Raw genomic sequence first — 144,179 nt, 5'->3', positions numbered from 1 at the left:
ATGTTTATCAAGGTACAATAAAGGGAAAAGGGTAGATGAGAAATAGAAGGGATATGTGGTGACTAGTTGTTGGAGAAATATTGCAATTGCTGCAGTGTACATAGGCTGAAGTAACATTGAAGTTTGATAGATTTCTAAAAGTTAAATGGCAGTAATATATGAGATTAAAAATATGGACTTAGATGAAGGGAAAGGTGATTAATATTTAAATGTTTAAATAAACAATAAGGAGATGTCAGCTGCATTAACCAAGGTTGGTCTTAGACATATTATGACGGTGGCTAAATTGGAAATGAAGTACAGACTGTAACGGATGGCCAATGCATTTAAATAGACAGAAAGTAGGAAAATGGTAGATGAGAAAGAACGGACATGTGGTGACTAGTTGTTGGAAAAAATTGAAATTGCTGCAGTGTACATCACTGAAGTTTGATAGATTTCTAAAAGTGAAATGGCTGGAAAATGAAAGCAATTTAATAATATGGACTGAGATGAGGGGAAAGATGATTAATTTTTAATATTTCATGAGAAATAAGCTAATTTCAGCTGCATTATCGAAGGTTGGTCTTAGACATGTTATGACATTGGCTAAATTGGAAATGAAGTACAGACTGTAACTGATGGCCAATGTTTTTAAATAGTCAGAAAAAGTAGAAAATGCTTCTATGATAAGATAATACCTGATATTTTGAACATTGACTTTGATATGTTGATTAAGGTACGATAAACGGAAGAGGGTAGATCAGAAACAGAAGGGACATGTGGTGACTAGCTGTTGGAAGAAATTGCAATTGTTGCACTGTACACAGCCTGAAGTATCTCTGAACTTTGATACATTTCTAAAAGTGAAATGAAATGAAAATGTCAATAATCTTTGAAGGTTTGATGAAAAATAAATTTCAGCTGCATTAACTATTAATACATTTTGACAGTGGCAGAAGCGCCCCCATTTAACCGAATGTCACCAAAGTTAGATGGTCTATTCATAGTCCAGTGCTACAGAAGTGAGTCAAATTTTGTGCGAATTCGATGAAGTATCAATGAGGTTTAGCAGACTTGATGAATTCGGTATGGAAATAGTGAGGCCAGCAGGTGGAGTTAGCGCTACATTTGATAATTGGTAGCATGCAGTCCCTGGTGTGGCAGTTTGACTACTGCCATTAGCAGAAGCAGCCTTAGTACAACAATATAAGATACAATATATAACCATTTGCTGAAGTGCCTCAGCCCAAAAGAATTTGTTTTTTGTGTCAGATGGTCTAAGTAGACGGTAGAAATAGGCACCTGCATACCTAATATTTTAAGTCTAGATCATACAAGTTAAGCTTACTTTATAGTACCTCAGTGAACACATGCTGTCTTGTATATTAAAAAAAACAACTGGCTTATTGCATTTGTAAAGTATTCTAGACATAAGAAGCCCTGAAAGAATTTAATGCCATTAATGAAATACAGGACGAACTACACCTGCTGGCTAATCTATAAAAAAAAATCTAAAAAACTGCAATATAAATAGAGCACCATCTCCACCTACTGGCCAATTTAATACAAAAAAGCGAAAAATCTGCAATATATACTGCCTGGCTTATAAATAAAATCTGATAATTTTCTATGAGTCAAATAGCAGAAAAATGAAAGGAGCTTAAAAATATGGACTGAGGTGAAGGGAAAGTTAATTCCTTGAAAGTATTATGAAGGATATTTCAGCTGAATTACCCAAGGTAGTGAATCAAATTTTGTAAGGATCGGATGAAGCATGCCTGAGATTTAGCTGTTTGAATGAAATGGGAATGGAAATGGTGTGGCCAGCAGGTGGAGTCAGCGCTCCATTTTAGAAATGATATTAAATGCTTTCTGACCTTCTCATTTGTAAATGAAGTCTGATAATGTTGTATAAGGCAAATTGGTGAAAAATGAAAGGAAATTAAAAATATGGACTCAGCTGAAGGGAAAGGTAACAATTATTTGAAGGTTTCATGAGGAATAAGGACATTTCAGCTGAATCTGCTAAGGTGGGTCTTACACATATATGGACAGTGGCTGTCACGCCCCCATTTGACCGATCAGCACCAAATTTGGACGGTCTGTCTGAGGTGCAGTGGTACATTAGTGGGTCAAATTTGGTGATGATCAGATGAAGTATTCCTCTGATTTAGCTGTTTGATTGAAATGATCATGGAAATGCTGTAGGTTCAGTGTGGCTGGTGGCTATACTGTACAGGCAAGTGAAGTTATCTTTATAAATTATACATATGGGCAGTGTCCTGATTTTTATACTACCAGATTGACCTACTTAGGATGGACATTGCAGTAGTTACAGTAATATGTTATTTATTAAGTTTTTAAATATGACAAGGGAATGCAAATGACTATCATGGGACATTGCATATTTCTTGATTTGACATGACTCACAGAACTTGCAGGGCAAAAGATTTTAACCAGTAATATGTCACTGGATCAAAAATGAGATAAATGTAAGTTGAGCTGATTTTGCAGTTTATACAGTGATGTTATATTGCTGTAGCACCCCCGTTTGACTGATCGGCACCAAATTTGGAGGGCCCTTCTCCAGTAATATCCTACATTATATATTTAAGTTTGATGATGATTGGTTGAGGCAGGCCTGAGATATAGCTGTCTGATTGAAATGGGTGTGGCACCACTATGGTTTGGGTGTGGCTGGTGGCCATACCTCATGGAAAGTTTATGATTTTTTTAATAATTTTATATAGGGACTGTCTCCTGATTTAAATGATACCAGATTTGTGTAGGTTTGGTGAAAATCCTAGGAGGATAAGAAAAAAGTACTGTTTTAAGACTTTTACAAAATAGGCAAAAATGGCAAGAGATATGATGAAGTTCTTTATACGATTAAATTTGTCATGAGCTAGTGGATAGCTTAAGCAACAATTGTCAATTTTATAATTAACAGTTCAGGAGAAATAGGCAGAAATGTGCTGTAGCGCCCCCATATGGCAGATTGACATGTCCTTTACAGGGTGGGCTCAGGGTCACAATACAAATGTATAACCAAAATTTGGTTTGGATTGCTCATTGTTTAGCTGGTCAAATGGCTGCTTGATTTTGATTGGCTAATGGTGGCCAGGATTTTACAACTAATGACTGCCATTTTACTTCTCTGACCTCAGGCTTGTACATAGTACATATCTGCCAAATTTCAATTAGATTGGTTAAGGCATTCAGGAGATATTGGCAGTTATTAGTTGTAGCGCCCCCTATTGACGAAATGTGGGCCGCATTGTATGTTGACCCCATGATAGAGCAGGGAGGTTGGATTGTAAGTTTGGTTCAGGTAGGCTAAGGTATGGAGAAGTTATAGCATTCAGACTGAAATAGGCCAAATTTAGGTGGGATTTGGGCATGGGTAGTGGCCATAAAATAGACAAATGTCAGACTTTCTTGAATCTATTTTAATCAGCTAAGTGGACTGATCGGTTTGACACCTCATTTGTCTGATTTGGTCCAATATTGTAGGACTTGAAGGCAGAAGTCAGTTTCACAAATTATGCAAATTAGCAAAAAATCTAAGTAGGCGGAGCTTCATAGTCCAAATAGCAAGTTGGTAGAGCAAAGCTGTCTGTATCAGCAGAAAAAATAATTTCAATTATAGGACTAATAGGACAGGAGCTATGGATTGAAACGCGTTGGGGGGCGCTAGAGCGCCCCCATCTGGCTGACAGGCCTGGGTCAGAGAATCTGAGTAGCGGGTAGGAATTGACATCATATTACCAATTTTGGTTGGTCTAGCACTTACGGTTTAGGCTGTGCATTCAGTTTTAGGGCGCGAAAAATAATAATAAAGATAACTGCAAGCAGTGACAATCGGGTCCAAAGCAAATGGACAGAAGCAATGAAGAGGAATGAAGTGAATGGCATAAGATTAGAAGTTCACTAATTATTGTAAATGAAGTACAGACTGTAATTGATGAGCAATGCATTTAAATAATCAGAAAATAGGAAATGCTACTATGAGATGATAACTAACATTTGAACATTACTGTAGAAATGTTTATCAAGGTACAATAAAGGGAAAAGGGTAGATGAGAAATAGAAGGGATATGTGGTGACTAGTTGTTGGAGAAATATTGCAATTGCTGCAGTGTACATAGGCTGAAGTAACATTGAAGTTTGATAGATTTCTAAAAGTTAAATGGCAGTAATATATGAGATTAAAAATATGGACTTAGATGAAGGGAAAGGTGATTAATATTTAAATGTTTAAATAAACAATAAGGAGATGTCAGCTGCATTAACCAAGGTTGGTCTTAGACATATTATGACGGTGGCTAAATTGGAAATGAAGTACAGACTGTAACGGATGGCCAATGCATTTAAATAGACAGAAAGTAGGAAAATGGTAGATGAGAAAGAACGGACATGTGGTGACTAGTTGTTGGAAAAAATTGAAATTGCTGCAGTGTACATCACTGAAGTTTGATAGATTTCTAAAAGTGAAATGGCTGGAAAATGAAAGCAATTTAATAATATGGACTGAGATGAGGGGAAAGATGATTAATTTTTAATATTTCATGAGAAATAAGCTAATTTCAGCTGCATTATCGAAGGTTGGTCTTAGACATGTTATGACATTGGCTAAATTGGAAATGAAGTACAGACTGTAACTGATGGCCAATGTTTTTAAATAGTCAGAAAAAGTAGAAAATGCTTCTATGATAAGATAATACCTGATATTTTGAACATTGACTTTGATATGTTGATTAAGGTACGATAAACGGAAGAGGGTAGATCAGAAACAGAAGGGACATGTGGTGACTAGCTGTTGGAAGAAATTGCAATTGTTGCACTGTACACAGCCTGAAGTATCTCTGAACTTTGATACATTTCTAAAAGTGAAATGAAATGAAAATGTCAATAATCTTTGAAGGTTTGATGAAAAATAAATTTCAGCTGCATTAACTATTAATACATTTTGACAGTGGCAGAAGCGCCCCCATTTAACCGAATGTCACCAAAGTTAGATGGTCTATTCATAGTCCAGTGCTACAGAAGTGAGTCAAATTTTGTGCGAATTCGATGAAGTATCAATGAGGTTTAGCAGACTTGATGAATTCGGTATGGAAATAGTGAGGCCAGCAGGTGGAGTTAGCGCTACATTTGATAATTGGTAGCATGCAGTCCCTGGTGTGGCAGTTTGACTACTGCCATTAGCAGAAGCAGCCTTAGTACAACAATATAAGATACAATATATAACCATTTGCTGAAGTGCCTCAGCCCAAAAGAATTTGTTTTTTGTGTCAGATGGTCTAAGTAGACGGTAGAAATAGGCACCTGCATACCTAATATTTTAAGTCTAGATCATACAAGTTAAGCTTACTTTATAGTACCTCAGTGAACACATGCTGTCTTGTATATTAAAAAAAACAACTGGCTTATTGCATTTGTAAAGTATTCTAGACATAAGAAGCCCTGAAAGAATTTAATGCCATTAATGAAATACAGGACGAACTACACCTGCTGGCTAATCTATAAAAAAAAATCTAAAAAACTGCAATATAAATAGAGCACCATCTCCACCTACTGGCCAATTTAATACAAAAAAGCGAAAAATCTGCAATATATACTGCCTGGCTTATAAATAAAATCTGATAATTTTCTATGAGTCAAATAGCAGAAAAATGAAAGGAGCTTAAAAATATGGACTGAGGTGAAGGGAAAGTTAATTCCTTGAAAGTATTATGAAGGATATTTCAGCTGAATTACCCAAGGTAGTGAATCAAATTTTGTAAGGATCGGATGAAGCATGCCTGAGATTTAGCTGTTTGAATGAAATGGGAATGGAAATGGTGTGGCCAGCAGGTGGAGTCAGCGCTCCATTTTAGAAATGATATTAAATGCTTTCTGACCTTCTCATTTGTAAATGAAGTCTGATAATGTTGTATAAGGCAAATTGGTGAAAAATGAAAGGAAATTAAAAATATGGACTCAGCTGAAGGGAAAGGTAACAATTATTTGAAGGTTTCATGAGGAATAAGGACATTTCAGCTGAATCTGCTAAGGTGGGTCTTACACATATATGGACAGTGGCTGTCACGCCCCCATTTGACCGATCAGCACCAAATTTGGACGGTCTGTCTGAGGTGCAGTGGTACATTAGTGGGTCAAATTTGGTGATGATCAGATGAAGTATTCCTCTGATTTAGCTGTTTGATTGAAATGATCATGGAAATGCTGTAGGTTCAGTGTGGCTGGTGGCTATACTGTACAGGCAAGTGAAGTTATCTTTATAAATTATACATATGGGCAGTGTCCTGATTTTTATACTACCAGATTGACCTACTTAGGATGGACATTGCAGTAGTTACAGTAATATGTTATTTATTAAGTTTTTAAATATGACAAGGGAATGCAAATGACTATCATGGGACATTGCATATTTCTTGATTTGACATGACTCACAGAACTTGCAGGGCAAAAGATTTTAACCAGTAATATGTCACTGGATCAAAAATGAGATAAATGTAAGTTGAGCTGATTTTGCAGTTTATACAGTGATGTTATATTGCTGTAGCACCCCCGTTTGACTGATCGGCACCAAATTTGGAGGGCCCTTCTCCAGTAATATCCTACATTATATATTTAAGTTTGATGATGATTGGTTGAGGCAGGCCTGAGATATAGCTGTCTGATTGAAATGGGTGTGGCACCACTATGGTTTGGGTGTGGCTGGTGGCCATACCTCATGGAAAGTTTATGATTTTTTTAATAATTTTATATAGGGACTGTCTCCTGATTTAAATGATACCAGATTTGTGTAGGTTTGGTGAAAATCCTAGGAGGATAAGAAAAAAGTACTGTTTTAAGACTTTTACAAAATAGGCAAAAATGGCAAGAGATATGATGAAGTTCTTTATACGATTAAATTTGTCATGAGCTAGTGGATAGCTTAAGCAACAATTGTCAATTTTATAATTAACAGTTCAGGAGAAATAGGCAGAAATGTGCTGTAGCGCCCCCATATGGCAGATTGACATGTCCTTTACAGGGTGGGCTCAGGGTCACAATACAAATGTATAACCAAAATTTGGTTTGGATTGCTCATTGTTTAGCTGGTCAAATGGCTGCTTGATTTTGATTGGCTAATGGTGGCCAGGATTTTACAACTAATGACTGCCATTTTACTTCTCTGACCTCAGGCTTGTACATAGTACATATCTGCCAAATTTCAATTAGATTGGTTAAGGCATTCAGGAGATATTGGCAGTTATTAGTTGTAGCGCCCCCTATTGACGAAATGTGGGCCGCATTGTATGTTGACCCCATGATAGAGCAGGGAGGTTGGATTGTAAGTTTGGTTCAGGTAGGCTAAGGTATGGAGAAGTTATAGCATTCAGACTGAAATAGGCCAAATTTAGGTGGGATTTGGGCATGGGTAGTGGCCATAAAATAGACAAATGTCAGACTTTCTTGAATCTATTTTGATCAGCTAAGTGGACTGATCGGTTTGACACCTCATTTGTCTGATTTGGTCCAATATTGTAGGACTTGAAGGCAGAAGTCAGTTTCACAAATTATGCAAATTAGCAAAAAATCTAAGTAGGCGGAGCTTCATAGTCCAAATAGCAAGTTGGTAGAGCAAAGCTGTCTGTATCAGCAGAAAAAATAATTTCAATTATAGGACTAATAGGACAGGAGCTATGGATTGAAACGCGTTGGGGGGCGCTAGAGCGCCCCCATCTGGCTGACAGGCCTGGGTCAGAGAATCTGAGTAGCGGGTAGGAATTGACATCATATTACCAATTTTGGTTGGTCTAGCACTTACGGTTTAGGCTGTGCATTCAGTTTTAGGGCGCGAAAAATAATAATAATAATAATAATAAAAGAGAAAAATCCTAAGAAAAACAATAATGGTCCATAAGGACTTCGTCCTTTGGACCCTTAACTAGAAACTGCAGGCAGTTACTGAAGGGTCCAAAGGGTATGACAAGTAGGACAGGTAGGACAGGTAGGACAACAGATGGTTTGAGTAGAAGGTAGAAATCAGGATGGAGATTGTTGAGTGTCCGTCTAACAGGTCAGGAAATGTAGGACAGAATGTAGGACCCTGTGGTGTAGTGCCTGAACCTGACTGAATGTAATGTTTTGGTGAGATAGTCTGAGTAGTAGGTAGAAATCAGGATATAGACTAGTTAGTATCGGTCTAACAGGTCAGCAAATGCAGGACAGAATGTAGAACCCTGTGGTGGAGTGCCTTAGCCTGACTTAATACATGTTTTGGGTCAGATGGCCTGACTAGTTGGTAGATTTAGGGACCTTCATACCTGGTCTGGTAAGTGTAGATATTACATAGTTGCTTTTTTATACTGCCTGTGTAAACATAGGCTGTGTTGCATATTCTTAACAAAGTGCTGAGTTGCGGGAGTGTGACATGTAACAGCAGTAATATCATGCTGTATGCTATTCTAGGATGTATATTTAGACAGGAGAAAGGCTAAAAGTATTGAAGGCATTATTGAAATGGAGCGCTGACTCCACCTGCTGGCCAATTTATTATAAAATTGTAATTGCTGTAGTGTACACAGCCTGAAGAAAGATTAAAGTTTGAAAGATTTGTAAAAGTCAAATGGCAGGAGAATATAAGCAGATTAAAAATATGGACTTAGATGAAGGTTAAGGTGATTAATATTTTAATTTTTAAATAAACAATAAGCAGATTTCAGCTGCATTAACCAAGGTTGGTCTTAGACATATTATGACAGTGGCTGTAGTGCCCCCGTTTGACTGATTGCCACCAAACTTGGAAGGTCTTTTGCAGCTTGGCTGAGGCAGTCTAGTAACACAGCCGTGCATCAAATTTTGTGAGGATTGGATGAAGCATGCCAGAGATATAGCTATTTGAATGAAATAGGCATGGAAACAGTGTGGCCAGCAGGTGGAGTCAGCGCTCCATTTTAGAAATTGTATTCAATACTTTCAGGCCTTCTTATGTGTAAATTAAGTCTGATAATGTTCTATGAGGCAAATTGGTGAAAAATGAAAGTGAATAAAAAATATGGACTCAGGTGAAGGGAAAGGTAACAATTCTTTCAAGGTTTTATGAGAAATAAGGACATTTCAGCTGAATTTGCTAAGGTGGGTCTTAGACATATATGGACAGTGGCTGTAGCGCCCCTGTTTGACCGATTGGCACCAATATTGGAGGGTCTGTCTGAGGTCCCTTACTACATTAGGCCGTCAAATTTGATGAGGATTGGCTGAAGCACGGCTGAGATTCAGATGGTTGATTGAAATGAGCATGGATATGGTGCAGGTTTGTTGTAGCTGGTGGCCATAGCATACAGGTCAAGATATTTTTATGAATTATCCATAAGGGCAATGTCCTGATTGATGTACTACCAGAATGACCTACTTGGGCTGGATATTGTAGAAGTTACAGTAATATGTTATTTATTAAGTTATTAAACATCACAAGGGAATGAAAATGACTATCATTGGGCATTGCATATGTCTTGATTTGGCATGACTCACAGAACTGGCAGTACAAAATATTTTAACCAGTAATATGTCACTAGAACAGAAATGAGATAAATGTAAGTTGAACTGATTTTCAAGGTTTATACAGACATGTTATATTGTTGTAGCGCCCCCGTTTGACCGATCGGCACCAAATTTGGAGGGCCCTTCCGGACTACTATTCTACAGGATATATTAAAGTTTGGTGATGATTGGCTGAGGCAGGCCTGAGATATAGCTGTCTGATTGAATTGGGCATGGCACCTGTATGGTTTGTGTGTGGCTGGTGACTATACCTCATGGAAAGTTTATGATTTTTTTATGAATTATTTATTATGACTGTCTCCTGATTTAAATGATACCAGATTTGTGTAGGTTTGGTGAAAATCCTAGGAGGTTAACGAAATGTCTTGTTTTCAGACCAATATGAATTATGCAAAAACGCAAAGATGCAGAAGCAAGTTCTACATGTTGTTTGATTTGGCATGTCGTACTTAATTGACCGGGCAACAATTAGACTGCCATAACAGGATGGAGATTTAGCGTAGCTCTAATGTGACAGGAGATGTAGGGCAAACCGTAGAGGAGGATACTAAAAAGTCAGACAGAACTACAGGTCAGCAGATGTCAGACAGAACAGAACTTGTTTAGGTCAGATGGTTTGAGTAGAAGGTAGAAATCATGATGTAGATTGTTGAGTGTCGGTCTAACAGGTCAGGAAATGTAGGACAGAATGTAGAACCCTGTGGTGTAGTGCCTGAACCTGACTGAATGCATTGTTTTGGTCAGATGGTCTCAGTAGTAGGTAGAAATCAGGATATAGATTAGTTAGTATCGGTCTAACAGGTCAGCAAATGTAGGACAGAATGTAGAACCCTGTGGTGGAGTGCCTTAGCCTGACTGAATGCATGGTTTGGGTCAGATGGCCTGACTAGTTGGTAGATTTAGGGACCTTCATACCTGGTCTGGTAAGTCTAGATATTACAGAGTTTTCTTTTTTATACTGCCTGTGTAAACATAGGCTGTGTTGCATATTCTTAACAAAGTGCTGAGTTGCGTATTGTGACATGTAACAGCAGTAATATCATGCTGTATCATATTCTAGGTTATACATTTAGACAGGAGAAAGGCTAAAAGTATTGAAGGCATTATTGAAATGGAGCGCTGACTCCACCTGCTGGCCAATTTATTATAAAATTGTAATTGCTGCAGTGTACACAGCCTGAAGAAAGATTGAAGTTTGAAAGATTTGTAAAAGTCAAATGGCAGGAAAATATAAGCAGATTAAAAATATGGACTTAGATGAAGGGAAAGGTGATTAATTTTTTAATTTTTAAATAAACGATAAGCAGATTTCAGCTGCATTAACCAAGGTTGGTCTTAGACATATTAGGACAGTGGCTGTAGTGCCCCCGTTTGACCGATTGCCACCAAACTTGGAAGGTCTTTCTGAAGTCTAGTAACACAGATGTGCGTCAAATTTTGTGAGGATTGGATGAAGCATGCCAGAGATATAGCTATTTTAATGAAATGGGCATGGAAACAGTGTGGCCAGCAGGTGGAGTCAGCGCTCCATTTTAGAAATTGTATTCAATACTTTCAGGCCTTCTTATGTGTAAATTAAGTCTGATAATGTTCTATGAGGCAAATCGGTGAAAAATGAAAGTGAATAAGAAATATGGACTCAGGTGAAGGGAAAGGTAACAATTCTTTCAAGGTTTTATGAGAAATAAGGACATTTCAGCTGAATTTGCTAAGGTGGGTCTTAGAAATATATGGACAGTGGCTGTAGCGCCCCCATTTGACCGATTGGAACCAAAATTGGAGGGTCTGTCTGAGGTCCCTTACTACATTAGGCCGTCAAATTTGATGAGGATTGGCTGAAGCACAGCTGAGCTTTAGATGGTTGATTGAAATGAGCATGGATATGGTGCAGGTTTGTTGTAGCTGGTGGCCATAGCGTACAGGTTAAGATATTTTTATGAATTATCCATAATGGCAATGTCCTGATTGATGTACTACCAGAATGACCTACTTGGGCTGAACATTGTAGAAGTTACAGTAATATGTTATTTATTAAGTTTTTAAACATCACAAGGGAATGAAAATGACTATCATTGGGCATTGCATATGTCTTGATTTGGCATGACTCACAGAACTGGCAGTACAAAATATTTTAACCAGTAACATGTCACTAGAACAGAAATGAGATAAATGTAAGTTGAACTGATTTTCAAGGTTTATACAGACATGTTATGTTGTTGTAGCGCCCCCGTTTGACCGATCGGCACCAAATTTGGAGGGCCCTTCCGGACTACTATTCTACAGGATATATTAAAGTTTGGTGATGATTGGCTGAGGCAGGCCTGAGATATAGCTGTCTGATTGAATTGGGCATGGCACCTGTATGGTTTGTGTGTGGCTGGTGACTATACCTCATGGAAAGTTTATGATTTTTTTTATGAATTATTTATTATGACTGTCTCCTGATTTAAATGATACCAGATTTGTGTAGGTTTGGTGAAAATCCTAGGAGGTTAACGAAATGTCTTGTTTTCAGACCAATATGAATTATGCAAAAACGCAAAGATGCAGAAGCAAGTTCTACATGTTGTTTGATTTGGCATGTCGTACTGAATTGACCTGGCAAGAAATGTCGATTGTAGGCTTCACCGTTCTCGAGAAATAGGCAGAAATGCAAAAGTTGTCACTGTTGCGCCCCCATCTGGCCGAGTGAGGTGTCCTTTACAGTTTAGGCAGAGGGTCAGAGCACAAATGTATCACCCAAATTTGATTTAGATTGGTCATTGAGAAGCCTGTGAAATGCCTGCTTGATTTTGATTGGCTGATGGCGGCCACTCTTTAAGGAATAATTACTGCCATTGTAGGTGACTGACCACAGGCTGCTTCCTAGTACATATCTACCAAATTTCAGTTAGATTGGCAAAGGCAGTCAGGAGATATTGCCAGTTTTTAGTTGTAGCGCCCCCTATTGACGAAATGCGGCCCGCCTCGGACCGTGTCCCCAGAATGGTGTAGGGAGGTAGCATTTCAAATTTGGTCAAGGTAGGCCAAGGCACGGCCAAGTTATAGCCGTCAGACCAAAACGGGCCAAATTTGGACATTGTTTGGGCGTGGCTAATGGCCGTAGGATATAAAAATGTCTGAATTTTGTGGATAATTCTTGATCAGCAGAGAATTCTGATTCGTCTGACACCTCATTTGTCTGATTTGGTAGGACAAGCCAGGACTTTAAGGAAAAAGTAGGATTGGCAAATTATGCAAATTAGCAAAAAATCTAAGTAGGCGGAGCTTCATAGTCCAAATGGCAAGTTGGTAGGGCTTTGCTGTCTGTATATGTAGAACAAAGAATTTCGATTGTAGGTCTAACAGGACAGGAGATATCGACCGAAACGTGTTGGGGGGCGCTAAGGCGCCCCCATCTGGCTGGCAGGACTGGGTAGGACAACCTGAGTAGTGGGTAGGAATTGACATCATCTGACCAAGTTTGGTTGGTCTAGCTCTTACAGTTTAGGCTGTACATTCAGTTTTAGGGCAGAAAAATAATAATAATAATAATAATAACTAGAAACTGCAGGCAGTTACTGAAGGGTCCAAAGGGTATGACAAGTAGGACAGGTAGGACAGGTAGGACAACAGATGGTTTGAGTAGAAGGTAGAAATCAGGATGGAGATTGTTGAGTGTCCGTCTAACAGGTCAGGAAATGTAGGACAGAATGTAGGACCCTGTGGTGTAGTGCCTGAACCTGACTGAATGTAATGTTTTGGTGAGATAGTCTGAGTAGTAGGTAGAAATCAGGATATAGACTAGTTAGTATCGGTCTAACAGGTCAGCAAATGCAGGACAGAATGTAGAACCCTGTGGTGGAGTGCCTTAGCCTGACTTAATACATGTTTTGGGTCAGATGGCCTGACTAGTTGGTAGATTTAGGGACCTTCATACCTGGTCTGGTAAGTGTAGATATTACATAGTTGCTTTTTTATACTGCCTGTGTAAACATAGGCTGTGTTGCATATTCTTAACAAAGTGCTGAGTTGCGGGAGTGTGACATGTAACAGCAGTAATATCATGCTGTATGCTATTCTAGGATGTATATTTAGACAGGAGAAAGGCTAAAAGTATTGAAGGCATTATTGAAATGGAGCGCTGACTCCACCTGCTGGCCAATTTATTATAAAATTGTAATTGCTGTAGTGTACACAGCCTGAAGAAAGATTAAAGTTTGAAAGATTTGTAAAAGTCAAATGGCAGGAGAATATAAGCAGATTAAAAATATGGACTTAGATGAAGGTTAAGGTGATTAATATTTTAATTTTTAAATAAACAATAAGCAGATTTCAGCTGCATTAACCAAGGTTGGTCTTAGACATATTATGACAGTGGCTGTAGTGCCCCCGTTTGACTGATTGCCACCAAACTTGGAAGGTCTTTTGCAGCTTGGCTGAGGCAGTCTAGTAACACAGCCGTGCATCAAATTTTGTGAGGATTGGATGAAGCATGCCAGAGATATAGCTATTTGAATGAAATAGGCATGGAAACAGTGTGGCCAGCAGGTGGAGTCAGCGCTCCATTTTAGAAATTGTATTCAATACTTTCAGGCCTTCTTATGTGTAAATTAAGTCTGATAATGTTCTATGAGGCAAATTGGTGAAAAATGAAAGTGAATAAAAAATATGGACTCAGGTGAAGGGAAAGGTAACAATTCTTTCAAGGTTTTATGAGAAATAAGGACATTTCAGCTGAATTTGCTAAGGTGGGTCTTAGACATATATGGACAGTGGCTGTAGCGCCCCTGTTTGACCGATTGGCACCAATATTGGAGGGTCTGTCTGAGGTCCCTTACTACATTAGGCCGTCAAATTTGATGAGGATTGGCTGAAGCACGGCTGAGATTCAGATGGTTGATTGAAATGAGCATGGATATGGTGCAGGTTTGTTGTAGCTGGTGGCCATAGCATACAGGTCAAGATATTTTTATGAATTATCCATAAGGGCAATGTCCTGATTGATGTACTACCAGAATGACCTACTTGGGCTGGATATTGTAGAAGTTACAGTAATATGTTATTTATTAAGTTATTAAACATCACAAGGGAATGAAAATGACTATCATTGGGCATTGCATATGTCTTGATTTGGCATGACTCACAGAACTGGCAGTACAAAATATTTTAACCAGTAATATGTCACTAGAACAGAAATGAGATAAATGTAAGTTGAACTGATTTTCAAGGTTTATACAGACATGTTATATTGTTGTAGCGCCCCCGTTTGACCGATCGGCACCAAATTTGGAGGGCCCTTCCGGACTACTATTCTACAGGATATATTAAAGTTTGGTGATGATTGGCTGAGGCAGGCCTGAGATATAGCTGTCTGATTGAATTGGGCATGGCACCTGTATGGTTTGTGTGTGGCTGGTGACTATACCTCATGGAAAGTTTATGATTTTTTTATGAATTATTTATTATGACTGTCTCCTGATTTAAATGATACCAGATTTGTGTAGGTTTGGTGAAAATCCTAGGAGGTTAACGAAATGTCTTGTTTTCAGACCAATATGAATTATGCAAAAACGCAAAGATGCAGAAGCAAGTTCTACATGTTGTTTGATTTGGCATGTCGTACTTAATTGACCGGGCAACAATTAGACTGCCATAACAGGATGGAGATTTAGCGTAGCTCTAATGTGACAGGAGATGTAGGGCAAACCGTAGAGGAGGATACTAAAAAGTCAGACAGAACTACAGGTCAGCAGATGTCAGACAGAACAGAACTTGTTTAGGTCAGATGGTTTGAGTAGAAGGTAGAAATCATGATGTAGATTGTTGAGTGTCGGTCTAACAGGTCAGGAAATGTAGGACAGAATGTAGAACCCTGTGGTGTAGTGCCTGAACCTGACTGAATGCATTGTTTTGGTCAGATGGTCTCAGTAGTAGGTAGAAATCAGGATATAGATTAGTTAGTATCGGTCTAACAGGTCAGCAAATGTAGGACAGAATGTAGAACCCTGTGGTGGAGTGCCTTAGCCTGACTGAATGCATGGTTTGGGTCAGATGGCCTGACTAGTTGGTAGATTTAGGGACCTTCATACCTGGTCTGGTAAGTCTAGATATTACAGAGTTTTCTTTTTTATACTGCCTGTGTAAACATAGGCTGTGTTGCATATTCTTAACAAAGTGCTGAGTTGCGTATTGTGACATGTAACAGCAGTAATATCATGCTGTATCATATTCTAGGTTATACATTTAGACAGGAGAAAGGCTAAAAGTATTGAAGGCATTATTGAAATGGAGCGCTGACTCCACCTGCTGGCCAATTTATTATAAAATTGTAATTGCTGCAGTGTACACAGCCTGAAGAAAGATTGAAGTTTGAAAGATTTGTAAAAGTCAAATGGCAGGAAAATATAAGCAGATTAAAAATATGGACTTAGATGAAGGGAAAGGTGATTAATTTTTTAATTTTTAAATAAACGATAAGCAGATTTCAGCTGCATTAACCAAGGTTGGTCTTAGACATATTAGGACAGTGGCTGTAGTGCCCCCGTTTGACCGATTGCCACCAAACTTGGAAGGTCTTTCTGAAGTCTAGTAACACAGATGTGCGTCAAATTTTGTGAGGATTGGATGAAGCATGCCAGAGATATAGCTATTTTAATGAAATGGGCATGGAAACAGTGTGGCCAGCAGGTGGAGTCAGCGCTCCATTTTAGAAATTGTATTCAATACTTTCAGGCCTTCTTATGTGTAAATTAAGTCTGATAATGTTCTATGAGGCAAATCGGTGAAAAATGAAAGTGAATAAGAAATATGGACTCAGGTGAAGGGAAAGGTAACAATTCTTTCAAGGTTTTATGAGAAATAAGGACATTTCAGCTGAATTTGCTAAGGTGGGTCTTAGAAATATATGGACAGTGGCTGTAGCGCCCCCATTTGACCGATTGGAACCAAAATTGGAGGGTCTGTCTGAGGTCCCTTACTACATTAGGCCGTCAAATTTGATGAGGATTGGCTGAAGCACAGCTGAGCTTTAGATGGTTGATTGAAATGAGCATGGATATGGTGCAGGTTTGTTGTAGCTGGTGGCCATAGCGTACAGGTTAAGATATTTTTATGAATTATCCATAATGGCAATGTCCTGATTGATGTACTACCAGAATGACCTACTTGGGCTGAACATTGTAGAAGTTACAGTAATATGTTATTTATTAAGTTTTTAAACATCACAAGGGAATGAAAATGACTATCATTGGGCATTGCATATGTCTTGATTTGGCATGACTCACAGAACTGGCAGTACAAAATATTTTAACCAGTAACATGTCACTAGAACAGAAATGAGATAAATGTAAGTTGAACTGATTTTCAAGGTTTATACAGACATGTTATGTTGTTGTAGCGCCCCCGTTTGACCGATCGGCACCAAATTTGGAGGGCCCTTCCGGACTACTATTCTACAGGATATATTAAAGTTTGGTGATGATTGGCTGAGGCAGGCCTGAGATATAGCTGTCTGATTGAATTGGGCATGGCACCTGTATGGTTTGTGTGTGGCTGGTGACTATACCTCATGGAAAGTTTATGATTTTTTTTATGAATTATTTATTATGACTGTCTCCTGATTTAAATGATACCAGATTTGTGTAGGTTTGGTGAAAATCCTAGGAGGTTAACGAAATGTCTTGTTTTCAGACCAATATGAATTATGCAAAAACGCAAAGATGCAGAAGCAAGTTCTACATGTTGTTTGATTTGGCATGTCGTACTGAATTGACCTGGCAAGAAATGTCGATTGTAGGCTTCACCGTTCTCGAGAAATAGGCAGAAATGCAAAAGTTGTCACTGTTGCGCCCCCATCTGGCCGAGTGAGGTGTCCTTTACAGTTTAGGCAGAGGGTCAGAGCACAAATGTATCACCCAAATTTGATTTAGATTGGTCATTGAGAAGCCTGTGAAATGCCTGCTTGATTTTGATTGGCTGATGGCGGCCACTCTTTAAGGAATAATTACTGCCATTGTAGGTGACTGACCACAGGCTGCTTCCTAGTACATATCTACCAAATTTCAGTTAGATTGGCAAAGGCAGTCAGGAGATATTGCCAGTTTTTAGTTGTAGCGCCCCCTATTGACGAAATGCGGCCCGCCTCGGACCGTGTCCCCAGAATGGTGTAGGGAGGTAGCATTTCAAATTTGGTCAAGGTAGGCCAAGGCACGGCCAAGTTATAGCCGTCAGACCAAAACGGGCCAAATTTGGACATTGTTTGGGCGTGGCTAATGGCCGTAGGATATAAAAATGTCTGAATTTTGTGGATAATTCTTGATCAGCAGAGAATTCTGATTCGTCTGACACCTCATTTGTCTGATTTGGTAGGACAAGCCAGGACTTTAAGGAAAAAGTAGGATTGGCAAATTATGCAAATTAGCAAAAAATCTAAGTAGGCGGAGCTTCATAGTCCAAATGGCAAGTTGGTAGGGCTTTGCTGTCTGTATATGTAGAACAAAGAATTTCGATTGTAGGTCTAACAGGACAGGAGATATCGACCGAAACGTGTTGGGGGGCGCTAAGGCGCCCCCATCTGGCTGGCAGGACTGGGTAGGACAACCTGAGTAGTGGGTAGGAATTGACATCATCTGACCAAGTTTGGTTGGTCTAGCTCTTACAGTTTAGGCTGTACATTCAGTTTTAGGGCAGAAAAATAATAATAATAATAATAATAATAATAATCCTAAGAAAAACAATAATGGTCCATAAGGACTTCGTCCTTTGGACCCTTAACTAGAAACTGCAGGCAGTTACTGAAGGGTCCAAAGGGTATGACAAGTAGGACAGGTAGGACAGGTAGGACAACAGATGGTTTGAGTAGAAGGTAGAAATCAGGATGGAGATTGTTGAGTGTCCGTCTAACAGGTCAGGAAATGTAGGACAGAATGTAGGACCCTGTGGTGTAGTGCCTGAACCTGACTGAATGTAATGTTTTGGTGAGATAGTCTGAGTAGTAGGTAGAAATCAGGATATAGACTAGTTAGTATCGGTCTAACAGGTCAGCAAATGCAGGACAGAATGTAGAACCCTGTGGTGGAGTGCCTTAGCCTGACTTAATACATGTTTTGGGTCAGATGGCCTGACTAGTTGGTAGATTTAGGGACCTTCATACCTGGTCTGGTAAGTGTAGATATTACATAGTTGCTTTTTTATACTGCCTGTGTAAACATAGGCTGTGTTGCATATTCTTAACAAAGTGCTGAGTTGCGGGAGTGTGACATGTAACAGCAGTAATATCATGCTGTATGCTATTCTAGGATGTATATTTAGACAGGAGAAAGGCTAAAAGTATTGAAGGCATTATTGAAATGGAGCGCTGACTCCACCTGCTGGCCAATTTATTATAAAATTGTAATTGCTGTAGTGTACACAGCCTGAAGAAAGATTAAAGTTTGAAAGATTTGTAAAAGTCAAATGGCAGGAGAATATAAGCAGATTAAAAATATGGACTTAGATGAAGGTTAAGGTGATTAATATTTTAATTTTTAAATAAACAATAAGCAGATTTCAGCTGCATTAACCAAGGTTGGTCTTAGACATATTATGACAGTGGCTGTAGTGCCCCCGTTTGACTGATTGCCACCAAACTTGGAAGGTCTTTTGCAGCTTGGCTGAGGCAGTCTAGTAACACAGCCGTGCATCAAATTTTGTGAGGATTGGATGAAGCATGCCAGAGATATAGCTATTTGAATGAAATAGGCATGGAAACAGTGTGGCCAGCAGGTGGAGTCAGCGCTCCATTTTAGAAATTGTATTCAATACTTTCAGGCCTTCTTATGTGTAAATTAAGTCTGATAATGTTCTATGAGGCAAATTGGTGAAAAATGAAAGTGAATAAAAAATATGGACTCAGGTGAAGGGAAAGGTAACAATTCTTTCAAGGTTTTATGAGAAATAAGGACATTTCAGCTGAATTTGCTAAGGTGGGTCTTAGACATATATGGACAGTGGCTGTAGCGCCCCTGTTTGACCGATTGGCACCAATATTGGAGGGTCTGTCTGAGGTCCCTTACTACATTAGGCCGTCAAATTTGATGAGGATTGGCTGAAGCACGGCTGAGATTCAGATGGTTGATTGAAATGAGCATGGATATGGTGCAGGTTTGTTGTAGCTGGTGGCCATAGCATACAGGTCAAGATATTTTTATGAATTATCCATAAGGGCAATGTCCTGATTGATGTACTACCAGAATGACCTACTTGGGCTGGATATTGTAGAAGTTACAGTAATATGTTATTTATTAAGTTATTAAACATCACAAGGGAATGAAAATGACTATCATTGGGCATTGCATATGTCTTGATTTGGCATGACTCACAGAACTGGCAGTACAAAATATTTTAACCAGTAATATGTCACTAGAACAGAAATGAGATAAATGTAAGTTGAACTGATTTTCAAGGTTTATACAGACATGTTATATTGTTGTAGCGCCCCCGTTTGACCGATCGGCACCAAATTTGGAGGGCCCTTCCGGACTACTATTCTACAGGATATATTAAAGTTTGGTGATGATTGGCTGAGGCAGGCCTGAGATATAGCTGTCTGATTGAATTGGGCATGGCACCTGTATGGTTTGTGTGTGGCTGGTGACTATACCTCATGGAAAGTTTATGATTTTTTTATGAATTATTTATTATGACTGTCTCCTGATTTAAATGATACCAGATTTGTGTAGGTTTGGTGAAAATCCTAGGAGGTTAACGAAATGTCTTGTTTTCAGACCAATATGAATTATGCAAAAACGCAAAGATGCAGAAGCAAGTTCTACATGTTGTTTGATTTGGCATGTCGTACTTAATTGACCGGGCAACAATTAGACTGCCATAACAGGATGGAGATTTAGCGTAGCTCTAATGTGACAGGAGATGTAGGGCAAACCGTAGAGGAGGATACTAAAAAGTCAGACAGAACTACAGGTCAGCAGATGTCAGACAGAACAGAACTTGTTTAGGTCAGATGGTTTGAGTAGAAGGTAGAAATCATGATGTAGATTGTTGAGTGTCGGTCTAACAGGTCAGGAAATGTAGGACAGAATGTAGAACCCTGTGGTGTAGTGCCTGAACCTGACTGAATGCATTGTTTTGGTCAGATGGTCTCAGTAGTAGGTAGAAATCAGGATATAGATTAGTTAGTATCGGTCTAACAGGTCAGCAAATGTAGGACAGAATGTAGAACCCTGTGGTGGAGTGCCTTAGCCTGACTGAATGCATGGTTTGGGTCAGATGGCCTGACTAGTTGGTAGATTTAGGGACCTTCATACCTGGTCTGGTAAGTCTAGATATTACAGAGTTTTCTTTTTTATACTGCCTGTGTAAACATAGGCTGTGTTGCATATTCTTAACAAAGTGCTGAGTTGCGTATTGTGACATGTAACAGCAGTAATATCATGCTGTATCATATTCTAGGTTATACATTTAGACAGGAGAAAGGCTAAAAGTATTGAAGGCATTATTGAAATGGAGCGCTGACTCCACCTGCTGGCCAATTTATTATAAAATTGTAATTGCTGCAGTGTACACAGCCTGAAGAAAGATTGAAGTTTGAAAGATTTGTAAAAGTCAAATGGCAGGAAAATATAAGCAGATTAAAAATATGGACTTAGATGAAGGGAAAGGTGATTAATTTTTTAATTTTTAAATAAACGATAAGCAGATTTCAGCTGCATTAACCAAGGTTGGTCTTAGACATATTAGGACAGTGGCTGTAGTGCCCCCGTTTGACCGATTGCCACCAAACTTGGAAGGTCTTTCTGAAGTCTAGTAACACAGATGTGCGTCAAATTTTGTGAGGATTGGATGAAGCATGCCAGAGATATAGCTATTTTAATGAAATGGGCATGGAAACAGTGTGGCCAGCAGGTGGAGTCAGCGCTCCATTTTAGAAATTGTATTCAATACTTTCAGGCCTTCTTATGTGTAAATTAAGTCTGATAATGTTCTATGAGGCAAATCGGTGAAAAATGAAAGTGAATAAGAAATATGGACTCAGGTGAAGGGAAAGGTAACAATTCTTTCAAGGTTTTATGAGAAATAAGGACATTTCAGCTGAATTTGCTAAGGTGGGTCTTAGAAATATATGGACAGTGGCTGTAGCGCCCCCATTTGACCGATTGGAACCAAAATTGGAGGGTCTGTCTGAGGTCCCTTACTACATTAGGCCGTCAAATTTGATGAGGATTGGCTGAAGCACAGCTGAGCTTTAGATGGTTGATTGAAATGAGCATGGATATGGTGCAGGTTTGTTGTAGCTGGTGGCCATAGCGTACAGGTTAAGATATTTTTATGAATTATCCATAATGGCAATGTCCTGATTGATGTACTACCAGAATGACCTACTTGGGCTGAACATTGTAGAAGTTACAGTAATATGTTATTTATTAAGTTTTTAAACATCACAAGGGAATGAAAATGACTATCATTGGGCATTGCATATGTCTTGATTTGGCATGACTCACAGAACTGGCAGTACAAAATATTTTAACCAGTAACATGTCACTAGAACAGAAATGAGATAAATGTAAGTTGAACTGATTTTCAAGGTTTATACAGACATGTTATGTTGTTGTAGCGCCCCCGTTTGACCGATCGGCACCAAATTTGGAGGGCCCTTCCGGACTACTATTCTACAGGATATATTAAAGTTTGGTGATGATTGGCTGAGGCAGGCCTGAGATATAGCTGTCTGATTGAATTGGGCATGGCACCTGTATGGTTTGTGTGTGGCTGGTGACTATACCTCATGGAAAGTTTATGATTTTTTTTATGAATTATTTATTATGACTGTCTCCTGATTTAAATGATACCAGATTTGTGTAGGTTTGGTGAAAATCCTAGGAGGTTAACGAAATGTCTTGTTTTCAGACCAATATGAATTATGCAAAAACGCAAAGATGCAGAAGCAAGTTCTACATGTTGTTTGATTTGGCATGTCGTACTGAATTGACCTGGCAAGAAATGTCGATTGTAGGCTTCACCGTTCTCGAGAAATAGGCAGAAATGCAAAAGTTGTCACTGTTGCGCCCCCATCTGGCCGAGTGAGGTGTCCTTTACAGTTTAGGCAGAGGGTCAGAGCACAAATGTATCACCCAAATTTGATTTAGATTGGTCATTGAGAAGCCTGTGAAATGCCTGCTTGATTTTGATTGGCTGATGGCGGCCACTCTTTAAGGAATAATTACTGCCATTGTAGGTGACTGACCACAGGCTGCTTCCTAGTACATATCTACCAAATTTCAGTTAGATTGGCAAAGGCAGTCAGGAGATATTGCCAGTTTTTAGTTGTAGCGCCCCCTATTGACGAAATGCGGCCCGCCTCGGACCGTGTCCCCAGAATGGTGTAGGGAGGTAGCATTTCAAATTTGGTCAAGGTAGGCCAAGGCACGGCCAAGTTATAGCCGTCAGACCAAAACGGGCCAAATTTGGACATTGTTTGGGCGTGGCTAATGGCCGTAGGATATAAAAATGTCTGAATTTTGTGGATAATTCTTGATCAGCAGAGAATTCTGATTCGTCTGACACCTCATTTGTCTGATTTGGTAGGACAAGCCAGGACTTTAAGGAAAAAGTAGGATTGGCAAATTATGCAAATTAGCAAAAAATCTAAGTAGGCGGAGCTTCATAGTCCAAATGGCAAGTTGGTAGGGCTTTGCTGTCTGTATATGTAGAACAAAGAATTTCGATTGTAGGTCTAACAGGACAGGAGATATCGACCGAAACGTGTTGGGGGGCGCTAAGGCGCCCCCATCTGGCTGGCAGGACTGGGTAGGACAACCTGAGTAGTGGGTAGGAATTGACATCATCTGACCAAGTTTGGTTGGTCTAGCTCTTACAGTTTAGGCTGTACATTCAGTTTTAGGGCAGAAAAATAATAATAATAATAATAATAATAATAATCCTAAGAAAAACAATAATGGTCCATAAGGACTTCGTCCTTTGGACCCTTAATAATAATCCTAAGAAAAACAATAATGGTCCATAAGGACTTCGTCCTTTGGACCCTTAATAATAATAAAGATAACTGCAAGCAGTGACAATCGGGTCCAAAGCAAATGGGCAGAAGCAATGAATAGTAATGAAGTGAATGGCATAAAATTAGAAGTTCACTAATTATTGTAAATGAAGTACAGACTGTAATTGATTAGCAATGCATTTAAATTGGCAGAAAATAGGAAATGCTTCTATGAGATGATACCTAACATTTAAACATTACCATGGAAATGTTTATCAAGGTACGATGAAGGGAAAATGGTAGATGAGAAACCGAAGGGAAATGTGGTGACTAGCTGTTTGAGAAATATTGCAATTGCTGCAGTGTACACAGGATGAAGTAATATTGAAGTTTGATAGATTTCTAAAAGTGAAATGGCAGTAATATATAAGCAGATAAATAATATGGACTTAGATGAAGGGAAAGGTGATTCATATTTAAATGTTTAAATAAACAATAAGGAGATGTCAGCTGCATTAACCAAGGTTGTTAGACATATTACGACAGTGGCTAAATTGTAAATGAAGTATAGACTGTAACTGATGGCCAATGCATAGAAATCGTCAGAAATAAGGAACATGGTAGATGAGAAAGAACGGACATGTGGTGACCAGCTTTTGGGAAAAATTGAAATTGCTGTAGTGTACATCACTGAAGTTTGATAGATTTCTAAAAGTCAAATGGCAGGAAAATGAAAGTAATTTTATAATATTGACTGAGATGAAGGGAAAGTTGATTAATATTTAAATATTTGATGACAGATAAATAATTTTCAGCTGCATTAACTAAGGTTGATCTTAGACATATTATGACAGTAGCTAAATTGTAAATGAAGTACAGACTGTAACTGATGGCCAATTAATTTAAATAGTCAGAGAATAGGAAATGATACTATGAGATGATGATACGTAACATTTTAACATTACCGTAGAAATGTTCATCAAGGTACGATAAAGGGAAAATGGTAGATGAGAAACAGAAGGGAAATGTGGTGACTAGCTGTTCAAAGAAATGGCAATTGCTGCAGTGTACATCACTGAAGTTTGATAGATTTCTAAAAGGTAAATGCCAGGAATATATAAGCAAATTAAAAACATAGACTTAGATGAAGGGAAAGTTGATTAATATTTTAATGTTTAAATAAACAATAAGGAGATGTCAGCTGCATTAACACAGTTTTAGACATATTTCGACAGTGGCAGTAGCGCCCCCGTTTAACCGAATGTCAGCAAAGTTTGATGGTCTATTCGTAGTCCAGTGCTATAGAAGTCAGTCAAATTTTATGAGAATTAGATGAAGTATGAATGAGATTTAGCAGACTAAACAAATTCGGAATGGAAATAGTGTTGCTAGCAGGTGCAGTTAGCACATTTGATAAATGGTAGCATGCAGTCCCTGGTGTGGCAGCTTGACTACTGCCATTAGCAGAAGCAGCCTTAGTACAACAATATATGATATAATAAAGAACCTTTTGGTGAAGTGCCTCAGCCCAAAAGAATGTGTGGTTTGTGTCAGATGATCTAAGTAGACAGTAAAAATAGGCACCTGCATACCTAATATTTTAAGTCTAGATCATACAAGTTAAGCTTACTTTATAGTACCTCAGTGAACAAATGCTGTCTTGTATATTTAAAAAACAACAGTGGCTTACTACATTTGTAAAGTATTCTTCTAGACATGAGAAGCCCTGAAATAATTTAATGGCATTAATGAAATAGAGGACGAACTCCACCTGCTGGCGAATCTATAAAAAAAAATCTAAAAATGTGCAATATAAATAGAGCACCATCTCCACCTACTGGCCAATTTAATACAAAAAAGCGAAAAGTCTGCAATATATAATGCCTGGCTTATAAATAAAATCTGATAATTTTCTATAAGTCAAATAGCAGAAAAATGAAAGGAGCTTAAAAATATGGACTGAGGTGAAGGGAAAGTTAATTACTTGAAACTATTATGAAGGATATTTCAGCTGAATTACCCAAGGTAGGTATTAGACATACTAGGACAGTGGCTGTACTGCTCCAGATTGACTGATCGCCACCAAACTTGGAAGATCTGTCTGTAGTCCAGACTTACAGAAGTGAATCAAATTTTGGAAGGATCGGATGAAGCATGCCTGAGATTTAGCTGTTTGAATGAAATGGGAATGGAAATGTTGTGGCCAGCAGGTGGAGTCAGCGCTCCATTTTAGAAAAGATATTAAATGCTTTCTGACCTTCTCATTTGTAAATGAAGTCTGATAATGTTGTATAAGGCAAATTGGTGAAAAATTAAAGGAAATTAAAAATATGGACTCAGCTGAAGGGAAAGGTAACAACTATTTGAAGATTTCATGAGGAATAAGGACATTTCAGCTGAATCTGCTAAGGTGGGTCTTACACATATATGGACAGTGGCTGTCACGCCCCCATTTGACCGATCGGCACCAAATTTGCAGGGTCTGTCTGAGGTGCAGTGCTACATTAGTGGGTCAAATTTGGTGATGATCAGATGAAGTATGCCTCTGATTTAGCTGTTTCATTGAAATGATCATGGAAATGCTGTAGGTTCAGTGTGGCTGGTGGCTATACTGTACAGGCAAGTGAAGTTATCTTTATAAATTATACATATGGGCAGTGTCCTGATTTTTCTACTACCAGATTGACCTACTTAGGCTGGACATTGCAGTAGTTACAGTAATATGTTATTAATTAAGTTTTTAAATATGACAAGGGAATGCAAATGACTATCATGGGACATTGCATATTTCTTGATTTGACATGACTCACAGAACTTGCAGGGCAAAAGATTTTAACCAGTAATATGTCACTGGATCAAAAATGAGATAAATGTAAGTTGAGCTGATTTTGCAGTTTATACAGTGATGTTATATTGCTGTAGCGCCCCCGTTTGACTGATCGGCACCAAATTTGGAGGGCCCTTCTCCAGTAATATCCTACATTATATATTTAAGTTTGATGATGATTGGTTGAGGCAGGCCTGAGATATAGCTGTCTGATTGAAATGGGTGTGGCACCACTATGGTTTGGGTGTGGCTGGTGGCCATACCTCATGGAAAGTTTATGATTTTTTTAATAATTTCATATAGGGACTGTCTCCTGATTTAAATGATACCAGATTTGTGTAGGTTTGGTGAAAATCCTAGGAGGATAAGAAAAAGTACTGTTTTAAGACTTTTACAAAATAGGCAAAAATGGCAAGAGATATGATGAAGTTCTTTATAACATTAAATTTGTCATGAGCTAGTGGATAGCTTAAGCAACAATTGTCAATTTTATAATTAACAGTCCAGGAGAAATAGGCAGAAATGTGCTGTAGCGCCCCCATATGGCAGACTGACATGTCCTTTACAGGGTGGGCTCAGGGTCAGAATACAAATGTATAAGCCAAATTTGGTTTGGATTGCTCATTGTTTAGCTGGTCAAATGGCTGCTTGATTTTGATTGGCTAATGGTGGCCAGGATTTTACAACTAATGACTGCCATTTTACTTCTCTGACCTCAGGCTTGTACATAGTACATATCTGCCAAATTTCAATTAGATTGGTTAAGGCAGTCAGGAGATATTGGCAGTTATTAGTTGTAGCGCCCCCTATTGACGAAATGTGGGCCGCATTGTATGTTGACCCCATAATAGAGCAGGGAGGTTGGATTGTAAGTTTGGTTCAGGTAGGCTAAGGTATGGAGAAGTTATAGCATTCAGACTGAAATAGGCCAAATTTAGGTGGGATTTGGGCATGGCTAGTGGCCATAAAATAGACAAATGTCAGACTTTCTTGAATCTATTTTGATCAGCTAAGTGGACTGATCGGTTTGACACCTCATTTGTCTGATTTGGTCCAATATTGTAGGACTTGAAGGCAGAAGTCAGTTTCACAAATTATGCAAATTAGCAAAAAATCTAAGTAGGCGGAGCTTCATAGTCCAAATAGCCAGTTGGTAGAGCAAAGCTGTCTGTATCAGCAGAAAAAATAATTTCAATTATAGGACTAATAGGACAGGAGCTATGGACTGAAACGCGTTGGGGGGCGCTAGAGCGCCCCCATCTGGCTGACAGGCCTGGGTCAGAGAATCTGAGTAGCGGGTAGGAATTGACATCATATTACCAAGTTTGGTTGGTCTAGCACTTACGGTTTAGGCTGTGCATTCAGTTTTAGGGCGCGAAAAATAATAATAATAATAATAAAAGAGAAAAATCCTAAGAAAAACAATAATGGTCCATAAGGACTTCGTCCTTTGGACCCTTAATAAAAGAGAAAAATCCTAAGAAAAACAATAATGGTCCATAAGGACTTCGTCCTTTGGACCCTTAATAATAAAAGAGAAAAATCCTAAGAAAAACAATAATGGTCCATAAGGACTTCGTCCTTTGGACCCTTAATAATCCTAAGAAAAACAATAATGGTCCATAAGCATTTCATGCTTTGGACCCTTAATAACTGCAAGCAGTGACAATCGGGTCCAAAGCTAATGGAAAGAAGCAATGAAGAGGAAAGAAGTGAATGGCATAAAATTAGAAGTTCACTAATTATTTGAAATGAAGTACAGACTGTAATTGATGAGCAATGCATTTAAATCAGCAGAAAATAGGAAATGCTACTATGAGATGATACCTGACATTTGAACATTACCGTAGAAATGTTGATTAAGGTACAATAAATGGAAATCGGTAGATGAGAAACAGAAGGGAAATGTGGTGACTAGCTGTTCAAAGAAATTGCAATTGCTGCAATGTACAGAGCCTGAAGTATCACTGAAGTTTGATACATTTCTAAAAGTCTAATGGCAGGAAAATTAAAGCAATTTAAAAATATTAACTGAGATCAAGGTAATGGTGATTAATCTTTAAATATTTGATGAGAAATAAGGTAATTTCAGCTGCTTTAGCCAATGTTGGTCTTAGACATATTTAGAGAGTAGCTGTAGCGCCCCCCCCTTTGACCAATCAGCACAAAAGGTGGAGGGTCTGTCTGTGGGCCAGAGATAAATCAGTCGGTCAATTTTTGAGAGGATTGGATGAAGCATGCCAGAGATATAACTGTTTGATTGAAATGGGCATGGAAATGGTTTGGCCAGCAGGTTGAGTCAGCACTCCATTTTAGAAATACTATTTAATAATTTCAGGCCTTCTCATGTGTAAATGAAGTCTCATAATGTTGTATGAGGCAAATTGGTGAAAAATGAAAGGAAATTAAAAATATGGACTAAGGTGAAGGGAAAGGTAACAATTCTTTGAAGGTTTTATGAGAAAGAAGGACATTTCAGCTGAATCTGCTAAGGTGGCTCTTAGACATAATACAACATTGGCTGTAGTGCCCCCGTTTGACTGATCACCACCAAACTTAGAAGGTCTGTCTGTAGTCCAGTGCTGCAGGAGTGAGTCAAATTTTGTGAGGATTGCGTGAAGCATGCCTGAGATTTAGCTGTTTGAATGAAATGGAAATGGAAATGGTGTGGCCAGCAGGTGGAGTCAACGCTCCATTTTAGAAAGGCTATTTAATACTTTTAGGCCTTCTCATGTGTAAATAAATTCTGATAATGTTCTATGAGGCAAATCGGTGGAAAATGAAAGGAAATTTAAAATATGGACCTAGGTAAAGGGAATGGGAACAACAGATTTAATGTTTGATGAGAAATAAGTACATTTCAGCTGAAGTTGCTAAGGGGGGTCTTAGAAATATATGGACAGTGGCTGTAGTGCCCCCATTTGACCGTTTGGCACTAAAGTTGGAGGGTCTCTCTGGGGTGCAGTGCTATATTAAGCGGTCAAATTTAGTGAGGATTGGTTGAAGCACGGCTGAGATTTAGATGGTTGATTGAAATGAACATGGAAATGGTGCAGGTTGGGTGTAGCTGGTGGCCATAGCATACAGGTAGGTCAAGATATTTTTATGAATCATACATAAGGGCAGTGTGCTGATTGATCTACTACCAGAATGAGCTACTTGGGCTGGACATTGTAGGAGTTACAGTAATATGTCATTTATTAGGTTTTTAAACATCACAAGTCAATGCAAATGACTATCATTGAGCATTGCATATATCTTGATTTGACATGACACAAAGAAATTGCAGCACAAATGATTTTAACCAGTAATATGTCAATTGATCAAAAATGAGATAAATGTAAGTTGAATTGATTTTTCAGGTTTATACAGACATGTTATATTGCTGTAGCGCCCCCGTTTGACTGATTGGCACCAAATTTGGAGGGGTCTTCCGGAGTAGTATCCTACACAACATATTAAAGTTTGGTGATGATTGGCTGAGGCATGCCTGAGATATAGCTGTCTGACTGAAATGGCCATGGCACCTGTATGGTTTGGGTGTGGCTGGTGGCCCAACCTCATGGAAAGTTTAGGATTTTTTTAATATTTATTTATTATGACTGTCTCCTGATTTAAATGATACCAGATTTGTGTAGGTTTGGTGAAAATCCTAGGAGGCTAACGAAATGTCTTGTTTTCAGACCAATATGAATTATGTAAAAATGCTAAGGTGCAGAAGCAAGTTCTACATGTTGTTTGATTTGGCATGTCGTACTGAATTGACCTGGCAGTAAATGTTGATTGTAGGCTTCACCATTCTCGAGAAATAGGCAGAAACGCAAAAGTTGTCACTGTAGCGCCCCCATCTGGCCGAGTGAGGTGTCCTTTACAGGGTAGGCAGAGGGTGAGAGCACAAATGTATCACCCAAATTTGATTTAGATTGGTCATTGATAAGCCTGTCAAATGGCTGCTTGATTTTGATTGGATGATGGCGGCCACTCTTTAAGGACGAATTACTGCCATTGTATGTGACTGACCACAGGCTGCGTCCTAGTACATATCTGCCAAATTTCAGTTAGATTGGCCAAGGCAGTCAGGAGATACTGCCAGTTTTTAGTTATAGCGCCCCCTATTGACGAAATGCGGCCCGCCTTGGACCGTCCCCCCAGGATGGTGTTGCGAGGTAGGATTTCAAATTTGGTCAAGGTAGGCCAAGGAATTGCCAAGTTATAGCCGTCAGACCAAAATGGGCGAAATTTGGCCATTGTTTGGGCGTGGCTAATGGCCGTAGGATATAAAAATGTCGGAATTTTGTTGATGATTCTTGATCAGCTCAGAGTTCTGATTCGTTTGACACCTCATTTGTCTGATTTGGTAGAACAAGCTAGGACTTGAAGGGAAAAGTAGGATTTGCAAATTATGCAAATTAGCAAAAAATCTAAGTAGGCGGAGCTTCATAGTCCAAATGGTAAGTTGGTAGGGAATGGCTGTCTGTATCAGCAGAAAAAAGAATTTCAATTGTAGGACTAATAGGACAGGAGATATGGACTGAAACGCGTTGGGGGGCGCTAGAGCGCCCCCATCTGGCTGACAAGACTGGGTCAGAGAATCTGAGTAGCGGGTAAGAATTGACATCATCTTACCAAGTTTGGTTGGTCTAGCTCTTACGGTTTAGGCTGTACATTCAGTTTTACGGCAGGAAAAAAATAATAATAAAGATAACTGCAAGCAGTGACAATCGGGTCCAAAGCAAATGGACAGAAGCAATGAAGAGGAATGAAGTGAATGGCATAAGATTAGAAGTTCACTAATTATTGTAAATGAAGTACAGACTGTAATTGATGAGCAATGCATTTAAATAATCAGAAAATAGGAAATGCTACTATGAGATGATAACTAACATTTGAACATTACTGTAGAAATGTTTATCAAGGTACAATAAAGGGAAAAGGGTAGATGAGAAATAGAAGGGATATGTGGTGACTAGTTGTTGGAGAAATATTGCAATTGCTGCAGTGTACATAGGCTGAAGTAACATTGAAGTTTGATAGATTTCTAAAAGTTAAATGGCAGTAATATATGAGATTAAAAATATGGACTTAGATGAAGGGAAAGGTGATTAATATTTAAATGTTTAAATAAACAATAAGGAGATGTCAGCTGCATTAACCAAGGTTGGTCTTAGACATATTATGACGGTGGCTAAATTGGAAATGAAGTACAGACTGTAACGGATGGCCAATGCATTTAAATAGACAGAAAGTAGGAAAATGGTAGATGAGAAAGAACGGACATGTGGTGACTAGTTGTTGGAAAAAATTGAAATTGCTGCAGTGTACATCACTGAAGTTTGATAGATTTCTAAAAGTGAAATGGCTGGAAAATGAAAGCAATTTAATAATATGGACTGAGATGAGGGGAAAGATGATTAATTTTTAATATTTCATGAGAAATAAGCTAATTTCAGCTGCATTATCGAAGGTTGGTCTTAGACATGTTATGACATTGGCTAAATTGGAAATGAAGTACAGACTGTAACTGATGGCCAATGTTTTTAAATAGTCAGAAAAAGTAGAAAATGCTTCTATGATAAGATAATACCTGATATTTTGAACATTGACTTTGATATGTTGATTAAGGTACGATAAACGGAAGAGGGTAGATCAGAAACAGAAGGGACATGTGGTGACTAGCTGTTGGAAGAAATTGCAATTGTTGCACTGTACACAGCCTGAAGTATCTCTGAACTTTGATACATTTCTAAAAGTGAAATGAAATGAAAATGTCAATAATCTTTGAAGGTTTGATGAAAAATAAATTTCAGCTGCATTAACTATTAATACATTTTGACAGTGGCAGAAGCGCCCCCATTTAACCGAATGTCACCAAAGTTAGATGGTCTATTCATAGTCCAGTGCTACAGAAGTGAGTCAAATTTTGTGCGAATTCGATGAAGTATCAATGAGGTTTAGCAGACTTGATGAATTCGGTATGGAAATAGTGAGGCCAGCAGGTGGAGTTAGCGCTACATTTGATAATTGGTAGCATGCAGTCCCTGGTGTGGCAGTTTGACTACTGCCATTAGCAGAAGCAGCCTTAGTACAACAATATAAGATACAATATATAACCATTTGCTGAAGTGCCTCAGCCCAAAAGAATTTGTTTTTTGTGTCAGATGGTCTAAGTAGACGGTAGAAATAGGCACCTGCATACCTAATATTTTAAGTCTAGATCATACAAGTTAAGCTTACTTTATAGTACCTCAGTGAACACATGCTGTCTTGTATATTAAAAAAAACAACTGGCTTATTGCATTTGTAAAGTATTCTAGACATAAGAAGCCCTGAAAGAATTTAATGCCATTAATGAAATACAGGACGAACTACACCTGCTGGCTAATCTATAAAAAAAAATCTAAAAAACTGCAATATAAATAGAGCACCATCTCCACCTACTGGCCAATTTAATACAAAAAAGCGAAAAATCTGCAATATATACTGCCTGGCTTATAAATAAAATCTGATAATTTTCTATGAGTCAAATAGCAGAAAAATGAAAGGAGCTTAAAAATATGGACTGAGGTGAAGGGAAAGTTAATTCCTTGAAAGTATTATGAAGGATATTTCAGCTGAATTACCCAAGGTAGTGAATCAAATTTTGTAAGGATCGGATGAAGCATGCCTGAGATTTAGCTGTTTGAATGAAATGGGAATGGAAATGGTGTGGCCAGCAGGTGGAGTCAGCGCTCCATTTTAGAAATGATATTAAATGCTTTCTGACCTTCTCATTTGTAAATGAAGTCTGATAATGTTGTATAAGGCAAATTGGTGAAAAATGAAAGGAAATTAAAAATATGGACTCAGCTGAAGGGAAAGGTAACAATTATTTGAAGGTTTCATGAGGAATAAGGACATTTCAGCTGAATCTGCTAAGGTGGGTCTTACACATATATGGACAGTGGCTGTCACGCCCCCATTTGACCGATCAGCACCAAATTTGGACGGTCTGTCTGAGGTGCAGTGGTACATTAGTGGGTCAAATTTGGTGATGATCAGATGAAGTATTCCTCTGATTTAGCTGTTTGATTGAAATGATCATGGAAATGCTGTAGGTTCAGTGTGGCTGGTGGCTATACTGTACAGGCAAGTGAAGTTATCTTTATAAATTATACATATGGGCAGTGTCCTGATTTTTATACTACCAGATTGACCTACTTAGGATGGACATTGCAGTAGTTACAGTAATATGTTATTTATTAAGTTTTTAAATATGACAAGGGAATGCAAATGACTATCATGGGACATTGCATATTTCTTGATTTGACATGACTCACAGAACTTGCAGGGCAAAAGATTTTAACCAGTAATATGTCACTGGATCAAAAATGAGATAAATGTAAGTTGAGCTGATTTTGCAGTTTATACAGTGATGTTATATTGCTGTAGCACCCCCGTTTGACTGATCGGCACCAAATTTGGAGGGCCCTTCTCCAGTAATATCCTACATTATATATTTAAGTTTGATGATGATTGGTTGAGGCAGGCCTGAGATATAGCTGTCTGATTGAAATGGGTGTGGCACCACTATGGTTTGGGTGTGGCTGGTGGCCATACCTCATGGAAAGTTTATGATTTTTTTAATAATTTTATATAGGGACTGTCTCCTGATTTAAATGATACCAGATTTGTGTAGGTTTGGTGAAAATCCTAGGAGGATAAGAAAAAAGTACTGTTTTAAGACTTTTACAAAATAGGCAAAAATGGCAAGAGATATGATGAAGTTCTTTATACGATTAAATTTGTCATGAGCTAGTGGATAGCTTAAGCAACAATTGTCAATTTTATAATTAACAGTTCAGGAGAAATAGGCAGAAATGTGCTGTAGCGCCCCCATATGGCAGATTGACATGTCCTTTACAGGGTGGGCTCAGGGTCACAATACAAATGTATAACCAAAATTTGGTTTGGATTGCTCATTGTTTAGCTGGTCAAATGGCTGCTTGATTTTGATTGGCTAATGGTGGCCAGGATTTTACAACTAATGACTGCCATTTTACTTCTCTGACCTCAGGCTTGTACATAGTACATATCTGCCAAATTTCAATTAGATTGGTTAAGGCATTCAGGAGATATTGGCAGTTATTAGTTGTAGCGCCCCCTATTGACGAAATGTGGGCCGCATTGTATGTTGACCCCATGATAGAGCAGGGAGGTTGGATTGTAAGTTTGGTTCAGGTAGGCTAAGGTATGGAGAAGTTATAGCATTCAGACTGAAATAGGCCAAATTTAGGTGGGATTTGGGCATGGGTAGTGGCCATAAAATAGACAAATGTCAGACTTTCTTGAATCTATTTTGATCAGCTAAGTGGACTGATCGGTTTGACACCTCATTTGTCTGATTTGGTCCAATATTGTAGGACTTGAAGGCAGAAGTCAGTTTCACAAATTATGCAAATTAGCAAAAAATCTAAGTAGGCGGAGCTTCATAGTCCAAATAGCAAGTTGGTAGAGCAAAGCTGTCTGTATCAGCAGAAAAAATAATTTCAATTATAGGACTAATAGGACAGGAGCTATGGATTGAAACGCGTTGGGGGGCGCTAGAGCGCCCCCATCTGGCTGACAGGCCTGGGTCAGAGAATCTGAGTAGCGGGTAGGAATTGACATCATATTACCAATTTTGGTTGGTCTAGCACTTACGGTTTAGGCTGTGCATTCAGTTTTAGGGCGCGAAAAATAATAATAATAAAGATAACTGCAAGCAGTGACAATCGGGTCCAAAGCAAATGGACAGAAGCAATGAAGAGGAATGAAGTGAATGGCATAAGATTAGAAGTTCACTAATTATTGTAAATGAAGTACAGACTGTAATTGATGAGCAATGCATTTAAATAATCAGAAAATAGGAAATGCTACTATGAGATGATAACTAACATTTGAACATTACTGTAGAAATGTTTATCAAGGTACAATAAAGGGAAAAGGGTAGATGAGAAATAGAAGGGATATGTGGTGACTAGTTGTTGGAGAAATATTGCAATTGCTGCAGTGTACATAGGCTGAAGTAACATTGAAGTTTGATAGATTTCTAAAAGTTAAATGGCAGTAATATATGAGATTAAAAATATGGACTTAGATGAAGGGAAAGGTGATTAATATTTAAATGTTTAAATAAACAATAAGGAGATGTCAGCTGCATTAACCAAGGTTGGTCTTAGACATATTATGACGGTGGCTAAATTGGAAATGAAGTACAGACTGTAACGGATGGCCAATGCATTTAAATAGACAGAAAGTAGGAAAATGGTAGATGAGAAAGAACGGACATGTGGTGACTAGTTGTTGGAAAAAATTGAAATTGCTGCAGTGTACATCACTGAAGTTTGATAGATTTCTAAAAGTGAAATGGCTGGAAAATGAAAGCAATTTAAAAATATGGACTGAGATGAGGGGAAAGATGATTAATTTTTAATATTTCATGAGAAATAAGCTAATTTCAGCTGCATTATCGAAGGTTGGTCTTAGACATGTTATGACATTGGCTAAATTGGAAATGAAGTACAGACTGTAACTGATGGCCAATGTTTTTAAATAGTCAGAAAAAGTAGAAAATGCTTCTATGATAAGATAATACCTGATATTTTGAACATTGACTTTGATATGTTGATTAAGGTACGATAAACGGAAGAGGGTAGATCAGAAACAGAAGGGACATGTGGTGACTAGCTGTTGGAAGAAATTGCAATTGTTGCACTGTACACAGCCTGAAGTATCTCTGAACTTTGATACATTTCTAAAAGTGAAATGAAATGAAAATGTCAATAATCTTTGAAGGTTTGATGAAAAATAAATTTCAGCTGCATTAACTATTAATACATTTTGACAGTGGCAGAAGCGCCCCCATTTAACCGAATGTCACCAAAGTTAGATGGTCTATTCATAGTCCAGTGCTACAGAAGTGAGTCAAATTTTGTGCGAATTCGATGAAGTATCAATGAGGTTTAGCAGACTTGATGAATTCGGTATGGAAATAGTGAGGCCAGCAGGTGGAGTTAGCGCTACATTTGATAATTGGTAGCATGCAGTCCCTGGTGTGGCAGTTTGACTACTGCCATTAGCAGAAGCAGCCTTAGTACAACAATATAAGATACAATATATAACCATTTGCTGAAGTGCCTCAGCCCAAAAGAATTTGTTTTTTGTGTCAGATGGTCTAAGTAGACGGTAGAAATAGGCACCTGCATACCTAATATTTTAAGTCTAGATCATACAAGTTAAGCTTACTTTATAGTACCTCAGTGAACACATGCTGTCTTGTATATTAAAAAAAACAACTGGCTTATTGCATTTGTAAAGTATTCTAGACATAAGAAGCCCTGAAAGAATTTAATGCCATTAATGAAATACAGGACGAACTACACCTGCTGGCTAATCTATAAAAAAAAATCTAAAAAACTGCAATATAAATAGAGCACCATCTCCACCTACTGGCCAATTTAATACAAAAAAGCGAAAAATCTGCAATATATACTGCCTGGCTTATAAATAAAATCTGATAATTTTCTATGAGTCAAATAGCAGAAAAATGAAAGGAGCTTAAAAATATGGACTGAGGTGAAGGGAAAGTTAATTCCTTGAAAGTATTATGAAGGATATTTCAGCTGAATTACCCAAGGTAGTGAATCAAATTTTGTAAGGATCGGATGAAGCATGCCTGAGATTTAGCTGTTTGAATGAAATGGGAATGGAAATGGTGTGGCCAGCAGGTGGAGTCAGCGCTCCATTTTAGAAATGATATTAAATGCTTTCTGACCTTCTCATTTGTAAATGAAGTCTGATAATGTTGTATAAGGCAAATTGGTGAAAAATGAAAGGAAATTAAAAATATGGACTCAGCTGAAGGGAAAGGTAACAATTATTTGAAGGTTTCATGAGGAATAAGGACATTTCAGCTGAATCTGCTAAGGTGGGTCTTACACATATATGGACAGTGGCTGTCACGCCCCCATTTGACCGATCAGCACCAAATTTGGACGGTCTGTCTGAGGTGCAGTGGTACATTAGTGGGTCAAATTTGGTGATGATCAGATGAAGTATTCCTCTGATTTAGCTGTTTGATTGAAATGATCATGGAAATGCTGTAGGTTCAGTGTGGCTGGTGGCTATACTGTACAGGCAAGTGAAGTTATCTTTATAAATTATACATATGGGCAGTGTCCTGATTTTTATACTACCAGATTGACCTACTTAGGATGGACATTGCAGTAGTTACAGTAATATGTTATTTATTAAGTTTTTAAATATGACAAGGGAATGCAAATGACTATCATGGGACATTGCATATTTCTTGATTTGACATGACTCACAGAACTTGCAGGGCAAAAGATTTTAACCAGTAATATGTCACTGGATCAAAAATGAGATAAATGTAAGTTGAGCTGATTTTGCAGTTTATACAGTGATGTTATATTGCTGTAGCACCCCCGTTTGACTGATCGGCACCAAATTTGGAGGGCCCTTCTCCAGTAATATCCTACATTATATATTTAAGTTTGATGATGATTGGTTGAGGCAGGCCTGAGATATAGCTGTCTGATTGAAATGGGTGTGGCACCACTATGGTTTGGGTGTGGCTGGTGGCCATACCTCATGGAAAGTTTATGATTTTTTTAATAATTTTATATAGGGACTGTCTCCTGATTTAAATGATACCAGATTTGTGTAGGTTTGGTGAAAATCCTAGGAGGATAAGAAAAAAGTACTGTTTTAAGACTTTTACAAAATAGGCAAAAATGGCAAGAGATATGATGAAGTTCTTTATACGATTAAATTTGTCATGAGCTAGTGGATAGCTTAAGCAACAATTGTCAATTTTATAATTAACAGTTCAGGAGAAATAGGCAGAAATGTGCTGTAGCGCCCCCATATGGCAGATTGACATGTCCTTTACAGGGTGGGCTCAGGGTCACAATACAAATGTATAACCAAAATTTGGTTTGGATTGCTCATTGTTTAGCTGGTCAAATGGCTGCTTGATTTTGATTGGCTAATGGTGGCCAGGATTTTACAACTAATGACTGCCATTTTACTTCTCTGACCTCAGGCTTGTACATAGTACATATCTGCCAAATTTCAATTAGATTGGTTAAGGCATTCAGGAGATATTGGCAGTTATTAGTTGTAGCGCCCCCTATTGACGAAATGTGGGCCGCATTGTATGTTGACCCCATGATAGAGCAGGGAGGTTGGATTGTAAGTTTGGTTCAGGTAGGCTAAGGTATGGAGAAGTTATAGCATTCAGACTGAAATAGGCCAAATTTAGGTGGGATTTGGGCATGGGTAGTGGCCATAAAATAGACAAATGTCAGACTTTCTTGAATCTATTTTGATCAGCTAAGTGGACTGATCGGTTTGACACCTCATTTGTCTGATTTGGTCCAATATTGTAGGACTTGAAGGCAGAAGTCAGTTTCACAAATTATGCAAATTAGCAAAAAATCTAAGTAGGCGGAGCTTCATAGTCCAAATAGCAAGTTGGTAGAGCAAAGCTGTCTGTATCAGCAGAAAAAATAATTTCAATTATAGGACTAATAGGACAGGAGCTATAGATTGAAACGCGTTGGGGGGCGCTAGAGCGCCCCCATCTGGCTGACAGGCCTGGGTCAGAGAATCTGAGTAGCGGGTAGGAATTGACATCATATTACCAATTTTGGTTGGTCTAGCACTTACGGTTTAGGCTGTGCATTCAGTTTTAGGGCGCGAAAAATAATAATAATAATAATAATAAAAGAGAAAAATCCTAAGAAAAACAATAATGGTCCATAAGGACTTCGTCCTTTGGACCCTTAATAAAGATAACTGCAAGCAGTGACAATCGGGTCCAAAGCAAATGGGCAGAAGCAATGAATAGTAATGAAGTGAATGGCATAAAATTAGAAGTTCACTAATTATTGTAAATGAAGTACAGACTGTAATTGATTAGCAATGCATTTAAATTGGCAGAAAATAGGAAATGCTTCTATGAGATGATACCTAACATTTAAACATTACCATGGAAATGTTTATCAAGGTACGATGAAGGGAAAATGGTAGATGAGAAACCGAAGGGAAATGTGGTGACTAGCTGTTTGAGAAATATTGCAATTGCTGCAGTGTACACAGGATGAAGTAATATTGAAGTTTGATAGATTTCTAAAAGTGAAATGGCAGTAATATATAAGCAGATAAATAATATGGACTTAGATGAAGGGAAAGGTGATTCATATTTAAATGTTTAAATAAACAATAAGGAGATGTCAGCTGCATTAACCAAGGTTGTTAGACATATTACGACAGTGGCTAAATTGTAAATGAAGTATAGACTGTAACTGATGGCCAATGCATAGAAATCGTCAGAAATAAGGAACATGGTAGATGAGAAAGAACGGACATGTGGTGACCAGCTTTTGGGAAAAATTGAAATTGCTGTAGTGTACATCACTGAAGTTTGATAGATTTCTAAAAGTCAAATGGCAGGAAAATGAAAGTAATTTTATAATATTGACTGAGATGAAGGGAAAGTTGATTAATATTTAAATATTTGATGACAGATAAATAATTTTCAGCTGCATTAACTAAGGTTGATCTTAGACATATTATGACAGTAGCTAAATTGTAAATGAAGTACAGACTGTAACTGATGGCCAATTAATTTAAATAGTCAGAGAATAGGAAATGATACTATGAGATGATGATACGTAACATTTTAACATTACCGTAGAAATGTTCATCAAGGTACGATAAAGGGAAAATGGTAGATGAGAAACAGAAGGGAAATGTGGTGACTAGCTGTTCAAAGAAATGGCAATTGCTGCAGTGTACATCACTGAAGTTTGATAGATTTCTAAAAGGTAAATGCCAGGAATATATAAGCAAATTAAAAACATAGACTTAGATGAAGGGAAAGTTGATTAATATTTTAATGTTTAAATAAACAATAAGGAGATGTCAGCTGCATTAACACAGTTTTAGACATATTTCGACAGTGGCAGTAGCGCCCCCGTTTAACCGAATGTCAGCAAAGTTTGATGGTCTATTCGTAGTCCAGTGCTATAGAAGTCAGTCAAATTTTATGAGAATTAGATGAAGTATGAATGAGATTTAGCAGACTAAACAAATTCGGAATGGAAATAGTGTTGCTAGCAGGTGCAGTTAGCACATTTGATAAATGGTAGCATGCAGTCCCTGGTGTGGCAGCTTGACTACTGCCATTAGCAGAAGCAGCCTTAGTACAACAATATATGATATAATAAAGAACCTTTTGGTGAAGTGCCTCAGCCCAAAAGAATGTGTGGTTTGTGTCAGATGATCTAAGTAGACAGTAAAAATAGGCACCTGCATACCTAATATTTTAAGTCTAGATCATACAAGTTAAGCTTACTTTATAGTACCTCAGTGAACAAATGCTGTCTTGTATATTTAAAAAACAACAGTGGCTTACTACATTTGTAAAGTATTCTTCTAGACATGAGAAGCCCTGAAATAATTTAATGGCATTAATGAAATAGAGGACGAACTCCACCTGCTGGCGAATCTATAAAAAAAAATCTAAAAATGTGCAATATAAATAGAGCACCATCTCCACCTACTGGCCAATTTAATACAAAAAAGCGAAAAGTCTGCAATATATAATGCCTGGCTTATAAATAAAATCTGATAATTTTCTATAAGTCAAATAGCAGAAAAATGAAAGGAGCTTAAAAATATGGACTGAGGTGAAGGGAAAGTTAATTACTTGAAACTATTATGAAGGATATTTCAGCTGAATTACCCAAGGTAGGTATTAGACATACTAGGACAGTGGCTGTACTGCTCCAGATTGACTGATCGCCACCAAACTTGGAAGATCTGTCTGTAGTCCAGACTTACAGAAGTGAATCAAATTTTGGAAGGATCGGATGAAGCATGCCTGAGATTTAGCTGTTTGAATGAAATGGGAATGGAAATGTTGTGGCCAGCAGGTGGAGTCAGCGCTCCATTTTAGAAAAGATATTAAATGCTTTCTGACCTTCTCATTTGTAAATGAAGTCTGATAATGTTGTATAAGGCAAATTGGTGAAAAATTAAAGGAAATTAAAAATATGGACTCAGCTGAAGGGAAAGGTAACAACTATTTGAAGATTTCATGAGGAATAAGGACATTTCAGCTGAATCTGCTAAGGTGGGTCTTACACATATATGGACAGTGGCTGTCACGCCCCCATTTGACCGATCGGCACCAAATTTGCAGGGTCTGTCTGAGGTGCAGTGCTACATTAGTGGGTCAAATTTGGTGATGATCAGATGAAGTATGCCTCTGATTTAGCTGTTTCATTGAAATGATCATGGAAATGCTGTAGGTTCAGTGTGGCTGGTGGCTATACTGTACAGGCAAGTGAAGTTATCTTTATAAATTATACATATGGGCAGTGTCCTGATTTTTCTACTACCAGATTGACCTACTTAGGCTGGACATTGCAGTAGTTACAGTAATATGTTATTAATTAAGTTTTTAAATATGACAAGGGAATGCAAATGACTATCATGGGACATTGCATATTTCTTGATTTGACATGACTCACAGAACTTGCAGGGCAAAAGATTTTAACCAGTAATATGTCACTGGATCAAAAATGAGATAAATGTAAGTTGAGCTGATTTTGCAGTTTATACAGTGATGTTATATTGCTGTAGCGCCCCCGTTTGACTGATCGGCACCAAATTTGGAGGGCCCTTCTCCAGTAATATCCTACATTATATATTTAAGTTTGATGATGATTGGTTGAGGCAGGCCTGAGATATAGCTGTCTGATTGAAATGGGTGTGGCACCACTATGGTTTGGGTGTGGCTGGTGGCCATACCTCATGGAAAGTTTATGATTTTTTTAATAATTTCATATAGGGACTGTCTCCTGATTTAAATGATACCAGATTTGTGTAGGTTTGGTGAAAATCCTAGGAGGATAAGAAAAAGTACTGTTTTAAGACTTTTACAAAATAGGCAAAAATGGCAAGAGATATGATGAAGTTCTTTATAACATTAAATTTGTCATGAGCTAGTGGATAGCTTAAGCAACAATTGTCAATTTTATAATTAACAGTCCAGGAGAAATAGGCAGAAATGTGCTGTAGCGCCCCCATATGGCAGACTGACATGTCCTTTACAGGGTGGGCTCAGGGTCAGAATACAAATGTATAAGCCAAATTTGGTTTGGATTGCTCATTGTTTAGCTGGTCAAATGGCTGCTTGATTTTGATTGGCTAATGGTGGCCAGGATTTTACAACTAATGACTGCCATTTTACTTCTCTGACCTCAGGCTTGTACATAGTACATATCTGCCAAATTTCAATTAGATTGGTTAAGGCAGTCAGGAGATATTGGCAGTTATTAGTTGTAGCGCCCCCTATTGACGAAATGTGGGCCGCATTGTATGTTGACCTCATAATAGAGCAGGGAGGTTGGATTGTAAGTTTGGTTCAGGTAGGCTAAGGTATGGAGAAGTTATAGCATTCAGACTGAAATAGGCCAAATTTAGGTGGGATTTGGGCATGGCTAGTGGCCATAAAATAGACAAATGTCAGACTTTCTTGAATCTATTTTGATCAGCTAAGTGGACTGATCGGTTTGACACCTCATTTGTCTGATTTGGTCCAATATTGTAGGACTTGAAGGCAGAAGTCAGTTTCACAAATTATGCAAATTAGCAAAAAATCTAAGTAGGCGGAGCTTCATAGTCCAAATAGCCAGTTGGTAGAGCAAAGCTGTCTGTATCAGCAGAAAAAATAATTTCAATTATAGGACTAATAGGACAGGAGCTATGGACTGAAACGCGTTGGGGGGCGCTAGAGCGCCCCCATCTGGCTGACAGGCCTGGGTCAGAGAATCTGAGTAGCGGGTAGGAATTGACATCATATTACCAAGTTTGGTTGGTCTAGCACTTACGGTTTAGGCTGTGCATTCAGTTTTAGGGCGCGAAAAATAATAATAATAATAATAAAAGAGAAAAATCCTAAGAAAAACAATAATGGTCCATAAGGACTTCGTCCTTTGGACCCTTAATAACTAGAAACTGCAAGCAGTTACGAAAGGGTCCAAAGCGTAGGATGATCGGACTGGTAGGACAGTAGAGGAATAAGGGCAGAGATCCGGCGGCCATGGTAGTAGACAGTCAGAAAGAATTAGTCAGCCATAACATGATGGAGATTCAGCGTAGGTCTAATGAGATATGACTATATATGTTCCTGGATTTGGCATGACATTGTGAATTTGACTGACAATAAAATTTAAGTGTAGAACAAGTAGGTCAGGAGATATCGACCAAAACATGTTGTGGGGCGCAACGGCGCCCCCCTCTGACTGACTGGGATGGGTCGGAGAGGCTAAGTAGTGGGTAGGAATAGGAATCTTATTGCCAAATTTGGTCGGCCTAGGACTTACGGTTTAGGCTGGGCATTCAGTTTTAGGGAAGAAAAATAATTATAATCGAACCCTCCGGAGTAGTGCATAAGCCTGTCTTAATGGCTGGGTTAATAACAAAAATAGAAGCTTCATTGACCTTCATGTGGAAAACGCCTTTACATCTCCACAGCTTGCTTTACGGAGAGCATGCTGTGCACATCGGGCTGCCTAGCTCAAGTACCCACCGAAGCTGGGTTCGAACCGGCGACCCTCTGATTACAAGCATACAAGTTTAGCCCACTGAGCCACCCACTGCTGTGAGTAAAACGGGTGGGATCAGTAGACACCTTCCTACCTGATCTGGAAACTGATTTTACCTCAATGAGCCTAGGTGGGTCTTAGATGTATATAGACAGTGGCGTAGCGCTCCTGATTGACCGATTGACACGAAATTTGGACGGTCTCTCTGTGGTACAGTCCTACATCAGTGAGCCAACTGTTGTAATGATTGGCTGAAGCATCCCTAAGATATAGCTGTCTGATTGAAATGGGCAAGACACCAGTACAGTCAGGGTGTGGCTGGTGGCTGTATCTTACCGAAAGTCTAAGATTTTTCAGTAAATCTTTAAAAGGACTGTCTCCTGATTTGAATGACACCAGATTTATGGATGTTAGTCGAAAATCCTAGGAGGTTAACAAAAAAACCTGTTTTCAAAACATCTGTAAATCATGCAAGAAGGCAAAGATGTAGAACCAAGATCTATATGCAGTTTGATTCGTCAGGACATAGTGAATTGGACTGGCAATAAATTTCAACTGTAGGCTTGACAGGTCTGGAGATATAGGCAGAAATGCAAATCGGGGTGCTGTAGCGCCCCCATCTGACTGACTGGGACGGGTCAGTGGGATTGAGTAGTGGGTAGGAATAGGAATCTTGTTGCCAAATTTGGTCAGTCTAGGACTTAAGGTTTAGGCTGGGCATTCAGTTTTAGGGAAGAAAAATAATCATTGTTCAACCCTCTGGAGTAGTGCCTGAGCACGTCTAAATTAACAATAATATAAGCTTCATTGATCATCGTGGGGAAAACGCCTTCACATATCCCCAGCTCACTTCACGGAGGGTATGCTGTGCACATCGGGCTGCCTAGCTCAAGAACCCACCTAAGCTGGGTTCGAACCTGCGACCCTCTGATTACAAGCATACAAGTTTAGCCCACTGAGCCACCCGCTGCTGTTGGTAAAACTGGAGAGATCGCTGGACACCTTCCTACCTGATCTGGAAACTCATTGTACCTCAATGAGCCTAGGTGGGTCTTAGATGTATATAGACAGTAGCTTAGCGCTCACGATTGACCGATTGACACGAAGTTTGGAGGGTCTCTCTGTGGTTCAGTCCTACATCAGTGAGCCAAATTTTGTAATGATTGGCTGAAGCATCCCTGAGATATAGCTGGCTGATTGAAATGGGCGAGGCACCAGTACAGTCAGGGTGTGGCTGGTGGCTGTATCTTACCGAAAGTTTAAGATTTTTCTGTAAATCTTTAAAAGGACTGTCTCCTGATTTGAATGACACCAGATTTATGGATGTTAGTCAAAAATCCTAGGAGGTTAACAAAAAAACCTGTTTTCAAAACATCTGTAAATCATGCAAGAAGGCAAAGATGTAGAACCAAGATCTATATGCAGTTTGATTCGTCAGGACATAGTGAATTGGACTGGCAATAAATTTCAACTGTAGGCTTGACAGGTCTGGAGATATAGGCAGAAATGCAAATCGGGGTGCTGTAGCGCCCCCATCTGACTGACTGGGACGGGTCAGTGGGACTGAGTAGTGGGTAGTAATAGGAATCTTGTTGCCAAATTTGGTCAGTCTAGGACTTACGGTTTAGGCTGGGCATTCAGTTTTAGGGAAGAAAAATAATTATTGTTCAACCCTCTGGAGTAGTGCCTGAGCACGTCTAAATTAACAATAATAGAAGCTTCATTGATCCTCGTTGGGAAAATGCCTTCACGTCTCCCAAGCTCACTTCACGGAGGGTATGCTGTGCACATCGGGCTGCTTAGCTTGAGTACCCACCGAAGCTGGGTTCGAACCTGCGACCCTCTGATTACAAGCATACAAGTTTAGCCCACTGAGCCACCCGTTGTTGTGGTTAAAATGTGTGAGATTGGTAGACACCTTCCTACCTGATCTGGTTACTCATTTTAGCTAAATGAGCATAGGTGAATTTTAGACACATTTAGACAGTGAAAGTAGCACACCTATTTGACCGATCGACACGAAATTTGGAGGGTATCTCTGCGGTACAGCCCTTTATTAAAGAGAGATATTTGGTAATGATTGGCTGAAGCATCCCTAAGATATAGCTGTCTGATCGAAATGGGAAAGGCAGCAGTACAGTCAGGGTGTGCCTGGTGGCCGTACCTTACCGAAAGTTTATGTTTTTTCCCTAAGTCTTTAAAAGGACTGTCTCTTGATTTAAATGACAACAGACTTATGTAGGTGTGGTGAAAATCCCAGGAGGTCAATGAAATGACCTGTATTCAGAGAAATATAAATCATGTAAAAATGCAAAGATGGAGAACCAAGTTCTATATGCAGTTGGATTCTTCAGGACATAATAAATTGGACTGGCAATAAAATTTAAGTGTAGGCTTGGCAGTTCTGGAGAAATAGGCAGAAATGCAGATGGGGGTGCTGTCACGCCCCCATCTGGCCTAATGAGATGTCCTTTACAGGGTGGGCTAAGGGTCAGAGGACAAATGTACCAGTTAAATTTGATTTGGATTGGTCATCATTAAGCCAGTCAAATTGCTGCTTGATTTTGATTGGTCGATGGCGGCCACTGTTTCAGGACTCATGACTACCATTGTATGTGACTGACCTCAGGCTGCGTCCTAGTACATACCTTCCAAATTTCAGTTCGATTGGCCAAGGCAGTCAGAAGATATTGGTAGTTTTTCATTGTAGCGCCCCCTATGGACGAAATGCAGCCCGCCCTGGAACGTGTCCCCAGAATGGTGTAGGGAGGTAGGATATCAAATTTGGTCAAGGTAGGCCAAGGCACGGCCAAGTTATAGCCATCAGACCAAAATGGGACAAATATGGACATTGTTTGGGCGTGGCAAATGGCCGTAGGACATAGCAAAGTCTGAAATTTGTGGATGATTCTTGATCAGCTCACAGTTCTGATTCGTTTGACACCTCAATTGTCTGACTTGGTAGGACAAGCTAGGACTTTAAGAGATAAGTAGTATTTGCAAAATATGCAAATTAGCAAAAAATCTAAGTAGGCGGAGCTTTATGGTCCCATTGACTTTTTGGTAGAGCATGGCCGTCTGTATCAGCAGAAACAAGAATTTCGACTGTAGGACAACCAGGACAGGAGATATCGACCGAAACGTGTTGGGGGGCGCTACGGCGCCCCCCTCTGGCTGAGTCGGACGGGTCGGACAACCTGAGTAGTGGGTAGGAATTCCAATCATCCGACCAAATTTGGTCAGCCTAGGACTTACGGTTTAGGCTGGGCATTCAGTTTTAGGGAAGAAAAATAATAAAAATAATAATAATCCTAACAAAAACAATAAGGTTCCATAGCACTACGTGCTTTGGACCCTTAATAATCCTAAGAAAAACAATAATGGTCCATAAGCATTTCATGCTTTGGACCCTTAATAATCCTAAGAAAAACAATAAGGTTCCATAGCATTTCATGCTTTGGACCCTTAATAATAATAATAATAATAATAATAATAATAATAATAAAAGAGAAAAATCCTAAGAAAAACAATAATGGTCCATAAGCATTTCATGCTTTGGACCCTTAATAATCCTAAGAAAAACAATAATGGTCCATAAGCATTTCATGCTTTGGACCCTTAATAATAATAATAATCCTAAGAAAAACAATAAGGTTCCATAAGCATTTCATGCTTTGGACCCTTAATAAAAAGTGGCTGGTGTTACCCTAACCCCAAACGGTGGAACTGCACATGCGCAAAAAGACTCGATAGTACGTCACGATAGGTAGCTAAACTCGTCAGAACACTGGCGTTCTAGGAGCTAGAAAGCATTGCGTCAAAACTGTCACATACGTCATTGCTCCTTCCTTTATATACTCTGTCTCTCTGGACGCGGACGGAATAATTCTTTCTTTCTTCTTATTTGATTTCGTTGACCAGAGGATATTTGCAATGACTATCGAGACTGATACATATTTGCCTACGAGCAAAACGCCAAAAATGGATGATCCGGACTACAGTGAGTATACCCGTCTGAAGACATAGCTATTAAACGGCATAGGCAGAAACCCACGGGATACCCCACCATCTAGCTAGATACAGACATATTGTCGGAGCGCCTTATTTCGCTATGTCGGAAACATGCGTGTGACTAAGCCACGCTCCTCAAAGCACAATGACAGCGGGACTAAAGATAACCATGCGCCTAGACACACCCATTTTCGGCTCAACACAATTTGTGGAGCACCGAGCTATTAGACCAGCAGTCACTAACAGGCGGACCGCGGTCCGGGTCCGGACCCAGAAGCTGTCCCATACGGACCCGGACCGACAGCCAAAACATTTACTTATTATTTAAAACCTGACGGGGCGCTTTTATTTTAACCGGCACAGCGTTTGTAGTCTTTTCGGTAGTGGTTTATCAGTAGAACCGAAGTTTCCCACGCCAATGAACGTCAAACGCCTTTGACCGCCAAGCAAGACGTACAGTATAGTTCGGCGTATGCAGCCCTTTGTCTGCGCTTACTGTATGTGCCTTTCGTGTTAATAGCAGCAGCGAAGCTAACATCCGCAAACAAAAAGCGTAATGTTCCTAACAGAGTGGCTGCGCTCTCCTGAAATCGTAAAGCTGAAAAGTTTTCAAATACAATATGTATTATATAACACGTTGGATAAATAGACGTAGTTTATTGTTGATTTCATGTTCGTTGAAGTTTCTGCATTTTAACTTATGTATAAAGTAATGTTATCTGTTATATAAATAAACTCATGTGAAACAAAAAATGTACGTTTTCACGGTTGCCAAATCGCAAGCATCTGGCATGACACTCACGCTTTCAGACTCATGCTGGAAATCTTACGGCAAATCTATATTATTCTATTATAAAACCTAAAATTAGCTACGTCAAAAGTGTATTTACACGGTTAAATACAAAAGCAAACTATTTACAAGGTTTCTTTACAATGTAAAGAACTGTTACATTTGTGCAGACATCTCTAATTGAAAATCTCACTCCAGCCAGCTGGCCGAAGTTCTATGTCACGTGACAATAAATAATGTAAAAACGTTTTTGAATTGTACTTAATTAATTTGATTTGACAGTCAGGTACTGATTACATAGAATGTTGATGCAACTAATAGGCTACTTAAATATATATCACACTATTAAATGGTTAGACATTATGATCTTCCGGACCTTTGCTTCAAGAATTTTTCTCTAACTGAACCTCTTTAAATTTTAGTTGAATACCCCTGTATTAGACTGTGGACCTTTTACTATATGTTATTGTTTTCTGTTTCGACTGTCCCGTTGACATGCTTACTACTTAGTACACAAGTACCGCATTGACGGCGAAATTGTTGTACTAATTAGACAATTGTTGCCTGTACTACGAAGCGGGGTTACTGGCTTATCAGGGTAACTTGTCGGATTTAAGGTAGTCTGGGCAAAAATGTAAGTGAACGCATAAGAAGTCCATTTAAACTGTGGTACCTTAAATCCGACAAGTTACCCCGATAAGCCAGTAACCCCGCTTCGTAGTACAGGCCACTGGTCACAAGCACTTGGTGTAAACGTAAATTGTTTAAACGCCGCTGTTTCATTACTAGGGGGCGGGGTCAGTCAGACGTCAGTGCAGCTCCACGTTAATGGTGCGGTCATCATGGCTTATAAATTCTTATTATTGTTCATCATTGTTCCGTCAATAACGGTAACATAAACAGTGGTAAGCACCAGGAGAACATCATTGGCTCTTGCATCGATCACGTTTCCTGTAACACCCTTTAGATTGTTTCCCCGAAGGGCAGCAAACCGAAAATTTCGGTGTGATTGGGCTGATCACGTGTGCATAGGGAGGGAATGCGGACCACGTGACCTCCTCCGCGAGCTAGGGCATCCAGCACCGCTTCGCAAATACGGTTATTTTATAGAATGAAGCAGCAAAAGTGGAACCTAATAACTGATTGATGTGTCGCTTATTATCCTAAAGAGGCATGTGGTCACGTAGCCTAGAACACAGCCTGTTACCCAGTGACTGTTTTAAAATGCCTGTGACTATGAAGCATCATAAGGTTTTGGAAACTTTGTAATGGAAAACCTTAGCCTAACGACATGATCTTACCTCACATTTTAGGGTTTTCTGGTTTTGATTTGTCATCGTTGAAAATGCTACATGTATTTAAACATTTTTATGCTTTTTATTGTTAATATCTTATTGTTACTCCAGTCTTCTGTAACTGCTCTTTGGGATCACATATATTCAGCATATGCTTTTGTCTGAAGTGAGGAGAGCTTGGGGTCAGAGCACTTGGGGCTAAGGGACTTGCTCAAGGGCTCAACAGTGTTACGATTACTCTGCCTGCCATGGGATTTGAACCAACAACCAAATGGGCAGAGATCCCCAACCTGCTGAGCTCCACACCCCCTGACGATCTCCTTTTTCTGTCTCCTGCAGTCCCTGTGGACCTGAGTCCGGAGATGCTCTCTGAACTGGAGGACATCCGGCGGTGGAAAAAAGCCTTTCTGCTGGACCTCAAGAGGCTGCTGGAGGAGCTGAGAGAGGCCATCAAGGAAGTTGAGGGCCTTAACTCCAGCACCAAGAGCAGTAAATCCTTAAAAAAGAATAGTCATGTTGCCACGGGAAGGAAGAAGTTCAACATGGACCCTAAGAAGGGTATCAAATTCTTAGTGGAAAATGATCTTCTCCGGCACACCCCTGAGGACATCGCCCAGTTCCTATTCAAGGGAGAGGGGCTGAACAAAACAGCCATTGGGGATAAGAACATAAGAACATAAGAATAAATCTAGGAAATTGCAACCTAGGTGGTTTAATAGGGACATAAAGTATAAAGTAAGGAGGAAAAGGGCTTTGTTCCAGAGATGGAAAATAACTGATGATGACATAATAAAGCAAGAGTATCTAAATCTACAGGCTGAATTAAAAAATGACATTAGACGAGCTAAAAGGAATGTCGAAAGGAAGATCGCATTGGAGGCTAAGGATGACGTTAAAAGTTTCTTCCAGTATTTTAACTCTAAAAGAGCTCTAAAAGCTGAAATTACTAATCTGCAGGATAGTAAGGGTCTTATAATTGAAAACGACATTGACATAGTAAATGAGTTCAATGATAGTTTTGCACGGGTATTCACTGTCGAGGACACTAGTAACTTACCAGTTCTTATTACTAATTCAACATCGTCTATAACTAATATATATATAACTGAAGCTGATGTTTTGCAAAGCCTAGCTAAGCTCAAAATAAATAAATCACAGGGCCCTGATGGCATCTTACCTATAGTGTTAAAAGAGATGAGGGATATTATTTGCCGACCCTTAACATTACTGTTTCAAAAATCCTTATCTGAAGGTGTGGTACCTTCTGATTGGAAGCATGCCAACATAACGCCCATTTTCAAAAAAGGGGATAGAAGTAATTTGTCAAACTATAGGCCAATCAGTCTAACTTGTATAACTGGTAAAGTTATGGAGGCTATAATCAAAGAGAAAATGGTAGATTACCTGGACTCAAATAACATTTTGAGGGATAGCCAGCATGGATTTAGGAGAGGTAGATCCTGTTTAACAAATCTGTTGGAGTTTTTTGAGGAAGCTACTCAGGAAGTTGATGATAAGAAGGCCTATGATGTCATCTATTTAGATTTCCAAAAGGCTTTTGATGTTGTTCCCCACAAGAGGCTCTCACTTAAACTCAAAGCGACAGGTATTTTAGGAACTGTAGCGACTTGGATTGATAACTGGTTAACGGATAGGAAGCAGCGAGTAGTTATAAGAGGCTCGATGTCACAGTGGGCCTGCGTTCATAGTGGGGTACCGCAGGGTTCAATTTTAGGACCACTTTTGTTCCTAATTTACATAAATGATATAGACACCAATATATACAGTAAACTGGTGAAATTTGCAGATGACACCAAGGTGGGTGGTGTAGCAGATACTGAACTAGCGGCTCAGCAGCTACAGCGGGATCTTAATTTAATTAGTGACTGGGCTGACACCTGGCAGATGAAATTTAACATAGACAAATGTAAGGTACTCCATGTAGGGAGCAGAAATATAAAGTACAGGTATTTTATGGGACCTACTGAAATAAAGGTAGCTGATTATGAGAAAGACCTTGGTGTGTATGTTGATGCTTCCATGTCTCATTCTCGCCAGTGTGGGGAAGCAATAAAAAAGGCCAATAGGATGTTGGGGTACATCTCCAGGTGTGTGGAGTTTAAGTCAAGGGAGGTAATGCTAAGATTATACAATTCCTTGGTGAGACCTCACCTAGAATATTGTGTACAGGTTTGGTCACCATATCTTAAAAAGGACATAGCGGCCTTAGAAAAGGTGCAGCGTAGGGCCACAAGAATGATTCCTGGTCTTAGAGGAATGTCATACGAGGAAAGGTTATTTGAGCTAAATCTGTTCAGCCTCAAGCAAAGGAGACTGAGGGGGGACATGATCCAGGTCTATAAGATTCTAACAGGTTTGGATGCTGTTCAACCGAATAGTTACTTCAGCATTAGTTCAAATACAAGAACTCGTGGCCATAGGTGGAAATTAGCGGGAGAACATTTCAAACTGGATTTAAGGAAGCACTTCTTTACACAGCGTGTAGTCAGAGTATGGAATAGTCTTCCTGATAACGTAGTGCAAGCTGAATCCTTGGGTTCCTTTAAATCAGAGCTAGATAAGATTTTAACAACTCTGAGCTATTAGTTAAGTTCTCCCCAAGCGAGCTCGATGGGCCGAATGGCCTCCTCTCGTTTGTATAGTTCTTATGTTCTTATGTTCTTTATTACTTTGGACGCAGTACGGATAAGGAACCCAGGGGGATCATTCCGCTGGAAAACCTGAGCATCCGTGAGGTGAAGGATTCCAGGAAGCCTAACTGCTTTGAACTTTACATCCCCAACAACTGCGGACAGCGGATGAAAGCCTGCAAGAGAGAGGCGGACGGCCGCGTGGTGGAAGGACATCACACGGTGTACCGCTTCTCGACGCCAAGCCCTGAAGAGAAGGACAAGTGGATACGCAGCATCACTGCTGCTGTGAGCGTGGACCCTTTTTATGAGATGCTGGCAGCAAAAAAGAAACAGATCTCTTAAAACAGGGGTGTCAAACTCATTTTCACCCCGGGCCACATCAGCATTATGGTTGTCCTCAAAGGGCCAGGAACTGTAAGACTGTATAAATGTAAATATTCTTTGTGTACAAATATATATAGACCTTGTGATTACAAGCATATTTTACATGAACATGAAAATAAATATATGTTAGTATATTTTGTCATTTTTGTTGCTAATTTTTTTGTTTGCTAATTTTGTTAGCAAGCGGTAAAAGTCCTTGATTGCAGCATCCTGGACCTTTGCTCTCAGACCACTGTTGCTTTGAAGCTCTATTAACTCCATCTGAAGGACATGAGGCACACTGTCAATGTCGATGATAATGGCAAAAATGTCAAAGTCTGAGTGCTACATTCTAAAGTCAGAGAACCGTCGATCAGATTCACTAATTAACTGGTTAACTTTGGTAGCCAACTTATTATTGAATAAATAATAATTAAATGCAAAGACAGTTATCTAACAATATGTCAAAGATTATTTACATTTATCTACATATTTGTACACTTGAATAAATAAAAATTAAATGCAAAGACAGTTATCTAACAATATGTCAAAGATTATTTACATTTATCTACATATTTGTACACTTGAATAAATAAAAATTAAATGCAAAGACAGTTATCTAACAACATGTCAAAGAATATTGAGGCTGAGATGCTCTGACAGATAGGAAAGTGGACAAGATTGTCCTGCTCCAGGTGGGACTTCCATCGGTGAAGTTTACGCTGAAAAGCTGTGATCATGTCCGACATCTGTGTAATGACTTGTTTGCGTCCCTGCAGCCTCAGATTCAGTTGGGCAAGATGTTCCGTTATGTCACACAACATAGCAAAATCACACAGCCAGTTTGGGTCTGACAGTTCGGGCGAGGGTTTTCCTTTACTTTTCATAAAAAGAGCAATTTCTTCCTTAAGCTCAAAAAATTGTGCAGCACAGAAGACAAACCGGTTTTTCTCCTTGATGCATGAACATGTATTCACTTTCCCTCCGCATCAATTTTTCTCTTCTTAGACATTTGAGGATATTTGTAGATTTATTTCAACCCCGTCACTTGTTAGAAAACAGTTTTAGGTAAAAGCTAACAATACAATTTAGCAGCAGGGTGTGTTCATTTCGCAGATTTAAAAAACCGACTTGCATTGTGGGAGATGTAGTTTACCATCACTGTGACTTCCCCCCCAGAAAATCAAATGCCTTTTAAGTTCTCCCGGGCCACATAAAATTACACGGCGGGCCGGATTTGGCCCGCGGGCCTTGAGTTTGACACGTGTCTTAAAAGAAGACAGAAGAGCAACTGTAAATTCAGCCTGCGGTCCCACGCACACCCATCCCTCCCGACTTTTTTAGATATTGTCATTTTCAAATCTATATAAATGTAAATGTTATTAAAGAAGAATAGCAACAGGATAAAATTTAATTTTAGACACTGCTCACTGGTGAGTTGTACTACTTTTAGAGCAGGTCCGCGGGCGACTCATGTGGTCCTTGGGGGCATCCTGGTGCCCATGGGCACCATGTTGGTGAAACCTGTTCTAAATGGTCAGTAGGGTTTGCAAACTACACCAATGCTTCTGATGTAGCTACATTTAGGCTTATAGTGGAATAATATAGATTTGCTGTAAGATTCCTTGCGTGAGCGTCTGAACGCGTGAATGTCACGCCAGATGCGTGGGAGTTGGCAGCCCTGCTTTCCGTGTGCATCTATCTCTGATTTTAGGTGGCTAGCGATTCAGTATTACTCAGGATTAGGAGCCACTTGCATTGATAATAATTAAGTTCTTTTTCCCCTTGCAGTCCGCTGCTGTGAAACATTATGAAATCAGCCCAAAAATCCGCAACCCACGACCTCCTAATATTTACCTGAAACTATGTTTTCAAAATAACACAATTGGGCAGGAAAACCGCGGACCTGGTATCTCTGCTGAGCATTGAAAATCAGCGTGCAAAGGGTCTTAATTTGCATATGTTTGTGAAACATCCCGCTGCACAGCACAACAAAGAAAAACGACCGGTCAGTGACAATGAAAAGTACAATCAGCATTGTTTTAACCATGAGAGTCAAAATGCTTAGATAAATTGTAATAGTTTTTCAGTGTAAATATCGGCTCCACAATTCTGAATGATAGTCGGTTTCTCATTGGACGTCCATGCCATCCTGCCAAAAACTTAAGACTTAAGTATCTTGAGTATTATTTCAACATAAACAAACTTAGCTTGGGTGCTTCATATTATAAACTAAATATAAATTATGGCAACTTGCAAAACTATTAAGCAAAATGCAACGGATTTGTTGTTCATTTACGTAATTATATATGTTATGATGCTTTTTAGTTCCACAGTACATGCGGATATTCAAATCCAAGTATGCACTCTTAAGATTTCTCGTTCGGTGCCTATTGTTGAAATTTCAGCCAGAGACTAGCTTCTGATATGAAAAGAATGTTTTAATTTTTTTTGGCCATGGAATAGTTTTTCAGTGCTGCATGCAGTTTCTCTTTATTGTTTGAATAGGGCACACGTGCACATTGTGGCAGTTGTGATGTTCTCACATATGAGAAAATACACGGACAAGTTTTATTAAACAAAACGATAGCCTTTACTCCCCGTACTCCGGTCAATTTCACACATAGGCCTACTGCTGCATCTCACTTCGCCAACTTCCGCTTCCGTGCGCCTGAAGAGGATCTGGCTGCAGAACACTGGAAAGAGGTCCAACTGCAGATCTCCACAGCTCAAGGGGACCACCAAAGAACAGATGAAGTGGAACCGGTAACCAAGGGACTTGCCAATGGCTGGTACTCACTACTGTTTTGTCCCACATATACTACAATAAAAACAGCTGTACTGGCTAAATAATGAGCATACAAAGAGAAAAAAAATGAGATGGATAAGAATACAAAAGTCATTCAAAAAAGAACAACAACGACCGAAGAGTCATTCACACTGAATGTCTCTGCTCTCAGGTCGATGATCCTGCCAACTGCGTCAAGACTGTGACAGAGCGGACTGCAAAACTGTACGTAGACTCAGTGGACAGCTGACTACGCCACCCTAGGAATTTCATCCAGCTTTCCATTGAGACTACAGTTTTGCAGTCTGTTCTGCCATACAATGTATTAAAAAGTGCAGTGTTATGCACTGTGTGCAAAATTATTAGGGAAGTGTGTATTTCACTTGTACCTTCTCATCTGACCAATACTTTGAGTGCAGATGAATCACAACACAGCAAGAGCTGACAGAAACTGAACACAACAAGAGCTGACAGATTATTTAGGGACTAAAAGAAGGAGAAAAATTAAGACTTTCTTCATGGGATCAATAACATATATTTTTTGTTTGCCACGGTCCTGTTAATAATTAAAATCTAAGCTTAAATCCTGTACTTTTACAGTTTGGCTTGAATGTAATGTAATCAAACATAACAGCTGATTCTATGCAGGTGACAGCAGCACAGAGGGTCCAAGAGATCAATGGCCGATTACTGCATAGGAATCAAATCTGCAATCAGCCAATTACTACATACATACCTTTATATTACGGTCAAGCGGACAGTCAGAGCAGTTTCCATAGAAACAACGTAAACAATCTTTACCGTTTAAAACACAACAAACTCTCCGAGTGACAATGGCGCAGAGGTGAGTAGAATGTTATCTCTCCAAAATATCTTTTTTATTCTTCAACTGATGTTGAGCTACTTTGATTATTTAGCCTTTTATACTATATTTAACATATGAAATGTCTATAATACGGTAAACTTATTGCATATTTTAACATAATTTAAAGTACAGTGGTCTTTATTATCAGTGGGGTTGCTAATATTTAAATAATGACAGACTATTTGGTTAGTAAATTCATCTCAAACATGCTAGTTTAGTAGGGCTTCCCAACCTTTCGATGTCCCGGGATCGGTTTCCGTCGTAGAAAAATGCCAGGGATCGGTAAGACGGCGGTATAATTTGCCGGGGTTCCCACGCCGAGCGACGGGAGATTGCCAGTGTATACGGACATGCGGGGCTAATCGCGTATTTCCGTGCATCAATACGGGCGGATTTCTTTCCAAAACCGCGCGATCCCATAATAAACGGGACGGCTGGCACCTCTACCCCCACTTCTCCGCCGCCCGGTGGAATTCTGAGCGCGGACGGTATCGGAACCCTGACCGGAAGTTGGGACCCCCTACTGTACAGGATGGTAAATTGTTGAAACAATTTGGGGCATTGCTTTTGGAGTAGGCTATACATTCTTCAGGCTTATCATGATGTCTATTTACAATGTTACACAAAATTAACACTTTCAAATACTCTTAGTTTCATCAGCGTTAACTCAGTTCTCGGTAGTATTCATCTGGGCATTCAATGGGTTGTATTAAGTTACATGCGTATTACGTCACGATTTGTGCGTAGCGGCCATTTTACCAGGTAATGTCAGATTCGTCCGTCGCACAGTTGCATAAAGTTCTGTATTTCTTTTCTATGTTAAAGAAAGTTTCGTATAAACTAAATGTATAACGAGTGCTCAGGACTATGAAAAGCTGTATTTTGTTCAGGCAAATGGGACAGGCATTTCTTCGTATCATTTGAAGAAAGTAATCTACCACACACTTAGCCATAAAGTGTAACTGCAGGCGCACCGTAACGCTTTCTTAAATTATCATAATGCGTGAATTCCCAGCTTTGCCTTTCAGTAGGGTGCCAACATAAACTCAAAGAAACTGTTATTTAGATATATACTCAAAAATACAAACGGGACCAGCAACTGCGACGCAGATGATATGCAACGTCAAGTTCACCAGTCGGTTCTCCCTTTTACACAAGCTCAGTGGCTATAAGACTCCCAAGTTTAGATCATAGAAATTAACTTTGTCCTTAGGAACAAAGCTAGCTAGCCAGATTTATCGCTAATGAAGGTTTCCATATATGACACACCAAAAGATGCCACTGCCTGAGCATGTCTGTTGAAAAGAACTTAATTTAGAATGCCACTAGCCTTAGGAGGCTAGCGAGTTCATTTACAAGTTCTACAGCACACAACTGCTGTTTGCTAATCGTCCTATACTGACATTCAGTCAGCAATATATGCCTATTTTACTGCATATATTAATAGGTAATTTGAGCCGATCATCAAAGCAGTTTCTTTCCTTGGAATAATGCGAAGGATGGCGATAGGCTGTATTTAAAAGTCTGTAAGCCTAGCAATGAACGTTCTTAAAATGGCATTTTATTTTAAGTATTTTAAATACATAGAATACAATCTCTCAATCTATTTTGTTACAAATTAGCCTACATCGGATTTTTTCCTTCCAGCAAAATATAAATTACAAAATGCTCAAAATTAAATGAATATGCATTTTTAATGCATTTAACTGAAATGCGGCCCATTCTCAGAACCAAGGGCGTAGATTTGCTCTGGACATTAGTGGGGACCTATGACTCCATCCCCCCCCCCATCCCCTGCCCCACCCACCAACCCCGCCACCCCAACTCCGTCCACGGAATGCATGTTTTTTTAATATGCTGCAAAATGCAAAATCACTTTACATTAATACTAGCAATGCTTCGATTGATATTAATCCACTCGAAATGCAATTCATTAAGTTAAATTAAAAAGTAAATAGTGAGTAAAGTTTTTTTGGGGGCTGGACAATGCCTTTAATAGGCCTCACCTTTGACCCTAACTCTTCCCCTCTGACTGCACTAGTACCTGACAGGATTGTCACCTGATGAAATAGCGTGACAAAAAAGTGAGACATGTCAGTTCAAAACTTTTGCCAAAAACACTAATGAATCACTTACATCCTCAGCCTATCACTCCTCATAATGTTAAATATTAGTATAATCAACATGTATAATACACACACACATATTATATGTCATATATAATCAACATTCAGATTCACCTCCTGTGACCTTGCCTCTTCACCTAAACTACAACATGGCTGATCTGCTTCTGTCCCCTAATAAAAAAACATTGAGGGATTCCTTATGAGCATTGACAGAGAATGCCTCAGCCTATTATTGGTAACAATGTTAAATCTTAGGACAACTAGGTATAATAATATCAAGTCATCGTTCAACATCACCTGTGACCCCTTCTCTCCATCACTGTCTGATACACAGCACAGTTGTTTAGATTCTGTCACCTGACAAAACAGGATAAACACATGCCATTTAAACAGCAATCATTTTATTTCACTTTTTCTGAGTCTTAGTGTGCAAATCTCGAATCAAATCATTGTTTGCCAAGTCAGTGAATGCATTTTAAAAACTATTTGTGCGAAGTGTATTGTCTATTGGTGAACTGTCAATAAAATTCTAGCCATGGCAATATTAGTATGTAGCATATCAATTTCTTTCACAAGACTGATTTCTGACAAATAGTAGTCATTAGATTAGGAGAACTGACAGGGATCATATTTATACTTTTACATTTAGCTGTTTAATCTGCTGTTAGTTTTAAGTCCGTATTCACAGACTATAGCCTGCCCTGCTATAATGAATGTGCGTCAAAGCGGTAAAAAAAAAACCCCACTAGCATTAACGTTAATTGTTGTCGTTACTTTGATGGACTTTGATGGATTCACTAGCGAACTTGAAGTGACTTACACTTTTCTTTGAAAAAAAGCTCCTTATGTCCAGCTTCTTTTTTTTTTGCTGCCGCCATCCTCACATGTGTCACCCAACACACCTTCTTGCACGGGGAAAAAAATCCACTGCATTTGGCGCTGCTTGTATCTGAACGCAGCCACAGCCTCTCACATGATAGCAGGGAAATGCACAGCCAATCAAAATGTTCATATGTGTTTTGGGGGCGGGAGGACTCAAGGAGAGAACGTGATTTATCCCTTTCTGCGTGTCTAGGTTAATGTTGACAGCACGATTGTTTTTTTTTTTTAAGTGGATTAAATTATTGGTGGGGACATTTCAATGGTCGGAGGATATTGGTGGGGACACATCCCCTCCGTCCACCCTAAATCTACGCCCCTGCTCAGAACACAGAACATGCCACTTCTTGACAGTATCGTCGTTCAAGTTCTTTCGATCGATGGATCTTAGCCAAGTTTTCTGTAGCCTTTCCGGCAGCTCTTCTGTCTCTTTGCCTTGATTTGTACGATTTGAAGGTATACAGAAGAATCTTAGATTCTGAAGAAATGTCAGCTCTTTGTTCGCTTTATTATCATTGTAAAACACTGGTGAACTATCTGTCATTTATTCCCCAGAGAGCGGATTCAGAGAGCTGTTCCATGGACCGACACCCACCACTGGGAAGCCTGGAACCTGTGGGACGAGGTGATCGACTGGGGAGAAGGTACAGTATGGAGGAGTTCTCACCAGTGACACCCCCCACTGTCCAGGCTGGGGGGGTTAAGGGGGGATTTGTGATGGAGGGGACAGAGGCTGATATCAGTATGATGAATATGCTAAATGGAGAGGAGAATGTATGTGAGGGGGGAGTGACTGTGGAGGAGGTTAAGGCAGGAGGAGAGAAAAGTTCTGGAAATTCTGTAGAATATATGGTGTCACAAGGAGGCAGAACGCGGCTAGAACCCATCCAGGAGGAAGAACTTGAGGAAGAGGATGAAACAGATGAGGCACTTCAGGAGGCAGAAGACACTGATGCTGCCATAGTGGACCGATGGCAATGCATGGCGGCATATGTAGCCAGAATATGGCTGCAGGCTTTACAGGAAGATGGACCTGAAGAAGATGAAGACACTGATGTGATATTCCAGGAGGCAGAAGATGCTGATGCTACCACAGTGGTCAGGTTTCAATGTATGGTGGCATCTGAAGACAGATCACAGCTAGTGACTATACCAGAAGAAGGACCTGAGGAGGAGGACGACACTGACGTGATGAAGACAGATAAAATAAAAGAAGATGCTGATGCTGCCAAGACGATCTACAGTGAAGAAGAAGGACCATTCAGTGTGAATACCGAAGATCTTTCTGGAGATAATACTGAGAAGAGCCAGGAGAAGAAGAAGAAGAAGATAAAATGGCGCATCTTCTGCTGTCTCCTGCCTTTTGGAAAATGTCGAAAGAGGAAGTAATTAAAAGGCCGGGTGTTAATTCAGTCTTAGAAATGTTAATGCATACAGTAATCACAGTGTATGTAGGAGGGAACACCGGTGCAGGCAGGCAGGAGGGGGAAGCCGCGGCAGGCGGAGGCGCAGCCGGAGCCGGAGAAGGCGCCGTCCGACGCCAAGCTGGAGCAGGGCGGCCCGGAGGCGGCCGACACGGCGCCGGAGCCGGGACCGAGGACCGGCACCGAGGCACCGGGGGGGGGACCCGGAGGGGACCGCCGACCCAGAGCCGGAGGACCTGCAGGCAGCCACCGAGCGACAGCCAGGGGCCGAACGGGCGAGCCAGGGGGCAGGGCGGGCGGGACCCGGGCCCGATGCCTGTGTCCCCTTCCCTTGCGGGACACTGAAAGGCAGGGTCCCGAGGGGTGTCGGTCACGGTGGGGTAAGAGAGAAAGAGTCATGAGGGAGGTCAGTGCAGGGAGGACAGGAGTCAGGGTCTCTAAAGAGGCAGCCGGCGTGGCTGCAGGCGGGGCAGCCAGAGCCGCGGGCGTGGCCGCAGGCTGGACGGGCTGGATAGGCAGGACGGGCGAGCTGGGCAGGACGGGAGAGGCGGCCTCAGGCAGGACCGCGGGCAGAGCGGCGGCCTCAGGCAGGGCCGCAGGTGTGTGGCCAGCAGGGGGCGCCTTGGCAGGCACTGCCATCACTTGGCCAGCAGGGGGCGCCTCGGCGGGCGCCGCCGACACGTGGCCAGCAGGGGGCGCCTTGGTGGGCGCCGCCGTCACGTGGTCAGCAGGGGGCGCCTCGGCGGGCGCCTCGGGCGTGCGGCCAGCAGGGGGCGCCTCGACGGGCGCTGCCATCACGTGGCCAGCAGGGGGCGCCTTGGTGGGCGCTGCCATCACTTGGCCAGCAGGGGGCGCCTCGGCGGGCGCCACCGACACGTGGCCAGCAGGGGACGCCTCTGCAGGCACCTCGGGTGTGCGGCCAGCAGGGGGCGCCTCGGCGGGTGCCGCAGGCAGAGCGGTGGCAGCTGCAGGGACTGCAGGCAGAAAAGGTGGGTCAGGCGGGACAGGCAGGACAGGTGGGTCAGGCAAGACAGGCGGTGCCGCTGGCAAAGCGGCGGCAGCAGCAGGCGGTGCTGGCAGGTCCGGAGCTGTCCCTTTAAGGGCTCTGGGGATCCGCGGAATGCATTCTCTCACGGCGTGTATTCCCCCTTACCCCAGACGCTCCGGCCGATAATGGTACGCCTCCAATGGAGGCGGCTTCTCCAGGTGGCAGCTCACCAGGTGGGCAGCGGCGGAGTCCTCCTAGGCGGGCTCACTGGCGAACTCCCCAGCAGGTAGCAGAGAGCAGGCTCCCAGGAAGAGCGTCGGGGCGGCTTCCTCTCCTTTTCCCCTACGCCTCTTCTTCTTTTTCCGGCTGGGGCAGGTCGGTGGAGGACACCCAACCCCTATTATGACATAACGGTAAACCAATGGACAAATATGACATGGCAGGTAAGACAGACATGACATGACGTTGTAAGACAGTGCAGATTGACGTAGACAGACAAGACAGGACAAGACAATGCAAAGCCACACAGTCACTAGGATATTTAGAGGTTTTCTGTGAAGGTGTGAGAGCTTATGAGATGCAGCAGTTAGGCTATGATTGCATTGGGGAGCTGTAGTGCCAATGTGTGTGTCTGTGTGTGTGTATGAGAGTAATTATGTGTGTCGTTCCGTGTGTTTAGTTTACAGGCAAGTCCAGTGCGGTGGTAAATGAGCCCCAAACTTTTTTGAAGTGTGGGGTTTGGTGCTGCATGGTCATAAATTCCATGGATGTGTATTCTTTGAGTAGGTGCTTTTACATTTAAGAAGAGACTATTTGGAGGTACTGGCGTTTTTGTTCTTTCCCAATGTCATTCTTTTGCACTTATTGTTGAAAGTCGACAAATGTGTTATTCTTGAAAACATGGTGAAGGTGTTTCATACCCTTTTGTTTCCAGGTACTAAAAAAGTGGAGTTTTGTTGATTGGAAAGTCCGGGTTGTTCAAAATTGGATTGTATTTACAAGGTTTTCTTGTTAATTTGAAGATTTTGTTGATTTGCCACCAGGCTGTTAAAGTTGTTGAAGTGACCATTGCAAAAGCCGTTATGGTGTTTTACGGAGGTATTTAGAAATGGTAAATCAGAGATTGATATTTCTTTACATACTGACTGTTCTGTTTCTAACCGTAAATTGTTCTGTTGGTTTGGGTGAATTCAGTTGTTGATATACTGTAGCTGATTTGCTAGATAGTGATTTTGAAAATTTGAGGCTTCTAGTCCACCTTGATTTTTGTGATTCTATAATGTTGCCAGATTGATTCAAGGTGTTAAAATAAATGTAGTTATTATGGAATTTAATGAACCATTTTGTTGTGGGTTAAGTTGGGATCATTGTAAAAAGGTAATTGATTTTTGGTAATATGATCATTTTTATAGTTGCTTTTCTCCCGACTAATGAGAGATGTATAGTAGGTTTTCCATTGGTTTAAATCATCTTCAGTTTTTTAAATAATGGGATGAAATTCAGGTGGAGTAATTCTGAGAGGCTCGTGTGAGGTGGGGTAGGAGGTTTCTGAACCATGTGTTTGGCCTAATGCACTTGTGTATTGCACTTGTGTGCTAAAAATGAAATAAGCTTAAAAATTGCACATAAAATATTTAAAATGTACATGTCTACAGTCAGGGAAAAAATTATTTGAACCCATGCTGATTTTGTAAGTTTGCCCACTAACAAAGAAATGAATCATTTGACTCTCCCTGCCGGCCCCTGGAGGATGGGCTCCCCCTTTGAGTCTGGTCCCTCCCAAGGTTTCTTCCTTCTAGGGAGTTTTTCCTTGCCACTGTCGCCTATGGCTTACTCACTGGGGGCTTTGGGTGGGGATGCTGTAAAGCGCTTGTGAAAATGCGCTATACAAAAATGAATTTGTTGTTTGTTGTTGTTGATCAGTCTATAATTTCAATGGTAGGTTTATTACTAAAGGACGTTTTGCAAAGGGATCAAATACTTATTTCATTCATGAAAATGTGAATTAATTGAACTTTTTTGAAATGCATTTTTCTGGATTTTCTCTCACTGTTCAAATAAACCCACCATTGCAATTATAGACTGATCATTTCTTTGTTAGTGGGCAAACTCATCCAACAGTCACAGCAGCTGCGGACGTCTGGAGAAAAGGAGAAACCCTGGTGTGCAACCTACATTTTGGAAACTTGGAAAATAAATTATCATCTCAGTACCATTTTATTGTTTGAAGTTTCATTATTTATAATTACATTTAGTATGGATTAAGGTAATTCCAGAATCAATAATGGTATGTTTTTAGCTGTGATTCCAGGTCTTTAATCTGCTTCAGGGGAGGACTAAACATATAGATGATTTTTATTATGTGAATAAATGTAAAGCTGTGTAAGTTAGACCAGCACATAGTTTAAGCAACCAGTATGAGCAGCAAACAGCAAATGTCCTCTGAATACTGTCCATGCCACTAAAAACTACACTACTACCTTAACAGATTCAAACTGAAATGGTCAAATGAAATCAGCCATGTTCATCAATCAGTGATCAATATAAGCTGATAGGTTTGCAATATCTTGAAGTCTAACAGCAGCATAAAACATATGCAATGCTGTGTTTATGAAAACAGGTTTAGTAAAATAACTGAATGCAGATTTTACCCAGTGCATAAGCTGGATGATATCAGAGAGGATGTAACAATTTCATGCTGATCGTTAAAAAGAATAATATGTGACACCTTGATCATTTGATCATACGTGTATCTTCTTAGAAAGAGAAGTATTTACAGAGTAAAAAATCAACTACGTTGATAAATAAAATAAATCTGTGGAAAATTTGTCCTCTTTAACAGTGTAACTACAGCAGGGACCTGCATTATGCCATGCAAGGTGTCTGTTGAGGAGGAATGGAGAGCATAGAGTAGCCTGTGTTCCTCCAGGTAGGTGAGGCTGCTGGTTTTCTCCCATTACTGTGACTCCTACATATATTGCAAAGCATTCACAGCATCCTTAGTGCAGGAAGTTGAATTTAGCAAAAAAGCACTTTCTTCCAAGTGTGACATGTCATTTGATGAAGGTTGCAACCCAGAGAGGTATTTGGCTGGCAGCACACAGGTTAATATATAGTTGCTGTGCAGGGAGGTAGTGAAAAGCGTATGATGGGATTAACTGATTATTCCAGACAGGGCAAAATGGCAAAACAACACAGAAAAATTTTACTTCAAAATTAGGGAAGAATGGAGATCCAGTGGCTAAAGCATTCCCTAACTGTACTTAATACAACCTGAAAAAGTGAATTTTGTAAGCAGTGTACCACTTAAACAGAGGAGTGTTGTTGCACGCTGCCTTTGGATAAGATTTCAAACCTTGATGCTTAAAGTAACTGGTAAGTGGGCCAAGATAGTGGCAAAGCTCTTTGATAATGTACCTCCCTTTAATGTAATATCTGCCTTCTGAACCAAACCATGACAATGGTAGAGAGGGTACAAAACTTCAAATTCCTGAGTGTGCACATCTCACAGGATCTGTCATGGACAGTCAACACCACTCATTTGATTAAGCATGGACAGCAACAACTGTACTTCTTAAGAACGCTAAAGACTCAGACCTGCTTACCACATTCTACCAAGGCAGTATTAAGAGCATTGTCACCTACTGCATCTCAGCTTGGTTTACCAGCTGCAAGAGTACAGAGAGGAAAGCAACGTCATCAGCAGTGCTCAGAGGATCATCAGTGTACCACTGCCCTCAGTGTGGAGCAGTTACAGCAGCTGGTGCTTCAGCAGAGCGACCACCATCTCCAGTCACCCCACACACCCCAGTCATCACCTCTGAAAGCTCCTGCCCTTCGCCAGGCACTACAGAAGCATGAAAGCCCACCCTCTAGCATAAGGGTCAATTTCTATCTGCAAGCCATCAGCAATCTAAACCATGCAACCAACTGTTTCTCCCTGGATTTACTCATAGCACCAACCATTATCTAGAGTATTGTGGACTGTAAAGGTTTAACTAATATTTATTATTTATCTCATACTGTCCATTACTCATTGTCGTTTTGTAGCAAGCACCTTAAATGATCTCCGTTGCACCTTATCCTGATGGTATACTGCTGCTTTATACATTTGCAGATTTACATACACATACATGTTTCACATTCTACTATTTTTACACATTTTACTGTCTATTTTGAGTACAAGTTTTCTGATGCTACGTTCATTTTATCTTCTTGGAACCGCACACTGAATCCCACTGTATTTTTACAATATACAATAAAAGCCTATCTTACTTTATCTTATCTTTACAGTTTTGCTCGATTGGTTACACACAATTCTCGGAAAACTGCACAATTTAACAAAACTATAAACAAAGGCCAAAATAAAAACTACCGAAACCTGAAATACACAGGAACAGACTCAGTTAACACTGAAGAAAATTACACACAGACATAAATATTTTATATTCTCATCAAAATCCTTTGTTAATGCTTTTTTAAACCTTTTGGTAAAAAAAAATGTCAAGGAATACAGGATATCTTCATTTCACTTACAAGCAAACCACATGTGCCTAGTAAAATTATGCCAATTATTTATTAAAAATCAGAAACCTTGTGAATTTACGGTACATAACTATAATCAAAATCATAAATGTCAGTGTATTGTGTTATGATCATGTACGTTATTTTTCTCAGTGAGAAATTCTTTTACAGCAACATACAACAAAGTGCACAGATACATACAGTGTGGCTGAAAGACCAAGTGCACAGTCATGTCACTGACAGAAAGGCTCCAGAGACAGAGATGCAGGAAAACCCCCTCAGGGCAAGTTTTATCAGCAAAGATACAGGAGAGAAAATGCAGAAATATGGGGCGATATTGGGCGTCATCCCCCAATATTCCCTAAGAAAGGCAAGCTGACTAGCAGTATCTGCAGGCCCTTTGATTCTCCTCTCTTCTGTCCCGTTTCTTCCCTGCATGGGCTATGAGCCTTGGCAGGGACAGCTGCATCCCTTGGCTGGGCCAAACAGGGGTTGCCAGGTGAGCCCTGTTTTCATCCCTTAAGGCCCATAAAGAGGAAACCATAGTTAATATTAGTATGCAAGGTCTGATTGCCCCCTGGTGGTTGGTGGCGAGTTTGCAGCCGGCATTCACACATACAATAGACAACGTTAAGAACAGACACAGATCGAACAGTAAAAAATGGGAAGAGTTACCAGGAGGTTATGCTGCTTGTGAGGATGGACTCCACAGTACACCTGTTTGCGAGGACTGTAGGTAACATCCAGGCCTCCCTCAGACAGCTAAGGGAGTAAAGGTGCTGATGGGCCTCCTTCATAGCAGCTGCAGCCTTCTGTGCCAACTTCAGGCCAGCGGTGACAGTGACTCTGAGCAGTTTAATGCTGCTGACCCTTACTCAGCCGCCCAAATAATGTACATGGGAGTTTGACCTGCCTCCTGCTTACTGAAGCTGATGACTAGTTCCTTAGTGTCACTGACATTCAGAGAGTGTTTATTGGCCTGACACCACTCTGGCAGGTGCCTCAACTCCTCCATGTTGGCCCATTGAAAAATTCTGTGGACTATTTCATATGTGATTGTAATAGAAGGAAGGTATTTTACCAACTATTTCCAGTGATGGGTGGCACAGCGGCTTATGGCTATAAGGTTCTGAGTTTAAAATCAGCCTCCGCTGTGTTTATATGTGTCATTTATTGCTTTTAATTAAGGTTAGTTCCCTGTAAGAAGCAGGGAGACTAGGGATGTCCTGAGGTGAGGTGACGTCCAGGGACAAGCCCATTAATAACCTGCAGACTGACATTACTGCCACGTTCCATTCGAATTTGTAACTCGGAAATTCTGAGTTCCTAGTGAGAAATTTCAACTGCAACTTCTGCTGAAGTTGGAATTCTGACTCGTGAAGTATTGATTATACAATCTGTTTATTGGAGAACAAGATACATGTCTTCCAGTACAAGGAAAAATAACCATTTCAGTAAACTGAAGGTGACCTTCATCACGAGATATAACATATACGTAACATTTGAATGAGTTTCATTCAAGAGAAACAAATTCAAGTTATGAAAGTGTAGTTATCTTAATCACCACAAATACGTCAATTCCTCCCATACTGAATTAAACAACCCTTCATGCCATCCCTTATGTAAACTGGTAAAAATTTCCACACCTTTTCCACCTTCCTACTGTACAGTTCCATGAGGATGTAGATGTAGTCATGCCATTCAAAACTGTTCGAGAAGCTACAGATATTATAAATAGTAAAATAAATAAATTGTTAAATAATAAATAATTAACTATAAGATAAGATACAAAACAACGATGTGTGAAATAATCTAATTTACACGTTAAAACATTTACATGTAAAAGTTTTATGATTTTGGTGTAACCTCCCTGTAGCGTGCCCCGCCCCCTTCCTCGCGCATGCGCAGTAGTGTAGTGCATAGGAGAGCAGTGGTGTGCAATACTACAAGATTTGGTATCGATGCGATACCAAGTAAATACAGGAAAAGAATCGCCGATACGATACCGATATCGATACTTCTTAATAATTAAGGTGGATGCATCATCAAACTGCTAAAGCTGAATTAATTTTCATTGCCTTTAAGTGTTTTTGTGATTTTTTTTTGATTAATTATGTAAAACCCAGGACAGAATTTGGGCAAAGTTTATAAGTAAATAAATACTGTAGTGCGGAGGTACTGGCCAGCAGCGCAGCATGTTGGACTGATGCCAGCTTGTAAATAGTTCTCAGTAATCGCTTGTGTGATTATAAATGTGCTGTGTGTTATGTCATGTATAGTGGTTAATGTTTATTGTTGTATGTAGTGTATGTATGTGCGTGCGCCCACCGTGTGTATGTGGAGTAAACGGGGCGACGTGCACGGTGAGCAGTGCCGGTGTGTGGGTTGTAGTAGTGCGGGTGTAATAAACACCATCTGATAATTAAACCCCGAACTATCCCTGCTGTTTAATTATTGCGAGCATGACTCAGCGACCCACTATTATAATAATTTATTATAAATATTATACTGTAGTGTGTGTGTGTGCGCGCGCCCGCGCCTGTTTGCTAGCCTGGCGCCGCTGAGTCACGTGACAGCCGGGAGCGGCAATTGAGAGCAGCAGCACGAACACAGACAGCTGCAGTGCATTCGGGAGAGAGATTGAAACTGAAGTATCAATCTCATTGAACTGGTATCGATCAATATCAATATCAACATTATTATCGATACTTGGATCTATCCGCCCACCACTATAGGAGAGAGAGAGAGAGTGAGACTAACGGCAGCAGACTAAAGAAGCGGCGGAAACGCGGAGTTGGAATAATTTTCTACTTTTCAAAGTGGATTTCGGATCTTTTTCAATCAAAATAGTGTTGCAGATTGTTGAAACGGTAGCGACCTTAACCAGAGAAGTTTTGGTGAGTTTTGTTGTGTTTTTATAGAGTTTGAGAGAAGTGTTTTATACGAGTAAACGGTCTAACTGAAGTTCGCTTTAGGACGGAAAATGTTGAAGACATAATTCGAAGTAAATGGGTTATTTTTCGACTTTACTTGACAACTGAAATTTATTTTATGTGTTCTATGTTACTTTTAATGTGTACTGAGGCTAATGCATGTGTAGTGGAGAAAAACAGAAAAAAACACCGTAGGCATTTTGGGTTAACTGTGAAACAGAGATTGTTTTTTTATATTTCAATTGTTACGATTTAAGCACTTTTGACTAAATATAATTTTATGACCTGTTGTGCAGGCCAGGTTTTTCTTCCACCCAGGAGAGTTTCCCGGGCATCGAGGGATAACAATTAATGGACGTTTCTTCAGCTCATGTGCATGTGTGAGAAGACGTGCGTGCACGAGGACATCGGACGTCGAGCTTTCCACAAGGATTTTGCGCCTTAACAGACTGAGACAACGTCACAACCGGCTCCAAGAGACACCTAAAATTGCCGGCTATAAACTCAAGGTTTTGTCTCTGGTCTACTTATCCATTGTTTAAGCTTCAAACCACTCCTTCCGAACCTAGAACTGGTCCAGTAGCTTATGTTCCCTGTTTTTCAGTGACAAATTAAGCGTTACACTTGTGCTGCAGCTTCTTCATAATCTGAACTTCTTCCCAACTCTGAAATTTCAGGCCTCATTAATTTAAATGGAAATGCTGTTAAACTGCTTAGAAGGCTGACTTCAAATGTAATGAGTCTCATATACCTCATCCAGCTCCTTGTACATTTGGGGTATTATTTTAACAGCGAAGGTCTCATCGCTGATCAGTTCTCTCATTTTATAACACTGACCAAAACTGCCCTATAACACACGAGCATGTTAAGAAATTAACAATTTGTGCCATCTCTAATTTAGACTAAGCCTGCAATTTAATCTTCTACAAGATATTTGTAGCGCATACCATTCCCAAAAACGCCTCTTTGCGGTAAGGCCTTGAGGTGTTGGGATCAACCACTATCTCTATGGAGTCCATGACTTACTGTGCAACGACCCGTAACTTTGCTTAGAAAACAGGACTATGATCTTCGAGCAACAGTGTATTATAAGCCACCATAGTGACATAACAGCATCAAAAATACGTAGCATGAACCATGGAGATGTCAGGTTAAACGTCAGAGCCTGATGAACTTAGATATGCTGGACTGGCTCAGTTTAATTAGAAGGAACCTACCACTGGATCTATTTCATCGAAACAGGACCTGGGCCAGCCTGATGAGGAACCTCCTGATGCGGTTACCTGGTCTGAGCTGTGGCACCGTGTCACAGCTACTAACAGGAAGTTTCTTGGGGGTGAAGCCCTTGGGTGATTTAAAATGTTTCAGTCAAGCAAAGTTATTATTTAGGAAGCATAAACATGAGTTCATATCAGCAAATCATCCACAGCCCAGCAGTTTGAAAGTCCTCTAACCTTGAAGAACTTCTGGCGGAGGATCTCATCCAAGGTCAGGCGATCTTCTGGATTCTTTCGCAATATCCTGGAAGTAACTTTTCGTGCTGCCCTAGAGAGCCTCCAGGGCAGAGTGTACTCTGCATCAAGTGGATGCTTGTGCCAATTTTGGCCGTCAAAGGGGAAATCTCCAACCAGCAGTATATAACTATTGAAAAATGCAGTTAATGTGTCTTAGTTTGATATGTATATAATGTATAATTCTGTGCTAATGCACATTTCAGATGTTGCGCAATCTTGCCTATGACAGTGATGGATGAGCATGACCATTATTCACAGTGTCCACAAAAAGAAGATAAAGGAAGCTGAAAGCCTTTCATCTGTGTTACAATATAAATGTTTCTTTTTTGTTTCAAATATAAAATGCATATTTATGAGTATTACAAATATGTTGTTTTAAAACCCTAAACAGATTTAAAATACCATGGCAATCTTTGGCTGGAAGGATGGTTGAGAAGGTACTGTATAAGTACATGATGCAACCCAAAGACCAAACATCTGCCTCTGGTCCCTGTTCCTGCATCTTCCACACTTCTGGAGCCCGATAGAATGGGGTTCCACAAAGGTCTCTACAACACACACAAAATGAAAACTTTAGCACAGATGTGATTAACTTGCTGTGTAAGTGATCTGAAAGCTTTGCCATAGAACCTACACCTACCTTATCCCCGGCTTCAGCTCAGTTGCCGATCCAAAATCCCCAATTTTCAGTTCAATATTCTCATTTATTAACAAGTTATCTGAGAAATCAGTGAATTTTCAATAAATCAACATTGAAATAATTCACCTAATAACAGCATACTTTAATCAGTTGTAAAATTAAGAGCATACAGAAATCCATATGTACTATTAAAATCTTAACATTAATATACAGATGATTAAACAAACATACACAGACCTAATTTGATGTCTCTGTGGATATAGCCTTTCTCATGAATATATTTCAACCCCGAAATGAGCTGGTGCATATAATACCGAACTTCGGGGTTGGTCAGAGTCCCTCGAGCATCTATGATGTTGACAAGTGTCTGGACGGGGAGAAAAAAGGGTAGTGAGTCAACACAGAGTCATAGTCTTAATAAACTGTCTGTAAAGGCCAGATACAACAGGGATTACCTTCCTACTGCACAGCTCCATGAGGATGTAGATGTAGTCATGGCTTTCAAAACTGTGTGAGAAGCTGACCACATGCTTGTGCTGAAGCTTCTTCATAATCTGAATTTCTTGCCAATTCTGAAAGAAATTTCAGACCTCATTAAGTTAAATGAAAATGCAGTTAAACTGCTTAGAAGGCTGACTTCAAATATAATGAATCTCATATACCTCATCCAGGTCCGTGTACATTTGGGGTATTATTTTAACAGCGAAGGTCTCATCGCTGATCAGGTCTCTCATTTTATAACACTGACCAAAACTGCCCTATAACACACGAGCATGTTAAGAAATTAACAATTTGTGCCATCTCTAATTCAGACTGACCCTGCAATTTAATCGTCTACAAGATATTTGTAGCACATACCATTCCCAAAAATTCCTCTTTGGAATTTTACTCGATTTAAGTGCTGCATTTGATACTGTCGACCATGAGATTTTAATCTCGCATTTGGAACATTGTGTTGGCATAACAGGTGTGGCTTTGAAATGGTTTAGGTCTTACTTAAAAGATCGAACCTTTTCGGTTTGTCTAGGTAATTGTGAGTCCTCCTGCACTCCACTGTGTCATGTAGTCCCGCAGGGTTCCATCTTGGGCCCAATTTTGTTCTGTCTTTATCTGCTCCCCCTGGGCTCAATTCTCAGGAGACATGGTGTCTCCTTTCACTGTTATGCAGATGACTGCCAGATCTATGTTCCCCTTAAAAGGAAGGATGGGGTGTCTGTGAACTCTCTGCAAACATGTTTGGAGGACATCAAATCTTGGATGGCGTTAAATTTTCTTTGTTTTAATGATTCGAAGACTGAGGTGATGGTGTTTGGACCTGGTTCTGCTGGCAATCTCTCTGTCGATTTAAAAACTCAGAAATCATTCTGCAAACCTGAGATTGTAAATTTGGGTTTTAAAAATGGATCCTGAATTAAAGCTTGAAAGCCAGATTCGGTCAGTGGTTAGATCTAGCTTCTTTCACCTGAGGCAGCTGGCCAAAATTAAGCACTTTCTTGCACGACAGCATTTTGAAACAGTAATCCATGCCTTTGTAACCACTCGGCTGGATTACTGCAATGCACTTTATTTTGGGGTGAGTCAGTCCTCTATTTCTCGACTGCAGCTTGTTCAAAATGCTGCTGCACGTCTTTTAACTGGCACTCGCAAATATGAGCATGTCACCCCGGTTCTAAGTTCTCTTCACTGACTGCCTGTGCATTTTAGGATCCAATTTAAATTGCTTTTATTTGTTTATAAATGTCTGTCTGGTGTTGCCCCTTTGTACCTCTCTGATCTCCTTCATTTATATACTCCTCCTCGGTCTCTCAGGTTGGCTGACCAGCTCCTTCTGAGTGTGCCTAGGACTAGTCGGAAGCTCAGAGGGGATTGGGCTTTTGCGTTGGTAGCACCTAAATTGTGGAATGAGCTGCCTTTATACGTCAGACAAGCATCATCTACATCTGTTTTTAAATCACTTCTCAAAAGTCCATAACTTAATACGCGACGCTCAGAAAACAGGACTATGCTCTTTGAGGGGCACGATTGTGACATCACATTAATGACTTAATAACTTACAATTTCAACAGCCGATGGTGCCACATCACACGACAACTGGTAGAAGTACATACACCGTGTTTTTCCATTTTTAATGACAGTATTTATTGAATCTATAGAACATTTTTGCGTCAATAACGTTCTTGCCCATGCTGCTATCATGATAAGTTGTTATCTGGCTGGAATTTAGACTAAGAAATATCATATATAGGATATTAAATGATCTCAGATTTTATGAACATATTTATCGTGATATTTACACTGTAAAAATATCAGTGTTCATACAGGACAAAGTACTGTATTTTTCACCCATCCATCCATCCATTTTCCTATCCTATCCTATTCAGGTTTGCGGGGCTGTCAGAGCCTATCCCTGAGGCTACAGGCACAAGCCTGGGAGCAACCCAGGATGGGGCACCAAGCCATCGCAGTAGTGATGTGGAAACTGAATCTTTTTAGTGATTCGATTCATTTAATTCATTTCACTGAAATGGTTCTATTCTTTAAATCATTGATTCATTCTTTTATTTTTTTCCTTTTTATACTCTCTCTACCACCCCTTCTACGGTGGACTACTTTATTTTTAATTTCCATTGTACATTTTTTTTCTTTTTTACATAAAGAAGACAACAAGCAGAAGGGGGAAGAAGTTGCAGATGTTGCAGGTTCAGGACTGCTCTCAGAAATACCTGTTTCAGAACTTCTTGCTTCTGTTTGTTCTTCTGGTCTCCTGATACTAGGTTTCTGGGTGGCTCTTGGATGTTTATTCCTCAGGTGTCTGTGGACCCACCTTTGGTGGAAATCACATTCCTACATATGTAACATTTTGCTGACTCTGAAGACACTTTGGAAAAAACATTCCAAATTGCATTCCATTGTCTCCCAGCTGTATTGCTCTCTTAAATGCACAGGGTTCGTACGGTCATGAAAAACCTGGAAAAGTAATGGAATTTTAAAATGGCAATTTCCAGGCCTGGAAAAGTTTTGGAAAATGAATAAACTCAGAAAGTTTTGGAAAAGTCATGGAAATTTGTTTTTCAAAAATATCTGTGTACTTGAATTTGTTCAATTGATAATATTGGTTTTCAAATTGCAATAATTTTTTCGTTCGGGCGATCAGTCACATCCCAGTCAGCACAAGTACGTCGGCGCTACGTCGCTGATAAGTTTTTTTAAGGTCGGTATTTAGTAGCTTTTCAGTCATTTGCACATTGGGCGTTTAAGCGAGCAACACTTTTCAACACCGCGACGATCTGACGTTTTCGCGAATAAAACGCGATGCTTCGTAATGGAACGCGATCCATATGCGACCATCCGCCGTTTATGCGACGTATTGCCTACGTACTTGTGCTGACAGGGATCACGTGACATGTTCTCTGCTTGGGGCAACTCAGTTGCAGCTGAGCAAAAATTTACAGGCTAAACAGCTAGACATGCATGTCAGGCTATGGGACGGGTCCCATAAAAAAACAGCATTTTTTTGCCCTGAAGAAGGCCACAGAGGCTGAAACATGTTGGCATGTTTTTAATGGATAGCCAAGTTTAAATAAAGGCTTTTAAAACTTATATTCCTTGTGAGTGCCTCAGAACTACTGTTTATTAAGTAATGAATATTTACCTTTAAGTCATGGAAAAGTCATGGAAATGTAATGGTAAAAATGTGTACGAACCCTGAATGCAGAGCGTTCACTGGTTTAGTTTTATTGCTGCCACTATCAGAGAGCAGCGTGCCACTGATCATCCACTCTATACATGCACAACAGATGCTGACCAATCAGACCTATGAGAATACGTACAGTACAAAGGAGTGCAAATTTCTCATAATTTAGCCCATTATAATTAGCACACAAGTATATACAGTTGTGTTCAAAATTATTCAACCCCCACTGAAATTGAGTGTTTTGTTTGACATTGAGTGTTGAGTTTGACATTGATTTTGATCATTTCAGTCATCTTGTTTACAATTACATCAAAGAGGCACTTGTAAGTCAGACAAATATAACATAACATGTATAATGAAATAACCACAAATGTCTTTTCTGTGCTCACATCATTATCAGTTTTATTCAACCCCCAAGTGACATTCATTCTTAGTACTTAGTACAACATCCTTTTCCAGTTATAACATCTTTTAAACGTGAAGCATACAGATCCAGCCGCTTAAAATTTCCCCACTTTCCATGACAGGTCCTTGACAGGACCTTGACTGGCTCTTGGCTGGTCCTTGACTGTAATGAGATCCCCCACGATGATGTAATGAAAAAGGGGGCCGGCATGATCCACCCCTCAACTCTCTGTGTGTAAAGTACTTGCAATGATCTATCCATCCACCAGGGAGAGCAGTAATCTGAAGTGACTTACCTGAAATCAGGTAAGATACCTGAATCAGGTATTGTAACTACACTGCAAAAAATGAAAATCTAAGCAAGTACAATTTTCCTATATTTAAACAAAATTCCAATTTCATTAATAAACTTACTACACTGCAATAAATGGCCTGTGAAATTTAGAAATAGTTTCTGTTGTGAGGCAAAGATGGCCTAAAACTGTCAAAATGTGTTTTTAGTCAGTTTATTGATGAAATTAGAATTTTATTTTACTTCCCTCTTTGGAGATGAGGCGGTCCCAAGATATGTCCAATACAATAATTACAGGTCTAAACAAAGTATTAAGACTGATATTGTCAAGCAATGAGAGGTATATGAAAATTAATCAGATTTGAAGCCCATTAAGCTTGTTTGGCACAAGATGAAAGATTTCATCCGCAAGGAGGCCAAGCCAGGTACAAAGCAGCAGCATGTCCAAGAGTTATTTTGGGAGAAGAGAGTGACCGAAGATGTTTGTGACAGACTAATTACAGGTCTAAACAAAGTAATAAGGTTTACTGTGGAGAATAAAGGTGTGTTCTTTCTTTCTGTCTGGCTAACAGCCGGATAGGATGCTGGTGGCTGCGCATCCACTGGGGGGGGGGGGGGGGGGGTTCTGATGTGTGAATGTGTCATTAACTTCTCTGCTTGGCCACAATGAAACAATGAGACAGATGAGACAGATGTTTGAAGCGGTCAAGGTGAGGTTATTTTTTTAACATAAGAAACACTGCTTTCAGATCATAAGAACATAAGAACTATACAAACGAGAGGAGGCCATTCGGCCCATCAAGCTCGCTTAGGGAGAACTTAACTAATAGCTCAGAGTTGTTAAAATCTTATCTAGCTCTGATTTAAAGGAACTCAAGGATTCAGCTTGCACTATGTTATCAGGAAGACTATTCCATATTCTGACTATCAAGCCAGTCGGTTAAATAAACACTACTAAACAGTCATTACACACTACCAGTCAAAATTGTTGTTGGCATGTAAATTAGAAACCAGAAGACTATAGTGGAAAAAAAGTATGATCGTCTACCAAAAACATTTATACACTGTATAGTCATGACTGACATGCTGAGGCTGGGTTTGAACCAGTGATCCAGGGAACACAAGCACACAGGCTTAGCCCACTGAGCCACACAGGGACCCTGGAAGTGCATGAAAGTTCACCATAGCAAATACCCTGAGCAAGGAACTGCCCACAAGCACAAGAAAAGTGGTGGGGCTGGGGGCTGGGGGGTCAACTGAATGTGTGAAAGTCATTAACATCTCTTTTGACTGGTAGTATGTGTGTGTTTGTGTGTGGGTTTGCATAGATCACATTTGAGGACCAAATTGCCCCCAAAGTGTAGTAAAACCTGAAATTTTCCTACTTTTGGGGACATTTTTTGAGGTCCCTATTTGGATAAACACTTTTAAAGCCTCTGGTCACAAATTTTTCTGAACACATACAAATCGAATTTCAATGAAAAAGTTGGCCAAAATTTCACATCTGTTCACGACTATACGCTCGGGTGGTGAACAAAAGCACTGGCAAAGTCTTGCATTTCTGAAAAGTTTCAATACGCAGAAAAAGGCTAGTCACATTAGAGCGCTATTTCGTGAAGTCTGGTCCACCATCTAAACGGCTAAACACACCAGAAGCCCCTGAAATAGAAGAAATCACAAGACAGAAAACACTTTAACATCTCTCCATCACAGAGCCGGACTCGTCATCAAAACTGTAAGCTCCTCTAAACCCAGCTTATTGTACCTTGATACCTTGTACGTTGCTTTGGATAAGTCTGCTAAATGCTTTAAATGTAAATATAAATATTGTACAGTGTAAAGCCATGTAGCAGAAATGACTTGGGGTCAGTAATCCAGGAGACATGGAGGTGTACAGTAAATATCCATTGTCTTCCCAACATCAGTCACTGAATGGTATTAAAAAAGCACTGGAGAGTTCAAAGCATACAATTCTCACAGTCTATCAGCACCACCAACATTCAGATGTAAATGAGCTTCAGATGTAAATGCACGCTGGCCGACCAGATCACCCCCCCTGGAAAGAAAATATCCCTATTCCCTTTTATTGTCCTTGGTGATTTTAACAGAGTGAATCTACACCAGGAACTTCCTAAACACAGACAGCATATCGACTGCCCCACCAGGGACAACATCACACTGGACCACTGTTACACCATTTTAAAAGATGCCTATCGCTCTGTCCCCCGGGCAGCTTTAGGACATTCTGATCACTGTATGGTCCATCTTATTCCAATTTACAGGCAACAGCTTAAACGTGCCAAGCCTGTAGTCAAAACTGTGAAGAAGTGGACCAATGCAGCAAAGCAGGAACTGCAAGACTGTTTTGACTGCACTAATTGGACTGTCTTTGAAGCTGCATCTGATAATCTGGATGAGCTGACAGACACTGTGACATCATACATCAGTTTTTGTGAAGATGTGTGTGTCCCGACCAAGACCTTCTGCACATACAACAACAATAAACCATGGTTCACTCCCAAACTGCAACATCTTCACCAGGCCAAGGAGGATGCCTACAGAAGTGGTGACAGGGCCCTGTACAGGCAGGCCAGGAACACGCTGACCAGGGAGATCAAAGTGGCAAAAAGAAGCTACTCTGAGAAGCTGAAAGAACGGTTCTCAGCCAATGACCCTGCATCAGTGTGGAGAGGCCTGCGAGATATCACCAGCAACAGACGACCCCTACCCCCCGCTGAAGCAAACAAAGACCTGGCAGACGAGCTGAACAACTTCTACTGCAGGTTTGAGATAAACAGATTCACACCCCCCATCCACCCCACTCCAGAGACAATAACCCTCATCACACCTCTCACCCCCCTATCCTCCCCCCTGGAACTCAGAATACACGAAGCGGAAGTGAGCCGGCTGTTCCAGAAACAGAAAACCAAGAAGGCCCCGGGACCAAACGGTGTATCCCCCTCCTGCCTCAAAACCTGTGCTGATCAGCTGGCTCCCATCTTCACCCGCATCTTCAATAGATTTCTGGAGTTGTGTGTAGTTCCCTCCTGCTTCAAACGCTCCACCATTATCACGGTCCCCAAAAAACCCACCATTACAGGACTGAATGACTACAGACCTGTCGCCTTGACGTCTGTGGTCATGAAATCCTTTGAACGCCTGGTTTTAGCCCATCTAAAGGACATTACAGGACACCAGCTGTACCCCCTGCAGTTTGCCTATCGGGCAAACAGGTCGGTGGATGATGCAGTGAATATGGGGCTGCATTATATCCTGCAACATCTGGACCGTCCAGGAACTTATGCCAGGATCCTGTTTGTGGACTTTAGTTCGGCTAAACGAGCATAGATTTTAACGAGCAGTTAAAATCATTTCAGATCCGTCACATCCTGGACACAATCTTCTCCAGCTACCCCCCTCTGGCAGACGCTACAGATCTGTTTACAAAAACTGTTTACACTATACCTCGCACCTTAAAATTGCACAGTGTTACTCACCTGTGTATATTTATAATTTTTCACATTTGTATTGTATGTGTGTTGTATTGTACTGTATTTGTACAGTATTTCTTGTATAGGGTATTTTGTTTTTAAAGTGTCACTTATTGTAGAGCTGGGTGATATGGCCTAAAAATAAAATCTCCGATTTCCGATTTCAATCGATTCTCCCCTCCCCTACACAAAATCAAACTACTTTATTTAGCTTTTTTTACTTTAGACCACACCTTTAGGGGCAGTGTGTGGCTCAGTGGGCTAAGCTGTGTGCTTGTAATCAGAAGGTCACTGGTTCAAGCCTAGCCTCAGCATGTCTGCAGCTCCTTGAGCAAGGCCCCAACAGGTGGCCTTCACAGACAACTTATTCTTCAAAGATCAAGTTGAGGGAGGCATAAACACAATTTCCCCACGGGGATCAATAAAGTGTCAGTTATTATTGTGAACACTTTTAGAAAGGTTTCTCTATAGCTTATTTTAAAACTGGCAACAACACAATACACCCTCAAACTTATAAATAAAAGTAATAAGTAATATTGTAATAATAATAGAAAAAAACACATAATTTTATCATGTCAGCTTAGTATTAAGTAAATACTTTATGCCATTGGGTTTGACATATTATATTACAATTCCATATTAAAGAAGTAGCAACACCTTTCTTTGGGCATGTGCCATCTTTTCCCCTGTCATTGCCATGTTGTTAGTGAATCTGCTACAGTGTTAATTTACCCATGAGGAATGGTGCATCGCATTAGTTCCGCATTTGGCGCTTGTGTGTAAAAAAAGTAATAAAATCGATTTCATGAAAACACATCGTCCTGAACTGTAAATTCGAATTAATCAATTAAATTGATTTATCGCCCAGCTCTAACTTATTGTTTGTGTATGAGAGAGTATCAAACTGTGGGAAACTAATTCCTTGTGTGCCCCAGCACACTTGGCGAATAAAAGCTGATTCTGATTCTGATTCTGATTGCTGCAGCAGGTGAGGATCATGAACTCCCAATCACCTACAAATTCTTTAATCAATCAACAGTTACAGTATCAACAATCAATGGCTGGACAGTTGATACAGGGACAATGATCACAACACACGTCAGAACAGCCTTCCCAAAGCCAACAAACTGAACCCTATTGAAAATTTGTGGACTATGCTTAAAATAAAGCACTTTAAAACAAATCAATATACTGTAGGACCAAAGTGCTGTACAAAGGATAAATAAGAATAGACAATAAACAAACCAATAAAGCATATTAAAATAAAATAAAATAAGTAAATAAAATAAATTAAAAAGAAAAATGAGCTTTTTTAAGTCATAGCAAAGACCATTCAATCATTTAACCCTGTAAAAAGAAAAGTAAAGTTTTTGTAAAGACAGCGCCATCTAATGGTATCACCCTGCAAGTGAATGAATGGGCGGGTTTATAGTCAAATATAGGCCCACCCCTAGAAGAAGGGGGGCTCTAGCTTCCGGCTGGTATTTGGAAGGAACTTGGCTGGGATTTGGCTGCCAGCCAGACTGGAGGGGAAATTTTAAGTGGCTGGATCTGTAGCTTGACACAAGTGTCTTGCAGCGATCTACGGGTATCTTAGCCCATTCTTCATGGGCAAAAGCCTCCAGTTCAGTCACATTCTTAGGCTTGCGCGCTGCAACTGCTTTCTTTAAGTCCCACCAGAGGTTCTCAATCGAATTTAAGTCCTGTGACTGCGATGGCCACTCCAAAATGTTCCAGCCTTTAATCTGCAACCATGCTCTAGTGGACTTGGAGGTATGCTTGGGATCATTGTCCTGTTGAAAGGTCCAACGTCTCCCAAGCCTCAGGTTTGTGACGGACTGCATCACATTTTCTTCCAATATCTCCTGGTACTGAAGAGAATTCATGGTACCTTGCACACGCTGAAGCTTCCCTGTACCTGCAGAAGCAAAACAGCCCCAAAGCATGATTGACCCCCCGCCATGCTTCACAGTAGGCAAGGTGTTCTTTTCTTCATAGGACTTGTTCTTCCTCCTCCAAACATAGCGTTGATCCATGGGCCCAAACAGTTCTAATTTTGTTTCATCAGTCCACAGAACACTATCCCAAAACTTTTGTGGTTTGTCCACATGACTTTTGGCATACTGCAGTTGACTCTTCTTATTCTTTGGAGACAGCAATGGGGTGCACCTGGGAGTTCTGGCATGGAGGCCTTCATTGCACAGTGTGTGCCTTATTGTCTGAGCTGAAACTTCAGTACCCGCATCTGACAAATCTTTTCTCAGTTCCTCAGCAGTCACACGGGGACTTTTCTCCACTTTGCGCTTCAGGTAGCGCACAGCAGTCGAAGTCAGCATCTTCTTTCTGCCATGACCAGGTAGCGTTTCAACAGTGCCCTTTGCCTTGAATTTGCGAATGATGCTTCCTATGGTGTCTCTTGGAATGTTTAACATTTTTGCAATCTTCTTATAGCCATTGCCCTTCTTGTGAAGAGAAATCACCTCTTCTCTTGTCTTCCTGGACCATTCTCTTGACTTCATCATGTTTGTAAACACACCAGTAAATGTCTAGAAGGAGCTGAGTATCACAGTCATTTTAAATCTGCCTAATTGGTGCTTATTATGCTTGATTGCTGCTCGTTGACATCCACAGGTGTTTTCAATACCTGATCGAAAACACTTGAATGAACCTCTGTTCTTAAGAGTGGTAGTCTTTAAGGGGTTGAATAATTGTGTCAATGAAGAAATCACAAAAAAACCATTTAATACTGTATTACAAAAACAATTGATGTCATTTTAGTTGCATTTGGTTCTTTAAAAAGTCCTTGTAAGATTTAATTCTGAACACAATTACAAATGTACACTGAATTCCCTAAAACCCTTTACAGCATTGGGGGTTGAATAATTTTGAACACAACTGTACATGCTATGGCAGGCTATAGATTTACTTGAATAACGTATAGCACCAAAGTTTTTAAATTTTTAAATTTTATTTATTACTATAGGCTGCAAATAAATATACAGAATATTCACATGTTAATAATCACAAGTTTTATTAGTCAATATTTTGCCAAACAAACAGGCTCTCACTGGTTAAATTCACTGTCAATACTTATTCTGGCCAATAGATGCCAGTACATAGTCCGTGTTGGGCCCATAGACTCAGAGAACGACCGAAAGACCAAGTTACCCGGAAGATTCAACGAACAATGTTCAAGTTCAAGTTCAATTCTTTATTGTCATGTGTACAAGTACAAGTACCGTGTACAATGAAATGCTTACTTGCATGAGCTCCTGCAGACAGTGAACATAGACAGCAAGACAGACAACATGATGACATGAGATGACATGAATGATAAAGTGAATTTTAAATAAGTAGAATAAATAAGACCAAGTAAAATAAATAAGACCAAGAGACAGAGAGAAGTATATGTATGGGTAGCAGTGGAGGTGACACAGGTTACTGATTGTTCATGAGTCTGATTGCAGTTGGGTAGAAACTGTTCCTAAACCTGGAGGTACGCGTCCGAATGGACTTCAGTCGCTTCCCAGATGGTAGGAGGGTGAAAAGTGACAGTGCAGGGTGGCTGGGGTCTTGCCTGATACGGTTCACTTTCCTGAGACAGCGTGTAGTGTGGATATCGCGGATCGCAGGGAGCTGTGTGCCCGTGATCTTCTGTGCTGAGTGCACCACACGCTGCAGAGCTCTGTGGTCCTGAACTGAGCAGCTACTGTACCAGGATGTGATGCATCCTGTCAGGATGGATTCCACAGTACACCTGTAGAATCTGCACAGGGTTGTGGGGGACATCCGGGCTTTCCTCAGTCTCCTGAGGAAGTAGAGGCGTTGTTGTGCTCTCTTGACTATTGCAAAAAGAAGACCCCTGGAATTCCCTGACTGGGAATCGAACCCGGGAGCGCCAAATCCTGACCACTAGGGACCCCAACAGACCTAACATCTACAGGTCACTTGGGAGAGAGACACCAACATTTTGGATGCAGTTCTCTACAATCCCACTGCACATGGGCTCGTCCGGGATTTGAACCCGGGACCTCTCGCACCCGAAGCGAGAATCATACCCCTAGACCAACGAGCCCCTGAATGTGAGCCAAATGAAATGGTGAAATGGTGAAATGGTGAAATGGTGAAATGGTGAACCACTGAACGAATGAGTGAATGAAAAGACCTGATGGAAAAAGGACGCTGAATGAACTGGTGAACGACCAGACCCGATGACTATTGTAATCAGCAGATTTTCTAGTTCAGTGAATTGTTCTAAACTGCAATAACACTTCAGGTCAGTGGGGGCACTCAGATAGAGTGGTGGTTACTCTGATCAGACAGAGCGCGATGTCAATGTAGTCGCTGATTTCAAGTCAGTGGAACTGTACAGTTAGTGGGAGGTGCTTGGTGAATTTAAGTGTGCCAGCTATGACTAAATGTCACGGCTGTGTTTCTCATACTGTTTAGTGATAGGCCACTCTATTCCCTTTCCAACACAGTCACCGCTTCCCGTAATAGGTCAGCAACAGATTTAGCCATGTGCATGGACGACAGCGAACCCTGCAACCACACCGACAACAGCATGACAGTAACTGAAATCTCTATGGTTTATCCCCGCCCATTGCCGTGACCACTAATTAGTATATATTTGCATGAAGTGAACTTGAAAATGAAAAGGCAAAACATGAAAGGAAAAGTTAAAGAGCAGCAGACAGCGCTTTGGAATCATTTGACTTCGGCTTTTAATTTTTTAACATTCAGCGCTATTCATGCTGGAAATGAAAATCCAAACAGGGACTTTGCTATTGATTTATCCAACATACAACATATGAAGATAAATATTCAAATACAAGTGTTAGTGTAACAATTAGACAAACCCCTTTAAACCACAATATGGCATATCAACATACCATCTTTTGTTTTTGTTCTGGGCCCTCCAACTGTAATTTGAGTCCCTCAAGCTCTTGCACTGTCCTGCAGGGACTTCTCAAAGGAAATGTTCTCCCTGGATGCTGGGCCAGGGGGATTTTTTTTTAATGGTCTGGACCAGGCGTTCAATACTGTTTGCAATGTCTGCCTGCATCCTTTCAATTGCCATCATGATTCTTTTTTTTCTAGATTGGATTATTAATTGATGGAGGTGTTAAAAATTGAGATAAGAAAAAAGGTGTTTAAATATTCAATTATTTGCTCAGTGGCATTCAAGGATAGGCATGGTACTCCAGAAGAAGATGTAGACATTGACTCTTTGTTGCAAGATGCATTGCTATGGCCTTTACTTTTTGGCAAGGACTGTCAATAATGAATGAAAAGTACAACTGTACATTTACCTGCATTTACTGCATCTTCTGCAAGGCTGCTTTCAAATCTGTGCTCTGTTTGTGATACAAATTTGTAAGATAAATTTAATTCTATTGCTATGATAATTGCGTGTTAGACAAAATTTTGTGACTGTTCATCATATTTTCATAGACTTCTGGTTGAACACTGAACATGATTTCACAGTCAGGTTTTGTAAAGGTGTCCTCATTACTCAATATGATAAATATTATTTAATAGGAATGTAACGATACCAAAAACTCACAATACGATAATATCACGATAAAATGTTCACGATATAATGATTATCCTGATATAAAAACTCTTTTAATAATTAATAATCAACATGTTTATATCAAATTAGATCTTCCTTTAAAAATAAAGTGCTTCTGCTTTTCTTCATAAGTGAAATATCCAGCTATGACCTTAAGCATTTGCCAGAACTTAGCAGTAATTGTCCTTTGCAATGAATGACTGAACAATGCATGCAATTACAAAATACAACATGGCCGCATGGCTCAATCAGCTGAGTGTGACATGATCTGTATACTCCTCAGTCTTGTGTTCAAATCCCATCTCCTCTGTTTTTGTATTTTTGTAGATTTTATTCCCTTGTGTTTCATTTGTATCTATTTTCTAGTTCCTGACATTCTGTGGATTGTTTTTCAGTTTGGGTTTTTTGCTTTGCCTTGGTTCCGTTTTACCTGCCTCTGTTATTTTCCCAGTGTTTAGTTTCTGGTTCATCGTTTCTTTGTCAGTTATTAGTTTCCCTGTTTAGTTTTTGAGTTCCTTGAGTTAATTAATAGTTCCACCTGTCACCAGTTCTTGTGCTTGCCCTTGTGTATTTTACCCTGTGTGCTCGCTGTACTGCACCCTCCCCGATTGGTTAATTGTTTTCACCTGTCCTATATTATCCTTGTTAAGAACATAAGAACATAAGAACTATACAAACGAGAGGAGGCCATTCGGCCCATCGAGCTCGCTTGGGGAGAACTTAACTAATAGCTCAGAGTTGTTAAAATCTTATCTAGCTCTGATTTAAAGGAACCCAAGGATTCAGCTTGCACTACGTTATCAGGAAGACTATTCCATACTTTGACTACACGCTGTGTAAAGAAGTGCTTCCTTAAATCCAGTTTGAAATGTTCTCCCGCTAATTTCCACCTATGGCCACGAGTTCTTGTATTTGAACTAATGCTGAAGTAACTATTCGGTTGAACAGCATCCAAACCTGTTAGAATCTTATAGACCTGGATCATGTCCCCCCTCAGTCTCCTTTGCTTGAGGCTGAACAGATTTAGCTCAAATAACCTTTCCTCGTATGACATTCCTCTAAGACCAGGAATCATTCTTGTGGCCCTACGCTGCACCTTTTCTAAGGCCGCTATGTCCTTTTTAAGATATGGTGACCAAACCTGTACACAATATTCTAGGTGAGGTCTCACCAAGGAATTGTATAATCTTAGCATTACCTCCCTTGACTTAAACTCCACACACCTGGAGATATACCCCAACATCCTATTGGCCTTTTTTATTGCTTCCCTGCACTGGCGAGAATGAGAAACTTTTTAACTTTTTGTATTTAAGTTCCAGATCCTGTTCTGTTCCTGCTGGAGTCATTGATGTTGAATGTCTGTATGTGTCCTGCCAAACAAGATGAACACAAGTGGATCCAGGCAACCAAGTTTATTAGGGATTAAACAAAGGGTAGTCGTGAGCTGGGTCAAAGTTGTTGTCAATAGCCGTCTGATCGTATCGCCAAAAGCCAAAACGCAATCCAAAGCCGTGGTCGAGAGAAGGTCGAGAAGCCGGTAGATCAATCCTTGGATGTAGACGACGAACACGGGTGGAATACACGAGGGGCTTCACGGGAAGGGCAGGAGGCGTGGGAGGCTCGGCAAGGGCAAGAAGAACAGACCGTAAATGGGGAAGAAACACAGAGTTAAACCGCTCAGCATGTGCATAGCAACTGTAAGGGCTCACAACGGAAGCACATCACGATAACAGCTCTACAAGCTGATTACTCCCGATATAACCCCACTGCATGAATTCGTTCTACCGACTTGGGAGACAATGTGGATATGGTGAGGAAGGACACTACTCAGTACGATTCTGAGTTGCTGCAGTGAAATTTCGGCAAAATGGATTAGCCTGCCGCATCATTTTTTCACTTTGATTTTCAGTCCTCTGTAGGTTGATAATTTTCTTTTTCATCAAAAGATGTGGCATCCTTTCATTTCTAACACATTACCCAGCCGATATTAGTATACATAGCGAGCATGATATTTTTTCCCATTGAGATCTGATGTGTTCTCAGTGTTCCTTTAATTTTTTTGAGCAGTGTATATACACAACATATGCTTATAACCAGGGGCGCTGCTAAGGATTTTGGGCCCCATGAAAAGAATCTTGACAGGGCCCCCAACACAGCTGAGACTTTTTTCTCTGGGCCCCCTCTCAGTCATGGGCCCCGAGAATCGTCATCGTTTACCCCCCCTTTACAGCACCCCTGCTTATAACTATGGTTTTTGTACTGCTTCTCAAAATCTGCTGAAAAATGTGCCATCTTTTTACAAATAACATTGCCTAATGGTAAACCGTGGACACACCGGCTATCCTGATTAATCGCGGGTGAACTTTAGATGTAAAGGGAAAACAGATTAGGCCGTATTACAAATACATGGTATGGGTCAGATATCGAGTCTTAAAACATGTTTCAGATTACAGTGATCCCCCACCTATCGCGGAAGGTATACGTTCCTAATGTGCAATCAACAAAGTGCAGAGTACAGGTATGTTCTTAGTCCGACATATCACGGGGCGAACTTACGGCACCCGGGAAGGCAGAGGTTCTGCATAGCCAGCCAGACTGTCTGACCGGGATGAAATGGGGGCCCGGGGTGTCGGTGTCTGTTATTGTCTGCAGCAATTTTGATAGGACATAGAACTCTTACCTGGGTCTGGGGAGAGGGACGTTGAGCGGGGTGGTTTGGGCAAGCTCGAAATAAGTGTCCGGCATCTCCCTAATAGAGAGAGCGGGTCTGACATCGCTCGCGAACCACATTGTCCTAGGCAATAGACAGCTGCATGTAGTCATCAAACGCCCTTGCTTCGCCTCGGCATGCCAGCTCGATCGCCTTGCAGCTCTGGATTGAGGACTCCCCTATAGAGCATCTGGAGGGATGAAGCCGTCCAGTCGAGCCCAGGGGCGAGGGTCCGGAACTCCAAGGCAAAGTCCGTGGCGGACTTGTTACCCTGGTGAAGGTACCGGAGCCGGTCTCCCAGGACTCTTCTCCATCCATAGTGCCGTCGCCCAGTAAGGAGAGAGATAACAAAGTGGACCCGGTCTTGGTCGTCCACAAACATGTCCGGGTGATGGTCAATGTACAACCTGCACTGCATTAAGAACATACGGCAGTGATTGGAATTCCTGTCATAGCGCTCTGGGATGGCGATGGGAATTCCTGTGGAGGCACGGGTGGGGGGGTGTTACCGGTAGGGGAGTGGCTGCGGCGACGCCTTGCTGGAGCTGTCCAACCAGTGCTTTGGTCGACCTGGTCCAGGGCATCTTACAGTTGTTGCCGGACCTCTGCCGGGTCCATGTCAGTTGGCGAGGTATTCTGTCATGGGACAGAGCACACAGAAGATCGGGGACTTTCATGGGAAGGGACTTTATTTCGAAACAGGCAAACAGAGTAGGAGGGAGCAATCCGGAGGCGTAAATGTGGCACAAAGCAAGTGGTCAGAAGAGAAGCTGTGGAAGTCAAGCATGCGGACACGGGCAGGATATGGGGAGGAACGGGACCAACATGGGAGGACAGGGCTATAGCGCTGCAAGGGAGACAGAAATTAACGCTCATTATATATGTCACATGAAACAATACCTTGCGCCGGGGAGTGCAGGGTGAATCCTTTTAAAGCCGCCTCTCCAGGTGTAAGCGGTTCCGCCCACGCAAATAGGAACATCTTCTTAACATCCTAAATTTCCTAACATTGCACTGAGATCATACAATAACCAAAATGGAACGTCCCCCTAAAGACACATAGGGAATGCACATGGGGAGCTGCGATAATTTCATAACCAAAAGAGGATATTCTGCAAACGTCCACAATGTTCTATGAAGGTTCTGGACGTTCGTCACCTGTAGCCTCCAGGACAGGCTCCTGGCCCCCCTGTCTGCCACGCCCTCCTGTCACGCCGCCCTGAACTCCCCAAGATTCGACGCACCTGGAGGAAGCTGTACGTACTTAAGAACTCGCTCCTCAACACCCCAGTTCCTGTTCCCGCACCTGCCTTTCCTCTCCAGAGCCCCGCTGTGTTTCAAAGCCTGTATGGTCTCCTGCTTGTTGCACTGACCTCTCCGGATTCAACGACCCTGTGCCTTCCGTCACGACTACGAGTTTGCCTGCAGTACGTCTTTGTTCCTGGTTGCATCCGGCTCAGTAAAGCCTGTCATCTAAACATAATTACACTTGACCGAAACTTTTCATTAAAAAGCACTCTATTACTATACCTTAGCACACAGTGACATTATGGTGTGGGGATTACACTTGTTGTTCTGCAAATGTTAATTACCGTTTGAGAAATGCTACAAAGCAGTCGAAAAAAAACTGTAACCGCTTTCTGTCTAGATTAAGATTTCTGGTTAATCTGCTTCAAGGGAATTAACTCCCCCCCATCATGTGAGAAACATTCAGATGAAACCACATCTTCAAACGCGAATATGTACAACCCAGAAAGCACGAAAGGATATTTTTAACTGACGTAGGGCAACATTTATTCCACCCCAAGAACTGCAATAAAGTTCAAGTTAAATTAATTATCTGAATAATAAAAGGAATGGTAATAATTTTCATTTATCCTCATTTTTATTTTGTACATACACACGAAAAGGCATTTAAACTAACATCAGCAGAAGTTGTAAATGTGCGACCTTTTGCTTTAGAGAATGACGAACTAGTCTTACGCTAGTACCGTACACAGATGAAATTGGACAAATGGTTTATTGTGTATATCTACCGCACTGCGGCGCTGTCTGTTTGCTTGATTATGAGTGGAGCTGCATCTACCGAGGCAAACCGTGACGCTTCAGGGTCTGGCTGCTATTATAAGTAAAGGCTAGAAATTGAAATACAGAAATTAACACTGAAGATGGTCAAAGGGACTGAGGCAGTTACGGAATATCAGCCTTTGCTCAGTGATAGTCACATGAAGGTAAGTATAGCCTATTACAACAAACAAGAGTAAACAACTACAGCTCCACCACAAAAGTGAATTCTATATTTAATATGTGTGAGATATGAATGATTAGATAATTTAATTTCGCTAAATAGTAAAATTGTGAATGGTCTTTCGGGGGGGGGGGTTCATTATCGTGATTTGATATTAAGAAAGCGCACAGATAAAGAAATTAACACCGTAGCCTAATGCCACAGTTACACCAAAACTCACAGAACAACAGTATATAACACAGGGGCGCGCTTAACTTCACTTTAAAATGAAGTTTTTAAGGTGGCTTCCGCTGACTAAATGTTTACTTCGACGATATAGTAAAATGTTGCGCATTTAAGTGATTAGTAATGAATAATCTTGTTATGTTTAAACTTTTAGACATATTGTCATCTTTCCTGGTTTCTGCCATTTGTACTTTCTCGTTTCCTAATACCACCATCTTTAAGACACTTATCCTGGCCTGCACGGGATATAAGGGTGGGGACACCCTGGATAGGATGCCGGTCCATCAAAGGCACACATGTACATACACTTTTACACGCAATTATGCACTACGGGCGATTTGGAAAGTGCGTGTCTTTGGACTGCGGCGGGAATCTGCACAACATGGGGAACTTGCGAACGCAAATATAGCTTAATTAATAAAACATAGAATTACTGCGCTATTATTACTACTGGAGTCCCTTCCAGGCTGTACCCCAGCTCTGTGCCCTGCGCTCCATGGGACAGGCTGCAGACCCCAATGACCAGGATAAAGGCTCTGCAGACAGATGGACTATTGTTATTTTTATCCACCGATCGATCCGTCTTCCAACTGCCTCTCCTGGTTATAGTTGCGGTCACGATTCTTATCCTTCTAAACATTGCATACTGGTTGTAGTATACCACTCATTTAAATTTGTTACTTTTTATGCATGTCTTACAACCTGTCTGTACAAGACACTTAGGCTATTATTTCTGTCACTACCTTTGCGTTCATTAGTCGTTTCACATGCTTGCTATTGATTGCAGCTTCCTAGTAAATCTCTCCTGCTGGCTATTTGCGCAGTTGGCATCGGAGGCACCTTTCAGTGCGGTTATAACATTTCCATTATGAACGCTCCCACAAAGGTAAGTGAAACACGGAAAAAAGTTTATCTTGCTGCAATACATCACCCCTGGGCTGAGAAATATAGTGTTCTGTGGCCAATATTAGATTATACAATTATAATTTTAAAAAGTGTTCTGATTTTACATAACATATACAAAAACAATTCATATAAGGTAGGCGTACTGCTACAGTACATGGGCCAGTGGGGGATCCTGATAAGAGTAATACGGTAAGTGTTGAGGTCGGCATCTTGTCAGGGGGCGGGGACTTAGCAAACCGCCATCAGTGAAGTTCACCTAGGGCACAAATGGGCTTCGACTGCTAATGGCCTGGCCATTGAGGACCGTTCCACAGTGTACTACACTGTGCATAATTACTCTAACAACTTGAATTTCACATCTTAGCTGTTTGTAGTTTTAATATGATACTGTACATATGCTCCCGTATTACTTGAAAACCACTGAAGGATTTTCCCACACTACTGTGCACTTTCCTGCAGTCAATCCAGAACTTCATCAACCAGACCTGGCTGGGCCGATACGAGACAGACATCCCAGAGCACACGCTTACTCTGCTGTGGTCCATCATTGTCTCCATTTTCACACTTGGGGGTTTGATTGGTGCTTCCTTCGGCGGAAATCTGGCCATCAAGCTCGGGAGGTATATTAGTGTATCTTTTGAACCTGATGGCCGACTTTTCTGCTTTCACACAAGTTGAAAGGCTATTACAGATTTTCTTGATTGCTTTGGCATAATTCTCAAATGGTAATTAATGTTTGCAAAACAGCTAATGTAATCCCCATACCTAATGTCACTTCTGCATGGCAGAATGTCATTTCTTATAGTTTCACACACATTTACATGTTCACAATGAATGTAAATGATCTTCTACAATTGTCATCATTTGGCACAATTTTCAGTTGCTTTAGTCCTGTTGGTAAAAATGGAGTATGTAGTTTCCCATTGTAATAATTTTACACCAAAACTATATATGTATCTGATCATCGTACCAGTCACCATATGCAAAACAGTTCACCAGACTTTCAAAAATATATTCCTTAAATTGCAGTGATGCAGCATTGTTGTATCTTGGTTCTCACAGTACATGATTTTGTTGTTCTTGTGTTGCCATTTTGCTCTTTTTGTGTTAAAAGTTCTGTGTGACTTTTTGTTTCCTATTGTACAGTGACTTGAGATCTGTAAAATACATGCGAGTGCTTTCTTTCAACAGTGAACTTTACATACTGTAATATGGAGCTTTGTAAAGTTGAAACTGGTGTCTTTGACATGAATAAGTATCAGATTGCTAAAGAAGAATGATCGTTCAGTGACAACCAGAAAGTGGGAACCGATATATCTATAAGCATTTTGACTCTCATGTTTAAAATGATGCAGTCACTTTTTAATTTAGTGACTCTGACTGATTTATTGGTGGAATTATTTGCTTTTCAGGCATGAGTTCATTGTTTTTGCGTAAGTTTTGGCCTTTTGCAGCTCAGCTGTAGTGTAGTGCTGTATACATAAACTGTTTTGAAAAAGGCATTTATTGTCTTGAGAATGTTAAGTATGTTTCATGAAATGTGCCAAAGTAATTAGGAAAAACTGTAATGGACAAAACATGATCTTGTAACCCATTTCCTTAGTCATATTTTAAGTGTCTTCTTATGATAAACTCCCTTCTATATTATGTAAATACGTCTATCTTAAATCTAAGTTCATGTGCTCAATGCATGACATTTTTGCTCTGGTCATGAGCTAAGCTCTCTATATAATGGTGATTATTAAGTATAGGACATTAAATACTTAAGAAGCTGTTGACACCAGACAATAAAACTAGCATAGCCTTCGCATGAATTATTAGGCCTACGGGTTTTGCAAAAGTCCTGTTATTGCAGAAAAATTCATTTTTTGATGCATTACTTATTTTCCATTCAATTAAGTATGAAACGACCATTAAAAAATGTTAAATCAAATGATTTCCCTTGGATAACATTTTATTTTTTTTAATTATTCATGACTAGTGGTTTCTTCCTTGTTTATTATGCCTGTGAGACAAAATGCTTATCCTTCTGTGTATGCAATGAAAACAAACAAAATATCTTTGTCATTTCAGGAAAGGGGCCTTGTTGATAAACAACACCTTTTCCTTGCTGGCTGCTCTGTTAATGGGGCTGAGTTATCCAACGGGACTCTATGAGCTTCTTATTGTTGGCCGTTTTCTGACCGGGATTAATGCGGGTAAGTCTGAAAGTTTTATTTGCATATTTGTAGCACTTATTATTCTCATTATTCTCTGATTTATACCACCGGTCCCCATTTTCCACATTTGTAATTGTTATTTTTGGTTAAGAAACAAAACACTAACACTCAGTGATCACTTTATCAGGTGCATTCATTATCAAAAGCACTCTTCTCTTACAGCCGTCCTCCTGGGATTTTCACATATTAAAATGCTTTTTTTTTTTCAAATTGTGTTATTCAAAGGTATCAGCATGTGTGTGCAGCCCCTGTATCTGGGGGAAATCGCCCCGAGAGCATTTCGTGGGGCAGTGGCAATGGGTACATCCATCTTTATAACCAGTGGTATTTTGGTAGGACAGGTGATTGGCCTCAAGTAAGTAATCATAAGGATATGCCCTTATGTCCTCCTAGCCTTCATTTTGTTATGATGCCTAATGTAATGCAAACTGCTGCTATAGAAGCTCTTCTGAGAGAAGAATGCAACCTTCTAAATAATGGAATATTTCACAATTGTACATAAATGAAAAACTCATATTTCATTCAATTTTACCACATGGAAAGTACCTACAGAAAAAACGAGGACTGGATTCTCCGATAAAAGTGACAATGTCCACATAGTAAGATGTGCCCTGACAGGAATGCTCCTGCCCTTGGGGTTTTAGCTCACGTGGTCATATCGGCTGTCCTCCGTTGCAGAGAGCTGCTTGGCAGGGACGACCTCTGGCCTGTTCTGCTGTCCACCACGTCCATCCCAGCCGTGATGCAGCTTCTCATTCTGCCCTGGTTCCCAGAGAGCCCGCGGTACCTGCTCATTGAACGTGACGACAGTGATGCGTGCACAAATGGTACAAACCTCTCCATCCTCGCTGTACAACTACTGAAATACAGGTCTGATTGGTCTGAATATTTGTTAGGATGTTTACAAACTTATTTAAACTACACAAACGTTCTTTTAAAGATAATTATCGTAGCCTTGTTTGCAATACCATACATCCATCCATCCTCTATTTAGTCTATAAACTCCAGAAATATTGGCATCCCTCAAGAAATTGAGCGAAAACATTAATATAATATAGATATGTACAATGATTCTAATTTTCCTCAAATGCAACCAAACTATTCATTAAATACAATTATTCCTGCAAAAGTGTTGTTTTATCTTTGGAATACTTTATTCTGTCACAAACATACATGGCAAAATTATTGGCACCCTTGATGAATATTATAAATTAGAACAAAGGAATTTACATCTTTAGGGAAAGCTGTTTTTTGATATTGCTTTTAGTGTCTAGGAACGTTATTGTTGTCTATGACAATTGCCTCTTTCACTGGGGTATAAATATGAGGTAACACACAGGTAAAATCCATCAACGTGGGTAAAGTCAGAACTCAACTCAAATGAGGAAAAAAAGCTGTTGAACTGCATAGTTTGGAGAATGGCTACCAAAAATTGGTAGTCAGGTACAATTACCAGTAAGCACAATCAGAGCCATAGTAAAGAAGTGTTTGAAAAACATGGAACTGTCGAAAATTTGCCAATTTGCCAGGAAGGAGACACATCCACATAATGCCCCTAAGCACAGTGAGGAAGATGCTACAAGAGGCAAAGAGGAGCCCAAAGGTCACAGTTTCACAGCTGCAGTGTTTGATTGAATTTAAACATGAACAGTGAGACACCAGTTCCACACCCAGAATCTTTTTGGACGAGGTGCACGAAAGAAGCCCTTCCTGAGACCACGTCACAAATCCCAGTGTCTGAACTTTGCCTAACAACATTATGGTTACGACTGGAATCATCCGTTGTGATCAGATGAGACAGAAATAGAGCTTTTTGGCCACACAAATCTTTGTCACATTTGGCAAAAAAAAAGGGGACTGCATACAAAAAACGGCACCACATAGCCACGGTAAATTATGGTAGTGGCTCTTTGATGCTTTGGGGCTGTTTTGCTGCCAGTGGTCCAGAGCCTCTTGTTAAGATCAGTGGCATTTTGGATTTAATTTAATACCAGATCATTTTAACCTGAAATCTGGTTGCCTCTGCCAGAATGCTCAAATGGGGCTGTGTTGGGTCTTCCAAAACGACAGTGACCCAAAACACACATAAAAATTGACAGAAATGATTACAGCAATACAAAATCAAGTTTTTGTAAGGGCCCTCTCAGTCTCCAGACTTGAACCCAAATGAAAATCTGTGGTTGCAATTTTAGAGGACAGTTCAATGGGTTGGAAATGTACTGCATGGAAGAATGGTCCAAGGTCCCTCCACATGTGTTCTCCAACCTCGTTAAACACTGGAGAAAGAGGTAGAGTGCTGTCATTCTCACCAGGAGAGACTCCACCAAACACTGAAATTTGGGGTGCCAATATTTTTGGAATCTGCATTTTTAATAAAAATTACTGCTACTAAAGGAAAACTTTATTTTGTTCCAAAAATCTGTTTGAAAATCATGAAAGCATGAGTCTTACCCATTTGTTTAACCCCAACAAATCACCTATTGCACGTGTAGTTCTTTTTATATATTAATTTTAGCTCATTTTCATAATAGGTGCTAATAATTCTGGAGTTGACTGTACCTGCTCATCCAGTAACTGTTGTGGTGAGCCTGGCACCTACCCAGGAAACACAGGGCACCAGACAAAGGGTGTCCTGGGCAGGATGCCAATCCATTGCAGGACACACACACTCTGGGCATTTCAAAGACACTAATTTCCATAGTCCACATATGTTTCAGAAACTCCCTAAACTGTTGTTATCCTTATTTATGAATCAGTCTTTATTTATACAGTATAGCGATGTTTTTACCACAAGGTTTACAAAGTGCTTCATAGACATTTTAAAAGAAGAAAAAATGAAAAGCACAATAAATAGGCATAAAAGAACAACATTCAGAATTTGTGCCCTGTCAAGTAAAGTGTTACCGTTTTTTCTTATAGCCTTAATTTTATCACTGAAGAAGGCTGAAAGCTCATTGCATTTATCAAATGCAAGAAGCTCAGAACAGTTGTGTGGGAAAGGGGTTGATCAATATATCAATAGTAGTAAAAAGCAGAGCTTTCCGGCATTCTTCAGTTCACTGTTCGGATAATTTTTGTAAATATCACAATGAACCATTAGCTTTGTGCACTTCCATTTTCTTTCTGTACGTCTCTTGAGTTTTAGAATTGGACTCGTGTTCCTCCATGGGGCATTCTCACTCTTCACTCTGTCTGATACAGTCTTAGTGTTCAGTGGGGCGATAATATTTATACATTCTGTAATTCTGAAGTTAAATCTCCATACAAGTTCATTACATGGGAAGTGGAGTTCAAGAGGAGCATAAGGCCGGTAAATGTGTCAACACAATCAACCATAAGATATATTTAGTGACCTTCCTCTTATCATATACACTGGCATATCAAAAAAGACACAATAATGGTCAGAAACATCTGCAATTCAAGAAACCTTGATGTCCAGACGATGGGATGTCACTAAATCCATTTAGCCTTTTTAGTTATTTTATGCATGAATGTGGCCAGTGTCTGCCTGCCATAATGGGGATGTTATACATTTCCAGAGGAGCTGGACTTAGAACCACTTTGAGAGGCAGAGCTGACAGGGCCACAGCCTGACACTCCTGTGCTCCCGCCCCCCCCCCCCCCAGCACTGAGGCGGCTGCACGGCCAGGAGGACTACAGGGCAGAACAGGAGGACATGGAGAGGGAGAGGATCAGCAGCCAGGGGCAGGAGCCAATGTCACCATGGCAACTCTTCAGGGACCCCACCCTCCGCTGGCAGTTGACCACTTCAGTGCTGCTGAACGCTGCACAGCAGCTGAATGGCATCAATGCTGTATGCCACCCCCCACCCCCGCCTCTCAGATCTCAGAATCACATGATTTCTTCATGAAAACATCACGTGAAACAGATCCGCTTGAGGGTCCTGTATTACAATATAGACTGTGTTACATATAGTTCAGTACACTGAGGCTATTCAGTCAGCTGTGTCACTAGCTAAACATGTGCTTGTTATTCACTACACACACTAATGAAGACATTTATAATGTACATTTATGTACATCTTATTACTTTATAGTGTGAGCCAACAGTGATACTCAGTGCCACTGGGGTTTTAGTTAAGTGACGCTTGATTTGGTCTCAGTATCGCTTTTCTTGCCTAACACGGAGTGCTCTTGTTTGTTTCTCCCTCTCTGTTCTGGCAGATTTATTTCTATGCCAGTTACGTGTTTGGCCAGTCAGGGATTCCAGCCAGCAAAATCCCCTACGTGACATTGGGGACGGGTGCTTGTGAGTGTCTCACGGCCCTCACCTGTGTGAGTCTGCTTTGAGTTTTTTTACAAGTGGACCAGCTTTACCATTTGTTTCTGTCTCACCAGACTAACATTTACCACACATGTACTTTATTATGTACTTTTGTGGTATTTATCCCATTTTTGGTTCATTTATTATTTTCACTGGGGTGGGGTTGTGGTTCTGTCTTGGGATTTATCTTAGTAATGTTGGTAGACAGGAAACTTTCACCCTGGGGATCAGTAAAGCCCCACTTTATCTTTAGAACCTAAACCACAGTTAATGAAAGACTCTGTCTACCAGCTGGGCAGAAAGTGGATGAATCTATACACCTGACAAATCACTGCTATCGTCATTTGTTTCCACTGACCAAAATGACCAAAGTTTCACTAAACTCTTTATTATAATAAAGCAGATTCTTACCTTAAGCATTTTTTGCTTACTTATGTCTGCTTTCAACAAAAGCTGTTTTTTTTTTATTTATTGTTTTTTTTTTTGTTTATTTTAAATTTCTTAGCAGATGTAAAATACTCCAGCTACACAGGGACGCTGTGGGATGATGCAAAAAAAGAACATATATTATTCTATTATTCTTTTTTCAAATCAGGTTATGTCTAAAAATTTATATACCACTGCAGTACAACTGGTGTTTGTCTCATTAAGCCTGACTGATTTCACATCTCAGAGTTCTACACAGTGATTTGTTTTTCCTTTCTTGGTTGATGACATCATCAGTCATGTGATGCTTCCTGTGTCCAGGGCATGCTCATCGAATCCCTCGGAAGGAGAGTGTTGATCATCGGGGGTTACTCACTGATGACCTTCTGGTGTGTCTGTTTAACCTTGACGCTGACTTTACAGGTAAAGCAGTTTCATGTTTAAACTATATTCTTTTACAGATTTTTATAGAAAAATAAGACATACATTTATAAGCCCCAGATGCATATCTGGTCAAATATAGACTTTTAAATAGGTCAGTCCTGTGTAAAATGTCATCCTCAGACATCTCCTTCTTCTTGTGCACAGGACATCAGCCCCGCGGTGCCTTACCTAAGCATGGCTTGTGTCTTCGCTTTTATTCTGAGCTTTGGTCTGGGACCAGGTAACACCATGTCTCATTTAGTAACAGGAAGACAAAAGACATCCATCCTATGTACTTAGGCCAGCTTTCATAGCTTGATCACCCACCTTTTTTGGGCTAGCCCTGTGTAGCCCCTTTGACTGTCTGTGTAACAATCCTACACACGTTGCTCGTTGTCCGTAGGCGGTGTGACCAACATCCTAAATGGCGAGCTATTCACCCAGACCTCGCGAGCAGCTGCCTACATGATTGGAGGTTCCATCAATTGGATGAGCTTATTCATTATAGGCATTTTGTTCCCATTCATTGTGGTATGTGTCAGCCAAACCTCATTTTTTACAAAATGTTTGGTGAGAAGTTTGCTTCTGGGTGCTTGGCAGTAGGCTGCTCTGCTTTGCAGTACCATGAAACAAATGTGTCAACATAGCATTGGAGCTGATGCTGATGACTAGATTCACTGTTAAAGCAATGATTTGATAACCAGAATCCACCATCCCATATCTGTATTGCATTATCTCTTAATCGAGAGTATGCCGCTTTTTGGTAATGATGCCGTTTGTTACCTCTGCCGCCATCTAGTGGCCAATGTATTTCCTGAATTAGGTGAGATTTACTGTGGCGTTACTGCTTGCTGAATGCTCCCTTTCTTTCTCACAGGATGGCCTGAAGCAGTACTGCTTCCTTGTGTTCTTGGTCATATGCTGCTTGGTGGCGACATACATATTCTTCATGGTCCCAGAAACCAAGAACAAAACCTTCCTGGAAATACAAGCTGAGTTCCAGTCTAAATATGCAGGGAAAAATAGCAGAGGGGGTGGAGTTACCCTCTGCTCCGTGTCTCGGTGACATCATGTGTCTGGAGTGTGCATTTAAAAACATAATAATATCATTGTATTTCTTATGTTCTTATTGTAATTATTACTATTACTACTAACACTACTGATTTTAATAATAATAATAATAATAATAATAATAGTAGTAGTAGTAGTAGTGATAATAGTATATTGTTAATATCAGATGGGTGGCATCGCTCTGAATTTTGCAAAGATGTACAGCAGTGTTTTTGCAGGGTGAGTCTTACAGACGGAACAAAACATGGTGCTGTGAGCTTACATATTGTACATGTTATCGATAAATGAATAAAGTCCCTTCTGTCTGTGGTAATTAGCTTGAAGAGGAGGTGAACAGCCTCAGATAATGAAGAACAAATCATTACAAAGCAATGCTTTGGTTTGCAACTGTGCCAAAATGTTACAACTAGTCTTACTGGTTACATTAAAAATACACTCTGTGACAAAAAAGTTAAGCACCCAGATGGAGTGGTGGAAATGAATCTGCACATGGTGAAAGATCATGTGACTCTATCGCAATGATTATAATATCAGATCAAACGGACAACAGAGTTGGCAGTATGGGCACACTGCTGGTCCCATGTCAGTAGGGTGTGACACCCCCCCAGGCCTGGATACATGCAGTGATACGGTGCAGAAGGGAGTCGTACAGCCATTGTATCCAATCCTGTGGCAAGTCGGCCCACAGCTGTTGTAACTGGCTCTCGAGATCCTGCAGATTGGCACTGGGTCTGAGCTGAAGTCCGAGCTGAAGTCCGAGCTGATCCCACACATGAAAGATCGGGAGAACTGGCTGGCCACAGGAGGACCTCAACATGACGCAGGCAGTCCATAGACACAGATGTCGTGTGTGGATGGACGCTGTCATGTTGAAAGACTGTCTCAAGAGGGGTAAGACATAAGCCCTATGGCCCACACCATGATGTCAGGAGTAACACCGGTGTGTCTCTCTGCAACATGGCAGGATTGGTCCTCTCCCCTCGGCGCTGCCATACATGCACATGACGGTCATCCATGGTAATGCATCACTGAACATGGTACGATGCCACTCCTCATCATCCATGCCTCCCGGTTAAGGCAGCCTACGCATGGGATGGTGAATCCGTAGTCTGGCTGATGCCAGTCGTTGAGTGACGGTGCGGGATGACATGGGGTGTTGTAGAGTCCAATACCTGTGTCCGGATGGCAGGTGTAGATGTCATGGTGTTCTGAAATGCTTGGTGCACAATATGGCGATCCTCCCTTGTTGTGGACCCTTCACGACGTGTGGGTGCCCATTTCTTCCAACATCAGGCGACTGTGATATCTGCATGCCCCACATGCTAGGTAGTTACACAATCCGATCACCTGGTCTCATGCAAACCCACAATGTGTCCCTATCAAGCTACGTCAAGTGCTAGTAATGCTGTCTAATGCGTCTATGAAATCTTATCATTTACATACCCAATCGCTGGTCTGCACGTGTTCCAAATTACATCTAAATTTGAGCATCACTTCAGGGTGCTTAACTTTTTTTTTGTCACTAAGTGTAATATAATTATTAGTGTGCATGTTATTAGTGCCATGTTATTAGTGCCACGGTGGTTAGCACTGTTGCCTTACACCTCCGCCATCGAGTTTGCATGTTCTCTCCTCGTTGTCGTGGGATTTCCTCTAGGTACTCCGATTTCCCCCGCATTCCAAAAACATGTTAATTTTAAAAACAGGTTAATGGCATGGCGGGCATATTGCGCTCCCCGATAGATAGCCCCAGCGCTTGAGATGTAAGAAAGATTTTAAAATAATTTAAAAACAATAAAGATTTCATCATTTAAAATTAAATTAATACTGTTAGGATTACAGATTCACAATGAAACTAAAAAAATAACTGATGCACATGATAAAATGATTTTGTCTGAAATAGGTTAGGACTACACCCCGGTTAATTACGTGTATGTTTTCGTCCTCGCGCTCCACTTGCCCTCAGTGACGGGCGATTTCAAAATAAAATAGAAGATAATTAGTCTCCTCGGCTTCATCTCTGTCACGACTAAAACGTGTAAAATAGCAAAAAGCACCCTTTTGAAGGGCGATAGAAAAACATTGCAATTTGATCTTTTCAAATATTTTCTGATATTGTGGCCAACGCAACCCCCATTACTTACGCCCCTGGTCATGATGCACGAAATTACGTGGATGTAGTTCTGGTTGGTCGTTTCTGTGAATGAATCCATCCCTTAAATAAATTATACAATCACAGGTGTCCAAATCAGAACCGCTATCTCAGTTCTGTTATTTCCCATAAGAAAAGAAATTTTGGAGATAAACATTCGATTACAGTCCCCTTGCGTTTTACCGAAAGCAAATTCTAACGTTACCAAATTAATAAATCTACACACACACACACGTGTAATATATATATATATATATATATATATAAAAATCACCAACAAATCATTATTCAAAGCAAACCTATACACTAACTCATAGTTTCATAGAAATGCAAATTACATTTGGGCATTAGAATGTCGTATTTATATTTTAATGAGGCCAAAGCGCAAAACTTATCCATTTGTTATGTGTCGGAGAGTCTACTTCAACATTTTCCACTCTATTTGTAATGTCTTATGAAATTTAGTTGTTAGTTCGCTTAAGGTGTTTATCAACAGTTCAATTAATCCAAGGCACCTTTTTAATGCTTGGCAAATGAATGAAATTTACAATTTAAAATAAAGGGACAATATCTGATCAATACACAAACTCCACACACCCACCGCCACAAATTAAACCGTGCCGCACCATTGCATCGAGCACAGACTTAAGCTCCGCCCTTTACTAGGAGGCTCGCAGAGTGTGTAGTTCTACACAGCCATTGGGCAGCGCAGCGCAGCGCCGGGTGAACATGGCTGCGAAGAAAGCCCTTGAGGTGTACTTAGATATGCTATCACAGCCATGCAGGGCTGTGCACATCTTCCTAAATCACAATAAAATACCTCATACAGTTAAAACTGTGGCTCTGCGGAAGGGTGAGCACCAATTTATGTCTGTTTTACTGGACAGCGTTAGTAAGATCTCAATAAATTGTTCAATAACGCCATACATTGGTTTGCTGGGAGTTCGGCAGTTGATTAAGGCGCCCCAAATGTAAGATATTTATACGCGTATTTATTTGCTGAAAGTTAGTATTATTCTCGCAAATCCACCCCATTTTTTGGACAGATGCATGAACTTTGCCCTCCATTTTTTTGTAAACGTTAAAGGCGAAACGTATATTTTCCCTCGATCATTAACATAGTAGTAAGCAATCACTAGAAACCACCGTCAACTTTTGTGCATCAACTTCAAATACAACCAGAATAGCGGAAACGACCTTTAGTATGTCACGTTTACTCCAACACGCCAGTTTGTCGTGAACAACTCGGAAGCTAAAAAAACGCCGCCTTACGGTGGGAGATGAGAACTACTTTTGAATTAAAACAAATATACACCAATAGGTGGGAGGTGTTCCGCTAAGCAGGCTTTGTAAGTTATCTGGATTAACCTAAACTAGAAGTCATGAGCGTCCAATATGAGTTTAAGAAAGCATTCCCATTGGACTTCTAGTTTAAGTAAATCCTGCAAACGGACAGATCCTGCTTCGTGGAACACCCCCCAGGGCCAGTCAATCCTATAGGTGACACAGACGCCTGAGGGGATGCAGACTTGCCAGCCAATTTCACTTTGCCTCATGATGCTCACCTAGGGTGCTGCTTTGGCTAGGAGTGGTAGCGACCAAGAGGCATTTAGAATTGTCTGTAATTTAGGTGAGAACAGAACGGCGGAGTTCACCAAGCTCAACCCTATGCAGAAGGTTCCTGTCATGGTAGACAATGGCTTTGTTCTCACTGAAAGGTAAGTAACTAGATACACACATGACCCTGAATACTGGATAAAGGCAGTAGCAATTCCCACAGCTCAGCACAAAAATCCTATTTAAATTTGCTCTAGTAATACAACTGACCTGCAACTCCCATGATTACAGTGATGCCATATTAAAGTATATGGCCACCAACTACCACGTCCCGGAGCACTGGTACCCCCGGCAGCCCGAGAGGAGGGCCAAGGTTGACGAGTACACCGCCTGGCACCACAACTACATCCGGCCTCACGCTGCCAAGGTCTTCATCATGGAAGTAAGACCCACTTCTCACGCTATGTTCATCAGTCTATGCCTCAGACATCTGTGGCCCTCTCTAATGTGAATGGTGCTGTGCATCAATTGTCAGTATTTACAGGGGAAATGCAGTCTTATCTGCAAGTAGGGTCTGTGTTACCATCTGATACATTACATTCTTCTGTTACATTAGTTAGATTTAGGGAGGTTTCTCCAGGCCTTTATTAGGTTGTATCTACTTTCATGCCAACTACTGTCTGATTTATGTACCTGCTGAATGGAAACACCCTCTCTCCCCTGTTCACTTGGTTTATTGGGCAGAGCAGAAGGGGCCCCATTTACTAAGCTGCAGGGCACTTATACATTTGGGAAGTAGATTTAGTTCGTGCAAGGAGGCGATGATGTGGGAAAGGAGTCCTCCCCCCAGGTGCTAGTACCCCATATGACCAGGCAGCCGGTGGAGCAGCCTAAGCTGCAGAGGGCACTGGAACAGCTGGGCGACACGCTGGACAAGCTGGAGGGAATGTTTCTGAAGAGGCAGCCCTTCCTCTGCGGCGATGACATCACTCTGGCCGACCTGCTGGCCGTGTGTGAAATAATGCAGGTATGGCCACACCACTAGGGGACAGTTAGGGCTGCGTGACCTGGCTAGTGCATTGAAAAAGATCCCCCACACACCCACACTTCTCCCTCCAGCCCCTAGGTGGCGGCAGAGACATTCTGAAGGGGCGACCCAAGCTGGAAAGCTGGAGGAGCAGGGTGAAATCGGCACTGCGGGGTTCTTTCGACGAGGCACACCAGATTTTGTATCAACTTCAAGACAAGTCCACATCCAAGCTGTGACCAGGGCTGATGTACAGAATGCAGATGATGCAGGGAGAGATTGTCCACGATCTGAGACATGCACTTAAATTGCTAAATAATTAGATTTTGCAGCATTTTACTCACCTAGAAAAAAATCCAGTGTCGTCTTAAACACTAAATCTAAAAATCTAATCCAGAATATTTTTATGAGTGGTAGGTTTACTTCAACTACTAGACAAAATCTTGAATAATAATAAAAAATAGGGATTAAACACTTAGATCATTCAAATTATAGCAACAAAAAGGCAGGAACATACATTCACATTTTAAAAAATGCAAGGAAATAAAATATATTTAATAAAAATATACAAAACTAGTAATTTATTAAAGAAATCAAACAAGGAAAGTGATGTGGTGTGTTGATACTGTGATTCCTTTTAGGCGAAAATTAAAAAGATTTAAGAGGTAGATTTCATTCAGTCTGAGCTGAAGAAGAGTCTTGCTTCCTCTTTGCTGGAAATTCGTCTTTATCTTCTAAGGGCCGTTTTCTACTGGTGGATGGCTGAAGATACACATTTTATTGTCACAAAGAGCTGTCCTATGACTTTCTAGACCATGACAAAACTAATCCAAAATGGTACGAACAGAAAATACAATAAAAAAATGCAATCGCTGTTTAATTCCTACCTTGACGTCTGAAGTGGTTTCACCAGGATACATGATGCTAATGGCGATTTCCTTCATGGCCTTGTCCTGGAGGGGTCCATTTTGGTATGATATTCATTAAATTGAACTGATTACATTGCCCTCATGACACAAAAACCTCCATTTTGAATGAATCATTGACTGGAAAAATGTAGTAAGATGAGATACACGATGAGGTAGGCTACACATAGAGCTGGACCCAACAAAATTTGTGACTGAATATCAGGCTTTAATGGGTAGCAGGGTAGTGGGTATGGAGGCAGACCTACAACCAGAAGGTTGTTGGGTTAAGTTCCAGGAGAAGCTCTACAGATGGACACCTGAGGAAGGTCCTTAGCACCACATGGTCTGACGTGTGTTATTTTGTAAAAAAGACGTAAAATGTGGTCTAGCTTTCAAAATGCTAACAGTTACGCTTTGAATATCTCAAAAGATCGTAATTTATTTGTGATTTACTGGCCTGTTTCCATACAATATAAAGAGTGCATGGGGTCTGGGAGGTCTTACCTGCATCCATGGATGCTGCAGTGCCTCTGTGATTGTCAGTCGCTTTTTCGGATCCACAACCAGGAGCTTCCTCACAAGGTCCTTAGCTGAAAAGCCATGTTGACATGCCTGTGTAATGTATGTCTAGAGGGCTCACGCTGCTCCAAAATGGATAAAACTACAGCTTTTAAACTGTAGTCTTGCCTTTCCTCATGCTGTGTGCACTAACATTAATGTCCAATACACACAACCCCTTGAGAATACCAGGACCGGCACTGATGCAGTTCCTAGGCTTCCTGTGCTTACCTTCATCTGAGATCTTCTCCCATTTTGACGGGATGAACCGGTAGCAGCCTTGAGTGATCTGTTCCCTGACCGTTATCTCTGACTCAGCATGGAAGGGTGGGTAGCCTCCCAAGCTGTAGAGAGCAAAAATGTAGCATTTCAGCTCAAACGGTGGTATGTACTTCCTGATTTTCTGAGTTGCTGATGACCTGAATTCTTCAAGCACGTCATTAGACATAATTTGGGTGTAATGCTGGCCACATCTCAGTACATCTGTCTTGTAGTAATTTATCTTCTATAATTATTTTCCAATAGCAGGAGGATGGATAAGAAACAGCTTGAATATTTTGCTGCCAATTAGCAAAGAAAGTGTGCCTGGATGCTTAGTTTACAAGCTACTGATGTTTCTAAAGGTCGCATTAAGCCCAACAAGTGGAACTGTAGGACCCCACACATTTGCACAATTCTTGGCATGAGAGGGGCATAGAGGGCTTGGGACGCACCACACGAACAAGAGGACCCCGAGGCTCCAGCAGTCCACAGCCCTGCTGTAGCCCACCGTGATGGCATCTGTGAACACCTCTGGCGCCAGGTATGTAGGCGTGCCGCACAGGGTCTTCATCAGTGACGTCTCCTCCAGGATCTTGGACTGGTTGAAGTCTGTGATCTAGAAGCGGGAGGAGTCATAATGCTTTGAGAAGGACAGAATGACATTGATCTCTGTTAATCATGGACACATAACCTCAGGCTTTAATGCAGGGGTGGCTAGCCAGCTAGCCTTGGGCCCCCAGAGATTTCCCTGATGCCTAATGAAGCCTCCCCACTGACTGACAGTACAGCAATAAGCATAGGAATGCCACTTTTTGATGCGGTTAAATTATCAGCTAAACATTCTTTAAATGCTCTGGGATAAATTATACAAAGCACTATATAATACTCAATGAAATTGAAATGCATAGAATTACACAATATGCCTAATCTGCTTGAGCAGATGGCTCAGACATGAAAACACTAATAGTTAATTATTAGGGCTGTACGACATTACATCGCGATGTACTCACGATTATATGGCACATGAACAATAATCACCAGGGCTTTAGATGACGGGCAAAACATTTGTCCGGATGCCAGCTCTTCCGTACTTTACAGCCACCTCTACTACTTATGCCTACAATTTGGTAAGCAGATTAGTAGGGCACCGAAAACATTAATGAGATGTGTACTGTAAGTTATTAATCTACTAATTATCTGCTTATCAAATTGTGGGCGTAAGTAAACGGTCATATAGTACTGAGAAGCTGGCTTCCCGACAAATGTTTTGTTTGTCATCTAATGCCCTAGGGCCTGTACTACGAAGAGGGGTTGTTGGCTTATCGGGGTAACTTGTCGGATTTAAGGTAGTCTGGGTGAAAAGTAAGTGAACGAATATGAAGTCCATTTAAACTGTGGTACCTTAAATCTGACGAGTTACCCCGATAACCCGACTTCATAGTACAGGCCACCGGTGATTATTGCACATGTACATAACAATGATATTGTGCCACCCTATTTTTAATTATCACCAATAAACAGCTGGCCGGATTAAGACAGCTCAGCACAGAGGCCAGTCTTAGCCAGTCCCAGCCATTTCGGCGCAGCGCCTGTGCCGGGTCCCCAAGGCAAACTTTTTTTGTTTGTGCCGATCTCACCCCCTGCCCATGTTTGGCTGACATAAATGTGATGCCGTATATGATTTAGCACCACACCCCGCATATCTTTAAATAGTGTAAATTAATGTGTATTTGCCTATTTGTAAAAGTTGTAACCATGCAATGTTTGCCATGGAATGTTTCATTAGCGTGTAACCCTACATATCATCTAAATTGTTGGCTTCCCTGCCTGTGTTGCTGTAGTATTAAACCAATATTGACTGTTAATAGACAATAACTTCCATTTTAAAACAGATGTCATCTCCTTTATTAAAATGACTCACAGTCTCTATGTGTATTTGGGCTCTGTATGCGAGTCTGCTGCATTAAAAACATTTCGGGCCTTCTAGGGATGAGATGTGATATAGAATGAAAAAGGTAGCAGTGTCACTTTAAGTATGTGACAGACGGTTCCTGCCGAAGTGTTCAATTTCATTTTGTCCAGGTGTGACAGACCTTAAGTGACTATCATCTCAACCAAGTAACCCTGAAGAAGCAGGACTGTGCTATACCTTAATGAGGCAGATGTCATCATGTGAAGAGAGGAGAACATTCTCAGGTTTCAAGTCCCTGTGGATGATCCCATTGTCGTGGAGGTACTGTGTGAATAGAAAAGGGCACTCGCTTTCTTTTCCAGCTTTCAAACTGTCAATCCATCCACTCATCCGTCCATATTTCATAACCCTTTGTCCAGTACAAGGAGGCCAAGAGCTTGTTGCCAGGAAGCACAGAGCACATCAGTCATGGATGCAAACACCCTCATACTCACGTGCTACAGCCAATTTACAGACTTCTGTTCACTGAATTGCATGTCTTTGGACTGTGGGAAGAACCCAGAGTACCAGGATGAAACCCCATGAGCACGGGGAGATCAGGCAAGATCTACACACACAGGGCAGAGGTGGGACTCAAAGCCCCATCCCTGGAGGTGTGAGGCAAGAGTGCCACCCACTGAGAAGCTATAGCATACCTCACATCTCCAGGTGCTTCTCCCTATAGCCGAAATCTTTGAGAAGATTTAGAACATGCTTTACGAATGCATCGTATTCCACTCACCTCCACTGCTAACATCATCTGGTAAAAATACAGCTTGGCGATGGACTCCTTCAGCTGCTTCTTCTCCTTGACCCTGTCGAACAGCTCTCCACCTTCCATGCTGTAAGAGGTACATATGATTAGACAAACAGGGGGAAAAAGCAGCATCAATAGTAAGGGGGATAAGGCTTTGTGGGATCAATGCCCGATTCCAGAAGGTCATAGGATTGAATCTCATGCCCAGCAGAACAATCATACTGCATATTTGGCCCTTGCGCCAGGTCCACAAGCGTAGTTGCTGCATGGACGCTGGGTCCAGGCTGACCCTGCTTGCTAACCCCATGTTTTCTTTATTTGTACGTCGCTTTGGACAAGACAATCCATCTAATGAAATGTAGGCCTATTTAAATGGACATATTTCCCCCCAAGGTCACTAAAACGGTAAGATTTGCATTCTACTACTTTTTGAAAGGACACTATATTAAACATGCCCCAGGGCGCTTAAAAAGACTATTCACAAAAATTACATTTTTCCTAAATGTGAGTGACTGAAACAATTACTGCCGGGATGTAATGAATGAGTAAAACATTTATATACCATAGACTGTTGCTACTTGTCCTTGGGTCTAGATGAGGCTGATAGCCAAGTGGTTACAGCCTCATCTGAAGCAGACGCGGTGAGCAGAGGGTGACAGAAACAACTTGATTTTAAGATTTACAACCAAAGGCTCGTGGTGATCTGGTTTGTCAGCGACAGCGCTGAATAACTCGTCTCTGCAGCCTGGTCATTAGACATGCTAACGGAAAAGCATTCTTCCAGAATGAGGGACGAGAGCGGCTCGGGTGTGAACATATGATCTGCCATTTAGAGACACGTTAACCTGGGCTGACAGCATTCTGAGCTCCTTACCACATATACACACACAATATAGCTTTTTAGTAATATTTAAGGAGGACTGATATCAAGTCAATAAACTCCTGTACCTTCAATAGTTCAATAGGACAACGGAGATCAATGTTTTACAAATAAAAATAGTTCTGACATTAGGAGAAATGTGTCCAATTTCAATTGGGATTTAAGAGAAGCATTGTGTCTCTGGTACATAGCACTTTGAAACACCTATACGGTGATATTATTAATATTAATGTTAAAAGTGAAATTAGCCACACCTCATCCCTTTAAGGGTCTCCAATACTCTAATGCCCATGAATCATTTGCATTCAAAAAGACAAAGATTTAGCAGATGTATGAAATTGCCAGGGAATTGCACACAAAATGCATCAAATGCATATCAGTAAACACACGCAGGACGCAATGGACTGAATTAACTGAACTGAATTCCCTTTGGCTCATTTTCTCAGCAGTAACTGGCAGAATTATTCAGCCCTGCTCGACCTTTCAAATACTATTGAAATATCTGGCATAACAGACAGAAGTTGCTTGGGGATCACTTACAGGCAATACGTCCACAGAATCTCGATGGGATTCGAGTCAGGACTTTGACTTGGACACCCAAGGACATCACACTTTACTTTAAGGCACTTTTCACATCTTAGCCCACTGTCCTGCTGAAAGACGAATTATTGCTTCAGCTTGGAGTTTTCAGAACAAAACAGATTTCCCATTTATTTTCCCCCTAAACACTTAACATGCTTTCCAGCCCCTCTCCAGAGAAAGCATACACTCTAATGATGAGCGATAGGACCGTAATATATCAAGACCGACCACTATCGTATTCACGATAAGCATTCCCAAGATTTATCCCTAGAATCAGGATACAGCATTATATTTACTTAGCAAATGCTTTTGCCAAAAGCAACATACAATTCATGCAAATAGCACATGTGCCTTTTAGGAGTCGACTATGAACAAGCGCAGCTAGGCTGAGCTCAGTTGAATGCCCAGTTATTAGTGCACTAATTAGAGGTCCACGCACCATTAGCTGCTGGATCCCTATTGTTAGCATAACAGAACAAACCAGCAGGCACCCATCACAACATGCCTGCGAGTTCCAAGGCTGTAGCAGTACAACAAAAACAGACTGATATGAAACAAAGCAATTTCAGCCTGCAAATCACCTTTGTGCTGACTACTGTATATCTCACTTCTTTGGCAATTATCTGTCTCGGTGGATCATGACTTAGTGACTAGATCTTTAACTAAAGATTTAACTGATCATTTCTAACCAGTTAGCTATGTGTTACAAAAGAAAAACCCTTATATATCATTATACTGCTAAAAATATTGGACCCATATCACGCTGTAAACAATACAGATGGGATGTAAATAGAGTGTGCAGCATAGCTGACAAAGAACGGCTTCCAAAAAACTACTCTGATTATATGGAAATGTTTGGATTTACAAAATCTGCAAAGATACCATTTGCACAACAAAATAAATTTGTTTATATTGTTTGTAAACCGAGTTCAGAAGGGTGCAGTTATATACCAAAGTGATGTGTTCATTTGTACTCAAAACTTTTGAAACTTAAGTATTAGAAAAATTAAAAAGCAGTTTTACTAAGAGTTTGTTTCTTTTATATGTACAGTATCTTACATACCTTAAATTTATTATAATGCTACAAGCAGCGTTTGTTGTACAGATAATTGCTGATTAAATGGTTAATTAACATTACTATATAACCTCCAATTTGGTTACTACATGATCCTAACCAAAAATATCATGCTATGGCATTTTGGTCATATCAGCCACCATGACCTCTGAGACCACAAGCCATAGCAATGCTTAACTCTTAAGCTACACTTGGAACACAGATAAGGACTTTCCACAACATGCTCAGCAACTTCTCCCACCATCCTGCTGGATGACAGCTTCCTCTTTGTCCTCCAGCTCTGGCTCACTGAAGTCATGTCTGTGACTATGGACTGGAGAAACATCTATAAAACTCATGGTGAGTGGGATTAATGGGTGCTCTTGCTCGAGTTCCACTGGATAAGGCCACACCCCTGAATCTGATTAACACAGTAAATCCCGCCCACCCTGGGCTTCTAAACTTCATTTGTCCTATTGGTAATGATGTCACTCTGCAGTTCCTTCTTTGCCCAACTGCTCAGACTTCCACCTACTGAAGACTGAGTAGAATGAAATGTGCCCGAAGGGAACATTCACACATCTTGCTTTTTTGAAGCCTTCTTCTTGATCCTTGCTTTTCAAGCACAAGTTCCTGATTGCGTTAAAGCCCCCTTGGTCTTTACTGATCGTGTCCTCCTTTGAAACCCACCAACCCGTTGAGAAACCTCACAGACGGTTGCTTTTCTATTAAATCCTGGTACACCTTGTTTCTATCGATCATGCGGCATTTTGTTTCCCTCAAATAACTCCAGTTCCTCAAAATGGTCCGCAAATCCTGACTTTCTTCTTGTACATCATTTTTGTTTATACAGTGGTACCTCAGTTCTCGAACTCATTAGAACTCGAATTTCTTAAAAGTCGAACCAACCAGCTCGATCTGAATCTCAGAAGTCAAACCGTGAACACCAAAGACAACTTGTACGCGCGTGGAAATGAGTCACGCAGCACGTCTCTCAGCGGAAACAAAGGGTAACGCTTCAGTCTCAACCTCGCATTAGCTGTGATAGCACCATGCATGTTTACTCTGAATACATATATTTAGACAGTAAAAATACATTTAGACAATGATAGACAGTAACTAATTATTATTATATAATAAAATACATTTAAAAATAAAGATTTCTTATTCATTATTTTAATATTAACAAGAAACCATTAATACATTTAATTATAATAATATTGTCGTGCTGAGCGGGGATGGAACGGAGACAAGATGTTATAATTACAGGTAAGTACAAATGACCAGACTGGGGAAACAAACTGAAACACAGAGGACTAATGACAACAACCAGAAACAGCTGATAACACGTGGATTCCACACGGGGTTAACGAGGGGACATGGCACACGGAAGGAGCGGACGATCAGGGCAGGACACATTGTTTGGATACATTTAAATGGTAAATGGACTGCATTTACAATGTACGCCTCACACCACACATTCACACACCGGTGGCGGAGGCTGCCATGCAAGGTGCCAACCAGCTCACCGGGAGCAATTTGGGGTTCAGTGTCTTGCTCAAGGACACTTCGATGGGGACAGAAGAACCCGGGGCTCAAACCTGCAACCCTCCGGTTGCCGAACGGTAGCACTACCTCCTGCACCACCATCGCCCATCGGAAATTTATTTTCTTACTTTACAAATTACTCTTTTGATAAATGTGCTTAGATGTGTTTAGTACAGTATATGCTCTTCTTGTTTTATCCGGTTCATTTTGTGTTTAAATGCTAAAAAACATATTTAGGTGTATTTTTTTGGGGGCCGGGAACCAATTAATTGATTTTCCATTATTTCTTAAGGGGAAAATTCGATCAGAACTCTAACTTTTTAGGATTAGATCCGCAGTTCTGAACGGATTAAGTTCGAGTTCTGAGGTACACTGTATATGCTTTATTCTGGACATTTACATGGGCTTCAGACATCAGGGGAATCTCAGTTAAGAGGAACAAAGGGTTTTCATTGGCAGGGCCTGGGACATGCAGCAGACCACCAACTTGAACCCGAGAGCCTGCTACAAGGTTCCCTGCAGCCCTGACTAGGACAAGCAGTTGGAACATGGATGGATGGATTTGCATTTTGAATACTATAATAATTTTAAAAACTATAACTGAAATCTACTCTAAAATGTTTTGATTGCAATCTGAACTGTAAAAATGTACAAGGACCTCTGAAAGTCAATGAAAATGACTAAGGGAGGTTCAGACCACTTGGTAAGGGAGGTTCAGATCATTTGGTAAGGGAGGTTAGGAGCAAAATACTTCCTTACTTACAACTCTAAAACAATGTAGTAAGAGTCTTCTGTTTGGAAGAAATCCTCCGTCCTGATTAAACATGGCTATGAAAGAGAAATTAAGAGAAAGATTGTATTTACAAATAAATTTCAATGACTTAGTTCCAAACACTATTTTATACATAAAAATGCATGTGAATGCTTCAATATACATCTGTACATGCATTTAGAAATATTACTTCTGTTCATTTGTTTATAAGTTTTATTAAATGTATTATTTCATCCAGTTTTCATTGTAATAATGCCCAGATGTCTTGAACCAAAATTAGATACATTTTTGCTTTCATTTTGACTTTCAGTTTTCAATCTGAAAACATACACTTGGATGAACACCAGGCAAAGTACATATGAATTAATTTAATAAAATATTCAAGGAGTTAAATTCTTAACATTAACCTAAGAATCCCATTATGCCCTAGTTTTGTGAATGTATTGTGTTTTAGAATACAATGTCATACTCATTAAAGACATACTCACGTACATGATCAACCTTTTTCAAAATTTCAATCTCTCTTTCAGCATTTCGAGTGGCTGTCTAGTTGTAAGAAGGAAAAATATGTTACCCATCTTGGCTGTAGTAAATTCTTTATAAATAACTTAATTTATTCATCCTCTACATAAAAACATAATTAACATGAATGGGCCTTATATATACCCCGATAGATGGAAAGTCATTCTTATTTATAGTTTTCACAGCGACTTTCTTGCACGTGGCTCTTTCAAACGCCAGTTTGACCTCACCACAGACACCTCTGTTGTGGGAGAGAGCACCATATTGTTAGTGCAGCTAAGCAACGCAATGCATAAATGAAAGACCATAATTCCAAGACAAGCCCGGACAGAGGTTTGTTTCCACGTACGAGCCGATCTTCCGGGAGATCAGGTACTTTTCTTTGAAGTCCTGAGGCAGATTAGACTGCTCGTCAGCCATCAGATCGATGAACACGAACACTATATAAGAGATATGAGATGAAAGCAGGCACACTGAGGAAAATAGTCTGAACAGCACGAGGCATAACAAGGTTCAAGATTATGACCCATTAGATGCTTATAAACCAAACGGCAGAAGTGACTAAAAAACATTACGAGAGATATCGAATCACAAGCATGCCGCACTTCAAAACAACTCAATCCCTCTCTATGCACGTTTACACAGGGCCCATTCCATAGACTTCATTGCCGACTTCATTGCCAACTACCCCCCCCCCAAAAAAAAAACACTGAAATGCCCATTTCCTGGATTTAAGAGAAGCAATCCTGAGATACTCTCTACTATTACATTATCAAGGAAGGATACCAGGGACAATACACAGTATGTATAATCTAAATAAAACAAATACTCTAGGTGTTCCTCAGATGGATGAAGGGTGTTTCTTAGGGGTGACAAAGGTATAAGGCAGCCTCAACTCTGCCGTCCCAGCTGTTATTGCTGCCCACTATTACCATAAATTAATGCAACAGGCCCCAGCTGATCTTACCTTTGTGGTGAGGCTGAGCCAATGCCAGCTCAGCATTGTTGGCCAATGGGAGCCTCTTGCCCTTTCCAATGACCTTTCCATCCACAAATGTCCCGTTTCCACTATTATCTTCAATATAGACAATGTCTTCTTCCTGAAAGAAGTATGAAACGTGAGCAACTGAGTTTGCATAGTTCCTGAACATAAACCGTTTCCTCAACAAACAAGGAGGCCATGACAAACATTCCCATGCAAACATATTCACAAATGCGGAACATTCTAGGTGCTTCCTCTTTGAGGAAAGACCTGCACAACCATGCAGCAGAATCACATGGCACAGAGAGGGAAGGGGTCACTTACCCTGAATATCTTGAAGTGTCGTTTGCTGTAGGTTATGTATCTCCCTGACTCCTTTATAATGGGGTCATTAAAGCAGTAGTGGCACGATGAGTCCCGTCCAAACCAATACTCATCTTCGATACAGTCTAAAGAGCAAGGTAATAATTCCTTAGTTCATCCCAGTGTTGCCCAGCCCAGTCTTCAGGGACCCAGCAGACAGTCCACATTTTTTCTTCCTCCCAGCTCCCAAAGCACACCTGTACCAGGTATTTGGTCTTCTTGATTGTTTGATTGTTGAACCCAGCAGACTGGGTTGAGAAACACTGGTTTAGCCGATACTCTTATTTAGGGCTGGACAATAATTCGATATCAATATATATCGCGATATAATTTTTTTTGATAACGGTGATACGATTTTTAAACACATTTCCGATATTTCGATATACATTTGAATATTATATATATTCACCGGCTTTTAAAAATGTATCACAAGTGCTAAACAGCGCGTATTCAAATCGCATTCGCATGGTAATTTGCTGAACAACGCAGCTGTGAAACGTGATCCAGGTAAAACTTTTTTAGACAGCATAAATAATATTGAAGCATTTGTTTTCAAGCAGACTGTTAAAAGCAAAAGCAACAAAGCATTTTAGACTTTGTAAAGAAACCATAGTAACCACGTGTATGATACTTTTCAGAGCTGCGTCAGAGGAAAATGACTCGTGAATTTAATTTTGACACTGGTTAGCTTTTTGTGAAAACGAACTACAGTACACCCCGCAGGTTTTTTGTGATTTTGTGAGCGATCTTTGTGTTTTCAATGTTGGAGAATATAATTAAAGGTTTGTATCAAGAAACGACGGTGGTTTTTATTGTATACTGGTAAATCTCTGCTGTTAGTTGGTGGTATGCCTTTTGTTAGCCAACATGTATGTCGGGGCGGGCTCTACGCTGGGGCAACGCCCCCTTAAGCAAACGTCCTGCCCCCTTAAATCAAACTTTTAGAAGTTGAGGAAGAAAATAATAATTACCCACAAACTGAATATGGACAAGATTTACTACAGTAGCTGAAAAATCCACTGAAAAAGGCACAAACGAGATGATAAGTTTCACTTCTTGTTCGCTCTTTCCCTCCGCGTTCTGTTTGTGCGCGGGCTCACGCAGCACTCGGCAGATCCCCCACTCACCCTCCCCCCAGCTAAACATCCAATCACTGTTAGTATGCAAATGAGCCAGTTTCTCAGTAGGCAGGGCAAAGCGAAATGAGCTGCGTGATTGCGGAAGGTTTGGAGGAAACAGCAATCTCTCTCGTCAAAATCATAGTGACTAGTGAGATCATGGTTCGAATTATTTTTGTCTATTTGGGGGGGTCTTGATCGGGGGGTACTGTACCCCCCAGTACCCCCCGATCAAGACCCCCCCCAAATAGACAAAAATAGCAGTTTGGGGGGGGGGGGTATTAACATTTTTCTTGTTGTTTTTTTTTTTTTTTTAAAGAAAGAACCTCACCTTATTTTATGTAAAACGATTTTAGACACCCCTAGTGTGGATCGTACCATTTGAACCACCTTGGCGCTAGAAGCAGCTTAGCCAGTCGGTTACGTCATTCATTCTCATTGAGCGACTTGTTCGTTGTGATTTCAAGATTCTTTATTCGTCACATACATAGTTATAACAAGTACAACATGTAGTGAAATGAACCCTGACCGATCCTATTTTTCAGTTTTATATTTCAAGACTCGGTGAATTGATTTTTTCTTTTTCATAACTTAGTCTACCCTTTTTAGTTTTGGTAATATTGGCAATAGTGAAAAGTGTTTTGTTGGGTTCAAATATGTTTGATATAGGCCATCCAATTAAGGTAAATGTCTTGTTTTTAATCTGATGAGGAATATTTTATTTTATTTTTTGTTTTACTTTTCAGTTTTCCCCCTGAGGGATTGCCACCTTACTGTGGTCAGGGGCTTTGCGTGCCTCAGTGACCCTAAGAGCTACACCAGCAGAAGCTTAGCCTTCAGGTGGGACACCCAAGTTGGACAGGTCTTAGGGCAGAGGCCTGACAAAGTGCAATCCAATTACATGACAAAAACAGTTATCCAGAGCACCACCCCACCCCTTTCCCGCCTTTGTCGCCACCATGTGCCCCCTTCACATTTCTGTCTGCCCCCTCATATATGCATGTCTAGAACCGGCCCCGATGTATGTACATATTTATAGCATGCCGATCGCGTCAAACAAATCGCGGCAATGCCAAAAACCCGTGCATGTACATTCTCAGTTATTAACGCACATAAATACATTTCAAGCACATACTAATATATTGCTGCCATATTGGTTTTCGGTTATCTCGATCATCGGTTATCTCGGCGCTTTTTGGCAACCCCCTAGGCCGGCGACATAACCGGGTTCGACTGTATATGAATAATCAGCCTGTTCTAGTTTAAATGGAAATATATTATTGTTAATAAGCTGAGTCTGAGAGTTTTATTTATTTGATAGTTTATTTCACATTTCTTGTTTGTAAAGGCTAAATACAAAAAAAAAAGTGAACCTTTTTTTTTTGTACTGTTTTTATTTAAAAAAAAATATATATAATTTTAATAGGAGGAGCCTGGAGGTATTATAGACTTTGCAAATTCAGTTTGCAGACAACCATTGTGCGTGTCCTCGGCAGTTTTTTCCTGAGGCTTTTTAATATTGTCCATATCGATATCGGAATTATATCGTATCGACCAAAATTAAGAAATATATCGTGATATAAATTTTTGCCATATCGTCCAGGCCTACTCTTATTTAACGCTTTCAGTTTGGTGACCACCAGACAATGGTTGGTAAAGCATTTCTTTTAACTCTATATGTGTCATAAGTAAACCTTTCTCCCATTGTAAACACAATGTATTCGTGCTCTTGGATATATAAAGTTCTACATGCAACAGATTGCTGCTGTGTATTATAAACTCCGCCAAAAACTTGTGCCAAAGAAAGAAAAAAACAACATTGTGATAATTATTGATATGGACTGATGAAAAAATGACACTGATAAAATGTTTTGCCCTATTTCCCACTCGGGCAAACCCCACTTACTGTGCACTCGGAAGCCCCTCTCCATGGGCAGCAGACGGCCCCAAGGCTGGTGTTCTGGCTCCTCCAGCTCCTCAGGAATGGAAGCCAGATCCCGCACAGGGATGGTGTCCACAGAGCTAAGTGTGCCGGAGCCCGAGGATGAAGATGTCTGGCTGCCAGATCCAGGGGCCGAGGAAGAGCTAGAGCCACTCTGAGACTGAGTCTGTGGTTGGGACTGGGTCTGAGACAGACTGGAGTCCGGATTCTGGGACATGGCTCTGTACCCTCAAAAGAAATAAGCTAGATGAGCCACAGATGAAACCCAATGAATCAACAGAGAAGCCAGGCTGGATATGGGACAATAGGGACACTTTAGCTGTTATAGTATGAAAATAGAGCACTTAACATAAAGACAGAGGTTTATCTTATAGAACAGTGAGGTAACCTCATTTTTTAAACCCATGGTTTCAATACAATGATATTTCCCCTCAAGTGAGCGATCACCAGAAAGGCAACAGGACCAGATGGCATCCCCAGACAGGGCCTTACAGCCTTTGCAGACCAACTAGCTGCAGTGTTCTTGATCATAATCAACTCATCACCGTCCCAAGCCCGAATACCAACATGTTTCAAGAAGACCACCCCCCCAGCATGTCAAAATGGCTTGCACTCACCTCCATAATTATTCACTTTGAGAAGATTACAAGATTACAAGTCAAAGATTACATCAGCTCAACACAGCCCAATACTGCTGCACAATAACAAATCACAATGTACTCGCAATTATATGGCGCATGCCCTTTCATCACCAGGGCTTCAGATGACAGGCGTAAAACTTTGTCCGGATGCCAGCTTTTTCGTACTACATGGATGTTTACTTACACCCACAATATGGTAAGCAGATTAGTAGTATGCCTAAAATATGTACTGTGATGCCCAAAAATTAGTAATCTGTATAAATTCAGCATATCCTTATAGTTATTAAATTCAGTTAGCGGAGTGCCACATGCTACTGTTTTGGTAAATCATGGAAGCGATAAGCACTGAAGTGGCGGTGAAGAAAGGGGCAGATCAGCAGCCACATCATCCTTTGAAAGAGGAGATATTGTGGATAAACAAGGTAAAAAGATGTTGGTGGTGTGGTGGACTTTTTGAAATTTAAAGTCTGACATGTTCATTAAGTACAAGGATAAGCCAAATTTACACAGATTACTAACTTGTGGGTGTCACCACACGCTACTCATAACTATTTTTAGGTGCACTACTAATCTGCTTACCAAATTGTACTGCAAGTAAATGTCTGTAAAGTACCAAAAAGACAACGCTCAGATAAATGCTTACGCCGTCATCTAAAGCCCTGGTGATTATCGTGCATGTGGCATGTAATTGCGATGTGAAATTGTGCATTGAACTTGACTCACTACAATTTGCTTACCGTGCAAAAAGGTGCACAGATGATGCAACAGAACTACCCTGCATACTGCTCTCTCACTTGGACATCAGAAAGGGGAACTGCCTATGGTTCCTGTTCACTGATTACAGCTCCGATTTCAATACTATAATTCCCATCAAGCTCATCAGTAAGCTGAAGGACTAGGGGCTGAACATCACACGATGCAACTGGGTTCCTGACTTTCTGACAGGCAGAACCCAGGTTGACTGAGTGGCCAGTCACACTACATCGAGGCTCACCCTCAACACAGGAACTCACCATGGTTGTGTTCTGAGCCCCATACTGTACTCCCTATACATGAAGCCACATTCAACTCCAGAAATATTGTTAAATTTGCTGACAATATAGTTGTGGTGGGCCAGATCTTCAGTGACGACAAAATGGTCTACCAGAAGGTTGTGGAGAACCTGGCATGCTGGAGCCAGGAGGATCTCCTCCTAAACGTCAGCAAGGTGAAGGAGCTGATTGTGCAGGTGATGCCAAGCTTCAAATACCTGTATGTCCACATCAGTGTTTCCCTACTTTTTCACCCTGGCACGGCACACCTTCCAATAGCAGCGTTTTTCACAGCACACCGGTTGAAACGCTTGTTTACATTTCGTTGGTCCTAACATAAGAAGCATACACCAGCGCCCTTGTTGAAAAGGCAGGGTAACGACTCCACGTCCTCAGTATGCCAACAGTGTTCACATTGATTCTTAAAGCAGTGTGGGGACAAATCTTGAAGTTTTTTATTGTATACGATACAGATCTTAACAGAAAATCTTTTAATTACCTTTCAGCCTACTACATTTTATTTCATATAGATACTTTGCACTAACAACCAACAAACGTTGCAGTCATTCCATTTGCAACTACGTTGATACTTCGCTAATCCTGTTATGTGAATATGGCTATACCACAATGCAAGCAAATCATCGAAAAACAATCACGCATTATCATACTTCCAAACACCCAAATAAACACTTCAAAATGAGATACCGGTCAGCAATCAAACTAACTTCGAAAGTCACTTTCATATTTGATATATCAGGTAAACTGCATACTATATTTGACTGAAGATGTTATTTTCCCAGCTGACCAAAGTGTTTTCCGGCTCGGTAAACGATTCACATCAACACATTAACTAGGAATAGCTATGCGACAGTCATGAAAGGCAAAGCCACAGTATAGCTAAAGAAAATGGAATGGTTAATACAATGCATAAGCACAACCCCGTGAATAAGGACACCGAACATTGCACATTACAACTGATATTTCTCATCCCCGATTTAAACCTACCTTAAGTTTCGGTCAACAGGTTTCCAAAACACGTGCCTAAAGCAAATTTTCTTCGCTCCGATCGAAACCCTGACAACACTCCATATTACATTCACATGCCGCCGGAAAATCTAACCAATCAGAATGTAACCTGAATACCCGTGGAATTCTGGGTAACACAGTTTTTAAATTACACATATGCCAGTCTGAGCACGCGTGTACTGTGGAATCCTGGGTATTGGGGTTTATTTATATAAATAATATAATGCTACAAAATAATTTTCCCCAAAAAGGTGCTACGCTGATAACAACTAGCGACAGCGGGCATTTTATTCATCACACTTGTGAAATCAATGACGCCATTAATAAGTCCAAAAGTATAGACTGTTGTGATTAGACAAAAACACGGGCGACTTCCGCACTGCCCCCGAATGAGTCCACTCGGATTCCGCCACTTTGGCTGTCAGTTGTGCGCAATTCGCGGACAAGGCTCTGTAATATCAGAAAGCCTTTAACCGGATAAGGCGATATTCACAGCTGTACATTCTCCATGATAATTGTGTTGTCCAAATGCACGTAGTGTTTCCGCTGCATATTCAACCTTTTTCAATGTTTTTCCTACCTGTGTAGTGACGACGTACACCCAGCGCCTAAAGCAGATGCGAATTTTTAAACGTGCCTTTGATTTGCAGCTTATCCATCCTGTGACCGAAGGAAGAAATGCACTTCCGGCCGACGGCCACATGCCGCCGTATACCACAGCAGGAAAACTGACCCTGTTCAGGAAGCGGGTATCTCCGTTTAGCCATGCAAGCGCTGTGCAAGGCCGGCCTTAGGTGCCTTTCTTGGGGCGTCCGGAATGTAACGCCGTCATTTTCCTCCAGGCTGCCCTACTTGAAGATGGTGCCTACTATGTCGTCGGCCGCGACCGTCGCCTTAAAAAGCACAGGCGGACTAGGCTCTGCATTGCTTGGGAGCGATGCACCGGACTGCCCTATTAAGCCCGGCACGGTGCTTGGCGGCCGACCACGCAGGGGTCTGTGTGCCACTCCGGGGAATCGGAGCTGCTGGAGTTGTGGGGCGGCTCTGGGCGCCACCCCTGTTTTCTTCTGCCCGGACTGCGAGGTGGTGCAGTCCCCCGATGATCGTTCGACCTACTTCGACATTATGGACTGGTGAGCAGCTTCCCTGACAACTTCACACCATCAGCTTTTTAACAAACTTATGAGAAAAGGTGGATTTTTGTCAACAGTTTCCCTGGGCATGGGGGAATTTAAAGGGATCTTTTTTGTTCAAATGCGATTTAACCGTGGTAAAGTAATTTTTATATTCGATATTTTCGACATTAAAAAAATTATTTCACCCTTGCACTGACTGACATATATTTATGCCGAACCAATCGTGATGCATGCAGACTAATATCCCTGATGTCACAAGGCTTCTTTAAACTGTTTTTTTGACCTGAAAGGGTCAAAATGTCAGGAGGCGAAATGGATTTATGTGATTATTTCCTTAAACTCTCTATATAAAACCACGTTGAAGGTGTTATGCCAACAGAAGCCTTGTAAGGTGTCACTTGGCTGAATTTGTCGAATATATCGAATGTTGAATTTAAAATTAACTTTGCCACGGTTGTGATTTATAACGGTCAGTCTACTTATTATTATGCAAAGTTTATACTTTAAAATACCGGTATATGGTACCACACAATCACCCGAAAATAAAGACACATCGTGATTTAATGGCGTGTTCTGTGTTTCACTACCCATATTATTATAATTATTATCGATGCAGTTGCTCTCTTCCGCTCCCAGCTCGTTCTCAGTCACCTTTGTGGTTTTGCCAAACTGATACGAACTTGACTTTTTCTTCCTGTCATTGCTACGTATTTATCCTGCGTGAAGTTAATTGCCCCTCCATGTTTCAGAGTTTAACCAAACCGTTCTCAATCGTTTGTGCCATTGAAATTTTAATTTATGCTGCTCTAGTTACTGAGATATAATGTATGTTTATATGGTGACGTGGTACAACCCTCATTGGTTCCCCCCCCCGCCACTTGCACCCGATTTCGACCAAACCGGTCTCAGTCGTTTTATGCTGTTGAAACTTTTGTTTGCGCGGCTTTACTGTATAAGATATAAATGTTTGTTTAGATGGTGACGTTACCACAGTGCACCCCCCCTCTAAATTGCATCCCCCCTGCGAAGTGTCACTCAGCTGGTTGGCTGAGGATACAGTTTCAAGTTACGCCATAAGTTTCAAGTTCACCCTTACCACTGCCACGATCGTTCATATCAATAAAATATTTATGAATGTTTTAAAAAGGTGTGTTTTATATTTATTATTAAAAATCATTTACATTTAGATTGATCATATAAAGGATGTCTTGATAGAGCTGAATATACATTCATAATCTATCGATGTTTTATCGATTTATAACCGTATATTTAGCTCGCAAACGCAGCACAAATGTCAGACCAGTTTTGTTAAAATCTGAAACATATGGGGGGCAGCTTCACACAGGTCTCTGACCTGTGCCACTTCTTCATTAAACATTTCTCACAGGCATTTTATTTATCCTGGCTATCGTTAACCCCTTCAGGCCTTCAATTTAATAGATATCCAATTTATTTCTAAATTAATTAGTGTCAGGCAGCAGGCTGCCTCAGTTGGCGGCACTGTCCCCTCACACATTCTGGGCTGTTGGGTTCAATCCAGCCTCTACTGCTTGCATGTTTTGCACAGATGCTGTGGTTTTCAGGTAGGAGTTTGGTGTCTTTGTTCATGCTCTAGAGTTCCCCTACCTGTGCTGTGCTTTTTGCTACTTAGGAGGGGCTCCAGCCCTTGTAGGACCCCTGTCACTCAGAGGCTCTTGTAATCATCGTCTTGCCCCCCTTTACTTCCCCTCTGTTGGATGAGTTAGTTTCATAAAATTGTTTTTGCTCATTAATACCTGTTTACCTCTAAACAGATTGCTGGCTGTACTTGTACGGTTATCTTGGAAAATGTTGGCAAGTTTGTGGGACAATTCAGAGTCTTACTAGTAGCAGGAGAGGACTGGCTTGTCTGGGGGCCCTAGGCTGACATTGATAGGGCCCCCCCTAAGGCAGGCGACCATTTGAGCTATTTTTTGGAGCTGGAAGAGAAACTAGAGGGAATTAAAATGATGGAACATCAATAATCTGCTAATCATTGATCAACGTGTGGGGTGCTAGTGGTAAACTTACTGTTCTGGGTGGGTGCAGAAGTTCTGTCATTAAAATTTGCAGATTGGGGGAGGGGGGTATCACGCCAGCAGATCAATTGGTTGAATTTAAGAAGTTTAACCATTCCCCCTTTTTGCTGTAACCCTAGGCATTAGCTAAGGTTAGTCTTGATTTTTTGCATAGGTTTGTTTGTGTTTTGTCCATGTCTGTTCACAATTTGTCTACTACTCTCTAGTGGGATAGTATCAAGTTAGACTTGTATCTTTGCATCATCATCATCATTATCATCATCTTCTCTGTTAGGCTACTTTGTGCTGGTTCACTTGGCAGTGAAACAGCTGGTAGCCTGCCACTAGACTCCAGTGTCGAAAATAAAGCTGGTGGCACTTAGGCTCGAAGTAGGAATAGTCCATGACAGCCGGGATGGGGGGTGGGCATCTTTGTCTATCCTGAAAACAGTTGCTAAAATGCAAATAAGACATGCTACTATAGTTTAAATTATAATATTGTCTAATACCCATAAACATAACTTCTGGAAATTCTGTCTTCAAGGGGCCCTTAGTTTTTGGGGACCCTAGGTAGCTGCCTCCCCTTGACTTATAAGTCTCCCCCCAGTCTTCTGGAGTTGAGTAAGGCCCCAAACCTGTGTATGCAGTTATCATGTTTTCCCATGCTTACTTGGGCTAAAACCTAGTCTTATACTTGCTCTCTTCAGTGACAAGTCATTTTCAGTAGACATCAGAAAGCTGCAGCGGAGATACATACACCTTCAGCGATCTCTCCACCCCGACAACTTTAGCCAGAAGTCTCAGGTACTGACTTGCAAGGGAATCCCTTATCTGACTTGGTGGTGTTAGCATTTTTGCTACCTAATAGTGTGTAATTGTGTTTATTGACTGGTACATGCATCTTATTTTTGTGATTTTTTTTCCCCCAACAAGAGAGAACAAGAGTACTCAGAGACACAGACTGCACTAATAAATAAAGCGTATAGGACACTTCAGAAACCTTTAAGTCGTGGCCTTTATATGGTAAGTGTTTCCCTTTGTTTATTGCTGTTTTCTAAAATGATAAAAAAAAATGTGTGGTTCACAGGACCTGAAAAGAATTAGGAATGTCTTAATGTGCATAAAATTTTATATTGTCCAGAAGTTAGACGTAAATGATTTGGTAGATTGACAGCTGGCCTCCGGTGTGGATTTAGTAAAAACGGAGAACAAAATCCCATGTCTGCTTAAGCGTACATACTGTTTGCCTTTCCTTCACCAAACAAAATGGGTAACAAGCCAAAAAAAAACCTAGTGACTGACCATGCCTCTTTGCTGCTGTGTATCACTGTTTTATAAACTGCTCTTTGGTTAATTTAAAAGGCAGTCCCCTCAATCCCCTCTCGTGCCTTCTTTCAGCTGGAGCTAGGGGGCGTGCGTCTGGAGGAAGAGACGGGTTCTGTGGCAGATCAGCACCATCTCCTGGAAGTCATGGAGCTGAACGAGCGCCTGGCAAAGACACAGAACATAGAGGAAGCCAACGACATCGGCCTTTCAGTCAGAGGTTAAACGGATTGGGATCTGTGGGGCTCTGTGGGTCACACTGTGGCATTCACCTTCAATTCCGATGCTGCATTTATGCTTGGACGTTTTTCCATGTTTCCATTGGATGTTCCAGTTCCTCCCGCAGTCTATAGAAATGTACTTCATTTAGGGTGGAACCTCTCAATTGCCTTTGTGTGCGTCGCATTGGCGTCTCATCCAGGGTGCCCACTGTTTGTGTCCTGTAAATCCTAAGAGGGGCTTCATGCTTGCTTTTGGAAAACAGATACATTTTTTTTCTAAATGTGTCACTTATCATTAATGGATTATCTCAGCCTGAGTGTATAAATTGTTTTACTTAGAAAACCTAATTTCTATATCTGCTGCTAGATAAAGTGTCATTGGGGAGGAAAAGCAGTTGACTGAAGTAATTTATACTGCCCCCTTTCTTTTCTTTCCAGGCAAGCTGGAAAATCTGACAGAACAAGTTAATACATCCTTCCGGAAAGGTAGCCTGTCTCATCTGCACTTTCCTCATTATCCCCAAGTTAGTGAAGGAAGATATGTGTGAGACCCAAAGGGGGAGGGAATATTCCTTGTTGTTAATTTTTTTCCTCCAAGTGGTTTTGCCTAATTCCTATTGGTTGCATCATTAGTTGCTATTGGGTAAAACCTTAAAACTGAATTTAATGCTGTTGGTGCATCGTGTTTCATTCTGACAGGGAGCTATGTGCTGCCAATGGAGTATAGGCTAGCAGATGACTGATCAGCCCCATATCCAATGTTCCTGTGCAGGGTAGCTGTGTTTGATGGAAAGAGATGAACCTCTTGCTTTCTGATATTTTTTTTGTTCTTTTGAACACCTTAGGAGACCTTCAGTCTGCAAAAGTTCTTCTGGCCCAGATGAAGTACTTTGTAAATGTTGAGGAGAAGGTGAAGGATAAACTTTCCGAATCCTTGTGACCTCAACTTAATTGTGTGTTTGGTTATTCATGTATTTATTTTATGTAGGTATTTATGCCAAGCATATACACAAGCATATATTTCTGCTGTATTTTTAAAACTGTTTAAATTGTGTTAAAGAACAAAATGTGTAAATAAATGTGTTTTTTTTAAAGTAATCTTAATGTTTGTTGGCTGTAGTTGACCCACAATCTATGTCCATTGAGGAACCATGTCATAGCCTAGGAAAATTTGTTTCATTTGTTTCAATTTTGAGGAGTTGATTTTTTTTTCTTTTGATAGCCATTGAATGACGCGGCCTTAAACCAAGCAGTAGAGCTCTGCCTGCATTTTTGTAGCTATACTATCTTCAGGAAGTGTATCATATTTTATTAGCCTCTAATGAAGATTGGTTGCTTGGCTTTGTTATTGAATAGAAACATTTGTTCTTAGACACAGTTTAACAGATGTTGACCTATGGTCAATGTTTGTTAATGTTTACTATTACAAATCAATCTTCAGGTAAGTGTTGTTTTGTTTGCTGTTGGATATTTCCTTTTAATGTACAAATCAATCCCCAGCAGTTAATTATTTGGTAGAAAGTGTTGGATAAGAGCTCATATTGTAGTTGTCTGCTGTTTCACTAAAACCTAATTGTTTAACATCCATCACATTCAATTGTTCATCCATCACTGCATCATGAGGGGCCTGGACCTGTGATGTGTTTGGTTTGTTCAGGGCATAAGAACAGATTTACCTAAAATTTATTTTTTGTCGTTGAACAACTGAGGACCTCAGAGACAAGGCAGCATCTCTAGAGAGATTTGGGTTAAGGCCTTTGTTCAAAGGCTAAGTGTGACTTGAACTTTCCGATCACACCCTGGATGGGATGTCAGTGTGTCACAGGACACACATACTAATGCAGTCACATGCAATGCATGGTGGGATACAAGGTATCTAAATTGCAGGAAGAATTTTACACAGGGAGAACATTTAAACTCATCACATACAGAGCCAGGGTGGGAATAAAACCCCTAGCTTAGGAAATGTATCTCAGTCGCCATAGGCCCTGAGCCACTGTGCTGGCCCCGTGAGAGACTATTCAGAGAAATAAATAAGCATGCTAAATGACACCGCATTTCGATTTGCCTCCTGAAATTGTTAGTATGGTTTTAAAGCATGGTTATGTAATGCAGGGTACCAGAAACATCACGAAAAAGAAACCTGGCAAAGTACAGCCGTCCTGAAGATGATTCAGTGTTTGGTTTTACTGTGGTTTTGCTGCTTTGTGAAAGCTAAAGTATAAGTGCTATTTGGGAATGGGTTGCTGGGGGGGGGGGGGGGGTGTGCATTTATCACTGAAGTCGGTGTATACTCAGTCTTTTCTAGCTTGTGAGAAGAGTAACCAGGAAATTCACACACAAACTGCTAAGGTGCTCATGGATGAGACTCAATGTACAGTTATATATCCTAAATCATTCAGACATGATGCATAAATTATAAAACCGGTTATACATGAGCTGAAAGTAATATGTTCTACGCAGTTAGTATATGAAATGACTGCCACTTAGGATGACCGTGGCAATTTACTGAGATCATCAGTGTCGTTATATAGGATTACTTGGCTGCTCTTTTTCTTTCATGAGATGCTAATAGTTCTTTATTAATATCTAATTAAAATGACCTTCCCTTACACTAATTCAAGTATGAGGACTTCATATTAAACATCTCAGCCACTGTGTGATGACTCCATTCTTAATTTTTAATTCCGTGTTTTCTTTTTTTTAATGGGAATATATCTAATGAACTTTCCATCTAATCATATGGGATTGGTCACCTCATTAGTGTAAATACTTATGGTGGTCGGGTAATTGGTTGATTTAAATTAAATGAGAGTTAATTTTGTCACTAATACATTATGGGTATGGGTTCAATTATGTGATTATGCCTTTTAAAAGGGCAGGACTTAAATATTACAGTAATTATGGGAAAGAGATGAACCATATTGAAACTAAAGACTGAAAATGACTTACCAGAATCGAGTTAAAAGAAATTTGGCCACACATTACTGTGTAGGTATCACGTAACACCAGTGATAGCCCTGTGCTGCCTGGGATAAGACTCGCCCCCCCCCCCCACCCCCGACCCTGACCAAGACAAGTTGTTGGAAGATGGATGGATGTATCCTATAACTGCGATTTTAACTACAGGAGTCTATAAAATGGGGAATGAGCGGAAGCCCTGAGCCCGATCAAATGATCATTCCTGCAGAATGAGAGACAATGAAATGGCCAGGCCGGCACTAAGGTATCTGAAAGCCTTCATGGACATTAACTCAGGTTGCAGGAAACCAGGTTTCAGCCAAAATAGCAACATTTCACTGTTCAGCTCATTTCGCCTCAAATTCACGTCACATGAAGGTCAAATTCAACAGCACGATTGCTATGATTCAAAATATTTTAATTTAGTCTTTAAATCAAAAATGAAACTTTAATAAATATATAGTTTGAGTAAAGGTATTTTTTGCCATTTTATTCACATTAAGGATAATTTTAAATCTTGTAGCCAAAAACGATGCAATCATTTTTCTACAGTTTAACATTAAGTCTGACAGTTCAGTTCTATGCAATGACAGCATAGTCATTTAAATGTGTTATATATTTTTCACCTAATACCTTTTCATTATCACCCCAAATTGAATGGGGTGGGGGTGGGGGGTGGATTTGACCAGTTCCTTAGTGGTTCCCACAGACAGAATATGCAGGAGAAATGTACAGGGGTAAAGAATTGGGTGACTTTGAGCATCTCTGAAACGGCAAAGCTTGTGGGGTGCTGATGGACACCTGGAGTATGTTTCCCAAAAGCATAGTTGCTAACAACAACAGCGGCTTACATAGTTGGAACCATGCGACTGAACAGTTCCACCTATGTAAGTTGCTAATAGGAGAATTTGGCAAACTTACCCCTGCTCAGCAGTTCATGGTCTGTCCCCCCACAGACCACTCTCAGTAGGTGCCCCCCACAGACCACTCTCAGTAGGTGCCCCCCACAGCTGACCACAGACACTCCAAAGCCTGGTCATTTCGGAGATGCTCTGACTCAGTCGTCAGTCCATAATGGCTTGGTCTTTGTCAAAGTCGCTCAGATCATTATCCCTGATCATTTCTTCTGATTCGTCATCTTAACTATGAGTGCCTAATGTTAAGTTACCATTAAATCTATCCCAGACCTTCACATGCACAGTTTTTATGAGATAGTCATTATTATTCACTTCATCTGGAGGTGGTCATAATATTGTAGCTCATTGGTATATGTAACAATGGGAAATTAGACTTCGCTCTGGAGACAAAGTCACATTAAATGCAATCGTAGACCATTATTGGCCATTAATACTTGTAACTTAACTACAGTTTCAAATTTATTTCCTTTATATACTGTAATTTTTGCATCACTATTCATTATATGGCACACTGAATTCCTCCCATTTGAAACTTGCAACATTTATGTGATCTTTCATCTTGTATTGTTTCAACTGAATAGGAAACATGACTGAAAACACACCACACTGAAATTTATCATTAAGCAGAACTGGACATTCTCTTAACTGTTCAGTGGTATACATGTATTTTAGGTGGCATAATGTGTTCAGGATCTTATGCACGCACCAATTAAGAAGACCCATTCTATTTGATGCCCTTAAGGAGATGTTTCAAAATATCTATCTTCACAGGTGGAGCAGTGAGAAATTGAAGAGGATACAGGCTGAGGGAAGGACCAAACTCCTGCATTAAAAGAGCAGTATACATTTATTATCAGTTTGTATCTGAGTCAGAACCTCCCAATAAAGGTGTATGTATGGTGTATGTATACATGACACACAAGCTTACGGCCAGGCTCCAGAAGCGATTCTAGGTACTCTGTGACCCTAGGCGAAAAACTCCATGGCCCCCCCAACTCCCCCTTTCCTTGGCATGGTAAAGTTTATTACTTTTATTTTATTGTGAAGTGTAAATTAATAATAACAAAGAATATTATAAACACAAGACCTTCGTTTTTATTTTTGTGAAAAATAGAATACACAAATAAAGCAGATTTGTCGTTGCAATGTACTATGTAATCGGCCCCTCTTGGGGGCCCCTCCCAGCTCAGGCCCCAGCTCATTACTTGCCCTGCCTGTCCTGTCGCTGCACCTCTGGCTGGCTCAGGAGCAACCCACACACTATTGCCGACGTGGAGACAGCAATCCACCTAACTGCAAGTTTGGACTGTGGGAGGGAGCCTGCAAACTTCACACACACAGGACAGGGGTGGGATTCAGAAAAGTGCTACACAGTGTGTTTAATAATTGTTCAAAAGGGCTGCATAAAAATGCATGCATTTAATGCATCAGAGCAGTCTCACACCTTGAATTGAAGACATGCATATCGTAGGTAGCTATCAGTGTTAATTGCACAGTGCAAATGCATCTCCCAATAAAGAGGTGAACTAAAGGAAAAATTGAGCCCTGCACACTAAATAGACATATCATTACTCGAAAGAAACACCATTATACCTCACACATTTTGACCCAGCTTGTAACGAAAGGAATGCATCGCTCTTTCAGTGAAAATATTAACACATGGATACAAATTTTCAATGATTTCTTAATCACAGTTACAGTATCACAGAAAACATGCTACACACAATGGGTTGCTAGTCTTGCTGGTACGCTCACTAACAGATACTTTAAACCAGCATGTGTTTGCGATGTGAATGGAAACCAAATTTACACCCCCCATCTTGGGGATGTACAGTACCATACACTGACTCATAGGCCATCGATGTGTTATCCTCCTTGGGGATTACCTGCATTTCCAGATGTGTCTGGTTCATCCATCCATCCATCATATACCGCTTTTCTGGGTCGGGTAGCGGGGGCAACAGTCTAAGCAGGGAAACCCAGACTTCCCTCTCCCTCGCCACTTCGTCCAGCAACTCGGGGGGAATCCTGAGGCTTTCCCATGCCAGTCAGGAGACATAGTCTCTCCAGTGTGTCCTGGGTATCCCCCGGGGCCTCCTCCCAGTGGGACATGCCCGGAACAGCTCACCAGGGAGGCATCCTGACCAGATGCTCAAGCCACCTCATCTGGCTCCTCTCGATGCGGAGGAGAAGTGGCTCTACTCTAGAAGTCCCTCCCGAATGACCGAGCTTCTTACCCTATCACTAAGAGAAAGCCCAGCCACCCTACAGAGGAAACCCATTTCGACCTCGTATTCGTGACCTTGTTCTTTCGGTCACTACCCACACCTCATGACCATAGGCGAGGGTAGGAACGTAGATCAACTGGTAAATCAAGAGCTTTGCCTTTTGGCTCAGCTTCTTCACCATGACAGACCGATGCAGCGCCTGCATCACTGCTGATGCCGCACCGATCCGCCTGTCGATCTCCCGCTCCATCCTTCCCTCACTCGTGAACAAGACCCTGAGATACTTGAACTCCTCCACTTGGGGAAGGACCTCCTCCCTGACCCGGAGAGAGCACTCCACCCTTTTCCAATTGAGGAGCATGGTTTTGGATTTGGAGGTGCTGATTTTCATCCCAGCCGCTTCACACTCGGCTGCGAACTGCTCCAGTGAGAGCCGAAGGTCATGGTCTGATGAGGCTAACAGAACCACATCATCTGCAAAAAGCAGAGACCTAATCCTGAGGTCACCAAACCGGACACCCTCAACGCCCTGGCTGCGCCTAGAAATTCTGTCCCTAAAAGTTATGAACAGTGTTGATGCTGCACCGCTTTCCCACCCTGAGCTGCTGGATGGTGGACCAGAATCTCCTTAAAGCCATCTGGAAGTCATGCTCCATGGCCTCGCCAAACTCCTCCCATACCCGAGTTTTTGCCTCAGTGACCGCCAAAGCCGCGTTCCACTTGGCCTGCCAGTACTGATCAGCTGCCTCCGGAGTCCCACAGCCCAAAAAGGCCCATTAGGATTCTTTCTTCAGCTTGACGGGTTCGGGGATTGCCGCCGTGACAGGCACCGACCACCTTATGGCCACAGCTCCAGTCAGCTGCCTCCACAATGGATGCGCAGAACATGGCCCATTCGGACTCAATGTCCCCCGCCTCCCCCGGGACATGGGCGAAGTTCTGCCGGAGGTAGGAGTTGAAGCTCCTTCTGACAGGGGATTCCGCCAGACGTTCCCAGCAGACCTGCACTATATGCTTGTGTCTGCCAGGTCTGACTGGCTTCCTCCCCCACCAGCGGAGCCAACCCACCATCAGGTGGTGATCGGTTGACAGTTCCGCCCCTCTTCTCACCCAAGTGTCCAATACATGCGGCCACAAGTCCGATGACACGACCACAAAGTCGATCACTGAACTGCAGCCTAGGATGTCCTGGTGCCAAGTGCACATATGGACACCCTTAAGCTCATGGTGTTCATTATGGACAACCCGTGACAAGCACAGAAGTCCAATAACAAAACACCACTCAGGTTCAGATCGGGGGCCGTTCCTCCCAATCACGCCCCTCCAGGTCTCACTATCATTGCCCACGTGAGCATTGAAGTCCCCCAGCAGAACAAGAGAGTCCCCAGGACGTGTGCTCTCCAACACCTCTTCCAAGGACTCCAAAAAGGGTGGGTATTCTGAACTGCTGTTTGGTGCATAAGCACAAACAACAGTCAGGACCCGTCCCCCCACCCGAAGGCGAAGGGAGGCTACCCTCTCGTCAGGCGCCCAGCCAGGGGGCAATAAGTATGCCCACCCCTGCTTGGCGCCTCTCCCATGTCAGTAACTCCAGAGTGGAAGAGGATCCAACCCCCCTCAAGGAGACTGGTTCCAGAGCCTTAGCCATATGTCGAGGTGAGCCCGACTATATCTAGTTGGAACCTCACAGCCTCACACACCAGCTCAGGCTCCTTCCCCATCAGAGAGGTGACATTCCATGTCCCTAGAGCTAGCTTCTGCAGCCGAGGATCGGACCGCCAAGGTCGCCTCCTTCGGCCACTGCCCAACTCGCACTGCACCCGACCCCTATGGCCCCTCCTACAGGTGGTGAGCCCATTGGAGGGGGGACCCTCGTGCCTTCTTCGGGCTGTGCCTGACCAGGCCCTGGCCACTAGGCGCTCGCCATCGAGCCCCACCCCCAGGCCTGGCTCCAGGGGAGGGCCCCGGTGACCCGCGTCCGGGTGAGGGAAAACGTGTATCTGTGTTATTTCTCATCATAATGGGTCTGATGAGCCGCACTTTGTCTGGTTCCTCACCCAGAACCTGTTTGCCTTGGGTAACCCTACCAGGGTCATAAAGCCCTGGACAACTTAGCTCCTGGGATCATTGGAACACGCAAAGCCCTCCACCACGATAAGGTGTTGGCTCCAGGAGAGGTGTCTGGTTCATCTCAATTAAAAATTGTGGCATTTTCCATGAAGGCTGACATTCAGCTTTAAACCTGGTTTGCAGTTTACGTGGGCTGGTAAAAAATAAATGAATAAGATACCACATTTCTCTCAGCTGATATGCTTTGCTAGTGCAGACATTTGGTATAATTTGTTCAAAATGCTGCTCACTTGCTTTGTAGCAGTAAGTTATGAGTGTGTCACTCTTGGGTGTAATTAATTAAAGCTTGCTATATGGCCACAATGAATAGGGTGATATCTGTTCAGGAATGAAATTTAAGCTAAGTGTCTTCTACTGTCCCCCGGACTCATGAATACAAACCATTTTGAGCAATGTGACAGTTAGTGGTTACACTGTCTTGATTTTAACTATAATTTTATATATACATATATTCTTTTTTTGACTTATAAAACTTTATATTTTATTCCATGGATCACTATGCTGACATAGTTCCCATAGGGGGGACCTTGCTCTTACACAAGAAAAAATCTTGGTAAATCTCAAAAGAAGGTATTAATAAAATGAAGGTGGTATGAAGATTTTAGAAGATTTAGAAAAGAAAACCAGTCTGTTAAACTGAGATTTAAAATTATGTAAAAAGCAATGCTTATTTTGCATTGTCTAAACATTTGTATTTAACCAAATTCCTCTTTTAATATCGCTTCTGGTGGTGATTTTGTAAACTATTAATGATGTCTTTATGTACAAATATGTAAAGCAAATGTGTAGTGACTGCTATGTAAGCGGTGGGTGGTTCCTTGTTTCTGCAGGCATGTGTTTGAAAACGTACAATGCACAGCTTGTCGTGCATTAGTTTGTACTTAGTCAGAGTTAAACATTATAATAGTGCATTGATTTACTTCTGTGATTTGTCCAGCTGGTACTTTGTGTGCAGTTATAGGAAATGAACTCCCTTCTAACCAATCAGATTCGAGAATTCAACAGTGCCGTGGTATAAAATCACAATAATGCTTAGACTTTTACGCTTCAACTGTTTAGTCAGTACAGGGGGAACTGAAGTTTATTCTAGGCAGTACAGGTTGGATGCCATGTCAGAATAACTTACCCAAACATATTGTTAGTCTCTTACTGAACTGTGTAACCAGAATACTGAGGGAAATAAAACAAAACTGAAATGTAATGGGGAGATGTGTCTGGTATAAAACCCCTTTAAATGCACAGGCAAATTACTGTGAGAGAAAAATAATTGGCCTGTACTTTATCAAGGGTATGGCTTTTGGCAGTAAAGTGACCACATAACTCAATAGCATTAGCACTCACACTGAGTTCTGTTGGAAAAGTACCTGACGCTGAGGTTGTGTTTCCTAGCATCAGGGCCCAGGAGTCCACTTTGCTTCCATCCGTCTTCTGAATTGCTTTCTTCTATGATTTTCTGAGCTCCCCAAGTTAGATGCTTAACCAGAATATAGTCCAGCAATAACCGACAGATTATTTTCAACTTTTGTGCAATGAGCAAGGAGATTCATCCATCCATCCTCCAACCTCTCTCCCAGTATAGGGTCACGGAGATGTGTCAGATGGTAGCCTTAATTAAATCATTAAATCATCACGTCTCTCAGTTTCTGTTTAACCTTGGCTGGAATCGTGAAGGACAGCCACCCCCTGATTCATTTACATTTACTTATTTAACAGTCACTTTTATCCAAAGCAGCATATAGTTTGAAAGCAGGATGTATCAGTCTTTGGAGCAATTGGGGTTAAGCACCTTGTTCAAGAGCCTAATGGTGAAATCATTCTGCCGACCGTGGGATTTTAAAAGATGTCCTTCTGAACACAGGTACAGAGTCTTAACCTTCAGAACCATACACTACCACTTACAAGACAATGCACATACCTCACTGGGTACTCACTTTTATGACGAAATATCTTATTTTTTAATTGATATCAAGAATCAATTCAAATTAGTTTTTCAATTCAAGTTTAATATTGCACTTAATGGCATGCTTTATAATGCCAAGAAATTAATATATTTCCTTGTAAACAGATCAAATTCCTTGTGAATTTGATCAAACAGATGAGTGAGGCTTTGATGTCTTAAACCTGGCTTTTTCTGCTTGTCTGCTGTTTTTGAATTACTAGAGGCAGCACACCGCTTCAGCTAAATTAAGCGCTGGGTCCAGAGCAATTTGGCCACGCAACAGAGAAAGGAGCAGAAATTTGCTCCGGGTGTCTTTGATAATCACTTCCCTTTCTTGCCAGCAGAGGGCATCCTCCATTAGCACACTCAAGCTACTCAAATCCAGATTATTTTTAATTAGCTGCCTAAATGCTTTTGAGATGCCTCTATCGCTCCATCAATCTTGCTAGGTATTAAAGGGGAGTTCTGCACTTAATAGGATTTCTGGAAAATTGAATTTTAAGAGCAGAAGCTCTTGTCATCTTGTGTTCAATTCTAATTCTGAGCTTTTTAAAATCCTTTTATGAGGACTGATATTATGTAAATTAATATTAAAAATACTGATGTAGCGGGATACTTAACACAAAATTTGCTCTGCATCTGGGTGAGCATGGGGGAATCAGAATAGCACCTAGGCCTATTTAGTTAGGATTTCGTTAGGATTGCACTTTTTCACTTAAGGCATCCAAGCACCACAGACTGGACATGCTTTTTGACCTGTGGGAGGACATCAAGCAAAAAGATCACGGAATGAAGGCCCTTGGTCTGGCAGATCTGGTCACGATGTCAGGAGTCGCCGCTGAAGTTGCAGCCAGTGAGGATTTAGCATGAGCACTGAAGGAAAAGGCTGAATTTCACTTTTCCACATTCCTCTTTTCTCTCAGAAAGTCCATCTGTGGTCGCGTGACCTTTTTGCGGCTCCAATACAAAAGCATCAACAACATTAACGGTGCAATCTGAGCCACACGCTGCGGTACTGATTTTCTCCCATTGATTTTTCTTTAATCTCAGTCCCTGTGGTGCCTGACAATTCAGAAGTCACTTATACAAATCAAATTATAAGCACCGCCTTCCTGTGCCTGCAGTTTCCAGTAACGCGAGAGCTACTGCTACAGCTTCAACCTAATTCCCGAAGATCAGGGGTGGTACAAGGATGCATCCATGCGTTCTCCAGAAGCTGAAAAAAAAACTGGTATTGCTATTTATACACCAGAGTAGAGAAAAATGTTCCTGACTCAGCGGTTGTGTATAAAACTGGGATTTCATTTATGGCTGCAAGTAGCATTCGGAGTCGGCCCTGCTAAGGAGGCTAATTTTCTCACCTAGTTACTGTACTTGCACCAAAGAGTTTTCACCTGAGCTTGTTGGTGGTGCTAACTGGCAACATGTTAGTGTTGTGCGTTAATAACAAAAATAAACAAAATAATTGAGATCAGCTTGCATTAAGATACTGGATCCTCTGCTGGTGCTATAAATGGGAAAGACGCAGAGGGGAAGTGGCTTACTCACACCTCAGAACTTAGTCAGAACTGAGGATGAGCAGATCGATACTGAAATATGGATTCTTCCAGTCTGAATGCTTCATTTTGAGAATCCACAGTTATGATGCTAACATCACATTATCGACTTCTCTTACCGGACAATTTACATGTTTATATTATTATGGGGAGCAGGAAATTAACTACAGCCAGGTAGAGCTGACAAGGGGGGAGACTTTCTGGGGCAGAGATACTAATGACTAAGGAAATGGGGTGATTGATCCAGCAGGATCACCCTGCGAATGCTGCCCCCACCCCAATTTACCGTCAGGGTTGCGCCGGGACAGAACAGTGGTATTGGAATCGATATCAGCGGATGAAAACCTTGGTTTTGGAATGATTTAGATTGAAAGGAAAATGCATTTCAATGTCGGTATTTCGCAAACATTCCTCAGCTAAATAAAATCATACTTCTCTGTAACGTGGAAGCTAGCCTTATGAATTCACCCCCTGGCCAATCAAAAAAGCGAGCATTATTTTTATTAACATGTAATCATGGAGCATTTTAAGGCATTTGGATTTCTGCGTACATCTGTGGAGAGCGGCATCGAGCTCTCTGCATAAACGCTGCGTGTCCCTCGTCGATCCTAATGCTAGGTCGTCATTAGCTCCTTCAGGCTGCTGGCAGTTTCATTAAAAGATGCCTTATCCACTGGTCCCGTCTCTCCTGTTTACAGGAATTAGTGGGGATTTGACACCACGGCTGGATGTGCCAGTTGAGCTGAGGCTACCACTGGGAGGTGTGTAGGACTGATAAAGTGGGCACTTTATGCCGCGTCCGGGGGGCTTAAGACCGCCGAAAATGACATAAAATTTACAAGGACAAGCTAAGGTCAGATTACCGGGTGCACCCGCATTGCTGCGTTCGGGTCTCGGCTGGGGGGGGGGGCTACAGCAAATACGAGGTCCAAAAGGCGCCAGCGGAACCAAATGTGGTGTGACATTAGATCATATTACGCTGCCTTTTGTGGTATTTTTGAAATTTGGGAAAATGGTTACCCAGCCTGAATTCTGGTCTTCCTTTCGGGCAGCAAAAATTGCTTCAAAATAAAAATAGATATTTTTTGGTTGTAAAGTTATTGTGAAGATAATTCCACTTGATTTTTTTAAAATGACATCTAGGTGCCATCATGCTTTTCATCATCCAAGAAAAATTAAAGTAAAATTTCAAAAACAAGGATGATTTAAGGACAAATTTCAGGTAATGTGAAGGTGTGTCATTTTTATGATCTCCTCTACCACATTAACAGCAACCAGGCAAAGATAGGTAATAAAAAAATATTGTTAAAACTGTTGTGATTGTTCGGATAAGGAAAGATAGAGAGGGACGTGTGTAGAAAGGGGATATCAGGGTTAGGGTTAGGGGTTAGGGTTGAACATATGAGAGCCAAATTCCCAGTTAGTTTTTGCTTTCTCTCTGTGGCATTTCCTGCCTTGACATCTACATCTGTCTTGTTATAAATTATGTGTGACTATGTGTGGGCTTGTTGGACTGTCCCTGCTGTCCTAAACACGCACCCCTCTACTCAGTTGTCTCAAGGCTTGAGACTAGTTTTGTAATGAAAGTGTTTGTTGGAAATGACTTTCACAGGGAGGATAAATCTGCTTAAAATTTTCCTCTAATCTCTAGACCCCGAGCCCCTTCTGCATGTGGGGTTTTAATAAGATTTACCTGAACTGCTACAACGGCTGATGTGGCAGGAATCGTAAGCCGTAAACATGCTATTTCCATTGCGATGGTGACGCTGTCAGAACTGTTTTCTTATTGCGGGCAGATGTGACCACTAAACCCACAGCATGGCACTGTGCAGTGTTTGTATGTGAGCATTAAATATTCTAATCTCTAAGTTTTCAGCTGTTGCTCAAACACGGGAATCAAAGCCATTGAGAAACACAGTGGCTTTAAAAATACCAGTAAAACAGGCACTACCTGTTGTTCATTAAGAACCTAATGTTTACCTGATCCTGAACAATTTACCATTGATGTCTTAGAATCCTGTACTTCTCAGGAAGCTCTGTACTAACACTTCCTCAACCACCATTAGCTGAGTCCATTTGATAGGAGACCAGCCTCTTCTTCTGTGCTAAGTTATTCATCAGTTAGTCCAAAGGGAAACATTTGATAGACTGAGGCTATGGCAGATGTGGACCCAAGCTGAATGAGTTTCTATTCTAAAAACAAGACACGAATGTGAACAGACAGAAAACAAACCGAAATAGATCTTGTCCTGACATAGCATGTCCGATTGGTGTCACCCTAAAGATCTACGAGCTGGATTTATCAGACATGATACAATGAGCTTGGGAAGTGTCCATCTGAAGACTGGGCAGGATAGGATAAGAATGAATAAGGAAGAATGTTTGAAGATGACTAGCATGTCATCCATGCAGAGGACATCTCCATAGCAAAAGGTCATACATAAAAAGGGGCACGTCTTCGAAAACTTCGAAAACTGCATTGTGGGCAGGCTTTGGATATTCCCGTAATCACGAGTGAAGGGCGATGGTTTGCAATCAACGCTCTTGGAGACGCATTGCCTTCCATTGCTTTCGTTATAGAGCTGATCGATACCAGAGACAAAATTATAATTCATTGTCCAATACATCCAATGGAGGATTTCAGCTGCCAAATATGCAAAGTGAGGTTTTAAAACTGACAGTTTAATAAGGCGCCAGCAGTGTGGAATCCATGTGTAGGACGAATGATGTGTTGTCAGTACAGATAATTGATGTTTCCCATACACTCTAAACACTAAATAGCCTTTTAAAAACAGGGACATTACTCTCATTTTCCATCCAATCAAGCTGGATGTGGATGTGTGGGATTTGCATGTGCTCACTGTGTCTGCACTTAGACGAATGGGCTTTTCTAAATGCCCATAGTATGTGATTTTTTGTGGAAGTGTGAGGCCTGTGATGGACTGGCGTCCCATCTAGGGTGTCCCTTCCCTGTGCTTCCTGAGTCAGGCTGCAGGTTCTCTGTGATCCTATGCTAAGCGGTTACAAGAGCTGGATAGATGTTAATCCTGTAATGTAAACTGCTTATCCAGTGCAGCTTTGCAGTGAGCCTAGAGCCTATCCTAGAGAGCACAGGGGCCTACCTTGTTCCAGTCTTTTACAGGGCACTCAAACCACACATATATACATATTACTGACATTCTACAGAGACCGATCCACCTACACCTCAAGCCTGCAGACTGTGGAAGGAAGCTGAATTACCTGAAGGGAGACTGCGCACCCTCCACATGTAGAGAGCTAGGGGTCACTGTGCTGCTGGCTGAGCCACCATACTCCTCCGTGGCTCTAATATTCCTTATTTCGTCTGAGGTTAACATGCTGTTCAGATATCCCCAGTTTGACCCCCGTTTTCATTTTATGATCTTGATTTTGGGTCTTAAGTAGAGAAACATCATTCACCTGTGCATCCATCAATGCATCTGTAGATGCATGCAATCATCTGCATCCAAAGTGCCTGTAATATCCAATTCCATATTCGGCCCAAATCAAATTTAATTTGGACAACACTGAATCCTTATTTTCGGCACACTGCCTGACCACAGGGATTATCAAAACTGGACCTGTTTTCAAACTGGGTCATATTCCAGGGTGTTAGATTCTATGCCATTGTACCCCTGAGTGTGTCTTTTTCAGAGCGGTATGTTATCCCAGTAAGAGTCCTGCCGCTAATGTTGTTTATATCTATCATACTGTAGTCTATTTGCAGCAGCAGCTGGCCTTGTATCAGATATATTGGCACTATTTTGGCTGCCTGTGTTTCTTGTCTTGCCAATAAAGCATTTTGAATTTGAATACGACAAGCTCCGAAGGACGTGAGAATCCCAAGTGCAGTATTTAAACTTTATAGAAAATTACCCAGCCATGTTGCAATAAAACCACCATGTTTGCCACCATAGTTGATTTACAACCACTTAAGTCTATCCATCTAGCCATCCGTTTTTCATAAGAGTTTATTTGGGGTTATGATCATGGGCAGCTTGTAGAACTTCCCGTGTGAACCCAGGGAGATGTACGGACTCCACACAAGCAGACCCAAATTGGGAGTTGAACCCACAACCCTGGAGGCAGGTTCACATTCCAGCCAGGAAGACATGACGCATATAATATAGTATAGGTACAGCACTGACATCGGAACCTCCTCTTTATGCCCAAACAAGCCTCAGAAGAATTTGGCAGGACATGGGGAACACAGGCAGAATGTACCGTGAAATACCGCTTCTGTCTTCCACTGAGAAGATCAACATGGAGACCATCAGAAGCACCATATGGACGTGAGATGCACACGGGGAGGGCAGAGTCATGGTGTGTATGTGTGTCTGTATTCCCCCCGCTGGATGCAGGATGTCACCCCCACTGTGGAATTGTCCAATTCGCCTTCGGAGGATGTGTGTAACTGCTACGTGGGGAGTCAGTGTCAGGCAGCCTTCTGTGAGGAAGCATGGGTTACCCGGGGGTGGGGGGGGGGGGGGGTGTCTCGGAATTCCGAAGGTGGGGGGGAGGAGGGGGTGCTCCTCCACACAGTGAACACTCATCATGACCCATGCCGAGGGGACTGTGAAGTGTATGTGTGTTTATATATGATCGAGGGGGGTATATGTTAATTCTTAGGGATATTATCATGTCCCGGTGTAGATGCGCCAGTAAAATTGTCGCATGCAGGTTGTCAGGACGCCTCCCCCCCCCACTCCTCACCCCACCCTTGTTACTCTGGGGAGCACAGAAGGCCATGGGTACCCTGCCTGTCGGGTGGAACCACCGCAGCCAGCCCGAGGACCCCCGCCCTTCGAGACCCCATCCCACTGCGTCAGGAAAATGCTGAAGTCCTCCTTACAAGCCAGTGCAGCAGCCGCTTCAAAATGCTAAACTCCACCTCTAGATGGTGCTAGAGATTCAGAGGAAGCAAAGTAGAACAGCGACTATCTAAAAATCAAGTATCTATTACACTCGACCAATATAAACACAGTTATGCAATAATAATATAAGGGAGTACTAATCTATGCATATGAAGGCCTTATCTTGTTATTTTACTTCATAACCACCTTTAAAACATTACAATGGAATACTATTGTATTTGCTGGCATTTAGTTTTTATTATTGGGATGGCATATTTGCTCTTCTCCTTCCTCTATATTGTTCGCCTGTTTATGTTTAAAAATAAGCTGGATCCCTTCTCGGGGCTTGGGTCTCTTAAAAAGTGTTTTTCCATCAATTGTCATCTGGTCACCTGAAAAGAATTAATCAGGCATGGAGAGATTGATGTGCAGGAGTAGAAGATGCCAGCTCCACTCGATGGTGGGGGAGACTCCGGTCTTGTCTGTCAGCTATATCCTCATATCACGAGCACCTGTCTAAAATGTTTCTGCCTGGTTACTGGAAACTCGATAAATGCTTTTAACCATGTGTCAGATAACGGGTGAGCCATGAATAAGCTATGCTGAGTTAGATTGTGAACTGAAGGTAAAATTGAAGAAAGCTGCTAGGACTACTGGAACTGCAAGTTGGAATTCTGGAATTTCCACTTGGCATTCTGGAATGGCAGTGGTGGAAATGGATTTTTTGCACACAGATGCTGTTGGACTGTCTGTGGGAGGAGCCAACGATGTGCTTTTTTTCCGTAATCCATCTCTGTGTTCCCTCACACTGCACCTGACTCAATCGCAGTTTGGGGGGGGGGGGGAATCTATGTATTTTTTCCCCTTTTGTGCCGCCTGCTATATGGAATCTGCTGATAAGAGGTTTGACAGGAAGTGCTGGCCATGGTGGAGTTGGGGGGGAGGGGGGGGGGTAGCATGTTCTGATGGGAAACCCTGCAGTCTGTGTGGGGGTGGGGATTGGCAGAGAGCAGAGCCAAGGTCAGACATACCAGGTGATAAATAATAAAAATGTGCTCTTGAAACCTGAAAGAAAGCGAATTCAGCCAATTATGTGGTGTCTGGTGTAACGTTGAGGGCGAAGGGCAAGGAAGTGAACCAAAACAAAGGTGGGAGGCTGATGCCTGTCTCTGAAAGCCTCACTGTCGGAATACGACTGCGGGCAGACTGAGGATTAACAGACACAACAGCCTCTGATTGGCTTCACTGCCTCCCGCTCATCCTTAATATGCATGCAGGGCAGCTTGCCTCCATACGTCAAAAGTGCTCCCTATATGTCTCGGTCTGACACACAGCCTTTTAAAAAATAATTTAAAATCAGTTACACGTCACTTATTTGCATTACGGGCCATTCAGCGTCGCTTTCCGGACTCTCGCTGGCAGCTTGTCAAGGCCATTATCTGAAGGCCCCCGCCATGATGGCAGACCACGCCG

At 41.0% G+C, this 144,179-nt stretch overlaps 7 protein-coding genes, 2 long non-coding RNA genes and 1 other non-coding gene across 18 annotated transcripts; 7 read left to right on the top strand and 3 right to left on the bottom strand.

The window, feature by feature from the left end:
• The first annotated feature begins 47,856 nt into the window (after positions 1-47,856).
• On the top strand, positions 47,857-50,784 carry LOC140587622 (cytohesin-2-like). Its single transcript, XM_072709010.1, has 2 exons — positions 47,857-47,993; positions 50,429-50,784. Exons 1-2 carry the CDS (start codon positions 47,927-47,929, stop codon positions 50,767-50,769), a joined length of 408 nt encoding a protein of 135 aa, XP_072565111.1. The 5' UTR covers positions 47,857-47,926; the 3' UTR covers positions 50,770-50,784.
• A 6,725-nt stretch (positions 50,785-57,509) lies between these two features.
• Positions 57,510-64,396, top strand: LOC140587623 (uncharacterized). Its single transcript, XM_072709011.1, has 2 exons — positions 57,510-57,521; positions 60,320-64,396. Exon 2 carries the CDS (start codon positions 60,344-60,346, stop codon positions 61,151-61,153), a length of 810 nt encoding a protein of 269 aa, XP_072565112.1. The 5' UTR covers positions 57,510-57,521; positions 60,320-60,343; the 3' UTR covers positions 61,154-64,396.
• Positions 64,397-69,280: 4,884 nt separating this feature from the next.
• On the top strand, positions 69,281-71,445 carry LOC140587621 (uncharacterized). Its single transcript, XR_011989274.1, has 2 exons — positions 69,281-69,597; positions 69,930-71,445. It is a non-coding gene; the product is annotated as an uncharacterized lncRNA (long non-coding RNA).
• A 5,362-nt stretch (positions 71,446-76,807) lies between these two features.
• On the top strand, positions 76,808-80,105 carry LOC140587620 (uncharacterized). The gene is made up of 2 exons (XM_072709009.1): positions 76,808-78,961; positions 79,061-80,105. Exons 1-2 carry the CDS (start codon positions 78,189-78,191, stop codon positions 79,524-79,526), a joined length of 1,239 nt encoding a protein of 412 aa, XP_072565110.1. The 5' UTR covers positions 76,808-78,188; the 3' UTR covers positions 79,527-80,105.
• A 3,567-nt stretch (positions 80,106-83,672) lies between these two features.
• trnap-cgg (transfer RNA proline (anticodon CGG)) lies at positions 83,673-83,744 on the bottom strand. The gene has a single exon. It is a non-coding gene; the product is annotated as a tRNA-Pro (tRNA).
• A 2,927-nt stretch (positions 83,745-86,671) lies between these two features.
• On the bottom strand, positions 86,672-89,753 carry LOC140587619 (uncharacterized). Its single transcript, XR_011989273.1, has 3 exons — positions 88,855-89,753; positions 88,464-88,590; positions 86,672-88,366 (listed from the first exon to the last, which is right to left on the bottom strand). It is a non-coding gene; the product is annotated as an uncharacterized lncRNA (long non-coding RNA).
• Positions 89,754-89,988: 235 nt separating this feature from the next.
• slc2a11b (solute carrier family 2 member 11b) lies at positions 89,989-100,069 on the top strand. 3 transcript variants are annotated; one of them, XM_023828947.2, is made up of 12 exons: positions 89,989-90,185; positions 91,215-91,313; positions 91,793-91,953; positions 93,407-93,531; positions 93,778-93,907; positions 94,231-94,379; positions 97,179-97,366; positions 97,737-97,821; positions 98,584-98,685; positions 98,851-98,926; positions 99,089-99,216; positions 99,563-100,069. In XM_023828947.2, the coding sequence occupies exons 1-12, from the start codon at positions 90,123-90,125 to the stop codon at positions 99,679-99,681; spliced, it is 1,425 nt and encodes a 474-aa protein (XP_023684715.1). In that variant the 5' UTR covers positions 89,989-90,122; the 3' UTR covers positions 99,682-100,069. The 3 variants fall into 3 exon arrangements, with proteins under 3 accessions (XP_023684715.1, XP_023684714.1, XP_023684716.1); XM_023828946.2 differs by having other exon boundaries at positions 97,737-97,847; XM_023828948.2 differs by having other exon boundaries at positions 90,000-90,185; positions 91,252-91,313; positions 97,737-97,847.
• A 2,516-nt stretch (positions 100,070-102,585) lies between these two features.
• gstt2 (glutathione S-transferase theta 2) lies at positions 102,586-105,378 on the top strand. Its single transcript, XM_023828958.2, has 5 exons — positions 102,586-102,761; positions 103,539-103,626; positions 103,757-103,907; positions 104,316-104,492; positions 104,585-105,378. Exons 1-5 carry the CDS (start codon positions 102,638-102,640, stop codon positions 104,729-104,731), a joined length of 687 nt encoding a protein of 228 aa, XP_023684726.1. The 5' UTR covers positions 102,586-102,637; the 3' UTR covers positions 104,732-105,378.
• chek2 (checkpoint kinase 2) lies at positions 105,046-122,109 on the bottom strand. 5 transcript variants are annotated; one of them, XM_072709005.1, is made up of 15 exons: positions 121,969-122,109; positions 118,655-118,911; positions 115,592-115,716; positions 115,253-115,385; positions 114,635-114,725; positions 114,430-114,526; positions 114,256-114,309; positions 113,755-113,819; positions 108,913-109,012; positions 108,369-108,455; positions 106,672-106,835; positions 106,190-106,302; positions 105,905-105,990; positions 105,380-105,445; positions 105,046-105,254 (listed from the first exon to the last, which is right to left on the bottom strand). In XM_072709005.1, the coding sequence occupies exons 2-15, from the start codon at positions 118,905-118,907 to the stop codon at positions 105,165-105,167; spliced, it is 1,524 nt and encodes a 507-aa protein (XP_072565106.1). In that variant the 5' UTR covers positions 118,908-118,911; positions 121,969-122,109; the 3' UTR covers positions 105,046-105,164. The 5 variants fall into 5 exon arrangements, with proteins under 5 accessions (XP_072565106.1, XP_072565108.1, XP_072565107.1 ...); XM_072709007.1 differs by having other exon boundaries at positions 118,655-118,918; positions 121,969-122,099; XM_072709006.1 differs by lacking the exon at positions 121,969-122,109 and adding an exon at positions 121,368-121,596 and having other exon boundaries at positions 118,655-118,918.
• Positions 122,110-122,153: 44 nt separating this feature from the next.
• On the top strand, positions 122,154-131,071 carry hscb (HscB mitochondrial iron-sulfur cluster cochaperone). Of its 3 annotated transcripts, none has more exons than XM_023828957.2 (7): positions 122,154-122,521; positions 125,268-125,364; positions 125,494-125,583; positions 125,959-126,103; positions 126,543-126,590; positions 126,950-127,014; positions 130,754-131,071. In XM_023828957.2, the coding sequence occupies exons 1-7, from the start codon at positions 122,154-122,156 to the stop codon at positions 130,763-130,765; spliced, it is 825 nt and encodes a 274-aa protein (XP_023684725.1). In that variant the 3' UTR covers positions 130,766-131,071. The 3 variants fall into 3 exon arrangements, with proteins under 3 accessions (XP_023684725.1, XP_023684723.1, XP_023684724.1); XM_023828955.2 differs by lacking the exon at positions 130,754-131,071 and adding an exon at positions 129,234-129,314; XM_023828956.2 differs by lacking the exon at positions 130,754-131,071 and having other exon boundaries at positions 126,950-128,762.
• The last annotated feature ends 13,108 nt before the right edge of the window (positions 131,072-144,179 follow it).

The sequence above is a fragment of the Paramormyrops kingsleyae genome, chromosome 2 (assembly GCF_048594095.1).
Source record: "Paramormyrops kingsleyae isolate MSU_618 chromosome 2, PKINGS_0.4, whole genome shotgun sequence".
NCBI lineage: Eukaryota > Metazoa > Chordata > Actinopteri > Osteoglossiformes > Mormyridae > Paramormyrops > Paramormyrops kingsleyae.
The sequence above is the reverse complement of the archived record's forward strand: the minus strand, read 5'-3'. Positions and strand labels throughout refer to the sequence as shown.

Coding starts and splice junctions, on each gene's coding strand:
- LOC140587623 (XM_072709011.1), top strand. CDS start 60,344: ATGGACCGACACCCACCACTGGGAAGCCTGGAACCTGTGGGACGAGGT.
- gstt2 (XM_023828958.2), top strand. CDS start 102,638: ATGGCTGCGAAGAAAGCCCTTGAGGTGTACTTAGATATGCTATCACAG. Junction 102,762..103,538: donor AACTGTGGCTCTGCGGAAGG/GTGAGCACCAAT, acceptor TCTGTAATTTAG/GTGAGAACAGAACGGCGGAG. Junction 103,627..103,756: donor GGCTTTGTTCTCACTGAAAG/GTAAGTAACTAG, acceptor CCATGATTACAG/TGATGCCATATTAAAGTATA.
- slc2a11b (XM_023828946.2), top strand. CDS start 90,123: ATGGTCAAAGGGACTGAGGCAGTTACGGAATATCAGCCTTTGCTCAGT. Junction 91,314..91,792: donor TTATGAACGCTCCCACAAAG/GTAAGTGAAACA, acceptor ACTTTCCTGCAG/TCAATCCAGAACTTCATCAA. Junction 93,908..94,230: donor GGACAGGTGATTGGCCTCAA/GTAAGTAATCAT, acceptor CCTCCGTTGCAG/AGAGCTGCTTGGCAGGGACG.
- LOC140587620 (XM_072709009.1), top strand. CDS start 78,189: ATGAGCTTCAGATGTAAATGCACGCTGGCCGACCAGATCACCCCCCCT. Junction 78,962..79,060: donor CTGAACAACTTCTACTGCAG/GTTTGAGATAAA, acceptor CCTGGAACTCAG/AATACACGAAGCGGAAGTGA.
- LOC140587622 (XM_072709010.1), top strand. CDS start 47,927: ATGACTATCGAGACTGATACATATTTGCCTACGAGCAAAACGCCAAAA. Junction 47,994..50,428: donor AATGGATGATCCGGACTACA/GTGAGTATACCC, acceptor TGTCTCCTGCAG/TCCCTGTGGACCTGAGTCCG.
- chek2 (XM_072709005.1), bottom strand. CDS start 118,907: ATGTCCCAGAATCCGGACTCCAGTCTGTCTCAGACCCAGTCCCAACCA. Junction 115,386..115,591: donor GACACTTCAAGATATTCAGG/GTAAGTGACCCC, acceptor TACTTCTTTCAG/GAAGAAGACATTGTCTATAT. Junction 109,013..113,754: donor TACTACATTGTTTTAGAGTT/GTAAGTAAGGAA, acceptor TACCTCTTACAG/CATGGAAGGTGGAGAGCTGT.
- hscb (XM_023828955.2), top strand. CDS start 122,154: ATGCAAGCGCTGTGCAAGGCCGGCCTTAGGTGCCTTTCTTGGGGCGTC. Junction 122,522..125,267: donor TACTTCGACATTATGGACTG/GTGAGCAGCTTC, acceptor TGCTCTCTTCAG/TGACAAGTCATTTTCAGTAG. Junction 125,365..125,493: donor ACTTTAGCCAGAAGTCTCAG/GTACTGACTTGC, acceptor TCCCCCAACAAG/AGAGAACAAGAGTACTCAGA.